This window comes from Chamaea fasciata, unplaced genomic scaffold (genome assembly GCF_029207755.1).
Source record: "Chamaea fasciata isolate MVZ Bird 193981 ecotype frontalis unplaced genomic scaffold, bChaFas1.0.hap1 SCAF_7, whole genome shotgun sequence".
Taxonomy (NCBI): domain Eukaryota; kingdom Metazoa; phylum Chordata; class Aves; order Passeriformes; family Sylviidae; genus Chamaea; species Chamaea fasciata.
The window spans coordinates 25,383,148-25,527,326 of record NW_027094092.1 but is presented as its reverse complement, the minus strand read 5'-3'; the positions used below and the strand labels follow the sequence as shown (position 1 = coordinate 25,527,326).

Here is a 144,179-nt window from a genome sequence, read left to right as displayed (position 1 = left end):
ACAGTGACTACAATGTGACCCTTAGACAGCATCAGGAGACACTTTGTATTTCTGTGTAACAGATCATGTAGCTTTACAGGCAGGGAAGGAGGAAAGGCAAAGGTCCGTGAGTGCTGCAGCTAGCTCTTGTTTGCAGTGCACTTCCTCTCTCTGGCTAAATGATGAACTTGTATACATTTACCTTTATATGAAGACACACTGGGACATCAGTTTCTAAGCAGGTTTTATAATTTAGTTAATTTACAATTGTATGCCAAGGCATAGCACAGAGTTTTTGATTTCAGGCTTTTTCTGGCCTATTTCTATTGGGGGGAAGGAGGTTGTTTTACTGTCAAAGAGTCCCAGGACAAGTGTACCTTGTGCAAGCAGAGTTGTATGTCCCTAAAGCTTCAGCTTCCATGGCATGTGGTCTCATCAAGAATTGCTAAGTACCTTTCCAGTGTTTATGGTGGACTGGCTTTCAACATGCATGTCAGGGTAATGTAAAGAATAATAATTGTATTTGCTGTATATCCAGGTCTGTGATATGAAGCATGTCTCCATTAGGAAAGAGATTTTAAAAAGGGTGTGATACAGAGAGAGTAAGCAAAGAGCTAAATGAAAATAAACGTACATTTTACAATCTCTGTCCAATCTTCTGCCAAAAATAATCTCAATCACCCGGAGGAGACTTCAATGCAAGAGCATTTAACTATGTAGCTGCCATCACAATCTTCATGTGACTGCTGCTTGTCTCACTATGGGGGCTATTGTGGTCAGCTCCCAGACTACTTCTACAGCCAATTAGTTTAAAAACCACTTGTAATTTCCACTGCACAATTTTTACTGGAGCATATTCTTGGAGTGGCTTTACGTTTTCTTCTTTATTTGGAAAGCCCAAGGTCTAAGTGATAAAGGAATGTGCAGGTCCTCTTCTCTCTCTTTTATTTTCCTGGCTGGCATACATATTTCTAATGAGCTCTGTTGTAAAAGGATGATTTCGGAGTTCCCATCCACTGACATTTCTTGGCACATCAAAACACTGGAGGATGTTGCAACTCCTCTTGGTGCAAAAATTAAGACACTATGAGAAAATTCAGAAAGTTGTAGAGAATGACAGCATGAAAAAACCTTCAGACCAAACCAAAGGTAACAAAACCAGGAAAGGACTCAGTCCACAGGTATGTATTTTTCAGTGTCAAAGCAACTTCACAGTCTTTTGGAGGCTAAGGTTGCACACTAGCCTCAGGTCTCAGGAGGTGGTTAGGAAGAAGGCAAAAAAAAAAAGCCACTAGATGAAAGTCTGGGAGAATTTTCTTTTTATTTTAAACACCAATATTGCTCTGAGCCTTCATAATGGATTATTTTCTTTTGTTTATTTGAGCTTGGTAAGGGGTGGGTAGGTCAGACCTATTCTCTTCTGTGAGAAACCAGGCTGCACTTGGCTCGATGTCATACTCTTGCCTTTGATTGTGCAGAGCCAACTATCTGCAAAATTACAGCACAGCATACATCCTGAGCAAACCTCAAACACCTTTCCAAATGTGTGGTCATGTTTATGTCATTGCTCAGAGTTTAGCTATTGAGTATAACCACAGTCCATGAGATAATATTAGTAGAGGCACTTTGTCAGGATTTCTTTGCAGTCCCTTCCAACACTTGCAGTGCAGCCATCACAGAATAGAGTAACTTGTGTTTAATTTCAGCCTGGTGAATAGTTATGGGTTTGGGTTTTTTTAAATCCTTTCTAAGGCAGAGGATCATAGGAAGGTTAATGGCAGGTTTAGGAGTAAGGCAGCCAGCTTTTTGTTTGTTTGTGGAATGGTATATCAGCATGGAAATGATGAATGCCCCATTCCTGGATGCTTGCATTTGCCTAATAGTTTAAACCCCAAACATTTTTTTTTCTCTCCCTCGTTTTATCTGCCTCTCAGAATTGAGTTGGCCTCTTTTGTAGAAGGAGTATAAACTGGGTTAAGTTTAGTCAGTCCACTGTGCAGAAAGATATAGGAGTACCTTGTTTTGTTGTAAGCCAACTTAAACCAGTGCATCTATTTCACTTAGACAAACTTTTAGTGCTTTGTGGATCCCTTTGTTGGAGGTGAGCATGTCAAGCATGGAAGGGGTGGGACCCTGTGTTCTCTTTTGCCTCTTCATTGAAGAACAGCTCACTTTTTTTCTTCTTCTTGTGCCTATCTCTGCTCAGTTAAAGTAGCACACAGGTACAGTAGTGATTTCACTTAAATGGTTCCAACCAGAAGAACATCTAGTGATCCTTGAAATTTGTCTTAGGAGTTGTATCCACAGTCCTTTATTGTGCAAATGACAGACAGCATGTCTCCATATACTGTGCCTAGTCCAAATAATCCAATTCAAGGCACTATGGCTGTCACTGCAATTCAAATATTGGGTGGATGCCTTGAAATAAAAACAAGACAGTTCTTTTTAAGTCATAGGCATTACAAAGAGTTGAAGACTCTTTGATATACAACAGAAAAGGATATGATAAGTTTATGGGAATCCCACAGTAAGGGAGCACATGCAGACAGACACTAGGGATTTCTAAACTGCATCAGGAGGGAGGACTAAGTTGGAGGAGGTAGAAATCAGGCAGTGAGCCATGTGTACTATTACTTTAGAGCTAAAGTCAATGTCTTACGAGCAGTCATAGAAGAAATCCATCTTTCTATCCATGCTACAAAGCTGCACATTTTCTAATTAGTCCATAAGATCAAAGATGGAGAAAAGGATGCCTCACTCCAATGAAGTTTCAAAAGCATTCCTCTCCTGTTCCCTGGAGTCCTGAACAGATCCACAGGAGGGTCTCTGTCTTCAGCCTGCTAGTATGTGTGAAGGAGTGCATGCTGGCTGTGCTGGTGTGCAGAAATGCATCTGTGATGTCTGTGACAAGAGTGGACAGAAATTTTCATCTAGAATGAATTTTACTGAAAACTGCTGATGTGTGATGCTAAGATGCTTCATAAAGTGGTCTAGGCTTTGAGCTGTTGTGTTTGGTCATTTGTTTTGTGTGTGCACCAGTTAGTTCATACTGAGACATTCAAATAAATTACATTTTTAAATGGTTTGGGTTTTTTTTTTTTATTATTATTTCAAACTTTTGCTCAGGAAAGACTCGCATTCAGAAATCTGAAATACGTATTTCAAAAGCATAAAACATGATTTAATATCAATTGTTTAGTTTTGACATGAACTGTTCTAGTCCAGCACTCTCTGAAAGGTGTTGGTCTTTGCAATTTTATAAAACTTTTGATGCAGAAGATTTTTAGGTTGGCCTTGACAGGTTTTTTGTTTGTTTTGATTTTTTTAAATTTTCTTTGGGCTTGCCAATAACTTGGAAAATCCTGTATTAAAACTGCCTGGTTATTTTATAATACCACATTCCAGTTTGTACATAGATTTGTGCATGCAGGTGGTTGTCCTTAGGCTGATGCCCATCACTCTACATGCAGATAGTTACTGGTACTCTTTGTAGCTTAGTATTGGATCAAATTCCTCAAGAATAAAAGAAGCAGAAATAACTTTTTGCAAACCTTTAGTAAAAGCAGAAACACAAAGCAGCTGCTGAGAGGAGAGGCAGGTTAGCTCCTTCCAGAAATAAATGGAGAAGAAGCAACCCGCAGGGTTCATAGTTAGCATTAAATGATGGATGTCTAAGGGAGTACAGTTACAGCCATGCAACATCTTGCCTTCTGTATCTGGAGACTTTTATCTGCGACTCCTACTAGTAAGCATGATTCCTGTATTGAATCCTTAAATCAGAGGAGGAAAATAATGACATTAATTATGTTAATTAATTGGATCAGGCTTATAGTCTTTTCCTGCCTCTCAGCATCAGTCCTTCCTCTTACAATTCCTTTTCCTCCCATTCCATTATAATTGCTCGTCTGCTTCTCTCCTCTACTGGCATGTAACAAACCCAGTGCTTTGATGTAGCCTGCTAATAGCATGCACAAAGATGAAACCCATGGTAGGTAGGAGAGCAGGCCAGCTTGGAAAAGGGGTGAATTGTAGTGTTTGGTGAGAGGTGACTTGTAGCTGACAGAGTGCTCTGAGTGCGTAGGGAGAGCAGCTCCCTTATGAGAATGGTGACAGATTACCTTGGTGTGCTATGAGTTGCAGGAGGAATGTAGAGCCTTTGTTTCAGATTGTGACTTGTTCAGCAGCAGTAGGCTATGGATGGAATGCCTGGTGAATGTTAGCTTCCTGCCTTTTTGTGCTGCATGCACAAGAGGGAAGTCTAGGTATAGAACCTTTGCAATTCAGCAAATGCAGTGTCAGGATCTCTCTGGACCTCTGCAGTGCTTAAAGGATTATAGGTTCCCGACAAGTGGCAGGGTGTCACTGAAGCACTCTGCTTCCCTCAGGTGTGCTGTTCCTAAGAGCTTTCCTCAAGGTGGTGTACCTTCTTGTTGTGGCTTCTCCCAGTAGTGTCATACCCGCACAATTGGACCGTAAGGAGAAATGGAAACAGAGGGAAATGACATAAAAGGAAACAGAGGTGACATTCCAGCGTTCCTCACCTAGAAAAAGCAATTCTGCCATATGCACTGAGTAAATAAAGAGCTCAGAAATTCATGAACATTGGTGAGATGTTCAGTCACAGGTCAAGTGTGATTCTTTTAGGAGAATTTCAGGTTGGTTTTCTATATGTTCTCCTTAACACAAAGCTGGCTGTAAAACCATGAAACTTTACACAATTCTCCACTTGTTGGTGAAAAAGATTTAAACATCTTTTACTAAGATTTAAATCTTAAGATTTCCAGCTGGCTTTATATTTATTTTAGGCATTTTGACTATATGGCTGTTGTAGATCCCTTCCAACTGAACTGTTCTATTCTCTGTGAAGGCATAAACGTCCCTGACATTGGCATTGATTGAGTTTAGGAACTTATTGTACAGCAGCCTCATCAAAGTTAGCCAAGAATGAGAGTGAAATATACAATTATAATACAGAATTATAGAATTATATGCTGAAATCTTTTCAAAAGCCAGAGATTTATCCTTGCAATTTAGATGAACTTTTGCCCTGTCTAATGGGAGAACCATGTCTTTTAATAAGAGATCACAGATTTTCAGCTAATTGGTATCTGAAATCCCATAAGCTTTGGCTAATCAGCCAAGAATGATGCATTTATTCATGTATTTCAGTTGCTCAGTTAGGTTTTTTTTTCCCAGTTTGTAACACAGCATGTGTTTGAGGGCATAAGCAGCTAAACTTTCTGGAGTTAGAGCATCCACACCTCTCCTCTGTGTCTATGTTTGTGGTGATACATATTTATATATTAAAAATATAGGAGTGATAAAGTAACTGAGAGTGACAGTAGTAAGTGACATGGAAGGACATGATGGTGTTCTGTGGCACACAGTTAAGTACAGGAGATGAAAAGTATATATTCCTACATTGTTCTGGTGAAGAGTTTTTGTGCTATTCAGGAGTCAGTAGAAACACAAACTTTTTTTTCTTGCCTTAATGCAGAACTGTCCATCACGTTGGAACCTCATGAATGGAACCAGACAGGTTACTGGTTCAGAGTCACAGCTCCCTGGAACCACAATTTTCACATCAGAGGTTCTGTTGGGAGCACCAGCTTCCCTGCAATGATGCAGTGCTGTTTTGAGTGACCCTGCAGCTGTGACCAAGACCTTTTTCTTTATGCTGAGGGTGAACTCTGCTCATGCACTTTCCCTTGTAGCTCTGCCTTACAATATCTGCTCTGTTTTCCTGGCCTGAGAGAGGCAGGAGGAAATTGTAGGGATAGACAGAGAGGATAGGAGGTGGCCAAGACTGGGTGGTGAGCAGGATGGAGGAATTCTGTTCCAATGGAGATGAGGAGCCCAGCCAGTGTGGTTTTGGATTACCAAAAGAAGGGTTAGCAGCTGTCAGCCTGAACTCGGGCAACCTTAGGCAAAGCTGAATTCATTCTGGAACAGAACTGAAAAATGGTTTTTCTTCACTGGATAATTCATTTGGTGGTTTTGCCGACCCATTTGCCTTGACTAATATTTTAGACAATGTAAGGAGCATGGATGATTATGCTTAGACACTTATAATACCTTGCATGTCTTGAATTTTTCAAAATTTTCTGTTTCTGTTGTTATATTTAACTGCAGTTTAAATTTTCCAAGTATTTGCTGTTATTATTTTTCCTACTGAGCTCTGAGTGATTAAAGACTTATTTATTACTTTGACTTCAGCAAATAGAGAAAAGCATGACTGCTTCAAATTTCCATGGTTTTTAGCATGTTTTAAGAATTTTCTCTGTGGCATTTTGATGTGTTCTGTTCTGGAGTTCATAACTTTTTACACGAGTAACACTTTTAAAGTATGTAGTTCACAACAGGAGCATTTTCTGTGTTTATAGTCACTGCAGGAACCCAAATAGTATTTAAAACCTCTGAAGGAAGCTTTCTTTAACCCCATGAAGGCAAACAGTTCAGCCTAGAGCTCAGTGAGACATTGGACTTCATGAATCTTTTAAGCCCTGATAGCAGAGTCATCGCTATCACTATTTTTTTTTAGACTTTCCTGGAGTCCCACATGTCTCCTGGCCCCCTTCAAGATCTATCAGGTCCTTAGAAGAGTTAAAACTTTCCCAGAGTTTGACATTGTGTTTGTTAGTCTGTTGCAGTCCTAGAGACAAAAGTCAGTAAAATTTGCAAAAAATAAACTTGTGAATTAATTATAAGGAAAACAAAGTGAGTAAACCAAGCTGGGTTTTATTTAGCTGTGATAAAAGGGCTTGTGTTCCAGCTATTTGGAGGGATAGAAAACTGGGAGATGTATGCAGATCTAGCTCTTTCCACCTCATTTAGGGCTGGGCTGGATTATTCTGACAAGACACAAGCATTTTGCTTCCCTTCCAAAAGCTATTTTCAGTTTTTGCTGAATTTTGGACAGAGCATAGGCTTTTTATTTCTTACCTTTATATTTTGATTCCCACACATTTTTTTTCCTCTCCTATATGCCTTCCTGCATGTGTGTGTGAAAATTAATAAAAGGAAAAATGTGTGGAAAACCCCTTTGCTTTAAACATGCTGTCTTCCATCCCAGGATGTAGTTATCCAAAACTGTACGCTACTCAGGGGTTGCTTGTGATTTTGTGTGATAATATTTTAATTGCCTGTTTTATATAGAGATTACCATTTTCAGGGGTTTGTGCTGCATATGAGTGTGCAGGTTATCAGCTTTGGTAAATCTAGCCAAGAGTTACTTTTCAATTAAGTTTCAGAAGAAATTACAGTGACTTTTGTGCGAAGGTATATGTAGAGTAAGCTGGAGAAGTTATTTTATTACTGGTAGGAATTGCTTTGTGGCTGCAAAAAGGAGGCTTGATAAGAAGCAACATCCCAATTAATACTGTTATTGATATTCTTCCATTGAGAAAGGTGAGGGGTAACTTATATCGAGTTGTTGTCATTTAATCCCACCCAGCAAAAATGCCCTAAGTAGCTATTCACTGACTCCCCCACCAGTCAGAGTGGGGAGGGAATCAGGAGGGTGAAACTCAGAAGACTCATGGGTTGGGATAGACAGCTTGACAGGGAAAGCAAAAGCCATGCACACAAATAAAACAAGGAATTTGTGCACTGATTCCCCTAGGCAGACAGGTGTTCACCCATCTCCAGGAGAGCAAGGCCCCATCACATCTAAGACTTACTTGGGAAGACAAACATCATAACTCCAAATGTCCCGCACTTACCTTTTCTTCCTCCCACTTTATATGCTGAGCATGATGCCATATGGTCTGGAATATCCTTTTGGTCAGCTGGGATCACCTGTCCCAGCTGTGTCTCCTCTCAACCTCCCATGCACCCTCAGTCCCCTCACCATTGTGGCAGTATGGAAAGTAGATACTGATTCTTCTGCTGGTTTCTTAGGGCTCTTGAGACTGAGCTAACATGGAGGTCAACAGCTGGGTGATGTTTAGCTTGTGTCTCCAGCTTGCAAGCCCATTTTAATCTCTCTAAGCAGCCCCCAAGGGGTAACATGGTTTAAACTCACCTGTGTCAGTCATATTGCAGAGATACTTTGAAGTGATCTAGGATAAAAGCTAGCTTTCTTGGTTTATATATCAGTTTAATGTTACAGTTATGATGTGACCCTTTACAGCTTGTGTTGGGTACAGCTGTGGATATGGTGATTCCTGCACACGGATAAGAAGGGGAATCAGTCTCATAGTGGGGTCAAAAAGAAGGCTGGCTGGGGCAGAAGGAATTTTTCTGGGAAAATTTTAGTCTGCTGGGGTTTCTTTCTAAATCTCTTCCAACAGTCACTAAACAAGTACCTTGTGAAACCAGCCTGTAGAATTAGACACCTGAATTCAGACTATGTGAATACACCCTGATGTAGCTTAGGGATGCCTGCTTTCCAATCTCTGCAAGGGAGCAAGTGCTCAGTACCACCCTTGTCAGCTTGGTGCCAGTGAGCTGGCAACTGCCTTATGAATTTGTACTCCTGTGAAAACACATACAATCCCATTTTACTGCCTAGGAAAAATGGTTGGTTTGTTATTTAGTTCTGGTTTTTGACAGTTTCTTATTTTTGGAATGTGTTGTTTTCTTGTATACAGTTAACAGAACTTGTAACAGTTTTAGAGGACAAATTTGGTCTGATACTCTGAATCCTATCATAGATGCTGTGGTGCTGAGGAATAAGCAATACACCATGATGTAGTGTGGTGTTCAAGTCTCCCCTTTAGCCCTTCAGACAAAACAGTCTGTTTTCAACTTTGACCCACACAATGTACAGTATTGTTAGGAGGAGGTACTCTTCAACATTTACGGATAGGATTGAATCTGTTCTGAAGGTGGAGAGTGGGGGTTTACATTTATCCTCTTAAAGGAAGACAGTAAAAAAAGTTTTGAACCCGGGCTTAAATTTTATGCACAGAATGTTTCATACTCTCTAGCATAGACAGAAGTGCTCCCATGAGCTTTTAAAGAACCATCAGCTACGTACCAGAATATTCTTCAGCATGTCTTTTTGTTCTTTGAGACACAAATACACAAAGCGGTAAGAAATAAAGGTGGCCAAAGTACCTTTGCACAGTATTTCTGACATTTGCAAAGGGAAAAAGTATAGCAAACATGGTTTTCCTGGGTTTTAAATTCTCCAAGCTCAGGTTTCACAGATAGGGTTAAAAATCATCAAATTAAACATATTTATGAGCCATCTGGTTTCTGAGTCTTTCCAGTTTGTGTTTGCTATCCTGGGTAACTATTAAGTCATTTTTGTTGCTGTAATTTTCATGTCATTACATGGCTCCAGAAACTGCATGTTTAAGAAAAACACTGTAGAGAACTGAATTCAGAGTAGAATTATAAGCACTGGCAGCACTGGAGACATTTGTCATTCTTTCAATCAACCTACCATACTACTAAAAGTAAATGTACAAAATAAATCTATTTTTCCTTTTAATGTGTATTTATGTTAGGCAATTCTAACTTCCAGCTCTCTTTGCCTACCTTTCTTACAATATGGTAAGGAGAGTCAGATTTCTTAGGGCTAGTTTTCAAACACAAGTTTTCCCTATGATTTGAGGAAGACTCCTAAGCCTTGGTGCCATAATCCTTATCCTAATTTACCTATTTTATCTCCCTTATTCAGATGTGGTGAGATATAAAATAGTATATGTTCTAGTTCCTTCAAATAGATCCAGTGCACAGAATTACAGAATTTTTTTCCTTTTTAAATTAATTATTATTTAATTAACTTATTATTTCCTTTCTTAATATATTAAAATATAATTAAGGAGAATCTATAACTCCATTTCAGTGGAATTTTGCTTTGAAAAAAAAATTACTTTCACATTGAATGTTGCCTTACTGATTAAGTTTTCTAACAGCATTTGCTTTTCCATTGGTAAAGGTGTTTTCCTTGAAGGCTTACGTTTGTATTACTGTTTCATAAAGTATCCCTATCTGCTTCTGAGAAGACACAGCACTTATGCATAGATGTAAAATTCCCTCTTTTTTCTCTGGTGACCTGATTGCTATTCTTCATGCCAGCTCAGTCACTTGTGACACTGAGTCAATTTTCAGAGTATAGTTTCATCTTAAGAAGAAAGAGAAGAGAGAAGATGCTTGTAATTGCTGGTGTTTGTTTTCTAGATGCAGCCAAATGCTTGTGCTATTTGAAGGAAGTGCATTTTGCAAATGCTGCTAAAATACACTAACCAGTTTCTCTTTCTCACTCTGCCTTATCATTTTGACAGAGCTGTGTTCTGTTATCAGCTTTCCGAAGTCAAATTCAGTTTTATGGGTTTTGGAACCTTTCTGGCTATTTTGTATGCTGTGCAAAGCCGTTTCCAATTCCTTGCACTTTATCATCCCTGCTGCCTGTCTTGCTCTTTTGCATGTGTCTTGGTAACTCTTACACACAGCGGCTAGGAGTATGATTTCACTGGCGTGCTTAGCTCAGTGAAGGATGCACTGGCACCTTTAGGTCTTATTTATCTCCTTTTCTTATTTGCACCTGGCATGAGCTTTAAAAGAATGCAAAACAATCACCTTATGACTCGATGCTTTTACTTTCAAAGCCCAGATGCATAAAGAGGAAGGAATAAGTATATGCAAAAAATAAAGCACACACTACTCTGGCTATGTGTGCTTTGGAGCCAGGAGTTACTTTCAGGAGAAGAAGATGCTGGCCATGATGCAGGGAAGACATTTGAAATCTTGGCTGACAAACTGTTTAATACACTGCTTAAACTTGTGCTCAGTTTCACAGTCCACCTTCTTAGCCTCCTCCAAGTGTTTGTTTGACTGCTTTCCTCTTCTGGAGTCCAGCTGGCATTGAGAGGCTCAGCTGTTAGGAAGCACATTTGGGAGTCTCAGCTGGTGCTGGCAGACTCCATAAACTGCTGAAGTACTTGCTGGCAAAGCTGTGGTCCCAAACTTGGAAGCTGGCAACAGTTTCTAGCCGGGGCTGTGAGGAAGACATCTGAAAGGTGTTTGACTCTAGAGCTGCAAGGCTGTTCCGGGGAGATAATAGGAGGGGTAGGTGTTTGTCCACCTTCACCGGCACAGTAACTGCACTTTCTTCAGACACACAAGCCTGGGCACTGCACTATGTGCCCTCAACATGTTGATGTGCAGATACAGCAGTGTCCATGACTGTCTTCAAATCCAGGTGCAGGCCTCCCTGTGCCCTGCAAGCTACAGTCTGCTCCTTCACAAGGTTGTACCAACGAAGCCTGCCTCAGTACTGTCCTGGGAACAGAGCTGGCTTCCCATCCTCCCTGATTATAACTTCAAAAGCTGGTCTCCTCTGAGAAGACTCTGAGTGTAGAAGACAGTGAAGAAGATATCCAATGTCCCAACAAAAACTACTTCTACCCAGGCATCCAAAAATATTGAGATATAGGAGCATACATTAACAGATTCTAGCTTGGATTTTTCAGATATGGTAAAGTATGTAGTATGTGTAAACACTATGGCAGAGTATGTAACAGGTTTTTTTTTTAACACAGGATGAAATTATTTCCTGTGTGGAGGAACACACGTAGATATAGATGTATTCATTTCTTTGCCTGTGTGCATATGTGTGACTTATTTATGTATGAATGTTGTTAATGTAACTCTATAATTAAGTCACTGTTACAATTATTGTAAATCCTATTAAATTGCTCACTTTATAATTGTTGAATCAGTTAATGATTAAGTGCTGCTAAACACTTCTGCACCCTTATTTTTTGTGTTTATATCCTTTGATTCTGATTTGATTTTCCTTTTTTAGTTTCACTCATTTGGCAAGTAATAGAGTGAAACTTGCCGCTGAACTCTGTTAAAGTTACTAATTCATATGAAAACTTGCTTTTTGCCAAAACATTTAACTCTGATTCTTTAAACAGCACAAACTGCTTATTTGCAACAGAAGGCAAAGCAAATAGAATCATAGAATTATTTAGATTGGAAAATACCTTTGAGTCCAGCTGTTAATCCAGCACTGCTAAGTCCACCACTAAACCATGTCTCCAAGTCCCAAACCTGCACCTCTTTTGAACACTTTCAGGGATGGTGATTTCATCACTCTCCTGAGCAGCCTGTTCCAGTGCCTGACCACCCTTTCAGTGAGGAAAGTTTTCGTAATGTCCAATCTAAACTTCTCCAGGCACAACTTGAGGACATTTTTTCTCATCCTGTCACTTGTTATCCATCAGAAGAGGCCAACCCCCACCTGACTAGGATCTCTTTTCAGGTAGTTGTAGACAGAGATAAGGTCTCCCCTCAGCCTCCTCCAGGTTAAAACCCCAGCTCCCTCAGCCTTTCCTGGTGAGATTTGTGCTCCAGACACTTCACCAACTCCATTGCCCTTCTCTGGACATGCTCCAGCACATCAACGTCTCTCTTGTACTGAGATGCTTCAACATGTATTTCCAAAAGGATATGTTATCTGTTATTGCCAGTGCTGTTCCCTTAGAGTGCATATGTTGTGCTCTGTCACACCTTCTCATTACTGTAACTAAAGTGAGGTTCATCTCTGCTTGCAAAGAAGCAATAGCTTTTATTCACCAGGTAGATGTCTGTTGTGGCAACAGGTATTCTTGGAAGTTCTTGGGACATTTCTGGTATTTACAGTGTCATTTGCAACTTCCTGACCCAGAGATGTTGAGGCTTTTTCAGGGGAAGCTGGTACAGAAATGATGTTTTGAAATGTGTGATTCTGTGAGAGATCTGGAAGAAGTTCTGTTGAACACTATCTCCTCTGTTGGGATGATATCTAGTCGACTACCAACTGGGCAATGAGAACACTTGACAAACATATATAACTAAAATATGTACTTGGTCTTCTTCTGTGGATGATAAAATCTGCCAATTACAGCTACAATTTCAGGCTGTTTAGAACTGAACAGGTAAAATCATGTGTTGGATGAGTAGTCCACACATGGCCTAAATGCACAGAAGCTGACAGGTGTTCTGCATTTGGTGGGCAAATGTCAGGAAACCTGTCCTTGGTCTGGTAGTGCCTTTCTGGATATCAGAAGAGTGTGCACTGGAAATGTAGGAATTGTGTGGAATTATGTGAAATGTAGGAATTGTGTGGAGCCTTTCAGGCAGCATCTGTGTTAACTGCTATAGACTACATGCTGCTGTGAGTGAAGGACTTAAGTCTTTTATTAAGGATTCCATGTTGATATACTGCACTGGGGGCAGATTACCTTTAGGACTTGTGATTCAGGCTTTTAATGAGGATGAACAGAGAAGAAAACTGCACAAACTCTTGACCTCATGTTGTTTGTTTTCCTCGTTGTGCTGGCTGGTGTCCTGGTAGCAAAGAATGAGAGTGCAAAGGCTCTCTGCTGTTCTTATGTTGCTCATTTGAGGACTGAAGAATAGAAATCTCTTCTTTCTCCCTTGTGTGAACAGGCCCGGACTAACCCTTTGCCGGTGAAGAAACTGTAGCCCCATGCCACCAGTAGTCAGACATTGATCTTTAGGGACACTCTACTGGAATATATAATATCTTTCATGATTCTCTGATAAAAGCCCAGCTAAAGCTGAAAGGAGCTGATGGTCTCCTACCATTTCCTCTCCTATCACCTCCAGAGACTGAGTGCTCTTCTCGTGATTCCAAAATAACTTAGTACATCACAAGGTAAGTGGTGGTGAAAGAGGTCTGGCCTCCAGCAGCCACAATGTTTCATGGATTCACTCTAATAGAAGATAATTGTTTTTTTTTCCTCTTGCACAAACCTGAGAGCTTGATATGAGATATCCAGAGAATTCAATATTTATGTGTTCTGTTTGTGTCCAGTGGTTTTTGTGTGCTTGTTTATCATGCAAGTAAGCACTTTCCAGATATATCCAGAAACGCATCCAATTATGTTTCCTTACTGCCTGTAAATTAAATAGCTCAGGACTGTCCCTAGTCATTTTCTTTCAGGCACTACTTTTTTCATTAGTGTTTAACCAAATTACCCACGGTCTGAAAGGAAGTCAGAAATTTTTCCAAGAATCTTTGTTGCTTTGCAGACACCCATACTGATTTCTCTTGTTTTGATATTCATGCACTGATTTCTCACTGGAGTGGTGGGGTTCTTTTTTGTGACATTCTCATCTCCATCATGAAGCTTGAGATAGACTGAAACATCTCTAAAAGGAATGAATGACAGAGACACCCTTGTCTTAAAACAGATAGGTGCTGACGTGGTCTATGACCCATCAGCCATTTGGATTTTCTAGTATTCATTCCCTTCCATGAAGCCATCTGAATGTAAGAACTGGAAGACATTTTCAAAGCAGTTCATGGATGTTAAAAGTATCAGAATAGCCACAATATTGTTGGCTGTGCCAGCCTATTGAGTAATTCATAAAGCTGTCAAACCCGTAAGCTCATCCTTGCAGTAACGAGAGACAGTAATCTGAGACCGTCTTCCTTAGCAGGATAGAGGTTCCCAACTTCACTGTTTCTGTTTTGGGACTGATTCTGGAGGGGTCCTTTAAAGGAAAGGAGGAGTTCACTACATTTAAGGACATTGTGTCAGAAGTAAAATAAAAGCCTTTAAAGGAAATACCTCCACTTAACTGCTTTCTAGTCAGAAGTGTGATATTGTAGCCCAAAAATTTAATCTCTAAACCACACTTCACTCTCTAAACCACACCTTACTCTCTTGGAAGTCAAAAATAAAATAAAATGAAATGTAAAGATAAGCAAAGATCCTTTTGGTCCTAGTCATTCTTTACAGCACAACTGTCTGTCTTCTGTTTTATATGTTCTGAGAGCAGTGGAAGCATGTGACTTATCATCCCCACTGCCTTCTACGTTTCTGTACTAGGGGAAAATAAATGATAAAACTGAAATTTAGGTAGTTCTTTTTCTGTTTCCAAAATCAGTTTCCTACCGAAACCAGAGTGGTACAATTCATGCATCTTGGTTATGTTGTTTTAGGCCATGAGCAAAAGCTGTCTTATTTTTTCAACACAAGGGTGATTTTTTTGGATTAAAAAATAAAGTTCAGGTCTTGGCACAAATGACAGAAGTGTCTTTAAAAAGAAGGAAACAGTTTGCCAAAAAACAATAAGGTAGTTTAAGTCATCCCTGACTTTTAGTCCTTTCCGGAAGTTCCGAATTCCAGGGCTGTCCCACCCACTTGAATTCTGTTACACAAAGTTCATTGCTCACAACAGTAGTCGCAATAGTGGTTTGAAAAAAGATTCTGCACCCCTTTCATTGTACTGGCTGTGAGTGAGGTTATTCATACTGGAGAGTCATCTTTCAGATGGTAAATGCTTTGAATGGTGTGAATGAGCTTAGTCCTAATATTTTCCATAAGAGAACTGTACAGATCTTAGGAGACTGGCCAGACTCACCTTCCTCACAAGGCTTGGCTCTCATGCTACTCTGAAGCAGTGGACAATGAAACCATCACTCTTTGTAATGTACTGTACCATCAGGACTCCATGCTTATTAAACTCTCTCACTATTAAGAAGACTGTTTATATTGGTGCTGAGATTCATGTTAGCATCCCAGCCCTGCCTGCACTGATCGATTTCCTGATGACTACTCCAAGTCTTACCTCTTTTTCTCCAGGTTTCTGCTAGTTCACAGTTTTTCTTTCCAACAGATGTTCACCAACCTCATAGATACTACACCCTAGAAAGTGGCTTTCTAGCCATGCCACTGTGGCCTGTCAGGCCTCTCATTGACAAAGGACATCTAACCCATTTTTGTACTTCTTTTCCTGCTGCTGTTGAGGAGGGCTCTCTTGGTCTCTGATGTCCTTCCTTGACATATTCTTCCCTTCTGCCTGAGACCTTTCCTTTGCCTTCTTAATTTTTGACCTCCTTGGACTGGAAGTGGTGTCTGCCTGCCCCAGCACTGTCATTGTCTTCAGCTTTGCCTTCACTGCTGAGTCTGAGGTTATCCATAACTTGGTGTTCCTGTAGTTGCCGCCTTTTGCCACTGATTTTGGTAGCTGTGCGTGGACCTGCTCCTGTGCATTCAGTGCACTTGTGTCCAAGGCCACAGCAGCATGGCCTCGGGTGGCTTGTGTACCCTGGCACTTCCCTTTTTTGCATTCTGCTCAGCTCATCTTTTTTCCTGTTGGGCTGTAGCACTCCATGACCCTGTGGAGCTGTCTAAATATTTTGGGTGTGCTGATTTCTGCTCTTTACTTCTGAAAGTGTATATTGTGATGATACAAAACTGCCAACTAGTAGCTCATCCTCATCCTCATCTCTCTTTTTGCCTTATGGTCATTGCTTTTTGATGTTTTTTAGTTATTTGTTGCCTTTCAAGTATCTTTCTCTAGTTCTCCCTTGCAGTTAAATCTGTGTCACTTAAAATTAATGTGACAGGATCTGTAATTTATCTGTGGTGTTTTTTTCATTAGTTGTGCAAGACTGTGCAAAATATTCCTACAGTTTCTTAATTATAATTCATGTAAACACATCCACTTCTGGAGAGTGGCTGAAGTAGAAGGCCATGGTGCTAGGATAATTTCTGTCATTAAAAGGAAAAAAAATTATCCATTCTTACTTTGCCAAGTGTTGAGTTGGGATTTCAAAAAAATTGTGAACTGTCTTCTTGTTTGACAGGTATATTATTTGCATGTCTTACATTGTTTCATTTGCATCCCTAATTAAATACATGCTTTTATGTACAAATAAAATTGGAAAATTAGTAATTCTTAATAAACTTCAAACAGATCCTCTTGCTCTTCTTTCATCGTATCTTTACATCCTTCTTCTCAGTTCACATATTTTGGTTTAGTCATAGCCTACCTTGTAGTGTTCCTTCAGAAATCTGTAAACATCTGACGGATTGAGTATTCTGACTCTATTCTGATTTTCAGCTTATGCACATGTGCTTAACATTTACTTCTTTATATCTCTTTGTTAATTTTATGTCATGACTGGGTTTCATGGTACTGGTTTGTCTCCTTCTCGACATGATTTCTGTCCACTTATCTCCATTCAATAAGCAGGAATGTCCTAGGCATTGGGTGGTTAGGGGTCAGTGCAGATTAAGTGGAAACACTCTTCACTGCAGTTAGCCTAGTCACAGTTGACTGGACATTATGTGAGCTCTTTTTCTTCCACATTTGCTAATTCCTTTACTGAGGACTCTGCCAGTGCTGATAAAACTCTGCATTTCCCTGGGCTGCATGTCGAAATCTTTTTTTAACTTCAAATTACTCCCTAGAGATCCATTTCCTTGTAAACCATTCTTTTTATGCCATGTGACTGCTGAACAGGGTCTGGTCCTTCATCTCTATCTTTTATCCTCAGGATTATTCTTCAAAGTTACTAGCTGATGCCAAAGTTCTTCACAGCATAATATAAACATCCTCTCCATTTTTGACGTCCTGACTCCTTTTTGTGGTGGAGGAGAATGCAAGGAGCAAAAGAATAGGATATAACCCTGAAGAACTTACCGGAGACATCAAAGGATGAGCAGGATTAAAAGTCCCTCTTCCCTCTTCTTACAGATGGTAGTCTGGGCACTACTGGAAAAAAAGTCCAGGTAACAACAAGTGCTGGGGAATTTAACCTGGGGCATTTAGTCTGGGGTCTTGATCATGTAGAATGCGAGGGATCTTGACAGAAGACTCAGTTTTTATTCTTGTACTTTTCTGAAACCTAGTTTAGCCACTGAAGGGCTGTTTCAGACATCAGTCTTTTACTGGCCTGTGAGAGGTCCTTAACACAAGTTAAGAGGTACGCAGTGAATGCGTGACGAATCGATTCACTGCATAGCACTGACAATAGAGGTCCTTTGGGATGACTTGAGCCATTCAGAAGAGAGTAGTTTAAGCTAGTCTTCTCTGTGAACTAGCTTAGAATTAACACCCTAGTACTAGGTGCCAGAAGTTATAAATCCTACTCTCATATATTTGCTGGACAGTTTATGGTAAGACATATTCTAATCTCTTAGGAGTACTCTTATGCATCCTACCTTTTAACAACTTATGCCTATGAAAACTAGATTTTGGCATGGAGCAATTGGAACCTCTCCTTCTGGAAAGGAATTTGGCAGATACTGAGAGGAGGCTTGTGGCAGTGCTTCCATATTTTCCTGGCGGTATTGCAGAGAAATTATGGAGGATGGAATCTTCCATGCTGCTCCACATAGCTGCTGCCAGGGTACTGGTAGTAGGCATACTGCTAGATGAAGTTTAGCAAAAAAATCCTGTACTCATAGTCTCATATAAAAAAAATAATTTGAGAAATGCAATGCTTTCTGACAAAGGAAAACCACAAGATTACAAGCTCTAATATAGCTGCATAAATCTGATACATTAACTGGAAAGTTAAGATAGAAGTTGAAATATTTGTGCTGTAAGGGAAAAAAGTAGGATGGAGCAAGTTACTGGAGCAAATATATTGGGCACTAGTAGGAAATTAGTTGTTTGTAAGGTTATATGAGCAGTATTCCCTTAGAATCAATTGCACACCTATTAGTAACGTGTCTGGCACAGAGTGTAAACAAGAGTACATAAATATCAGTGTTCAGATCAAATTGTTTCTAATATAATGGCAAAGAATTCTCTTAAAAAAATAGGAAACAGAACAGGCAAAATCTGTGTGCTTCTGAAACCTCCTGTCCATGAACAGAGCTGGAAGGTGCCTGTCGAAGGACATGCCTTTATTATTTGTTTCTATTACATGAAAAGCTTCTGGATATCAGTGTGGAAGGGAGGAGCTTGCTACTTTAACACTTCCTAGTCTATTCCCTGGAGACATATCATGTTCTTTAATATTTGTACCAGACAGTGGATCATGAAGAATGCAATACCAACAAGTGAACTAATTAATGCTATTAAAAAGAAAAATCATGAAGTAATCAAGAATGTGTTTTCATATAGATTTAATCCGAAAGATTTCAGAAGTAATTTCTTTGCCATGTTTTGGAAAGCTGGTGGAGTATGTCCCTAAAATCACCAGCTCTAGGTGTGGTTTTCAATTGGTGGGTTTGTTGCAACTTTAGGGGATGGGAAGACCGCATAGAGTTTAGGGTCTGTAGGAAATGTTCCTGTGGACAATACCATCATAGTCTCCAAGACATTTTTTAAGTGTCAAGCAAATGTTCCCTTTTTTTGCATACTGAGATACTTTCACCATTTTGAGACATTCTAAAATGAGTGTTATGGCAGAAGCACTACCAGCCAGTTTGTTAAGAACTTTTAAGTTCAAGCTTTGGATTTTTAAGCTGTTTATTCCCAAGGAGGTAGTGCTCTTACATTCTTATATGGCATTTATGTATTGTGGCTTTTTATCCCCTCGTAAATACAGAATCTTCTGTTAATGGAACAATTTGTATTTTCAGCATGATTATTGAGAACTTTATGATTTCTGTTTAGTAAATATTCATGTCCTTACTCCCTCTTGTGCTGTGTGCTATCTAATACTAAGACAAGTGTATTCAAATCTCCCAGATCTGAGGCACCAGTGATGTTACATTGCATGTCACTGATTCTTCTCTTCTCTAATAGAACCTTCCCTTCCTATGTAGGTTTATAATCTCACATCAACTTCCCTAAGGGAAGGTTCTGGAAAGGTGTGTAGCCAGGAGCTAATTACAGAGACAGATATACCAGTTGCTGGTTCACTGGATATCTGTTAATAATTTGATACTTCCAACCTTGTTGAATGACCTCAGATTCTCTTTCTCCTCTGTATTAGAGAACATGTATTCACTTCTTTTATTTCTGTACTGTGGTTATTTTATTGCTCATCTATATCCTTGTGGTCATCTGATATATATTACCGTCATATGAGAATAAAAGCATCAACCATGACTTCTTGAAATCAGTCAAGGAAGTTTTGTGCATGCATCAGCAAAGAAAAGGGTGAAGGGTTTAGAAAAAATATTAGTAGATTTGTCAGATAGCACTTACAGCTGTTGTACATGTGATCACATAGATAGTGCAATTGTGTCAGTCACTAAGGTGCCTCAAAACACCAAGTGTTTGATCACTACAAACTGCAACACAGAAATGAATTTTAATTCTTGACTGGGAAGAAAGATGGAAGAGGGTGAATGTTGAATTCTGTGCTGCAACACGCCACCAAAAAGCTTGAAAGTGACCAGGAATTGTTAGACAGCATCTGCTATACTTTGTGGCAGAATATTGCAAAAATACGCAGTTTACATGGAAGTAGGTGAATCAGCACTAAGATCTTAAATGGAAAAGACAAAAATACAGAACATGTTAACATCTAAGCATATTCATTTTTAGGTTGCCATAACCAAAATTATATAAAAAGAAGTCCTGGTAGCACATCAGACCTTTGATGTGGCTGATGAAAGACTGAATTAAGTAAGGTTTTTATTTTTTTTCACAAAATCGGTGGAATTGGGGTAATTTTGAACTTAATGGAACACACTGAATGCAACACAGTATTAATTGCTTACTTCATGAGGATATAGTTTCACTACCATTGACAATAGAAAATAGAATTTGTGACTAGACTGAGGAAAGAAAACTTTATACTAAGTGATATTGGTTTGTTTATGGTAGAAATCACTAAACACTCAAAGCCTGGGTTACAGATACTGTAACAGCATCTACGTTTCAGAAAACAAACATAACGTTGCAAAAGTACGTGCTGAGAATAGAGATCACAGGTTGTCTTAGAAGCATGCTGGAAAACAGACAAGCTATTACATAATGGAAGGGTTAACATGAATTTGAAGTTTGGGTTTGATTAGGCTGATGTCTAGTTCCAGGAGCATCATGAAATGAGGAGTGCCCCATCCTGTCCTTCTCAACCCTTTGGCCTGCCTCTCCCTCCCTAAATAAATCTGTGTCTGAATGATGGGAACAGACTTGGAAAGATGGCTATTTCCAGCAGTACCCATTTCTGGAGAAAATGGCAGCATTAAGAAACCAAAATGATCTAATATATGCATTTGAGTATTTTATGCAACTGGCCATACTTCCAAGCATAAAAATATACTGTGCATAACAGTATAAAGTTGCTGAATATTTAATGACAGTACACAAATGATTATGTGAAAACAATGTAGCATGCAGTCGGAAATCTCATGTCTTAGCTTCAGCATACAACTTACTACTGAGAAAAAGACAGAAACTTCTAAATTTCGTCAGTGTCAGTTCTGTTGATGTTAAAAGTAAATATCAAGGTTAAGAAATATGAAGCCAATTCAGGAAGCTACATTAAATTCCTAGCAGTGTTAGTCCATGGTTGGTGTTAGTCTACTCAAAAGAAACAGGAAAGGTTTCATTTTATTAGCTGTTACTCCAGTTTCTTTGCAACTGAGCTGGAATATTTCCTATCCAAATGCATCTGGATAAACTTTAATTTACATAAATTAAATGACACACTGAAAAAGTTGAGGGCAAAATTTATTCTCCCTTAATTCAGATGAGGTTTTGCCTACTTCCCTTATTTTCTCAGGTGCAGTGATAGGGTGGTGGTTAAGAGGTGTGTGAACATGCATATGAGGTTTTGGGAAGATTGTTTTATTCATTTTCAGAGCTGCTAGCAGGCTGTATGAATTTGGGTGAGGAATGGAAAGCAATAGTTCAGGTGTGAGTTATAGCTATGAATATTCTGGGATCCGTTTAAATCAAGTTCATGCTGTCTGTACTGTCCAACTGTTGCTCCGAAGAAAGGCACTGTGGGCTCTTTCAACAGTGTCATTTGGGTTCTCTGTGGAGAGACAGGCCAAGCTTTGACAGGCAAGTGCCAAGGTACTGTGGATTTGTTTGATTTAGATGTGTTTTAACACTCTGGCTAAGATAGCCAAGAGCAGGTATCTTGGTGAGAACTAGGTCACACCTGCTATTTCTATAATGCAGAAGTCACTTAGCTGTCCCTGGATTTGATATAGTAAGGTTCCTAAATCCCTGAGGAAGTGGAAGTCCATCCAAGTCCTGATAATTTTTATTTATGTTTGTTCTTCAAAGAAAAATTATGCTTATTAAGGAGAGGGACCCTTTCTCATGATTCACCGCTGGTATCAGCAGAAAAATATCTCCAGTTCACTTTTGTTGGCTGGGAAGTTGAGACACTTGTCCTTGACTGTATCAGTGAAAGGGTTCACTCCTGAAATGCTGACATTCATCCCACCTAGCCCATCCAGAGAGGATTCAATTCTGTAACTAACCCACAGCTGGCAGAAATGCAACGAACTGCTTTTTAGAGGTACTGTTCTCTGCCCAGTGTGTGTACAGGGAGCCTCTAGACAGACAAGGTGATTTGGACACTTCTCCAGAAGTGAGAAAAGTAATCTCATTTTACTTCTAGTTTTTGTTTTCATCACAAGCTACTGCACTGTTTGCTACCAGTAACTGCAATCATCTGCATCAAAGCTTTCAAGATGGGAAAGAAAAACCCTCCAAACCCTAAGTCTCATTCTTTCTTTCTTTAACCTTGAAAGATAGAAAATTCCTTGTTCATTACCCTACAGAAATATGTGGAGTATCAATATGGTTGAAGAGGTGGGGAACAATGCTGTTAAGAGTTCCCTACATGTAAATGAGAACTGGAGAGGACTTTTGGAAACCAGTGAGGGAGTGAAGAATTGTTATTCAGCAAACGGCCTGTTTCAATAATGACTTCCATTAAATGTTCAGGGTTTTGTATACAACATCAGAAGTAAGACTAGTGGAGTATGAGTCTGTGTAACAGCAGTGTGATACAAGAAAGAAGCTTGCTGCTCTCTCTTAAAACTTGTTTACAGGTTTAAATTCATCCTGGAATGTTTTGTTCCACAGCAGCTGCACCATGACCACTATGCTAGAATAGAACCAAGGTGCTGCTTCAGATCAAAGGAAAACAGCCATCACTTTCAATCTCCTGGTAGAGGATTGATGGAAAGCAATTCTGTGTGTGTTAACTTTGTGATTTGATTTGATTAGCTGACGCATTCATTCGACGATTTCAGAATTTTATTATCTAAGACACCACCATTAACCTATTTGATTTATTGACCCATATTCTTTGTGACATGGCTGTAGTTAGGTTTTAATCTAGATAATTTAATCTAGTTTTGGCCTAGTAATATCCTGGTTTGTTCTGAATATTTCCTTACTAATTTTTAGAGAGAAAATTTCTGCAGAGTGCACAGATCTATGTTTTGTGTATTATTTGTTCTTTAAAACCCACAAGCCTTCAGGGAAAAAACGTAATTTAGTTCTGGTGTATGAAAGATATGGCTCTCTTTAAATTAAATCCTTTGTTCTCACATATTGCACAATATTTCAAGCAGCAGGGAAGTAATACCCTGTAAGTTGCAGTTTGCTCATTATAAAATCCAAAATTAACTAATAGCAGATAATTATCCACAAACTGTCAGTCACTCATTTCAGTAAATCTCTTAAATACATCAGTTCATATGCATAAACCTCAGTCCTGACTGTATTGTGAACTGAGTTAACAGAATATAATTAGCTAAAGAAAATAGCATCTAAAATTCCAGCATTTACTTCCACTGAAATATCATAATGATGCTCAAAATGAGTCATCAAATTCACTTATTTGGAGACCTGGTTGGAGGTCAAAAGCTTTTATAATTTAGCAGGCTTCTTCAGTGGAAGTCAATTAATTCTGAGATGATTGCAAGTGAAAGCAGTGTGCAAAGGAGCCAGAACGGAGAGAAAGCTAGAAAAATGTCATCCGTGGGTGGGAATTGAGACTGGATTTCAGTAGAGAGGTGAAAGGCTCCTACAGATGAGGGCTGATTCTGCAGGAAGTGGGAATATGTTGTATGTCTAGGAGAGCATTTTGACTATCTATTGCTTGAGAATATGCTGAACATTGTGAAGTGTTGCTGTGTCACTAATGCTGAAGCAGCCTTACAGTCTGACTTCCTCATGGCTCACTCTGGTTTGGTGTTCATGCCAGACTACATGGATTTATGCAGCCCTGTCATGAGAATTTAGATGAAAAAAAAAAAAAAAAGCCAAGAGTTGGCTGAGACACTAAACTCTCAAATCTGAGGCAATGGAGCAGAGCTGCCTGATGGGTTTTCTCACACAGGCCAAATGTCAGAGCCAAGGATTAAATCTGATTTCATTTTCATGTGCCAGTTGCAGCATTCCACCTGAAAAAGATGCTTCATGAAATGGTGATTTGGTTTTAATTGTGTCACAAAGACTGCAGTAGTATCACAGGAATGTCAAAATGGGTAACAGGCCATGTGCTCTGACTGGGAGTAACAAAAAGTAATAGTAATAGTGTGAGTTCTTTTCACTAGCTTGACTTTTCTAGACATCTGAAATCAATTTTGGGAAGCTTAAATAAGAGTATCCCACAAGCTAAGATTCTTCCTGTTTAATGGAATATGCTGAAAGGAGATTACTTTGTTTAATTTCTAAAATACTGGTTAAAAACTTTCCAAGCAAATTGTTCTATATACCAGTCCTACCAGCAAGGAAACAAAGTATTAACTGTGCAGCATGCCTGCTGCCCTGATTTTTAAGATAATAAAGAAATTAGGGTAATCTTTCTTTGCTCTTCTGTAACTCAGTTATTAGACTGATTTCTAAAGAAAGAGCAGGCTTAGGATCTAATACTAATGACAATATTTTCCATGAATGTCTCTGCTAATGGCATAATACAATGAAAAAGATGTGCTTTTTTGCTGATCCCCATCCTATGAGCTGCAAGTTCAATTGAATGTTCGCTGCTCTGCCTCTTTCCTTCCCAGTGTCAAATAGCCGTATTACAGGAAATGGCAGGAGCAGCAGGGGCAGAAGGACCTTTATTCAGTCTTGGTTTATGTGTTGAATGCAAAAATCATCAAGACGGCAGAGAAAACTGGTCACATGAATAAAATTAACCTCTGCCTGACTACATGTTTTCATTATGTTCTCTTTGGCAAAAAGCAAAAGTGATAGGATCTCAGCCACTGGTATATGCAGACACCCACATACAAATATTTACATGTGTACTCAGTGATACCTCTAGGTAAAGGCTGTAGTAATGTGTGAACTGCAAGTAGCAATACATACTCAGATTCCGCCTTCTCGTGTGGAAGCCCACCATAATTAGAGTGTGGTGTATTTTTCCCTCATCAGTGGATTTAATGAAGTGTGGTGGGTAGGGCTTCTGAGCAAAATAATTCAGAGGAAGTCAGTGTTAGTAGCAAAATGCAAATGCTGTTGTTCTAAAAAGGCAGAGATCTTGCACTCCTTTACATGATTCCCCAAGATCCAGCAGCTACAGCCTTTGGCTGCCTGAAAATGAGAACCTGATGAGTGGCTGCTTGTGGTAGCTTTGTCACCATATAGCAGTCAGTTTTAATAAGTTCACTTTACCACTAACACTCCTGTTATGTTCTGTAATTTCCAGCAAGTACCATATCTTCTGCTTGGTAAAACAGGAATTGATGGTACAGCTTGTGACAGCTGGAGACTACTCACTTTGGGACTCCATTGATGTATTCTTAAAACAACGGGCATTACCTGAGGCTCACTTCTCCAGGTTCTTAAAAGCAAAACAACCCGGAACAAACACAACAATAACAGCAAAACCCACAAGAAAAACCCCAAAGACCCAGACAAACACCAAAAACCCCACCCACCAAAACCAAAAAACCCCACAAAACTCCTCAAAAAACCAATTTTTTTTTATATTTGAGCACACTTCAGTTGTGTATGCCTCTTTTCTCTTATGAGTTTTTTCTTCTCTCCATGCAACTTTATTTGCAGTGCTATTTCTTCATTGTTACTTATCTGAGAATGTGAGGTCTGAGTTGTGAATTTGCTTTCGTCTACATTAGATAGAGTCTGATTCTAATTATCTGTGTTATCTCTGTGGAATGTACCATTGATCAGAGCTTCTGCCTATGCCTAGACTGTTAATAATCAATGAAGAGCTGAGAATGGGACCCAGTTCTTCAGGTCTTAAGGGTTTCTCTTCCCATCTCGAGTTTCATAACAGATGTTTCATACAGTTCTAAGAAACCACAATCTCATATAGCTTAAAAAGAGGTGGCCAGCAGCCAACTTTCAAATAAACAATCTCTGCTCTTTCATTAAAAGAAAACATTATCATAATATTAAATTACATGTCAAATGGTGAAGGTATCTTTCCTTGTGTACAAGATATTATCCTTTGAAGTCACAAAGCCCAGAGTGATTTTAACACGAGGGTGACCAAGTAGGAAAGAGGGAAAAAGTAAATAAAACAGTAACACTGGTTGCTTTTCGCATTCCTCTCCTGGTTATAGAAACACAAGTGTTTGGATAACAAGTTTCTTGTTACCCACATCTACCCTGAACTTTAATGCCCTATATTCTTTATTTGTTTTCTAGGATATGTTACCTTTCTGGTATGCTTGTCCATATTGACAGAAAAAGGTTAACATTGCAGCTTTACCTTGATGAAATATTTTGAAGTCAGGTATTTTCAAATTCCAAATTCTTATTGACACTCTTGTGGAAAAGAGTAGGAAGCTTGCCAATGAATCTAGCTGAGATAAAGGAGAAATTTCATGAAAGAGCTGATGAAAGGCCAATTTTTATCCCGGTGCTAGGTAAAAGATTCTAGATGAATGAGATGACTAACAACTGATGACAATCCTACTGACTATTGCTGTTTCTTTTTATTTTCAAACAATGCAAATAAAACTTCTCGCTCATAACACACCAGTACTTTGTAGACTACAGGAAAGTCAGGAAAGTGACCTGGCAAAGCAGTGTGAGAGTCTGTCTCATTCTCCATTTGCACCAGTAACTTCTTTGGACTTTGGTTTCACACAGTTTCTTGTCCCCTGACCCCTTCCAGCTCAGCTGGGGGTTATTTCTGGGGCTGATAAGTGTTTTTGTTGGCAGCTACTCATTGACAGTCTGGATCACCAAGTACCACAATGTATGTAGTGTTCTAGATGCTACAAGAAAAATAAATGTTTGTCCTTGAGTTTATTTTGGTTTTTTTGGTGTTGAACAATCTCTTAAAAATTCTGGACACCTGCTTTTAATCTGAATTGTACAATTGCTACCCTTTAAAGTTTGCTATTGACTGTGTCTTGAGAATTCTGATATTCACTTCAGCTAACTGCGGAACTGAGTGACATTCTTAGTGAAGTCTTGCTGTTCTGGTTTCCCAGCATGTTAATATTTCAACTACCTCCCAGGTAATTTTTCTTCAGGGGTAAAAACATCAAGTACAGGCAGTAAGAGCTGCATTCTCCTTTCTTTTGTGAGTCTGAATTGGTAAGTAATGAATGATACATTCCAATAGCTATCACGTCAAAATACCTGTTATTTGTTCAACTAACCTTGTTACGCTTGAAATTCTTGCTCAAATTAATTAACCAAAATGAGCCTGTAGACGTAACTATAGTAATCAAAATGCAGTTTACAGTGTTTTGCTCTTTAAATAATGTGAAACTTCACTTCAGCAAAAAAAAAATTATTAGGACTAGCTCAGTAATAATTGCTACCATTTCAAAACAAATCTCTATTAGAATCAGACCAAAGACAACCAATAAAGTCATAGTTCCGGCATGTCTCTCATTCTGCACTCCATGGTCTGTACCTACTGCTGACTCCTCTTGTGGATGCTTTTTTCATCAAGAGAATTTGTGTTATGTTATAATAAGAGTTTTGAGCCTCATTCTTACACTTTCTTACTCACATCAGTAATTTTAGTCACACATTATGCTTCTGATACCAGACTGTATTTCAGTACTGTCAGGAGGTTTGTAGCTGGAAGCTTTTCCTGTTGCAAGAATTTCTGCCTTCTTTACAGAAGTTCTTTATGTACCAGCACAACATTAGGTGTAACCATATAAGTGTCCTTATAGAATTGATAGTTTAACAGCATTTGCCACAGTCTCCTAGGAAAAAAATCAGATTTTTGTACCTCTGCATCTCCTCCCCATTTATTAACTGCTTGGCTCATGTTGTATGTGGGTGAGTGCGTTGTTGGCTTCTTCTTTGTTTTAAAGTTGCTTTTGGGGTGGGAGGGGTTGGTTTTGATTAATTTATTTATTTAATGATGAATTGCAATGCCTATGAGTTATACCTTTGCTAGGTTTATTTAGATCTCTGCTGATCCCTTGCTCCTCCTTGGAATGAGATGAGCATTGTCCCTGGGGCAGTCTCTGGAGTGATTAAATGAAGATGAGTAGAAGCAACTAATTAGCAGGCTCTTTCAATCTTTGGTCTTTATGTAGGGGTGGTATAACTCTTTGTTCTTCTTCCCTCTTTGTTTCTCATTAAAAGGAGCTGAGAGGAAAGATACTTTAAAAAACTAGGTAAAGGCAGTGATAACCTAGTCTTTTTAGTAAAGCAGTCAAACGTTAGTAAGGGTGATGAAAGAACAGGAGATAGAGAAAGTTAAGTGTTATATGATTACTACTGATTCCATAAGGAGGATTTTGTAATTTAGAAGAGAAAATACAGTATGCCCAATAGCAGGAAAGTACCAAACAATATTCTTGAATATTGTTGGAATGGTCAAATGAAATGTGTACTTAGTATTTACAAATGGCATTGTGTATTAGTGTGACTTTTTTTTTTTCCTTAAACATAACTTTTTTCAGCTTAAAACATGTCATTTGGTGTTTTCCCAAATGGGCTACATTTGTTACTGCCACATTTTGGAAACAACTGTATATGTTGAGTTTGTTAGTTTATATATCCTGTATTTAATTTAATATCTCAGTGTATTCTCAATGTTTAAAAGAGTTGTGGTGAATTATTTTTCTTTTTTCACCACTGGGCAGACTTGTCCAAATGAATTTGTGCATATGAATGTTACATTTGTGTGTGGCGGCAGAGTGCACAACTGTGCATGACAGTTGTAAATGGTAAAACAATTGAGAAGCACTTGGCAGGCAGTTTCTACACAGGACTTTGAGTATTAACATGGGAATCAGCCAGGAGCATGCAGGCTTTTAGGCATTTCTCTTCTGTTACCAGTACCTTCTCAGTGTTGCAGAATTCACTGGAAGCCATGTGCTCTTCAGCAGTGGGTGGACTTTAGGAAGTTTTAATGGAACTAGGAGACAACATTGTTTCTGATACAAAGTGGATGGAATTATCTGCTGTGTACAAATTCATCTCTGATCCTTCAATAATCTCCAAACAGTTTCATCAGAAGTTGAATGTTGGGGAAAAGCTTGTTGGTTTTATTTACCAAAAGAGAGAAGGAAATTAGTGTTGACTGTGCTAGTTCTTCCTTGTCCAGGTGAACCAGGAGAGCTGATAAAACAACAGTAACCAAGTCTTTGCATCACACTTTTCCTTTGTTTTGCTAAAAGCACCTTCCCCAAGAGGCTGATCCCACCATCTGTACTACTGCACACAGTGGCTCAGTGCATTAATAGCAGGATGGGAATGGGGACCCTTCTCTTGAGTAGTGTCTATTTGACAGTGCTGTACCTTGAGAGCCTCTGGTCCCGTCTGGAAAGAGTTACCAGACAAAGGAGTGTATAAAGGAAATCTGCTTTTAATGATATATGGGCATCCTTGTAGCTGTCCTGCACTGCTGTGCAAGGTTTAAGTACTCAAACGGGAAATCCTTAGATGATGTAGAGCTGTTGACAGTCATCCTTGTGTCAAAAGTCGATCAAGGAAAGAGAAGTTTGGGAAATTTGCCTTTGTGCTTGGATACCTCTGTGAGCAAAGCAGCCCCTGAGGGATTCTCAAAGCAATGCATACATTTTGAGCATTCCTAAGGCTCTTACTAGTAAAACAAGGATGGAAAGGGACATTAAATAACCTCGAAGATCAATGGAACTCAAGGGCAGATTAAAGTCACTTTTGTCATCTCAACTTATGTTGTGTGAAATCAAGTAATTGAAAATAATTTTATTTTTACTAAATTTAATTCTACAGGATCAATTTCATATTCATTGTAATAATTTAATCAAGACCTGGATCTGAAAATTGTATTTCTTTCACTTTCTTGCTGGCACACAATTCCTCTTTTTCTGTGAAATGTTGCAGTGCTATTACATGGAAGTTGAAGGGTAGGGAGACAGAACTCCTGCCACAGGCTACAAAACACAGAGGCATCCTGAAGCTGGCAGCTGAGCATCTCCTGAAGGATAGATGTCTAGAATTAGGTATCTCATTTCTCTCACACCTAATTTTGGTGGTTGCTCTGGGCAACTTGCAGATTTTTTTTTTTTCATCTTAGCATGGGGGTTTGTTAAAAACTAGATATTCTCTTTCATGGGAAACTGACTTTATAAATCATTTTTCATTTCCAATCATGATGAAGACTCAAAATCTTAACTTTTTTTCACAAAACAAATTGTTCCAAATTCATGCTTTGACTTTATCAAAATTAGTCATTCAGTATGGCAAAGAGTCTGTTTTGAGAACATTATTTTCCTTTAGCTAGATATTACATCATTTTATTGTATTAACGTTAAAATCTCTAAACTCAGAGCGGATTACAGAGTGAAGATGATAAGTTTCAACCTTAACAAAATGATGTAATATTTTCCATGTGATTATTTGGAAGATACTAGTATTTCCTATTAAGCAATGGAACAGGTATTTCCATGCCATGAAAAGACAGTCACTCAGCATTTTACTGTCATCAGCAGAGAATGAAGCTTCAGGCTTCCCCTTTTGAGGGATCCCATCCCTTCTGCTTTTGTCTCTGCATCCACAGGCTTCATATCTTCCTTCACCTTCCCTTGCGACTATGCCTGTCACACCTGCACATGTGAATTCACACATACCTCCTTTTAAGCTCCAATTGTAAAACCCTATGAGTGCTGTTCTAAAGGAATAAACCAATTTTATTTCTTCCTCTACATTTATGTGCAAGAGCACATCAGTTTGGAAGCGCTGTTCCCTTGGAAGGCAAAGAGTATTTCCCTCATATATTCTTGGTTCTTTGTAGCTGCTTGAAATCATTCATTAAGAATTGGACACATTCCCCTAAATTTTATTCATTTCAGAGTAATACATCTAATGTAAAATAGTCATCCAAGTTACATTCCCTCTGGAAGGATGGTTCTTTGGCAATTTGCTGTAAAACAGGTGTCTTAGGGTGCAATTTCATATCTCTTTTCTCAAATGACTAAATCAAATTGAAAGGCTTGAGTCCTTCCTCTCTCCCAAACTTGTCATCCTTCTGATTTTGGCAACAGACAGGGTGCCCTGATGTGAACAAGACTGAATATTGAAAGGTTAATCTATAACCTTTAACCAATGAGAAAGGAAAGTTTTCCTTAAGAATGGATGGGATTTTTATTGCAGAAAAATGAAAAAGTTTTTTGAGGTTTAAAAAGGAACAAAAAGCTCTTGAAGAATCAAAAAATTTCACTTTTTGGTTCATATAACACTTATGATTTTTTTTCTTTTTATTTTTCTTCTTTTTCCACTTCTGTTTTTGGTCAGTTTTCAAGAACCCAAGAAGATCCATATTCCTCATGGAGAAAACACAGTTATTAATCTCTTAAATTATTTTAATTTTTCCCCATTAATTTGAGTGGAGGAGGAAGGCAGAAAAGGTACCAGGTTAAGAGTTCAGGATGTGGAATTCTGCTGTCTCTGACACAGGTGTGCCTTTTACATGATGTCATCCCAGCAATGTCCAACTTTCAGATGCAAGTCTGTAGTCAGGCCAATGGAATCCTATCAAGAAGAACAAAAGTTGATTGCCAGTGAAGCTGTAGATCACGTGGACAGATCACTCTTTTTCAGAACTGACACTGATACAACCTGTGTCAGTGATAGCTGTCAGGATCAAGTCTGCACACAGGTAGCAGGAGTGCACTAGGTGCCTCTTCTGCCACTCACCCCAGCCCAAACATAGGAGAGAAAATTAAAAGTGGAGCAGAATGGAGTTCTTCCAAAAGCTACATCTCAAATGTCCTTGGAAAGCGTTTGTGCTGCTGTGCAGCATATGATTGACTCTGGGCAATCTAAAAAGAGGTGAGACACAGTGCAAAACCAGCCCTCATTACCTGTGAGTAATGAACAGTTGGCACTATAAAATAGACATATGAGTATTGAGCAGCTTAGCTATAAAAAGAGAAATCTTTCCAAGTTAATGTGGCAGTATGTGCACACATAAGTATGTGCATGTGTACAACACACAACCAGCAGGATGAAGTAGATGCTAGTTTTTTTGGATTTCAAGAAGTGGTTTTGGCATTATATTTCTCAATAGTAATTAAAATAGTAATTCAGATCTATTTCAGTAGGTATAGATGTACACTGAAAAATGAATAAGAAATCATAATTAGCAATTTCCTATTCAAAGGTAATATGCCAAGTTAAGGAAGTAGAATGGAGAGGAGGACCCAGAAATTACACCTTGTGTCCTCTTCAATAGGTGAGGTTTGTGAGAAAAACATAGATGGCATGAGCAAAACTTTTTCTGGGTGAGTTCTGTATAATAGCTGTAGCACAACCTGCAATGTACTGTGCTTAGTGCCAGAGCTTCACAAGTCTTTGCTTTTGAAGGGAGATGCAGTGATTTTATTGGAAACAAGTATTTGATGCATGAAAGGATGAGGATGCACTCTACAAAGCATTGGGGAGAATAAAGAGTGGTTGCACAGAACGATTCAGGAAACACCCTATCCATGGAAGGAACTGGCCACTGAGTGACTGAATAAAGAAAGTGAGGAAATGTGAGACAAAGCAGCATTTTGTGTATCCAGGGGCAGCCAGGAAGCAGCTTGCTGTGAGCAGCAGGAGAGGGGACTGCAGGAATTTTGTACAACCGTAAATGTCTAGTCATTCAGTATGTCATGGCAACTGCAGATGATCTTTGGCAATCCAAGTGAATATTATAACAGGGACTTACTGGTTGTGAAAATCCCTTTGGATTGGTCTGCTTACCACCCTTCAAGGAAGATTTTTGTCAGCAGTCAGCAGGTGGGCAAGGAGGTGGCATTCTGTCTCCTGTGGATAGGATGCCAACTGGGATTACAACATCTGAGAAGGTTCTCTGAAGTTAATAAGTGACCCAATATAGTTCATAGCATAAATGACTGGGTTCAGTTTTGCAGAATATAACTAACTTCTAGAAATTTTGTAATGGTGCCAAAGAAGGATGAAAAGGTATGTTCTTAGATACCATTCATGTTCTGCATTTAAAGCAGGAAGGAAGTTAAAAAAGAACCAAACAAACGAAAGTCTGTAAGTATTCTTCTAGTCAGATAGGTTGTATAAGACTTGGGTCAATGAAGTGCATGTCTATATTCTCCAGCAAGAAGAGACGGTACAGTTTGACTGCCCTCCAGCTCACTGGAGAGGAAGAAATCTTACAGACTTGCTAAGGACAGACTTTTTCACATGGTGTTAAATTAGCAGCCAAGGGAAATGATAGAAAAGCAAGAAATAAAAACACTTGCTTAGCAGAGAGACAAGGTATTGAGAATAAAATTAAACAAGGCCCCAAGGACTGAAGGAAGAGTTCTCCAACTGCCTGTGACCAACGTGATGAGGCTGGCTAATAAGCAAGTGGCAGTGAAATGCAATTACTAACTTCTCAACCTACAGTGCTGATAAACTGGAATTTCTCAGACTAGGAGGAAGAATTCCTGTGATTGAAATCAAAGGACAGAAGTAACTTTGGAACAGCGTTGTATGGCTAAAATGGCATTGCCTCTTTCCCCAGCCATTGAAAAAAATTATCTTGAAGATCAATTAATACCTAAAATAAATGTCAATGGGATTGCTGATGATTGCTATACACTGTCAAACCCAACTAAAGATCTGGATGAGATAATGACTCTCCTGTTGTGTGCAAGGGGAGGCAAAAAAGTCTTTTCTTTTCCTCGTGTGAATATGTGTATGTGAAGCCTTCAACAAAAGTGGCACATTGGTGTTTTGATTCTGCTAGCATGGGAGCATATTTGCAAATATTGAATAGATGACAGTATCAGAATGAAAACTCCTCTGTCACTTGTTAGGATAATATCTTGGATCCATTCTCAGCAGATAAAGAATTGAGATAAGAATTGAGTTCAGAACTAAATTCAGATGTTCAACAAGTGGAAGTGGTTGTGGTTTGAGTACATCTTTCTTGGAATTAGAATAAAATCTTAAATGGTCTGATATGTACTTCAGCTGAGATATTCAAATAAATAGACTTTTGTGCCTAAACAACATCTGAAAGTGCTATATCTTGGTAGTTCCAGAAGAGGTAAACCTCTCAGAATTTAAAACAGTGCCAAAGGAGCTCAGCTGAAAGAAAGTTCGTGGACAGAAAGGTTCAGATAATAATTGAATTGTTTGTGTAAAGAGCTAGAAAGCTACAAGCCTATAGCTGACAGGGGAGGATATGCTGTTATAAAAAATAAGGAAAATACTACATTGCTTACACTAAAAAGAAGTTAAAAAGTTGAAAGTTTAGCTATAGAATAAAAAAGCAAAAGAAATTAAGAAGAAATCAGCAGGAAATCTAAGGAAATTTTCCAAGTGCATTAGTAGCAAAAATATTTTAGCAATTACATGAATCTGTCATGAATGTGTGTGGTAAGTTGTCAATAATAGAGACAAAAAGAAAAATTATTCAGTAAATAGCAGTATTCTAGGAAAAAAACAAAACAATTGATTTTTCACTGTCTTGCAGAAATAATGGAATGGCTTTCTTAGCAACCAAAAAAAAATTGCGAAAAATCCTGTTATTAAAATGCCCTCTTTATAAAACAACTGATTGGGACAGCTTGTGTTCAAGAATTTTGAAAGAACTAGTTAAGGAACTTTGAAAGACATCCATGTGTTGATATTTTCAGTAAGTGTGTCAGGATACTGAGGAAATTCTGCAGAACTGGAAGAAAGTTAATGCTGCATTAGTATTTAAAAAGGGTACATGGAGTAAGCTGGATGACAATACTTAATTACATCAGCTTTACTCCTGCAAAGTAGGACTGCTTGGTAATACAAAGATTGCTGCCTTAACATCAGTCTGAGTAAAAATACCAGAATATTATATATCGGATCAAGGAGCTAGAAAAAGGTTTATAATTACTTGTCAATCTAAAGGGCTTATTTGAAAATACATCTCGTTGCAGTGCCAGTTTGTCAAATGAGTTTACCAGTGTGACAAAAGTCCTGTAGGACATTCTACCTTCAGTCATGTCCTTAAAGTGATAACTCTACATGTGTACTTAAGTCAGTGCCTGGTGCAAATTGCTGTGTCATGTTTTGGTTTAAAACGCAAGTATATACAGGAATCATTGCCAATTACCTCTACCTGTAAGCTTCCTGTGAGTGTAAGTTCTGGGTTATGTTCTATATAGGAGTTTAGGAATAAGGTAGAAGACAGCATTAAAACTGTACTGATGATCTGTTGATAACTTATAGATAAAGGTAGAGAGAAAAAAAAAGCCAAAGTTCAGCTGACCAATGGAACTGGGTATCTCAAAGGGAGCTAATACAGTGGAGGGCGGGAATACATGTCCTGGAAGGAAATATGTCACAGAGACACTTCATGTCATGGCAGATGATTGACTAAAATAATTAATTTTGACCAAAATGTCCAATGAGGTTGTTGCATGGATTAGCAGGGAGATCTCAGGAGTGAGAGAGAATGGCCATTCTGCATAGCATGACATTAATGTGTACTGATGTCTGCCTTTCTGTCTTTTTCCCCTGAAAAACTGGAGAGGGCTCTAGAAGATCCTGAAGCAGCACCTCGTAAGCCTTGGAAAAACTGCATTTTGTTGTGCTGCTCCCCTTTTGACCATTACCAGCAATCTGTCCAGACAGAGGACAACAAGAGTGATGAAGGGGACAACAAGGGACTTGGGGTTGAACCAACTAATGAGCAAAGAATAAGAGTGTTTAACAGCAAGCAGCAGGAGATCCCAGTGATATTTTCAAAGAGCAAGGTTAATAACTTAAGGCTGTAAATACTCATGAATGAGAGAGATTATTTATTGAGCTGAAAGTGAAAGTTTTAGGATCATTGAAAAATAGTTGAATAGGTAGCAGACAAAGAGTCTTCTTTAGGCTTAGTGTGACTTTCTAGATAGAGCTACAAGTCTATACATTAGTTTATCTTCTCAGAGAAACAGTGAGAAATACTGAGTTGCTATTTTTATATTAGATGGAGAATACCACTAGAAAGTGCTCTAAAGGAAACTACTGTTTTGTCAGAAAGGTGTCTTGGGTGATCTGGAATTGATTTCCCATCAGGAGTTCTTAAAGTGTTTTCTGTAATTTTCTTCTCTTCTGTAAGGTAACAACAGGATTCAGGAGAAAAATCACCACTGCAGGTACCTTAATGCTTTTTTTTTTTTTTTTTTTTTTTTTTTTTTTTTTTTTTTTTTTTTTTTTTTTTTCTGTAAGATAGTGAAAGAAATGGAATTACCTTCTCAGTGCTGGAGGTTTCTTATTTTACTGAAAAAGAGATGGATTTGTGCTGTGCTGTTAAAAGATCTCATCTCTTTCCTGTGACAGTTGAATATGTTACACAGTTTCCTCCTGATCATTTAATGTTCCTTAACTATAGACTTAGCTTAAAATCATGAATCTCCTTCCTATCTTATATTTCTTCTCATTTAAACAATTGACTCTTGCTGTTCAAGACAGAGAAATCATGGAGGTGAAAAGTAATAGTCATTATTAGTTTTTTCATGCTGAAATATGTCAAAAAAAATTTGCATGCACGTATGTGTGAGAGGACATGATCTGGGATTATCAGAAGCATTTGTGGATTATCAGAAGCATCTTAGTGACTATGTGCACTAGATTTTCAATTCAACTGAAGAAGTTGAATAAATGAGAAAGAAAAATAATTGACACACAAAGTAAGAGCATAAGCTGGACTAGAGGCTGCTAAGCTGCTGCTGTGAATCCTCTTTCTGCTCAGCCACAGTCAGAAATTCTTTGCTCTGATGAAATGGATGAATGAGGACCTACTTCTATGGGTGCATATGAACGAATTCCTTGTCTATCACTGAATCTAGGGTCTTCTGTCCAAGTATACTTTGTCAGTGAACTCAGCTGTAATGACTTCCCTTCCTGCCTCTCAAATGTCCAGTTAGGTAAGTGGCATCTTCCCAGGATAGGTGGATGTGGTTATTACACAGATTAGAATGAACTCTTGCAGTTTTTTGCCAAAATTGAGTGGGATGTTACTGTTGTTTTGTATCTTATTTATCTCAGCCGTTGCTAATGGCAATGGAGGTGTTTTCTGCACTGAGGGAATAATTGCATGTTTCAAGTAGCTTAGGGCTTCGTTGCTGGTAATCTGCCACTGGATCTTGTGCTAGTTAGTGAAAAACAAGAGGAACATCCCAAAGGTGTTTGTAGGGGAGGGGGGTGCGGTGCGACTGCGTCAAACATTTTGTTTAAGTTTTAGTTGCATCAAGAAAAATGTCTCTAGCAGAACTTCTGCTATGACTGTACTATGTTTGTGGGTCCCATGATACTCAGGCTATTTCCAAAGTATACAAGCAGCTTGGAGTGTGTGAGGAGACGAGTGGGTGGAACAGACTTTACAGAAAGCCCTGAGGGAAGTAAATACTGAAGCTACAGCAGTGCTGAGCGAAGATGGGGAGATAGAGAACTGAGCAATATCTCACAAGACACAGAACTTAAGTTGGGAGGAGCAGACTTCAGTTGTCAAAAGCCCTTTACATAGTAGAATTTCTTTTAATATAATGAAATAGATTTGTTTGCAATATATGATTGTTTATTAGCATGGATTTTTCATAAGGCAACGCTTTCATAAGGCAGGTTAAACTTTGGCTGCATAATTCCCATTCCCATTTTTTTGAGGATTTCATCCCGTTATTTAAGATACCTTGCTTATCAGGGCAGTGCCTGTGTCTTATATGCAGAGCAAAATCAATTTTTCCAAGATTAATGTCCTTAAATATTTGGAAACAGAGGCAGGAAAAAAAACCACAGTGTTTGACAATTGATCTGTGGGGACCCCAAATCTGTCATCAGTATAGCATGTGTCTGCATGTGCAGAACACACTGCTGTTCTGTTCTAAAATTACACTTCCTTGGAACCCCTTGAATGACTGTCTTTACTAACATAGTAAAAGATGGAAGGAAGCAGAATTTTCATGCTATGAAACATTTCACAGTATTTTACTCACTTGGTGATGCATTGTCATATATACTAAAATGAAAATTGTTACAGCAATTCAAAATCAGACCAGATACTGCTGAAAAACTATATGCAATAGTGAGTGAAACATAAGTTCAAGTTTGAGAGGTTTTTCTTTTTATAGATACTGATCCAACTTTTCATAATATTATTGTTCAAACTAGTTCTGCTGAAAATATCTTAAACACTATCAACGGCATGTCTGTACAACCTTGTCTCAACTGCAATTCATGTGTATAAGATTCCAGTCCCCTCTGATGTGATTTGACATTTTTATATTGCTGAACTCATAACCCAAATGGCCGAGATTTGGAAACAATTTATTTTGCATCTTTCTGCCTGTAAACACTCTTTGACAACAAATATGTTTGGTTTTGCCAACTTGTTTATGACTTCTCAAAAAGACCAGGGATAATCTTAGATACAAACTACTGCATGCTTAGTTTGGGACTTGTGTATTTTCACATGCACAGGTTAAATAAATAAAATAGCTGTTGTTGGTGTGAATTCTTACAGAGACGTCAGGATGGTACTGCACCGATGCATTGCAGTGAAGGTGAGAGTGATGTAGCAGGGCTTTGTTATGTACATGCTCACGCTTTACACTGTGGGAGCAGAGTTTTGTATAGCAACATCAAACACATCCCTTCTTCTTTTTTTTTTGTTTCAGCTGTTGTCTCCTGCTCTGGATCCCATGAAGAAAACTCTTCTTCACCAAATCCAACTCAGAAGCTTTCCCTGATAAAAAATAGGATGATTTCATTGCATCAGCCTTCTAAACCAGGTACCACAAGTCCTCTTCCTTACATCCTCCTTATTTCTCCCTCAGAATCTAGATGTAAGATAGATGCTGGCAGTCACAAGCACCTCTTACCAGGAAGCTGTGACACTGTGTTTCTGACTGGAACTAGAGCAATGACTCAGAAAGGCCAGTGTAAACTTAAAGGAATTCCTTATTTCTGCATTAAACAAAAACAAAAAAACCCAAACCCAAAACATAGCAAGCAAACCAAATCATAAAGAACCCCAAACAACCCTCCACAAAAGAAGCTTAGTGCCTCCCTCCTCAATAAACAAGCAAACAAAAAAAAATCCCCAAAACAAACCCAAACAAACAAAATAAATAATAAAAAAAGCCCCAACACAGAGGTAAAAGGGAAAAGAAAGAAAAAGGAAAAAAAAAAGAAAATAATTTCCATCAGCACAGTGAAACCCGCCAGATTTGGAGTTCTTGAAATAAAAGCTAATTAGTGGAGCTGCTTTCCCACTATTATAGAACAAACTATCTTTTTGGATACTGAATTAAGCTTTTTTCCAAATGGAATTTTATTTTCAAGGCATTGTGAAAACCAAGTGAGTGGTGAGGTTTCTTAACATGTGTTCCCTGCCTCTTGTCATGTCAGTGGACACTAAGAATGCCTAGCTTCCTCTTCATTCCCTCTCAACAAAGTGTTTGTACGCATTGATAAAATCCCCCTGACCATACTCTTCTACAGACTGACCAATCCCAGCCGTGCCAGCCTCTCCTCTGATGAAAGAGGCTCCAGTCCCTCAGTAATCTTTGTGGACCTGTTCCTGTAGGTCTGTATGTCTCCTGCGTTAAGGAGGCCAGAGCTGAGAGCAGCACTCCAGCTGTGGTCTCACCAGTGCTGAACAGAGAGGATCACTCCTCTTGATCCACTGGCAATGCTCTTCCTGATGCAGCCCAGAAGGCTCTTGGCTGCCTTTGCTGTAAGGATGCACTGCTTGCTCACAGAGAGTTTGCTGTTCACCACGCTCCCAAAGTCCTTCCCTTGGGCTGCTTTCCAGACAGACAGCCCCAGCATGAACTTGTGCATGGGCTTATGCCCCCTGAGGTGCAGGACTTGGCCTTTCCTCCAAGGGGTTCCTATCGGCCCAATCCCCAGCCTTTCGAGGCCGCTCTGCATGGCAGCACAGCTCTGTGGTGTGCCAGCTGCTCCTCTCCTCTGTGACCTCTCTGAACTTGCCGAGGGTGCACCCTGTCACCTTGTTCATGTTGTTAATGAAGATGCTTAACAATAAAAATAGCCCTCTGGGTGTTAGAAAAGCCACACATTCCTCCCAGGAGGTTACAAGGTGACTTAGTCTTTCCAGAGGAATATTCCTTATATAACATCTTCAAGAAAGTATCTAATTCTTTAAAGTACTTACTGACATGTCCTGGACTGTCCATGAGCCTTTTTCAATCCAATCTTCTTTGGAGCATTTTTGTAACTTCTTAAAATATGTTCTTTGCTGATTGTAGTAATACAGATCTATTTCTCAATTATACCTTTTTTTCCTTTTACTTTGTCACGTTTTTCCTTTTTGCTGACTTGTATTTGAGGTTCTCCAAGTTCATAAGCAAGTCTGGATATGAAACAACTGTGAGGTGTTACATAGTGGCACTAGACATCTCACCTTTCAGTGTTCTCTTTCACTGTGACTAGGAGTGTACCCAGTTCTTGTACTCTGTGAGTTGTGCTAAAAAACAGCTTATTGTTGGTCAGTCTTTTCATCACAGTGAGACATATGTGATCTCTTCCCAGACAAAAGTCTTTTTCTTACTGTCAAAAATTTTCTGATCTGTTTCAGACTCTTCCAGGGATTCAGATTTCTTTGGCCTCAGGTTGTGGCAGACAGGCCTTATAAAACCCAGAAAATTGGGAATTAGGTGCTTTCAAGGAGAAAATTGTGTTCACCTATCTCAGCTATGAACTGCCGTGTCACGTGAGGCATACTCAAAGGATTAATTCTGTATTGGTACAGTTCTTGCCACTGCAAGCTGAGGTATTAGTAAGGTTTAACGAAATGACTTTGTCATAAACAATACTTTCAAGTAACTATTTGAAAAAGGAATTTTTTCTTTCCTGAGCTTTCACTTTGGTCTCTTTTGCTGTTTTGCTGTTGTGAGAGAAATTGCTTTCTGGGTTTTACGACCAACTAAGAAAATTATCCAATAAAAATATTACTTCTACTGACAATAAGTCTGTGGATACCGAGTTAACTTGTCAAACCTCAATAAATTTGAAACAGCACAGCAGGTCTGGATCAGGACTGCTTTGTCTCACAGCTATGGGGTTTCTGAAATATTGAGATTCCTAAAGTTGTTTTACTGGATCATCAAACCATAGTTTGGAGCTGTGCACAGACATTTTTCCCTAGATCCAACAAGCCAGGAGAGTGGCTGGTGCCCTCATTCCTGTGTGCTGCTGGAATCCTGCATTGCATACACACACACGTACACAATCTGCCAATTCATCTGCTTGTGGCTTCCATGTAGGAATGATGGGCTGAACACTGCCCAGGCCTTTCCTAAGCTACATGCATTTGATGAATTAGGCTAAGAAGGTATTTGGATGGTTGGGCCAGGTGTGAGTTTGAGAGAGGCAGCAAACTGCCCAGGCCAGAAAGAGCTGGGGAGTGTCCAAAGGAATGGAGGAGAAGTGTTTGAGTGGGAGACCGCAGCCTGTGCCAGCCCGAAGTTATGTGCAACTCTGTAACATCTGTGTTTCTCTTACCCCTGCTCACTGGACATCGTTTTATAAAAATGAAGTCAGAATTGCCTTCAACAAGGAGAACATTTGTCTGCTTTTGCAAAAGATGCTTTCATTTCTTCTTTTACTGAAAGTTTAGTTGAAAGTTTAGGCAATCTTCAGGAGGTTCTTATGTTTTTTATTTTTGCCCTACCTGTGCAGCCACATTTCCTTGTTATATCTCTGGCCTTAGCTGTCTCCTTCCTACCTGCCTTTTGTTCTCAGGAATAGGGCTACTGAAGGGATAATTTGTGTCATTCATGTTTGTAAGGTTTGAATACCCTCTGAACATCAGGATCCTAAATATGAATGTTTAGTCTCTTAATATTTCTTACTTGGCCTGGGGACACTCCAGTTATTACTGTGATATTATTATTACTACGGAAAATAAATATCATGCAAATTAATATCAGCTCTATTCAGCTCTACTCTGTGTGGGAGACTTTTGTGCAGCTAACATCCCTTCAGGGAGTTTATATTAGATTGATGAGACAACAGAGAATTACTTCTCGTCTGGTTTATAATATGCTGATTATGAAAAATTCTGGCTAAGATGATCTAGTGTTTTTAGTACTGCAAGCAGACTCTAGAGTTTGTTAAGAAGGTATTCTTATCCATCCTGGTAGAGGAAAGCAAAACTGTCTAAAAAAGATACAAATAAAATGATGTAAAGCTTGCATTGCACACCTATTTTGCTCGAGACCCTGTCAAGATTTTTCTATTGCTAAGAGATGGTTGCCTTTAGAGTATCAGTTCTTTATTTCTGCCAAAATGCTAAATCCATACAGTTTCATTATCCTTGTTGATATTATTGGTATTATTCACATTTGGGACTTTGAGTACTTGTGGTCTAGACCTTCCACTAATATAAGTCCATTGTTGATACCAGTGGGAGGAATTTGACTTACATTCTGCCAAGAATCTGCAGGTTAGTTTTGCATTCTTTCATGTTCCTTGACCAGGTCTGGGAGAGATTCTGTTGTTACTGCCCAAGACAAAATTTCTTTTTTCTCTTCAATTCTTTGATTTCTCGGGATATAGAGTCCCCATACACTGTACATTTGGTCACTCCAGTGCCACTTGAGCTGGGATAGGCCTCACTAAAACCTTTGGTTTCTCACAACAGAAGTCTCTTGTATCATCGGCTCAAGCTGTTCATGGGTGACGTCCACAGACACTTTTGGAAAACCAGACTGGGTGTTATCTTCCATTGGTGTCCCGGCATCCCAGGAGAGGCCGCAGATGCTTCTGGAAAACAATTCCTCCTGTGAAGATGGTGAAGGTAGGCAGAGCTACAGCTCCCCTCAAATGGATGACTGCTTTTTGCCCCACTCTGCCTGCAGTAGGAGACAGCAGGCTGAGACCTCAGGCCCATATCACTGAAATTTCCACCATGTGCTGGCTCTGGTGCAGAGCTCCCAAAGGCACAGCCAGTGCCCAAGAGCCAGCCAGAACCATGTCATTCATGTGTGCTGCCTTGGTTGTGTATAGATGTACCTTCTAAACACTTGGCCCCTCTTTATAGAGTATATAGAAATTATATTCATTTTCTATCTCCCCATTTTGGGATAAGCTACTTTTACTTACAGAGACTGGACTTTTCTTAGGAAACTCAATCCTATACCAGCCAGAGCTGGCTACACTTTTCTGCTGTCTGACTGGAAAAGTCTTTGGCTTTTGTTTTGTTGGACATGTCTTCATGCTTTCTTTGGTTTCTTCTCTTCTCATTTCTTCTATCATTTCTTTACTTAAACCCTTAATTTTTACTTTATTGTCTCTTTTTCTTTTCATTTTGGTTTTGTGCATAGTTCCTCATTTAGTCTCATGACTCCTTTCTTCAAACTCCTTATCCATTTTCCTTTTATTATCTCTCTTCCATCCATGCTGTGTGTCTCTTGTTTTTCTGTGCATTTTTTTCTTTTCACAGGGGACGTTTTCCTTCTGAACACCAGTAGACTCCCAGAGAGATGTGAGTTCAGCCTGCAAAGCCCCATCCTGTCTGGGAGCTTGGATTCTTGCTGGCTGGAACTGGCCGTATGTTCACAGGATGCTGTTCCTCTCCTCCAGAGATTCAGAGTTGAAATCAAATATGTGGAGACAAACAAAAATACAATAACTTATCTGAGAGCTGGCCATGGGGAGAATTCTGGGTAAGATAATCAATTTTCAACTGTTAAGCCTTTGAATTGCAAGGTAGAGTGGAGTTCCTCCAGGCTGCTGTTTATCAGTGTCTTTTGCCTTCTTGCGGTCATTGCTGCTATTACAGCAGAAAATAAAGGTATGACTGTCAGGACTGAAGCACACAGCCTCCTGATAGGATGCCTGTAACAGACACAGGTTTTGTGTGTCCCCTTTGCAAAGAACACACTAGTTTGGTGTTCACTGTTCTTCCCTCACATTTAGGAAGGTGAAGAGTGATTAATTTTTTTTGCTGATTCTAGGACTGCAGCTGTAAAATGCATTCAGTCCAAAACTGCCTTGGTAACATGACTGATTTCCCTATCGATTCAGTGGGTCCTATCAGTGCTACAAGGGTCACAATTCTTGTTTTGAGATGGGGTTAATTTTACCTCTCTAGTCATTTCCTCCTTTCTAGTAGGTTCGGGAGCATCCACATCTGCTCCATTTGTAGAGTTCAGGGAGGGAAAAAACCTGAGGTAAGAAGAGGTGAAGGAAAACAAAAGAAGGTGTAACAACCCCAGATCTTGTCCTGTATTCCCTTTGATCCTGCCAATGTTTTACTTTTTAATTCCTGTGCGTAGCAGAATGCAGTAAGGAAGAGAAATGGGTAAAGGAAACAAATCACAACAGGAAAAGAAAGAGAGAAATCCATGTGTCATCTAATTTTGCCATTTTCCATGTGTTTGTTTTTCCTTTGCTGCAGTCCAGCTTGTAAGAACCTGGGTCAGACACATAACAAAGTTTTTTATTTCCATCACCTGACTGACTCCCAGGGTGAACTTAAGCAATAGATCCCAGTTCTTGTTTTCTTTGAATTCTTTGGCACTCCCCAGGCTGCCATGGAGATCTGTAGAGAAGAGTCCCCGTCAGCCAAAGATAGCAGAGTTTGACCAAAAAAACTTTATTTTCTTTTCCTTCAGATCTCTCTCTTTTTCTCTCTCATTTTCAGTGGTTGCTCAGTTCCTTCCTGGCTATTCCTTCCCCATCTTCTTGCCAATTTCACTGGGAATCTGTTGCATTTTCTGGGATTAATTTCTAATATCCTTTTTTACCTTCTTGAAGCAGCCCTTGCTGCCTTTTGAATATTTGACAGGCCTCTGCAGCTGCAGCTCCATTCTGCTATGTAAACTCATAAAATACCCTTTTGCTACACCTTACTGGTCAGACCAGGCTTTGCTGGTAATCACTGCAGCATCTCTGGAACAGATCATAGATGTTCTTTAGCAGGTTATTTGAGCACTGCAAAACAATTCTATGTGAAGTCAAGATGACCATTTCTCTAAAAGTGATCGCATGATGGCATTTAGATTTATTAGAATGAAGTTAGCTTTACTGGAAGTTGGCACAGACACTGTGCCAACAGTGACACAGATACCTTTTCTTACCGAATGAAATGAAGCACCAGTAAGCTCAGAGAGTTTACTCTTAATATTTTAAACAGGGAACGAGACCAAGTCCTGTTTGAAATCAAGATAGAAAGGAGGATAGAAAAGAGATAAAGTTAGGAACCATCAAATACCCTTCCTTTTCCCCCTCATTACTGTGAAACTTTAAAATCTTGGCACAATTTAAAAAAAAACTGACCATGCAGGAAGAACATAATTTATTTCTAACACAGTGATTGACCTGCTTCTTGCTAGGCAGGTAGCCTGAAATGAACATTCTCTCCATGATTAAGATTTCAACAATATTGGTTGCCAAGGAGAGACCACCCTGAAGTGTTCCCACTCTACAGGGACTTTCCACAGGGAGTAGGAGTTCTACAAGATTTTCTGTCTTAACCAAACACTGCTGCACAATTTAGAGCAGAGCAAGGAGGACAATGAGCAGATGACCTTGAGATAGGTGCCTGTTTGTAATATCTAGTGTGACCAGTGAAAATTACTACCGAGGGATTGCCTTCAGATCAGAGTAGAAACTTGGACATAGATTAAAGGCCCGGTGGCACTTTTTTCAGATAATCAGAAACTCCAGGAAATCGTGCTGCAGTCCCTTTTGTAATCTCTCAGTTCCATGACCAAGCTATACTTCATCATAAACCCCAGCTGCACCAGACTACTTCAGTGAACTCTCCTCTTTCTGGACCTAGAAATATTTTCCAGTTTTCTCCTTCAGGATCCATCAGCTACACAGTTCCCAAAGGCTTTGACATATGTCACATGTAAGAGAAAATTTCTGTCCTGTTCACCTCACTAACCAGTAGGATTTATCATTAAATTGGTAGTATTGAAGCCGCCACTATTTTTTCACACATAAGCCTTAATGAAAGGAAAAAGAAACAGATGGACTTTCGGTACCATGTTCTCTGAACAAGTAAGGCAAAGTAAAGAAGTCACAATGTTTATTTTTAAATAGCACACCTATAGATCATGAGTATTCTGAGTTATTACCATCAGAAGTAGAACTGCTGAGAGAGTGAGGTGTATGAGATACTATGTATTTACAAAAAATATATAAAATTTTATTTCTCATTATGTCAGTAAAGCTCAAACATCAGGAGCCTGTAGTTTTGCTTGCAGGGTCAAGCCTTCTTTGTCTGGCACTTAACTCAAAAAAACTGTTTTCACTTTCTCAGGGTTATGGTTATGGTGCTTATTCAAGTCACATCTAACATATTTTTTTACTTTTTTAAAAAATTCTTTTTCTTAAATGTTTTGACTATTTTGCTTATCCCACCTTTTCATCTTTACCACACAGACACAAAATCAGCCACAGTTGAAAATTCTTGAGTCCTGTGTGGTTTGGAGTGTTTTCACAGGCTTGTGTTTTTTGTGGACCACAATTATTTCAGTGTTCTCAGCCAAAACTGTTTCAGTAAGAAGCTAGTTTCTTTCAACTCTAAGTACTCACACTTCATTGAAAATTAAAAAAACATCATTTGGGGCAGGGATAATATTTTCAATGGCCAAGGTAGTCTTGGTAGATCAGAAAACAAAAAGTTCTTGGCCATGTGCACACATGGGTTTTCAGTTAGCCAACCTCACAAAACTGTTTATTGCTTAGTTTTTTGTGTCTTCCCCCCTTTTTTTTGGAGGGGTGGTGGTGATAAAATGCTCCAACATCTGTTGAGAGACTTGAAAAAACTTGCCATCTTTGACATTTCTATTCTACTAATGTGGTTGTTTATATCCACAAAAGTTATTTAGCTTCTCCTACTGTACAGAAGACAAGGGAGTAGCTGGTCAGTGTTCTCAGATAATGTCTAAATTCATGCTGACAACAACGAGCAGAGCCATTTTGATTAAACAATGTATCCAGAAAGGGTGAGGTTGTCCAGCTGCTATATGACTATGAATTTTGAACACTAAGCTGAGAGTATGGTTCAGTATATGCCTCTTGTGCCTCTCTTGAACTTGCACCCAAAAATATACTGTCAAAGAATAACCCTCTAAGAGTTTGGTGAAGGCAGGAGTGGTAGGCATGTATTTTGTTCTCTCTATTTCCTTGGAAGTCCAGTGGTTAGCACTGGATGTTCATGAGGACTTGTAGATAACAGCTTTCTGTGTATATAAAAGTAATGTAAAACTTGGAATTTTTTTGTTCACTGATTGAGTCTAGAACCATCTACCATGCACAGCTTTGTCCAAAAACTCATGCAGAGGGTCCTCTTAATTTAGAAAATGTTTCAGCTTTGATGTTCTGTTTAATTACATTTTTCAGTCCAAGTGAAGAAATGGTTATTCTTCACATAAAATCTTTCCTAAAATTAATAATCAGTTACCTTTGTTGGATATGAAAAGTCACATCATAGAAAGGATTGGTAAGAAGAGGGTAGAAAACATCTGTTCAGCAGAGGAGATTGAGAGGCTAATGAAAACCCAAAGTGAACACTACAGAAGAAAATCTGGATAAAAGTTTTCAGGGTGAATCTTGAATTCTCTTGCCTAAAGCATTAGATAGCTTTCAACTCCAAACTTTCTATCCATGCAAATTTCTCAAAATTATGTCAGACCCTGATAGTTCTTCCATGCATACAGATGAATTTTAATATCTCTTTTTAGAAGAAGAGTAATGCCTTGATACTTGAGATCTGGTTTGACATAAAATCAATAGTAAAGTTACTGCCAAGCTTGGCTTACCAGGAAGCCTGCTGCCATGATCCATCTTCCGCTGGATCAACAATGGGCTTCGTTCCTGATTCCATTAAGAAAATTACATTGGTTCTGACTGGCTTCCGTTCGAATGGTGGGACCAAGCAAAGGAGGTGTAATTATTTACAGCATTAGAAATCTTGCTGCAGTTGGATCTAGGCTTTCCCTGAAGGGGAGTACCTTGATGATGAAGAGGCTTCATACAAAAAAGCACTCTATGTGATGCAAAGCCACTTGTCATTTTTGCAGTCTTTGAATGCTAGACAGTTTTTTCTGTGGTGTTATAATTGAAGAAATTTTCAGTACCAGAGATCCTTCAGTGCAGAATTGGGATGTTTCCTGGGACCTTAGTGCTCTGACTCAGAAGAGCTGCCAATTCACAGAAGTAGTGGCTTAATATGGTGGCCTTGTTCTTCTACCAGCGACCACAGCTCTCCCAGCAGAGATGACAAAATGGACAGTGTGTCTTCCTAAGTCATGGCATTTCAGAGCTTGGTTTGTTGACTCAGATGACTAGTAGTTTTATTTTGATATAACAGTCTATAAACAACAAGTTCCAAAGTGTCTGGCTCATAAAGCATACAGGATTAAGGTGCAGAAGCTGAACTAGTCATTGTTTTCAGCTGTGGGGCTCTTTAGCTGCTACTGCTAAATTTGCCTCTGGCTGTGAATCAGAGGCTGTGAGCCACAGGTTCCTGCACTCAGTATTGTGTTAACACTGGCAATACTGTGATGTTTCCGCTGCAAGGTGGGTTGTAACTCCGTAGAGGTACTAGAACTATGCCTCAGTGCTTGACAGGTCTAGGATGCCTAATAGCTAAATTCGAAAGATTTAAAGATTGTCCTTACCCTTATTGGCTCATTGAACCAATTTGATTATGGCCCATTCATTCTTGCGGTCAACAGGATGCAATGGAGTGATGAACAGAGCTGTGTCATGTAGCAGAAGTGACTCAGATCTGGGTCAGTGCTGGATGGTCTTGGATGTTTTCCCACAGTGTGGCGGGGGGGATATATTTATAAGAATATTTATGAGATATATTTATAGGTGCTGGATGTTCCTAAAGCTGTACTGTAATACAGAATGAAAGCAAAGCAGTTGTTCTCCCATGCTGGGAATTAGAGATGCTGCTGTTGCAATTCAGGGCTGTACCTTTCTGAAGATAAATTAAATGATAATGAACTATTGAATATATTATGATGGGACAGGAAATAGAGGAAATAGGGTCACCTTTGTAAGATGAGCTCAGTTTCATATGAGTTCAGGGTATCTGTGGGTATTCATGCATGTGTACAATTGTGAAAGTGAAAGGTGGGTGGAGGCCATAGATAGGATAATAAAAAATTATCCAGAAAAAGTTATATAATTGATTTGTGGAGGGGAAAAATGCAAGAGAGACTGATAATAAATTAAAGTTGCTTTGGATTTTTTGAAAGTTGCAAGTACAGTTCTGTAATTTTTATATTGAGTCCAGAAGAGATGTGTTTGTAATCTGGGTGTTGCCTTCTATGGTGTTTCTGGTGCAAGACAAGGGCTACATGACCACTTCATGGCAGCTGAAGGCATTTCCCAAATGAAAAAGTAATACTAGAAGCAGTGCTGATCAACATGTCTTAACACTGTGACATGGCCTTCTAATTACTCCATTGGCGCTGACTTAGATCACTTGTCCAAAGTGGCCCCAGTAACATCAGCAGTGTGTGGGATGTGGGTAAATTACCTCTGTCTGATGCTATTTTAGAAAAGAGCTTAGAGCAAGGATTCCTTTCTCACCAGCCCTGCTCCAATCCATTTACAAAATAATAACACATACATTTAACTGTATTTTGCTGTCTTGTTAACATAAGATATAAGAACAGTTTTTGGAAACAAAAATAAAGTAAAAATACTTCAAAGAATTCAGCTGTAGCTTTTAAATGACACCTGGGTACCTTGACTTCCATAAAACTTAATTGGGTGAAGTACTTCATAAATTCCCTTTTGGTACCTCTCTCTAGCTTTTCATGCCTGACCACCATCTTTAAAGTTAGGGTGCATGGGACCATTTGTCTTTCTCCAAACTGCCACAAGTACTGCACAACTGAGAAACCTTTGCACTCTAGATTTGCAGGTTATGGCATTTGCTCTGTAGTGAAATATAAATGGCACGAGTAATCTGCATTTCCTGGAACAGCACTTCTCTATCACTCGCTGTCTGGGTGCACTGTAGTTTGATAAGGTGGAAAATCAGCTACACAACACACAGATAAAGGTTTTCATTCTTGACACAACCAAGAAACATTCAGGGTCAGACATTTACTTCCAGAACACACAATGTCAGTGTTGGCTTGAGGAGATCAAGAGACTTGTGCAGCTGCTTGGTTGATCTGTACTTTCAAGAGCAAACAGAACACAACCATGTATGTGGAAAGCACATATTGGGGTAGCATGTCCAAAATTGGTGATAATTTAAGACCCATTTAAGAATAGTTGGGAATTATTGGATCTCTTCACCATTAAAAATAGCCTCTGCAGCAAAGATAACCTTACATGAGCTTGCCAGGCTGAACATCACTTGTTTTATATTAACACCCATTTGTTATCTTGCTATTTGCATTCATTGACTCATTTCCCACATGGATACTATTACTTCTCTTTGGTACGGTGCAGAATCTTTATGCTAGAGACTCCATGGATTCCAATGTGCTGTGTGTATATCTGATAACATTCTGTTGTCCTCTAGGATGAAATGGAAATACCTGGTGGCTCAGATTGGACAAATAGAAAGACCTTTCAAAATCACCCTGGTATATTCAAACTGTGGAGCACAGGAGGCTGAACTACTGGCAGTAGGCTCCTTGCAACTCAGGAACTGCTTTCATGGTATGCTGTAACACAGACAGGTTTGGAATAACCAAATGCATCCTCACCAAAATGGATAAGGCTAGGATTTAGAAGAAAGATGGGTAACTCAGAATTATAGAACTAATTTAAGTGCTCCTCTCTGATTTTCAGCTTTGCTTGGCTTGATCTTTGTATAGAAAAAAACCCCAAAAACCGGTTATGCTGAATCCAACAACAAGGATGACAAATGCCTTAGATTATTTTAGCATTTAGTATTTTTCTCTCTTAAATAATCAAGAACAACAGTCTACCCTGTGTGACCAAAGCCTTTTCCATACTTGGGCTTTATCTAACAAATCTATGAAGAAAAGAAACATTTATCTGCCTTTGATGGGATCTGTTTGCTACTGCCAGGCTGAGAATTTATCTCTAAAATGAAAACCAGAACGTAACTATTTCCTCTGACATACTGAGTGCTCAGCTAAGACCTCAGCTTTACCTGGAGCTTACAGTTTTGTTCTGAATGACATGCAAATGATCCTCAGTGGCAGTGCAGAACCTTGCTAACGTCATTTAGGCTTCTTGGAAGTGCAAGATTCTGTCAGCACAGGCAGTCTTCAGGCTGGGGACATAATCATCTGCAGTTCCTGAATTTCATGAATTAATATAATGTTATTGTTTCAATTTTGCAGACTCTGTAGAAATAGCTTGGAATGTAATGTAAAAAGAACACACTATTGTGAGCATGGTTTTGATCATATTAGAGATTTAATTGTAGTCATTATTCTCCTAATTTAACATGCTATATTTTTAATGTAATATTTTTTGACAGTCCTAGAGTTTTGAGGTGATGCATACAACCTGAAGCACTGTGCTCTCAGTCTCTAAATAACCAGGTGCATGTATCTGGCACAAAACAGTGTCATGAAAGAATACTATTTCAGAGTGTGTACCTGGATTGCTGCAGAGGTGTTCTTTTCTCTTTCTCCTGCAATTGGTTCCCTAACTTTTGCATTTTTTCCAGAGTAGTAACAATCCCAATGGAACTTCTGTGCAGAGTTCTGCTAAAAGGCAGCAGATCCATAACTGGCCTGGGCATATATGCACCCACAGGACAGGCTGGGTGCGTTAAGAGTCATACTTTAGGGAAACATCAGACAAAAAAAATCATGTTCAGCCTGGCTGATGGGTACCTGTGCAGTCAGCCAAATGCTCCCAGACTAGAACTGACTAGGCTACTTAGGGTGCATGAATAAAATTTGTGTACAGCAAGCCAACCGGCTGGGGAAGCAGCTACCTCATGGGCTGGATGCCACAGCTGGAAGCTGGCACAGAAATGAGTCAGCAGCACAAGTGCTGGTTAAACTTGAGCCTCAACAGGGCATAGCAACGTGTCTATCAGAGCTGGGGATAAATATGTGTCCCTGCCTCCAGCAGCAGGGTGCCATGCAGCATGCCACAGCTGCCTGGCAGGTGCACAGTCATGTGTGCAGAACTGAGGAGCACATCACAGTAGGAAACTGGAAGGCCCTTCAGTAAAAAAAAAAACAACCCAAATTATCTAAAGATATCACAAACACAGAAAAAGCAGCTCATGCGAAAGATAAGAGCAATAAATTTGGTCCAGGAATCTCATGCTGGATAGCAACCTACATGGAAAAAAAAATAGATTTATCATACAAAGGATAAGGTCCTACGTGTGAAAACTAATACACATGAAGGGTCATACACATTCTGTCAGCTCATCTCTGGATTTAGTTCTCTTTTTATTTCTCCCCATTAGATAAAGAAAATCAAGATCTTTTTATATATGACAAAGGCTCAACCTTCCCCTGCATTCATGGAGGCTGTGTCAGCCACCTACAGATCTGTGAGTTCATCAGTGATTGTCCTACCAAAGAAGAGGAAGGAGTGAGGTGTGGTGAGTACGTGGCATGACACTTCATGGGAACCTTCATTCAGTTAGAAGAAATAATTTAGAATAAAAAATAAGTTAAATTGATTCTATCTTTAGATTAATTCAGTGTTTTACCTCTTGAATTAATTTGGCCCATTTACATTAATTGGATACCAAGATTCTCCTTGAAAATTCACCCTATATAGAATAAAATGGATTTTTTTTTGAAAATTGGTTTTGTTTCTTAAGTATTGCAGTAAGGAGCTCAATGACCTTCCCTTCACAGCTACTGCTACTTTATAGCAAAATCTTATTTCCTTGTCTGCAGCTGGATGAGAATTTCCTTCTGGACCCAAGATCTAAACTTTCCCTTCAGGGAGAGGTGCTAATCATCTTTCCAATTTAATTACCTACAGTGTCATAAATCTGTCCTTCTAAGATCCCAGTTCTGAGTTCTTGGACGTCAGGACAGAGAAATCCTGTAACAGTGTATGTGGTGCTGAGAAGAAATGTTTAGCTTTGTTCCAAGTACAGTGGTGCAGATTTAAAATAATCTACTGATTTGCCTTCCTTTAAGTGGACAAAAACTTCGTGATGCCTGCAATTTCACATGTAGCAAGACCTTTGCAAATAAGTGGCAGTGATTTGCCATTCCTGAGATTACAGGGCCTGCAGTTTTGCCCAGTATTTAGAGTAGGACAGCACAAAAAAGTCTCAAATGTTTCCAGAAGCAAAGTGTTGGCTTTCTAATGGTGACTCGGGAAATAAACAGATGAGACAAACTATTTTGAAACAAACTGTTTTGACAGTGTAGCATAGGTTGGGTAACTTGGACAACCCCAATGGATTTTCACTTTTGTTATCGTTTGTGTTCTTCCATAATCTAGTTGCTCCTATTTTCCTACTTTTTCTTGTTCTCGATTGTAGGAAGTCTCCCAGAGGGCTCACATTGCTCTTTTGAAGAAGGTCTGTGTGGCTGGACACTGAATGAAACTGCAGCCTCTCCTTGGTCTATTCGGGGCTTTTCTGAAATGATTCAAGAGGACTCATTTGTAGGGTCTACTTTGCAAGCCACTGGTGGTAGGTTCTTCATTGTTCTCTCTCCCACTCTGTGTATGCATGTACACAATAGCCTTGAACTTAAGTTTATTTAAATTGGTTATAAAATTTTGGCATCATTGACAAATGAACTTCAGCATCAGTATTATCTCTAACAACTTCACATGTAGCTAAAATTAACTTTTGAGCATGTCTCAAAACTTTATATTAAACAAGTTCTGCAAGAAAGTTAACACAAATCTCTCAGAGACAAGGATTCTCCTTCACCTTTAAAAAGTCATGTAATGTATACTTCTTCCCTCCTCCTTCCTCTTATGAGCTACGCAGTTGCAGAGTACTTCAAGGTAAAAATTGCCCAACAGAACAAGGCAGTTTTGTAAAAACAAATCTTTTGAAGACCCTTGACGGATTCCACTCGTGCGTTAGGAAAAGCATTACATATTAGAATGTCCCAAGTGACCACACACATGCTCTGCTATAGAACACCACAATAAAAAAAGAGTCAAATAATTCCCAGAACTGCAGAACTGTCAACTTGCTATATAAGGGGGGGAGGGCAGACCCTCACCTGTTCAGGCTGAAAGTCACGTGTTAGCCACGTGAGTCTTGCCTCACAGTTCCCTGTGAAGGGTTTCCGTAGAACTGCCCTGTTTATCTCCTAAGAGCTTGTGTAAGCTCTCCCTGGAAACAAAGACTGCAAATAAATTCTTCCAGCCCAGTGCTCGTCTCAGCAGGAGTCATTGATGCTGGTGGTGTAGAAATTAGGAGTGTAGATCAGCGTGTGCCTCTGTATGGGAAAGTCTTGTGTGGTATCTGAGGTTTATCCACTCAAATTCCAAGAAAGGGTTTGGGATGTTGACTTTTGTGCTGCTGAAATCTACCAGAGTGTTTACTATGACCTCACTAACAGATTTGCTCTCAAGCCCTGCCTACATCTACAAATGCTTACTTACCTAGAGTAACATTAATGATGTTAAATTATTTCAAGAGATTACACAAAAGAGCAAAAGGTCATTCTGTCTTCTCTGACTCACTTTTGTGTTCACAGGACATTTCCTCTACCTGCGAGCAGAGAGCACTCACACCAGTGGTATGGCTAAGGCTTACAGTACCAGCTTGCCAGACACTCTTGCCACTGAAGACTACCAGGTGTGTCACTCTGTCTTAGCACCTTTGTGGAGTAAATCATCAGGCTGTAGGCACTATTTTCACAACTAGCCTCTTCTCCTGTCCCTCTGCACACTCTACACAACACTGGAAACGCAGAAGAGCTGTCTATACTGCCTATCTGGCCACTTGTTCACAACTGGAAAGGAGATGTGAGGTGCATCCCCAGTAAGTGAAAGCAGAAGCCCCAAATCAGCTACTCATTGTGGAAACCTCCCCAGCCTAACTGTACCAATTAGGAAGAGTTATTCCTCTGAGTGGTGCCCAGCCACTAAATTGTATGGGGTGGCTGAGATTTTTCTTCATAAATACTGCAATACTTGTGCAGGAGTTGATAAACTTGATAGTTTCACTGAGAACGGGAGTGTGGAGTTAGATTTTCCAGAAATAGATGAATATAATAAACTTCTGATCACATTCTTCAGGAATTTCAAAAGGTTAATGCAACCTGGCCTTGATAAAATCACACAACTTGCCTTGCAGCTCTGAGATGCTGGAATTAAAAATATTAAATAATATTATAGTCATAACACTTAAGAAAATTAAGCTGCGAGTTTGAGCTGGAGTCCAGTCTTGCTAGGGGAAAAAAAGAAAGCTTTGATGCCTCCTAATTAGAGCTGGGAAAATACATACAGTAAAGGTGCCAGAAATGCAACTTTGATGTTTGTATTTATTTATAAATCCAGGTAAAAATTGCTGGGTACAAAATAAACAATAAAATAAATGTGATTTGAGATAGGTTCACAAAACCAGGAGAGGAAAAGCAGTAGGTGGCTGTTATTGCATAGATGCCACAGGAGATGTGGATCCATTCTCTCCTCCACTGGCAAGGATTTGAGGCTGCACTGCAGGATCAAGGAACTTCTGTGGCTGCCCTTTGCAGAGCACACACGTGTTCCCTTTCCTGCCAGTACTGGAGCTCTCTGTAACATAAAGGGCAGCTGAATATTCCAAGCAGTGGTAGAAATGGCAACTTTCTCTTGCTCTGTGGCAAGTTGGAAGTGGTTGCTCTGAAGAAAGAGGAACAAGTCCTGCTTCAAAACATGCTTTGGCCTAGTGATTTTGTTGTTCACTTGTCTTAGGGGTGATACAATTCAGGTGGTGCCTATGAGTTGGAGCAGGTAGATGGACTGAGGTTTCCTGCCTCTAGAAACAGTCCTTGTTTCAAAGGTATTTGGGGCAGAGAAGGAAGATAAATCTAATCTAATAACAAGGAAACCAGTCCTCTCACTCAGATGGTGTCAGAGGCTGTGGATATTGTCATCAGTGGCTGAAGAACAGCTACCCAACAGGAGTGTCAGTTCGGGTCTTCCCTGAGAAAAATCTGTGCTAGTAATGGTGCTGAGTCAAATACAGTGAGTGAGTGGGGGCTTAGTGATTTCTGTCATTAAAGAGTTTGACCCAGACTCGGAGGTTTGGTGTCTCAGATTCCCAGGGAGGCAAGAAGTGACTACCTTTCCCTTTTGTCACAGATTACCATACTTTTTCTCTTCTTCCTCTGTTACAGGTTCAATTTTCAGTGCATATTTTCGGTAGCTACAATGGTACAGTCTCCTTCTCTCTCAGGGAAGAGATAAAGGGAGCTCCAATCACCTTGCCAATGTGGGAGAGGGCAGGGAGCTGGAGTGACCACTGGTTTCTCATCACCTTACCAATGCCAGTGCTTCAGAACCGGTAAGAGCTTCACTGTCAGCAGCCATGCTTACTCCTACAGATTTAGTAAATTGTTACCATCTTTGTTGTGAAGTGTCACTTTTATTCCTGTCTTCTTTCAGGGCTGTTTTTAAGCCAATATGCTTGCTCAGGAAGTATTCTGTCATAAGTGCATATCTTTGTGCACATGCACAGCTTAGCTCCACACAAGCCCACACCATGTGACTGCACTTCTGTGCAGCCTCAAACAGTACTTAGGTTTTGGGAACAGCAAGCATCTGTACTAAAAACTATTTAGCAATCTGAGGAAGCCAGTGTACTCACAGGGGCAAAGTGCTCCCAGCAGGGAAACAGCTGCATTAGCATAGCTGCACTTCGTACTCCCACAGTAAAAAAAAACACTCATGGAGTGAGTCAAAGGGGTGCTAATCCCACAGTTTAGGCAATGCAGCTGTCCAGTTTAGGATCTATATCCGTGCAGTCTGGGCAGCTGGAGTTCCTTCCTTGATGCATTACAGATGCAATGATTTCAGAAAAAGGCTGTTGCCCAAATAAGCCTTGCACTAAAGTTCTCATGGGTTTAGATACGGAAATACAGCGCAAAGCTGGTTTTCAAATGAAGTGAAATATCGAAGATTTAAAGAATTTCAATGCAATCAATTTTTTTTCAGGAATTTCTCCTCCCTCACCTAGTGTCACTCAATCTCAATCCATGTAGCTGCTGTTGGTAGCTGGTTATTTTGCACAACAGAAATGGTTTTCTTTTCAATTTCTCCAATCTGTTTTTTTGGGTTTTGTTTTTGGGTTTTTTGGGGGGGTTTTGTGGCTTTTTTGAATATTCCTGAGGAAGGCTTGTTTCACATGAAACTTAAGAAAAACACCCCTTTGACTCTATACAGTGAATATTATAAATGTTGCTCTACCCTCTTTCTAGTTTAGTTTCCCAATTACCTTTGGTCTCAGTATTATCATGTGTTCACTATACGCACCTTTGCCATGAATGATTCCTTCAGGGTAGGATTGGTCTGCCTGCTACCACCGTATTTAATATTCTTGTCAGACACAATCTGAAGCCCTGTGGATTAGCATCTGTTTAATTATGCATATGTAAAATAAGGCCAGTGAATTAGAGCATAATCGCTTTTTTCCTCTGGGCACTCTACTGTGGATCTGTCTGCAGCACAGACCAAGGGGCTCCTCAGAGATATTTAAGACCTTCTGCCTCCTCTGATGATACACAGTCCCTTATGCTTTGTTCCCTGAAGCCTCCAATTTCCGTATTGGCCCTTAATTCTGAAGCAAAAAGGATTTTAAGGGGCAGAAGGGAATGGACAGCAGGACACTTCTTTTGAGCTCTAGCCAGAATGGCAAGAAAAAAAAAATTGATATTCAAATGTTCAAACAATGTAATGTTTGAAAAAGTTGAGCACTTAGGTAAAATGGAAGATGCAGGTATGTCATGCATACATTTATTATTGAAGTCTGTTTCAAGTAGTTCTATCTTGTTTTACTTCATGTAACCTTTATATAGGACATTTTCAAATTTAAAACTGAGTGGCACAACAGTGACAATCACTGCGGGTAAGGATGGAACTGCTGAGTCTAGAAGGCAAATCTGTACCCCCTATGCTAGCCAGGTGACTGACAGAAGTAATAAGTTGTCATTTGCTATGCTGATCTATAACACACACAGAAAAAGCACGCATTTTGCTAGAAGGTGCTGCAGCTATTTTCGCAAGGGAGGAAACCTTGGAAAACCATAGTCTTTGTGCTCCCAGGACACAGGCTCCATCCCAGTCCTCTTGTCTTTTAGTTTCCATGCTCTATTCCTTCTGTCCTGCCTTACCTGCTTCTGTGGGCACTAGGTGCCTTTCTTCCTTGTTTTCATATACTGGGGGTTTCTCTTTCTTTTGCTTCAGCCTCCCATTTAGGAGTCCATTTTATCTGTCTTATGCCTCTGGTCATAATTTCCCTTTCTGAACTTCTCCCTGCTTCTTGTTTCCATCTCTCTTACAGCACCTGCTGTCTCTGTGTGTTGTTTTGTTTTGATTTTTTTATAATTAAGTCTGAATCCCTTCCCTGCACTTCCCTTCTCCTCCTAGCTCTCTCTTGTGTGCTTTCATTTCAGTGATCCCGGACCTAGAGTAAATGTTTATTCCCAGTATTCCTGTTGACCGGCAATTTAATTCTCTCGGTAGTTCTCGGGCCCAAACTCCCTGCACACCAAATCCATGCCCCTCTGCTTTCAAATTCCGCATGACCTCCCAGCCTCTCTCCAGGATGACACCTTGTTCACTCTGGATTCAGTTCAGGCAGCCTTTTTTTCCTGTTTGGGCAGAATCAGCAACAGAAAGAAAGGCTGGGGAAGAAAACGTTTATCCATTAATTTGGAAGGGCAGTTTTCACCTCATAGTAGTGAGAACTACTCACCTTAGATCTCATTAAGGGCAGTAGCTGAAGCATAACCTGATATGGTTCGTAATAGCACTGCTTGGAAAGTACAATTTTGCCTGAGACTTTCAGATATCCAGGGAAGAGGAAACTGCAGGATTAAAAAAAAAATACCAGGCACGGAAAAGTCAGGGATTTAAAAATTTCAAAGATATTTTCTTAAAATTTTAATTGATTCTCATTCACATAAAAAAACCCCAACCTCACATCTCCCATGTGACTCTCTTCCTCACAGATTTCACATCCCACTTCCAATACCTAGTAGCACAGAGTGCTTAAAAAGTTACCAGTATTTTTGAGCATGGTCAGAATCATGAATCCCTGCATTTACTCACCCTCAACACTCACAATATGTTTGGAATGCTAGAAAAGTCATACCATATCACCCAAAATAGAAAAGTTCAACCTAAATCACTTCGATGTTGGCGAAGTTGAAAACAGTTGTAAACAGAAGCGTGTGATGAACATTGCTGGACAATTTTACTACATTTTTGTACTTCATGAATGACTATTCTGTGTATTTATGGGTATTGTCAGCTTTCCTTGGTAATGCAAGCTCAAACAATGTTCTGCTTAGGGTAATTTTTAGTGCAGATTTTGAGCTGGCATGCTGTTTTTCTGTATCCCAAATCTTCGGCAAACTCCTGTCCTTCTCTAGCTATAGGAAAGTGCAGTACTTTCCCCTGGTTCCTTAAGGAAGGAGGTAGGCAGTAGTAAAGTGGGTAGGAAGGGGACAGACCACACAGGGAGAAGAATAGGCATGAATCAAAACACAAGAAGTTGCAGGTCATGAACTGCTTGACGGGGTCAGAAGTAGAGAAACCTTAGCAAAAAGAAAAAGGAGGATATGAAGGCTCCATTTAGATAGATGTTAGCAAGACCTTCATCCAATGAATTTATTTCTTAGGAGAAGCAAGACACAGTTTGCTGATCAGTCTCCCAGCTGGGCATCTAGCTACTTTGAAAAACTGCTTCTGGTGACGGGCTGGCAAATTCACTTGGTTCACACACACAAGGAAAAATAATACTATCAGGAGAAAACCAAACAGGCAGAAGACCAGACAACAGAGAGCTGGAGAATATAATTTGTTGGAGTCAGCAAAATGAGATCAATGAGCAGGAACACTGGAAACCCCTCTGGCTAACACAGCACTGAGTTCAAAAGGCAAATTCCTCCCCATTTTCTGAAGTTAAGAGGAAGGGGAGGCATACAGAGCCTAGAGGTTATGAAATGTCAATTCTCATGCATTGAAGGGGGCAGGGGTCATTCCTCAAAGTCCCCCTTGTTTCTGCTGGAGCAGAAGCCTACCTGGTGATGCAGTGCCAGGGACCTTTGTCTGCTCTGTCTCCATGGACCGGGCACAGCAGACCGACCTGACCAAGGGTATAATGCCACAAGAGTGCCTTAAGTAAGGGGTAGGATGTGATTCTGTGTCTATGCCTGTGGGTCCTATAAGTTCCCTGGTTCTGGGCTCAGGGTACTCTGACTCTCCTCCATCAGATAGATGGGGGAATTGCTGTCATTTGTCAGTGGACTTATATACGAGGTTTGAAAATGCTCTTGCTAAGCCTGCTATTTAAGAGGAGGGTTTCTGTAGGAAGGGGATGTAATGAAAAATTCCCCCACTAACACCACAGCTAAGAGGTCATTCAAGAGACCTTCGATTTGCATTTACTGCACTTACTTCCAGAGTGCTCAGATTCTGAAAATGTGGATGCTTTCATTTAAGCACAAGGGGTCATTCTTGACTTGGGGTAAAAGCAGTTTATCCCTAAAGATTTGTATGCATCTATGCAACTAACTGTGGATATCAACCAACATTTGGTTGGTGGGTGGAATGCATGCACATATTTTATTGCCACTAATTTGGGACAAGTGTGTTTCTCAGCTGAATGATTAATGTGTTCAGCCGGTCAGTGCTTGATCTCTCATAAATCATCATTGAGCTTTACCAGAGACAGCAATAGAGGTTCTGTCCATATGCTTTTAATAAGCTCTAAATGGACTGGACATCAGACATCTGTTTATTTTTGAAATGTAATGAGAAAAAATCCAGTCCTATCCATTAGAAGGAGATCCTTCAGCTCATTTTCTTTCTTCCTTGTGAATTCAGAAGGTAGCAATACATATGAGATGTGACAAAGCTCCTAGGTAAGCAACACCTGGTCATAGTGGAAGAAGGTGAGACAGCCCAGAGAGCTAACTCTTCAAGGAATTATGGCTGAAATTTATAATGTCCTTCCCTTCCAAAATAAACTCATATCACCTTCTACATTGTTACACTGGCTGAGGATCAGGCCCAAGACATTTGGATATTCTGTTCAGTTTTTACTCTATCTCTTCAGGGGTGGAAAGAAGGACATAATTTTTTCCCCAGTCTGATTTACCTGTTTCTGGTAATCGAATATGGATGGTTGTTTGTGTATAACAATTAGTGGGGAACAGTTGTTTGTATGCATGTGCAGATATCAGGGGAAGTAGGGCTCTCATTCTTGTTCCCTGTGAAATGTGAAATTGTATGAGTGTCGTGGTGCTTACGAGGGGTTGATGTGTGTCTAAGATTTAGAGCAAGCCGTTTTGGCTGCTCAGCTGGACTTGTCTGGAGGAAAAATTGTAAATGGTGATGAACTTTTTTCCACGATAACGGAACATTGTATTTTTAGGGAGGTTGTTTGTTTGTTTGTTTGTTTGTTTTGTTTTCCCCTCTCCTAAGTCCTTTATTGGTCTTCTCTAAAACATCTGTCTTGTTGCAAAGGTTTCAACTGGAACTCCTGGCAACCTGGGGCTGGAATTCCCAAGCTGACATTGCTATCGACAACATTACATTTGGCCTGGACTGCTTCACTGACGGTGAGCCACAAACGTTGCAGAATCCACCCAAAAATTTGGGTACTGTAATCAGCTTCCCACAGATCCAGGACACACATTCTGCTCTCCCCAGGGAGTGTGCATGGATCATTTATGTCAGCTTTTTCAGAACAATGCCATTTTATCTCAGACCTACTGAAGATTGCAAGTAGAGGCAATTTTACTCTGCGTTAGAATCTCCCAATGCTCTTTTTTTTCTCTGAGCTGGGGTATTCTGTATCACATAGTTGAGACCCTGTATGTGTGTCTTGGCAAGAAACACTGGACTTATTCCTTAGCCATAAATGGAAGGATTACATCACACTGTTTTTCTACAGTCCCTGCTGATCTATGCACCCTGGTAATTGATAGCTGAAACTAATTTGTTGAAATCAAAGGGGAAAGTCACCATATTTTTGTGGAGAAAAGGAAGAAAATGAAGGATTAAATAGACTCTCTGACAATAAAATTTAGATTACCCCAACAAGTTTGGTTTAGTCTGTAAGGAGGTACATCAGCTATCACTGCCAGATATATAACAGCTTTCCTTTGCTTCATTACTGTGAACGTGACTGGCAACTATTCCAGAGAAAAATGGAGCCAGTGCTACCCTTTGAAACATGTTAGCAAGAGTTGTAGTGGATTTTCTTAGCAGACAAGGGGAAAGAAGTTTGGTACTTGAACTACTTACAAATATTAGAAACTGCCTTCTTTTGTCCCTGGGGAAAAGACATGTTCTGTTGCAAATGAAATGGAAGATATGCAATAATTGAATGATGACTTCCGTTGCAAACAAAATGTGGATTGGTGATACGGTGCCACTCTACGTGTCACCACACCCAATATGACAGCATTTAGGGTTAAAACATGTCCCTGCAGTGGCTAGCTGTAGCCGAACATAACATATGGGAAGGCTTATGTCAAAATAGACGTGTTAAAAGCTCATCAACAGAAGCCACTATTCCTTCCCAACCTTTCCTGGTTAGTTGTCCTGTTCTCTGTCCCTTTGTTCTGTGGGCACTGAAATCACTCTTCCATAAAATGCTGAATATGCACAGTTTCACTTGAAATTAAGAGGAAAAGCTGATTCTTTATGGTAATTTCATTTCTTCACTCCAGCTCCTTAACAGCCCTCTCTCCCAAACACTTTGGAACCTCCATGCCAGCAGTTTGTTTAGAAATCTTGAGGAAACTGAAGGGAGTGACTCCAGAAGCACTTGGGCCAGCTGATGTGCACCCAGCTGCTGGAGTTTACTGTCCTCAAGGGAGCAGATACATCCTCCAGTTCACCTGCAGACATTTTGCTGGGAGTGGTGTAGGTACACATCCTTTGGCAAACAGGTGGGGTGTAAATGTCCTTCAGCAATGTTATCAGAGCTTGTCCATTAGACTGCCCAAGGTACTCCTTATTGTCAATTGGGATAAACTGCACTGATGTCCCAGAGAAACTGGCACTTACCCCATCTGAGGGCACGATCCGGAGATGAGTGAGTCACGCAGAAGAAACACATCACGAAGGAAACGTTTCTCAGAAGCCTTGCACTTGCCTCAGTTCCTTGAATCCTCTTTGCAAATTGATGTTTTCTCGCCTCTGAAAGCAACCCCCCTTGTATTTGTCTTCTCATGACTTTAATTCAGTTAGGTTGCAGAGAAGCCCAGCAGCTCTGCTGTTTTTTCAGTAATGAAATTACTTCTCCCTGGCAAGGACAGGTTTCAGATGTCAGAGACAGAGCCAATTAAAATCTAAGCAGTGAATTCTTTTCATGAGGGCAGCAGGAAGGATGTATGGCAGGAAGGAAGGATTTGCTGCTTGCTAGGATGTAAATATTATTTTCTCCATCTATTTCAATCTTGTAGTTCAACTCTCTACAAAACCCAGTGCTGAATGAAAGCACTGTTTTTATATGCTAGATGGGAAAGAAGGTGAGGTTTTCCATATACCCCAAAATTGAGAGGAAAGATTCACTAAGATTTAAGAGAACAACTGAGTAGTGAGGGCAGCTCAAGAGACATCAATAAGGACAAAACCCAAACAGACCATTCTTTGGATGACAGTTCCTAGGCATTGACAGGTGTTTTTCCCTGTGAAAAAGCTGAGGCGCAAAAGCACATTTTGGCTTATACAATCACCTTGTGTAAGACAGTGTCACAGACTGGACGGCATGTCTGGTTCATTGTGAGAGAACTTCAGGCACACAGGTGTAAAAATACTTCATAGTTTCAGCGAACTAGTGCTTATATAGGAAGAGGTCTGAATTTTGTGTGTCTTAACGTGAAAATGTGGACTGGCACAGCAAATAGAGTGCTGATAGTTGAGTTGCCCTTCTCACTGCCTTTACTATTATCTTTTGGTGTTCTAAGCATTGTATTGTACCAATTAAGATCACAGGTCTGTGGTCCATCAAACTCTACTGCCCTGGTCTAGAAATTGCATTTCAGTCTGTGCATGATTTGCAATTTCCCAGAAGATTGCTTTATAAACGGCAAGACTGCCCAAAGAGAGCTTTTATATAGATTATCTCTACTTCTTGATTTTAGAGTCCCTGACCCAGCAAAATCTGATTTCCAGGAGTACTTCAACCAGCATTAGTACGGTGGGATCTCTGAGGAGACCATTCACACCTTGGGGATCCTGTGAGGCATCTTATTCTGATTAATCTCAGCCACCAGATCTCTATTTCTATTTTCATTACAATCACAGAGACATTGAAGCAGTGAAGGAGTGAATTACTTTAGCTCTCTGGCTGCAGAAGATGCCCTCTCTTTCTCCTTTACACCTCCCCCGTCTCTTCAATGGGGGAATCAGTGTTAGCTAAAACCCAAAGAAAGGAAGTCTGTGCTCTTTGCATTTTTTGGATATAGATACACCTTAATATGAGTTAATTCTTATTTCCTTCCATTCACTCTACAGTCAATATGCTGGCTGTTAAAAGGGGAAGTGAAAACTAAAACTGGCTGGAGCACCAGTCCCTGGGTCCCAGGGCTACACTAGGTTTGTGGAAAATGCCACCTTACAAGTTCATATCTGACAGTGCATAAAACATGAGCCTTTAAAGTGTTAACAGGTCATGTGGACGCGGCGATGCTCAGCCTGTGTTGCAGCTAGTCTGCTGCTTAGTACAGAGGAGACAGAAAGTTTCTTCTGGAGAGTAAGGGTTTGAGAGTGTTTGGAGAAGGAGGAAAGGCTGTTTGTTTGGAAATGAGGCATTGCCTTAGGATACTCAGTTGGGATGCCACAAAAAATCCATGCAGACACACAGATCAGCTCTCTGTTTCAGAGAGCGATTTACATTCCTTTGCTGTGGCAAACATAACCAGACTTCTTGTGCATCGCGAAGTATCTGAAACTGTTGTGACCTTTGGAATTTGGAACTCAATGCAGGCCTCGGGGAGCATCTTTTCTGGCCATGCGTTGTATTTTCCCTCTGTTTTCTTCCTTGCATTTGTTTTGGGTTAATTTCATTTTTCACTGGCTTGACAGCTTCATCCATTGAAGTTCTCCATCTCAGTATGAACAGAGTGTGTCAGTACAAAGCTTTCTTTTATTTGCATGCATCAATCTGCTTTCAGTCAGACCTGGGGGGAATATTCTCAGGAGTAAAAGCTCAACAAGGTCTCCATGCTTCAATTAGTTATTTGGCCTTTCTGACACAGCTAACAAGGGTGTTAATTATTGCTATTTAGGGCAGTGGCTTTGTGGCAGAGATAATTGTCCATCTGGAACTGAGTGAGTCTCTTTTCAGCAGAGCATCAGACAGCTGTTAAATTTTCACAACTGGAATAAATTGAAACATTTGTAATGTTTTTCAACTGATGAAAAATGTTCAGTATTAAATTAGATGAGGGCTCACAAAATGGAAAGAAGCCTTTCCTTTTTCTTCGAGATTTTCCAATCAAAATCTGCATAAAAGCGGGTAATTTAACTATTGAAACAGGATGCTTGCAGATTATGAGGCAAGGGTTCATTATTACTTTTTCCTGTTGTAAGGCAGTATTGGTGTTATGGTGTTCTCAGTGCATTCAGATGTTTTGGATCAGCAATTGATTTGAAATTCCTCCTCTCTGAGAAAGGGCTTGTTTTCAAAGGCCTGTCTCAGTGGTCAGAAATGTATGGTTTTGCTCTGTGGTTTTCAAAAAGATTTGTCCAAAGATTTACAGCTTTGCATCAAGGGTATGTTTCTGGTTTTTAACTGTGTATGTTGGTGAGGCATGTAATTTTATTTATTTATTCTCTAAGTGAGCTCTCAGGTACTCGAAGTTGGTTGCTGAGGTGGGAGTAAGCTGTTAAGATGGATTATTTGCCATGAAATTATTCAGAACTGCAGACAATGATTTTTGTCATCACTCTCCTTTACACCTCCGGTCATTTGACTGTCCAGACTTGTCACCTGCTTGTTTGGCCAGCAGAACATCAGTACCTGGTATCTGTTCCCCCACACTATGTTTTTCCTAAAATCTCTTGTAATCACAGCTAGAGGAAATTGCAGACCAAGGAGCTTATCCTGCATGGGATAACATGGAGGGTCTGTGCTCACATGAATACCCACTGCCTTCAGCACAGATACAAGTAGCTAACCTAAGACATGGGCTCACAAGAGTAATACAAAATTATGATTGCCCAAAACACCTTTTCTACCCAAGGTAATATTTACCTGTCTTAACAAATGGTTGTACTTAATTAATTTATGTAATCTTTAAATTTTCCATCCCTCTTTTCTACCATCCTCCCTCCTCTTTCCTCTATTCTACAAACTATTACAGGAAGACAACAGAGTCATTTTGGTGGGAAACGCCAGTACCCACGTGAGATTACTATCCTGGATGAGCATCTTATGAACCCCCTGGAAGAACCCTCCCTCCCAGGTACGTGATTCAGTACTGAAAACCTGTCTCTTGGCTAGAAAAAATGGCTCCCTTCCCATCTCCTGTGTGCGATCTTCCTGCCCAACAACAATGAGGCAACTACGTATAATCCATGCCAAAGATGTGGGGACCATGTCAGGTAGTCTCTGTTTGGCTATAGGGAAGCAGTTTGCTGGAGCCCTGCTCAGCAGCCCTGAAATGGCAGGTAGGCTTTAAAGAAAAGCAGAATCTTTTCAAGTGAAAACAGAAACTGGGTGACTCAGATTCAGAATGCACAGAAAAGCAGCTTACCAACAAAAGGTATAGACCTGTAGAGAAAGCTGGGAATAGAAAGAGTGCTGAGCACTGAAGCTGAATAAAATGAGTGCAGAATAGTGGTGTAAAAATGAAAACCCAGGGAGAAGTAAGTGAAGATGAGGAAATCCACTGAAGAGAAAAATTGGATGAAAAAGTAGGAGAACAGGGAACACTGGGAGCTAATTTACTGACAGTGGTAGAGATTGCCACTTCTCACTCACAGAAGAATTTTGTGGGTGAGAAGAGCTGTCTAAAGGAGAAGGTGAGGAGGAGAGGTTTTCTTGAGGCTGTTTCGCAGCCCACAAATACCAGTGTGTGACTGTACCAGCTTCTGAAGGCTGTGTCCACCTGGAATGTGACAATCTGTACTGCTGTCTGTTCCCATTAGCTCAGGGGAATGCTGTAATGTAGCTGAAACTCACACTGCATTGATCCATCTGCATGTTCATAGGATGATGTCTGTTGGGGGTAGTTTTGCTGCCTTTTCCTTTAAACAAGATTGGAATTTTTATTTAAAAAGTTTGTAACCTCTATTTTAATCATTCAACTCTTAAACAGTTCAACTTTTGACCCTGACTTTTCTGCACAAACTGCATCACACAGTTTTTAGATACACTACTGAAAATTTTGGTTTTAGACATCATCTAATTCAGAGGAGAAGATGGATTTGTTTGGGTCTTAGAAAATGGTAGTGAAATGGAGGACATCCTTATCTGCTGCGCTGTTGTAGAAACAAAAGAATAACGCTTAATGAGAACGAGGAAAGAAATTGCTTGGGGAAGAAGCGTCCCTACAGATGGTAGCAAGAGGCTGTCTTCTGGCTATTTCTGCTGCCACAGGCTTCTTGTGCAAGCCTGAGACAAGTCCCTTAAAACTTCTACTTTGTTTCTTAAATGCTCACTAGTTGTAATGACAGATGTTTTCAATCCTTATCTCTGTGTACATGGTTTAGTTCTTACTTGGAAAGCTGAACAACATCTTGCTTCAGACTGGCACTGAGAAGAGGAATTTGATCATGTCTATGAGACACTTGGATAAACCCCTTCTTAGAAATTCAGTCCCTCTTCCCTTTTCCTTTCCCTCCTCACACCAAATTGATAAAGTTTATCTTCAGCCTATGATTTATCAAATAGTGTGCAGGAAATAAGGTGAGAGAGGAGGAAAGCAAACAGTGACCATAACAAAGCAGTAGTTGTGCTATGACTAGAAGAAAGTGAGTGTAAGTACTGAGAAATAGAGGGAAGCTCACATCTGACTCAACTCTTGCTCTTTTGGTCACAGGGGACAAAACTGTTCTGTGGTGGTTCTCAACCTGTGGTGCCAGTGGTCCCCATGGGCCAACTCAAGCTCAGTGTGACAGTGCCTACAAGAACAGCAATGTGTCGGTGACTGTGGAGAAGGAGGGCAGGCTCCGCGGAGTGCAAGTCTGGAGAGTGCCAGCCACAAACAGATACAGGTGAAGATCAGTGTGTGCGGGGGGGGGAGGGGGGGGGGGGGCAGCCACCTCTAAATGCTTTTTATTTGTGGAGTTTCAACAAGCGTAAGTGTAGGACCTTACTGTACTGATTGGGTAGAGAGGACAGTGAAGAAATAGCAGCGATAGCTATAAAGATATATATCTGAGCTGCTGTGAAGCATGGAAGGTTGGCCAGCAACGTAGAAGAGATCCGAGGAGGAGTGAGAGTGGGCATGCAGTCAAGTAGAAGTGCTGCCATCATCTCAGTCCTGTAGCCTTGGACTTCTGGAGTGGGCTACACGGCTATACCAGCTCATGTTATTTGCTCCTGCAGTCTCTGTTTCTAGTACCCGGGTGAGGGTTGGTCTGTCCTTTTGCGCAACCTACCTACATGGGCCTCAGACAAAGAATAGCCACAAGCTGCTACAGCAGGGAGCCTGCTCTGGAGAAATGTCTGTTTGGAAGTGAGGGTTGGGGAGTCCTTGCAGATGGATTTACTTTGGGGATGAGAAGTGTGAGAGCCATTTCTTCAATTATTTACTTTGTCTTGCAGGATTTCTGCCTATGGAGCAGCCGGAGGGAAGGGAGCCAAAAACCACAATAAGAGGTCCCACGGGGTCTTCATCTCAGCCACCTTCCACCTGGAGAAGGATGAGCTGCTGTACATCTTAGTGGGGCAACAGGGGGAGGATGCCTGCCCTGGGGTGAGGACCACAAAGCACATGTGGGCAGAGACCTTGCAGATACTATTCTGTGGGTGGCTTGGGGTTTGGTGATAGAAGACAGAATTTCCAGAATCCAGCAATGAAATCTAGTCAGGAGACAGGAAAGAACCAATAAAAGAAGTTAGAAAGAATCTCAAAACAGATATAAAGGACACTGAAAAGAAAAACAATCCCAAAATGTACAAACAAATATGAAGCCCGCAGAAACTTTGCTTTAAGCTCCCGGTGTTCGAAATAAGTTCTTCATCAGCTCTCTTGTGCTTATTTTAAGCAGGAAGCTCATAGGCAAGTAATGTGCTCCCTCTCTTGTTTTTCCACAGTCTAGGTTATTTTCTGTCTGCCAGGATTTTCAGAAAATTTACTATTATTTATGGAAGCATCCAGCAGTGTTGTGGCTGCACTGTTACATACTTTCTAAGCTGAGAGACTAAAGTCTGAATCCAAAGCCTTCCAAAACCAGTGAGAATCTTCCCACTAACTCCGGTGGCCCCTGGATTAGGTTTTTGTGATGACAAAAAAACACTAATGAGAAATGGAAATTGGTAACATGAGCACTTATATACGTGTCCTCTAAATGCTAGACCAAATGATCTGAAAGTCCTTTTGTCACTTAGGCTTAAAAACTACCTTTTTTCAGCATTAGCTCTTGATACTGCCTTGTTCCAGAGATGCTGTTAACCCCTGCCCAGGTGCAAAGATGCTTTTTCCCCACAGACTGGTGTGTTTGGGTATGCATAAACTATTCCTGTAGGCATTTGAAATTATTGTTTACTTTCCCACAGGATAGGATGTCTTACCTAGATGCTGCAACAGACTCTAAACCCACCTTTTCTTCACTTTATACAGTACAAGAATCGTAACTATTTAAATAAAAGATACATTCGTGTATCTGCAGTTTGCTTTTCAGCGCACTCTCTAGTTTTAGGTCATAATCTGAAAAGTTGCCCATTAATTCATTGCATTTCATAATTTGTTCTCCAAATTGCAAATTATAACCCAGCACTATCTCCCTTTGGCAGGTGCTACTGGAAAAAGTTGCACTTAATTTTTCCCACTTCCAAAGCCCAACTTTCTTTGGCTTTGGAAATTGTGATGAATCTGTATGTTGGGTGACTAATGTTTGTTTTTCCTTCTCTGGAGAAGGTCTGTGGCTCCAAACCTTGATTCTGTCTCCTCAGATGTACCCCAGTTGCTTTTCCCTGGTCTTCATCTACCTTGCCATCTTTTATTCTCCTGTTTGCATTAACCAGACAAATTGTTCCACCAAGAAAGGCCATGTGCCATCACTAACAGAATTAAGAAAGAGCTCTCCCTCTGTCAATTTTCAATCCTAATCTCAGTCTTGGGATGAGATGCAATGGGCAGAAAATGGAATATGTTCCACCTGAATGTGATGAAGAACTTCTTTGCTGTGAGGGTCACTGAGAACTGGAACAGGTTTCCCAGAGAGATTGTAGAGTCTTCTTCTCTGCAGAAGAAACACCATCTGGACACAATCCTGAGTTATACACTCCAGGGAAGTCTGTTGAGCAGGGAGGTTGGACTGACTAGATGACTTTCAGTGGTCACTTCCAGTCTTCTTCATTCTGCGATTCTGCATGAATGAGAGGACACAGGCAGTAAGACTGGTGCAGGAATAGGAAACTGGGTCTCCAAATTACTCTTCAAAGATGTATCAATAGATTATTCCCAGTTATCTGTGGGTCACCTTTGCTTTATGCATTTATCTCTGTGAGAAATAAATAGTACATGTGTCAGTAAGAAAATTCTCCGAATTAATCCACAATCCAAAATATTTAAATGTTATAAGAAGTTCTTAATTGCAAAATATTAATTATGTGAAATTAACAATGAGTTATTACTTTTTCCCTGTATGCATCTTTATTTTCATTTGCATGTGTAATGCGAGTTTGCAAATCAGAAGTCACAGACAGATCTATCCCTCAGCTGTCAGTCCTAGTAGAAAAGGTCACTTTTTACAAAGATAATCTACATACTGGTTTATATATGCCTAATATGCATGACAAGCATTATGACATTATTATACTGAAATACACAGACAAGTCTCAAGAGCAGACTTTGCTGATATCTGAGTCCATTTCTTGTCTCCTTTCAGGGCAATCCTGAAACCCAGAAGATCTGCTTAGGGGAGTCATCTCTCATTGAAGAAGATTACAAAAAAAAAAGGGACCGGAAGGAATGGGCTGGAGGAGGTGGGGGTGGAGGAGGAGCAACCTACATCTTTAGAGTAAGTATTTCCTCTTTTCATCTTGCCTGAGCAGTGTCCAGCAGAGCAACTAGCTCTCACTGTCAGTTATGGCATATGATAAATAGTTCTTTCAAAAAAGATTATGAAAAATGAATCTTCCTCTTCTGCCTCTCTCTCCCTCTCCTCTTTCTGTCTCTCTTCGGTTTTTGTCTTTTTAGTTGTTATCCCTGTCACTAGGCTAGCTGAACTGGTTCCTCAGTCCTTAACAGCTCAGATGTGGGAATTGCACCAGGATCCCACTTTAATGCTGGCAGCAGTCCTAAAAAAATGAATCACAGAACCTTGATGTTCAGTTAAACTGTTACTTTTGTACTCAGGAACATGATGTGAAATATTTTTGTAATGATTCTATGAGACAAGCAGTAGCATTGCCCTGGCCTTAGGCCACTCTTCTTTGGGATGCTTTCGTGATCTTTGATAAGTTTGTGTGAGTTCACATATCCAAGGGATGTGAAGTTTTTCTGATATTTGATGGGGGGTTTTCCAGCAGAAGGATGGGATTTTCGAACCTTTGCTCATCGCAGCAGGAGGAGGAGGAAAAGCCTACCTGAAGGCTCAGGACAACTCCCTGGATGATGGACCCCTGGAGCAATTCGAGAACAGCACTGCAGTGCCTGGAGTCAATGGGAGGACTGGGGCAGCAGGTGAGACACTAAAACCACACGAGGTCTGAATAAGGTGGCTGAATACACTCGTCCTCTAGGCATGAAGTGAAGGGCTTCTTTTTCAGTCTTTTGGAATTTTTCTCTGGCAGTAGTTTCTCAAAATATGCTGGTAATATGTAAGGGATATCATCTTATATGTTGTGTCACCAGATAAAAAGAGAATGCACAGGACAGGTGATGAGTGCTCCAGTAGAGGCAATTCTGTAGGAGGAATCCTCCCTTCTATGAACTGAACCAGCAAAAATGATGTCTGAAGGATGGAGCCCGCTTCTTCACACTGTAACAATGGCCTTTGAAGAGAAGACTTTTTCCTCTTACTCCCCTTAAACCTGAACAACAACAATTCTATTATGGGAATTATACCAGAAATTGAAGCATATTTATAATCCTGTGATGGCCGGGCCTAGAATCCATTCCCAGGAGATAAAAAAAAGTCTGGTGGTTGTCCGTGTCCTGCTGTAGTAGGCTTAGAGAAAGGCCACTAAAGTGAGATGTAGAAATCTAATTTATTTTTATTTCCCTGGGGAACTCAGCATTTTACAAGGCTGACTGCCCTAACCAGTTATCCTGAAGGGGAGTGGTAGGCTTCTTATTTTCTTAACACCACAAGAAATTACAGAATCACAGAATCACTAGGTTGGAAGACAGCTTCAAAATCGTAAATCCAACCCATGCCCCAACACTTCAACTAAACCAAGTGCCACATCCAGTCTTTTTTAAAATACATCCAGGGATGGTGACTCCACCACCTCCCTGGCAGACCATTCCAGTGCTTTATCACCCTTTCTGTAAAAAACTTTTTCTTAATATCCAACCTATATTTCCCTGAATTGCTGCTGAGGTGTTGGTTTATGCAGTACATGCCACAGGGTGTGCATTAGGTTTCCTGTTTGTTATTGCCCATGGCAGCAAGGAGCTTGTCTGTATATTTTTTTAAACTTAAAGAAAAGTTTACCTTGATCTAGGCATTTAAGAAACCAATAAGGGCTCATCTCTGTCTCTCTACAAAGCATCTCTGCTTGTGCCTCTCTCACCTGTTCTTGTTTTCTTTTCTCACACTCTGACTGAAGGTGGAGGTGGCGGCTGGCAAGATGAGAGTCTGCTTCCTCAGGCTGGGAAGTCCCTTCTGGAAGGTGGAGAAGGAGGTCAAGCTTGTCCCCAAGCACTAGCCAAGCTCCAGTGGACCACCTCTGGTGGTTTTGGTGGAGGAGGAGGAGCTTGCACTTCTGGGGGAGGAGGCGGAGGGTACAGAGGTAAGCCTGCTGGGGCAATAGTCATGGTGACTCATCTTGTGCCCTTCAGAGCACGTGCAGGTCAGAGACAGTGCTCTTAGTGCAGAAGTGCATGGCTGCCGGAGGTGAGGCACAGATACTTCAAGCTGAACAGTATGAAACCTGCTCTCCACCATCTCTCTATAACTGGGGAAATCAAGGATATAAAAGTGTTCCTATGTGATTTAGTATTTGGAAGGTGTGGTGAATCACCCCTTCACACATTCCCAAGTTACCCATGGAAAATGTTCCATTTCTTTTTTCTGTTCAAAACAAATTCATTTTTACCTTGCTGAACTGAGAAACCTACATTAGATAAAGTCACTTAACTAATAATGGTACTTGCTGGGTCAGGCGGGGGTTTGGCATTATACGATCCAATATCGCTGGAAGGTTGTAGAGTGAACCCAGGTAATAATAGGAATGAATACAACCCTTCAGAGACATCACATTTTTTGCAGCATGCAGCACTGATCAGCTAACCACACTTTTCTATCCACAGGGGGACATGCTTCTGACAGTGATGATATCACAGGTGGTGGACAGGATGGCATCTCTTTTGTGAACCCCATAGGAGAGATCTTCTTGCATCCCTTGGCAGGTACAATATGGTTCTTATTCTCATTTCTTTTCTTCCTCCTTTTTCCTTCTTCCTCTCTATTTCCTTTTTTCACCTCCCTCTTCTCATGTCTCTTTTTAATTCATTTCATTAAACCTTATTTCATGCTGCTCTTTTTTATTCATTTCATTAAACCTTATTTCATGCTGCAGGTCAGATCTTTAGCTGTGGTCATTTCTTTAAATATTTCCATAGTGCTCTGGTACCTTTTTTCTCTCAATCTCTAAACCAGGAGAGACACCAGTCATCAGGTTCAACTGCACATCCTCAGTCCCCGACATTTCCAATTCACTTCAAGGCCTCTCTGTTTGCTTAAGGAACCAAATATCTTCTTCCCTACTGAACCCCAGCAGGCTTCTGACATGTCCACCCTGTGTTGGACTATCTGCTCTTTTGCAGTGAAGGAGAGAAGTTGTAGGTACCTGCTGGGTTTTGTTCTGTTGGTTTTTTACCTTACTGGAACAAGATAGGAAAAACTGAACTAAGCCCACCTGTTGTGTCTGATTCCTTGTTCAGCCATGGAGAGTCATGGTGAGGTGGAGGTTCAGATCTATCTTAACTGCAGCCACTGCCACTCAGACAACTGCAAGCGGGACCCTAAAACAAACCTGCCAGTCTGCCAGTGTGAGATGGGGGCTGTGCTGGCCAACGACAATGTCACCTGCACTGGTGAGTTTGTGCTTCATTGGATAACATCTCTATTCTTTATATCATATCTCCTTCTGGCTTTTTTGATGTTCAATTCCCAAGGTGCAGCTAGTGGTTCCAGTGGACAAGGTGTTGTGAGAAATGTCAGTCAAACATAGGACTGAAAATTCCTGCTGACCTTTGTTTACATGCTGAGCTGCATCTCTGCCACCATTTCCAACATTCACATTTGGATTAGGCAGGAGGTAAAATATCTGTAAAGAGATGTGGTGTGAATTTCCTGAATGGGCTCAGTGTATCAGATATTTAAGCATAAATACCTCTCCAGGATAACGTACCACCTACTGCTGAGTTATTTAAGCCACAAATTGTTTCCTTCCACAGCAGTTTCCCACTGTGCCTGTCAGCTGATGCCTTATACTCACAGTTATTTCCTCCTGGAGCTCCAAAACACCAAGACTAGAAATTTTCAACCTATGAGTAGTGATGTTACCATTTATAGAAAGCTGAAGCATGGATAAGAAATCTGTGGTTTATCGATTTTGCTCTATCTTCACAATGATTTTTAAATTATTTAGATACTATTTCAACTTTCAAGACTATATGGAGGGATTTGCTGTAATTTTTATAAGATGCTCTAACCATGATCTCTATACTGTTTTCTGAAATATAAGAAATATTCAGAGGAATGTTTTACATTAGCTCTTGTTGTTTTCTGATTAATGCACTTCTGCTTTTATTCTTCCAGTGCCCCAGGGTCCTATACCAGAGGGACAGCTGCCTCTCCCCCTCCTCTTAGCTGTGGTTTCTGTGATTGTGGTGCTTGGAATGATCCTCACTTGTGGCAGCCTGTCTATCAGTAAGATACACTTACTTCTTATCACCCTTTGACCTGGCTTTTTCCATTTAAGTTAGACAAAAGAAGAACATCTGGCCATGTGCTGCTGCTTTCAATACTTGGAGCCAAAGTGTTGTGGTCTCCCAGGTGGATTGGAGGAACAGGGAAAAAGAAGAGATAGAAAACATCACCACCCACAGTCAGACGCAAGCACAATCCCTAAAGGCAATGACTGCTCTTCCCCGGTATTTGCCCCAGAACAAAAGAGCCAGGAAAGCCTTCTCAGCAGGTGTAGCAGCCACTGCAATACTGGATGAAATCACACCCTGCAATTAAATATGTAATTTATTCAGGGAGATGGTTTGATTTTTGGGACTTGATGTTAGCAAGATGTCTTGTGGAGTGCTCTTCCTCAGCCAATGCACAAAGCACCATAGGAACTCTAAGCTGTTCCCAGGTGATTAGGTGCCTGCAGGAATAAGACTGTTTGCATATCCAGTCACTGAAGACTGTGAAGAAGAGCATAATTCTGGCAAGCCAGAGACATTTCTGGACCATTTGTAATTATGGGATTGGTGTCAGTCTGTTCTGTATGGCCAGCATTATCTTTTCTGTCCAGTTGTAGATCTTGTTTGTGCATTTTTGTTCATCTCTCCACCCACAGTTTATCACCTGAAGAAGCAGCAACTGGAAGGATCCAGAGCACGACTGCAGAGCCCAGAATATAAACTGAGCAAAATCCGTACATCTGTCATCATGACTGATTACAACCCCAACTACTGCTTTGCGGGGAAGGCCGCCACTTTGAGCGAGCTGAAGGAGATCCCACGGAAGAACATCTCCCTGCTTCGGTGAGAAAATGGGCCACCCGTCTGACTAACTGCAAAGCACCCGGTCCAAGTCAGCCAAAATACAACAGATGTGATACTTGCTATGTTCTCTAAGATAACTTGATTCCATAAAATTCTCAAGCAGAAGTGTAAGATCATGAGTCTACTGTTCCATGTCATGTTCCCACACATAGGTATTTCACCTCTACTGTGACTGTGTTTTTATTGCACTTGCCTCCTGGCAATAGCTCCCTTCCAAATCTGTAGCAGTATGTCTGTTTCAGCATTTCCCATCACAAGGAAATTTCTTTTCACAAGGAGATACATGCTAGCTTGCTCTTCAACTCCATACTATCCAGATGATACAGATCAAAGTTATATAAACTTTAGAAAGAACAATTTGGTCATTCTTGTGTCTTACGCAATCTCCTGAAGACATCAGTCTGCAACCACCTTATTCTATTGTTCTGCATTTTTCTTGTCTTGTTTTTGCCATACTTGGTGAGAGACCCTAGGATTGAGCAGGCCTATTTTTTGCCCACAACCATTGAGGATCCAACCTCTCTTTTTTAGTGACAGTGACAGAAAATACTGATAAGCTATTTTCAGAAGCTTTGAGATGAAAACAAAACTCTGTTTTTGATTTGTCTTGGACTGGATGAAGAGAAGAGCTTGGCCAACACTGGATCCAAGGACATATGACATCTGTTCCCTCTCTTTTTTTCTTGCAGAGCACTAGGACATGGTGCATTTGGTGAGGTTTATGAGGGAACTGTGGTAGGCATTGCAGGGGATCCCAACCCTCTACAAGTGGCTATCAAGGTCAGTACCCACAAATTTCTTATACAGCAATAATTACCCATTATTTTATTACTATTCCAGCTGGAAATTCATGTTGATCATATGCATAATGGCATATCCATACCTGTAATGCAGGCTTGGACACATTGCTGCATCCAGGCATTATCAGCTTTGATTTGAGTGCTTTCTCCTAAGTTCTTCACATGATGTATTTAAAATTCTAGGTTGTTTCTCAGTGACTTCCCTTTATGCTGAGAGTAGTGTTTTTCTACTGTATGTGAAGTTTTCAGGTAGTCTCTTGACATTGCACAGTGTTAAAGATGCTGTTGTGAACATATGTTGCAATATCATGCTATTTTCCCATGTCATTAATGCCAAGAGATGACAAGATGATTTTCTTTGAAATTACTGTCATTGCCTCAGGTTTTGTCAATTACTCATCTCTAAAGTTAAGGATTCTCATAGTCTGCTTGTTATTTTTTAAGCTTGTGACTCAGAGAACCAAATCTGCTTCTATGAGCTCAGCTCAAGAACATAGCCTTCATTAATAAAAAGAAGTTCTACTGTTACTCATCCTGTCTTTCATGTAATGAACTTCCCTGTGCCACTGCACAAATGTGGGTGAAAATCCAGGACACTAATAAGCAGTTGGAACTGCCCAACTCAGTTTCACTATACAGACTGGAAGAAACACCAGAGCACAGGGGCAAACTGAAGGAGATCAGCATGTTGTTCATTTGTGGTAATCCAGTTCACTGTATCAGCAGAAGATGTTGTCCAAATCTGCTGGCAGGAAGGAAACCTACAGAGGCGTGTGACACAAGTATTTAAATCAAGTGGCTGTATGTGTCATACGATATATAGACATGTGCTGCAATGTTGACGCAAAAAAGGAGAGGATAAATAACAGTTGTTATTTTGAAGACCTTTCTAGGTCTGTAAGTCCCCACTTAATATTTTTCTTGATGTGTACCTGAAGCCATTTTTGCTCCAGAATTATGCATAGAGTTCAATTCAAACAAAAAATTCTTCAAGTAGGTCAGTGGTTTCCTCTTCTGACTTTAACTAGCAAATGGGTCACATGCAGTGCAATAAGCTGGGCTCTGAAAGGACGAGCCCCTGCTCTTAGGTTCCTGAGGTGATTTACATGTTACATGCTCATTTCTCTTTTTTTGTTTTTTTTTCTCTGGTGGTCACACAAATGTTCTCAATTCTTTGGTGGCATGGCCCTCACTGCCTTTATCTCTCAACAGACCTTACCAGAAGTCTGCTCAGAGCAGGATGAGATGGATTTCCTGATGGAGGCATTGATTATCAGGTATAGTTTAAGGGGTTTTTACTGATGGTGAGCAGGGGAAGAAAGAGTACTGCAGGGAATCATAGAATAATTTATTCCCTTGCCTATGTTAAGAAAAGAAGTTTGGTCTTATTTTTCACCAGATGGCATTTTAGTAGCATAAAAGGTACTACTTGTTTATCTCAAACAAGATAACTGAGGTTCTTTTGTTGCCTGTCTCTGGTGCTTTAACACCAGTAGGCAACTTGGCTGCACACAGCAGAGAGACGGAGAAGAGAATCAGAAGGACAAGAAGGCTCATGGCTGAGATAAAAACAGTTTAATAGGTAAAGCAAAATCTATGTGAGTAATCCAAGCAGCATGAAAGGATTCATTCCCTACTTCCCATGAGCAGGCATGTGTTCAGCCGTCCCAGGAAAGCAGGACTCCATCATGCACAGCAGCTGCTTGGGAAGACAAATGCCAAACTCTGATTGACCCTTTCCCCTCCTCCTCCTTCTTTCCTCAGCTTTTATAGCGGAGCATGATGCCATACAGTATGGGATGTCCCTTTGGTCAGATGGAGCCAGCTGTCCCGGCTGTGTCCCCTCACAACCTCTTGTCCTCACAGCCTTCTCACTGCGGGGGAGGTGTGTGTGCGTGTGAAAAAACTCAATGCTGTGTCAGCACTGCTCAGCAGGAGCTAAAATATCAATGTGTTATCAACACTGTTTTGATCACAAATATAAAATATAGCACCATATGAGCTACTGTGAGGAAAATTAACTATCCCACCTAAAAATCCTTACAATTTAACAAAAACTTCCGTTTATTGGTTCTGCTGGTCCTGATCAAAAGAGTAAGAAGGTACAATGTTATTGCACAGACATGTTCTGTGTTTGATTTAATGTCTTTGCAAGCTTCACAGAACCTTTATAAGGTCCTATGTGCATGACGCTCTGACAGTGAATTATAAGATCTATAAAACCTTCTTGGAAAAGATAACAGATATCCACTCCTGTCACCACCTGTACTTTAGGTACCCCAGCCTTAGAATTTACTTCATTTACAGAAATTCATAATCTTAAAACAATAGCAGGAACAAGGGTGACTTTAAAGTAGTAGCATAGTCGAGGTTGATTGTAAGTATTTGGAATTTATACATTTTGAATTTGTGTGATGTGACGTTCCTCTTCTCATTGTCTGGCCCAGCTCATACTTAGATGCTGGTTTTCTGCTATTAAAGCATGAATCTCATGAGATAGTGCCACTCCCTACAGTCTGCAAGAACTTTGGTAGCTGAACAGGAGGTAGAACTGATGAATGTTTTTTTAAAGAGCAATTTTAATCAATTAAGGAGTGCCTTGATTCACTTAGTAGCACGACTCTTTCTCTTCCCCAACTTCCTTTCTATTTTTAGTTCCTTTATTATCCAGGTAATCATTATCTAAGGGAAGACGCTGCTGTCTAATGACTGAGTCTTACTGTGCTTCGTGACAGCCTCAGCTTCCTTTTATAAAAAGCAGAATCACATAAGCTGCTGCTGCAGTAGGTATTAGCTGAGTCCCTCTGGCAGACTAAACACTGAACTGAGTAACCCAAACTACACAGCACTATAGCTAAAATAACCAGTGGTGAATTAAGATCCCTACCAGTCAGGACTTTGTGTCACAAATGTCAATTAAATTTACATGCTTAACTTTCTTATCCCTCTCATGTCACTCTCATCTTTCAGTCAGTGTGTCTATTAAATTCTGTTTTCACAGACAGAAGGCTCTGCTTTGCTTTTAGCTTTTCATACTTTCTGCTGAAGGCTTTTCATGGGCAAAGCCAGGCATAACCCTGTTCTTGGGGCTGTCATAACCAGAGAGGCATTTTGATATGGCCAAAGAACTTTTTGTAACTGCATCAGGATTTGCATCAGTCCAGACTGTCAAATCTCAAGGCACAGTGAGAATGGATAGATGCTGGCCAGGTACTAATGCTTTGTTTCTCTTCCATGTGCTGTGACCTTGGCTTTCAGTAAGTTCAATCACCAAAATATCGTGCAGTGCATCGGTGTCAGCCTACAGACACTGCCTCGCTTCATTCTGCTGGAGCTCATGGCTGGGGGAGACATGAAGAGCTTCCTTCGGCAGAACCGACCCAGGATGGTGAGAGAACTTCCCTGAGAGGCTTGTAGTCGATTTTGGTGTGACTGCTTTCATGTTTTTATCAAGTGGATAAAGGCACTGAAGCCAAGCCAGGCTGTGTGCGTGTGCCCCAGCTCCCACAGACTTCCAGATACCTGTGTGTGTTTGCTTGATGCAAGCAGGTGTCAGTGAGATAAAGCAGGGCCAGAAACTTCAGTCTATTAGAAACTGAGGAGGTAAAATCCTGTCCTGCCATTCTAGACTTCTCTGTCAATTAGACTATAAATAATTGGTCTTTCTTTTTTCAATACCTGCTTTGTTTTCAGTGTTCTGTGATGACACATGAGGAGTTATAGTTATAATCAGAATTCGCAGCACTAAGTCCTCAGCAGGTGTGCATAGGCACCATATGGAGAGGCACAAATTTATACCAGTTGAAGAGCTGAGTCTAATTTATTTTATATATCTCAGGCTTTGATGAGCAGTGTAGTAATTTCTCCTCACCCTTCCTGAGAGCAATAAAGGAGTTCCTAGAGAAAAACTAACAAAAAATTTCCCTATGGAGGACAATGTAAAGAGAGTGGAAATAAGCAGGGGTCCTGGAAAAAGTCTTCTTCATTGTTCTTAGGGAAGTACAGACGGTGAAGTGTTAGTACCAGTCCTGGAGTCCTGTGGTAAAGCATATCTTTTTTGCATACTTCTCCTGAGGGTAGTCACTGTTCTTCTACCAGGACAGATAAGCTGATGAATGCTGATGTTGGCGTAAAGGTGTGCCCTTGTGCATCTTTACTCTCTCTTGTTCATGGGCTAATTTCTGTTGATAATTTATTTGACTTGCTCTTTAAAAGTGGGTGCTTTTCTTCCTCTTTATCTCACCTGTTAAACCTGATTGTCTATTGATTTCACATAACACAGTAGGGAATAGTTCTCTCCCACCCCCTCTAACAGGCTACTCCCACCAGGCCATGAATCTCTTGTTGGCTTGCACTCACGTACGGTGCCCAAGAGAGGTGAAATCTGAAAGGTTTTGGGACTAAATAAGAATTTACTCATTTTCTAACTCTTTGCTTTGATCTGCTTTACGTTCCTCTTTGCTCCTTACTCATTTAACCCTTCCCCCATCCTGTATGTATGTCTCTCCCTTTCCCTTCTTCTGCCTTCAATTATTATCCCCTCTCCTGAATTATATACCTCGCTATCCTTCCCTTACCATTTAACGTCCTTTTCCAGAATCAACCATCCACGCTAACAATGCAGGACCTGCTGAATATAGCCAGGGATATTGCCTGCGGCTGTAAATATCTGGAAGAGAATCATTTCATCCACAGGTGAGGAGAAATAGTCTCTTCTGATGTGTCTCAAGGAGCATGAGGCTCACACACTTTCTATTTGCAGCGGATTAGACAGGACTAATCTCCACAGGGGAGACAGATTATTTTCTCTACCAATACAGGCTTGTGCTTAGATGACCAGGTGGATCTCCTTGGTTTTTTTTAGGAGTTAGGCTCCACACTGTTCTTTGCAGCCCTGGAGGGAGAGCAATGTTCTGTTCCAAGTGAGAGGGTTTAAGTACTTATTTTCGGGTGCCTGCGATGTGAAGACAGTTGAGATTAGCCCTGTAGTCCACTAGATGGTAGTGTCACTCTGTGTTGGCTGATAAGACAGTATGGTATTTATTTCCTTTCTCATCTCCTTATCTTGACTCAAATGCTTTCCCTATCCCACCAGCATAGGACAGTCCATAATATTTGAGCCAAATATTAGCAAATATTAGACCTACTAGAGAAGGGTAGTGCAAGGATGACAGGGGATAAAAACACATCTCAGGCTTCCTTCCCAGCTCAGTGGCTGACCTGGTTGCATTGTCTTGGGAAGCCCATATTTATCTCTTCAAATTCCTTTTTGCTCATTTGTTGAGCAATAAATGTTGATAGACCAATAAGAACAAAATATTTTAGAAGGGATAAAGGTTGTAGTTATCCTTTAAAAACTCTTGGTCGTGTATTGAAAAAACTTAATTTTTGATTAAGAATTGTTTCACCTCATAATGTTCCTAGGCACAGTGGGCAGCTTGATTCTTTACTGTGAAGTGCATGCTGTGTTCAGCGCTTGTGTGTAAGGGAGAGGAGAGCCCTTGCGCACCAGAGGGTCCCACAGGCTCTAACCAAACCAAGGTGCAGCCTGGAGATGTGCAGGCAGGCAATTGACTGTGTGTGAACCTATGTGGGGGGCTGTGCAGCACAGAGATGGGAAACAGTGGGCAGGGGCTGGAGAAATCCAGGGAAACAATGGCAAGCAGCAGTTGGAGCAAAAAGGCAGGAGGCTGAGATATGGGAATGTCATATGGCTTTGTGATTAGAACATCTGAAACAGTTTTCAGACTCCTTTATATTGCAACAATAAGGAAGTTCCAGTGGAAAAGGGTAGAGATTTCTGTAATTAAAAAAGAGCAGTAAGAATGTGCAGCAAGTTTTGGCTCTTGGATCTCTTAATAACTACATGAGAGGATCAGTATTCTAATTTGAAAGTTCTGAGTTAATCACTACAACATTATTTTTTAGAATCCTTACTCTAATAGCTACAGCAGTGTATGACTTAAAAAAAAATCTCTGGGTCAATCTTTGCAGTGTTAGATCTCTAATATAAGCAACTTGGGAATGAATTCATTTTGTCTTAGCCAATAATTCAGTAAATCTGAACACAAGGAATTTCCCTCAGGTTTTGTATTAGTATTTGTTAGTGATGTCAGCATTACTTAGAGTAGGTTGGGAAACGAAGAAGGCTTTCATTACAGATATCAGGAATCCTAGGGGTAAAGGTAGTGTAGTGGGGTTGTAGAGAGGCCTCTACAGGGAAGAAGTTGTCATCTAGGAGTCACAGCTGATAATAGAAAAGAAAGTTGAACCTGACTCCCAAAGCCACTGAGATTTTTCAAGGTTGGCAGTGGGAAGAAACATACATGTTGTTCAAGGAGCTTATTTTTCTTGGCAGTTAACGGGACCCCCACAGTGCTATGATTTTAATGAGTTTCTTTTCAGAACACATATTTTAAATTAGCAGAAATACTTTAGCCTTGGCCACGAAGGCACTGCTTTCATTTCTCACAAGTTAAACTTGCACCCAGCAAACAGCTGCTTCCATATGGAGCTTTGATTGATTCCATGGGAGATATCCAGATGTAACAAAGCAACAGATTACCAAATCTTGTTCTACATAACTTTTTAAGCAGCTTACTAGGACTGTCCAACAGCATCACATCTGTAGCTGATGGGGACACTGATGATACGCCCCTCTTTAATAAAAATACAGCAAGAAAGAAATCTGTCATAATGTAGTTAAAGCAAAAGAGGTTGGGTCCGCTCCTCTTCTGATACTGATGCTGTTTCCTGCCTTAGTGAAAGAAGGCGTGAATGGGGAGAGCTTGGCAAATGCTGGGTAGGAGATGTAATCCAAATGCAGTTTAAGAATTGTGGTTAACAAAATGATAATGTAAGTGGAATTCTTTCTTATTTTAACAGAGCTCTTCTCATTTGTGTAAAGATTACCCAAGTTAGACTTACAGGGCTGGGTCTAATACTTTTCCTTTACTCCTTTAACCACTTAAGAGTTTGGAATTAGAATTAATTTTTATTTTTTTTCAAAGAGATATAGCTGCAAGGAATTGCCTTTTGACCTGTACTGGAGCAGGACGAATAGCCAAAATTGGTGACTTCGGTATGGCCAGGGATATTTACAGGTAAGTGAAGGGCCATTTCATGTCTGTGGGTAACTCAGTAATGTGTACAATTTTGACAGGTTTGAACTGTTTCATGACATGTGAAGCAGTGGAACCACCTATTAGGTGTCTGAATTTGATGAGCAGTTAACTAACTTATGTTAACAGACTGTAAATTAACACATCTATGCTTATGAACCAATCCACTTCAGCTGTGGTCCCAGGAAACTATAAACACTTGAGCACACTAAACCAACCATAGGCAAATTTATTAGCTACTTGATCATAAATAATCTTAAATTAAAATTAAAAACTCCCAGCAACCATAATTATCACCTCATGATGTCAAGAAGACTTGCTGTATCAACACCCTGAGCAAAGCATTGGCAATTTGGATGTCTTTAGAACATCCTTGGTTTCCATCTCAGCTGCAAAGAGGATATAAAATCCTGCTCCAATGTGCTATTTGTGTTGATGACTTTTCCTTTTTCTCAGTTGGCCCCCACTGTTACATGAAATCCCCAGCTGCTGTTACTGTGGTGATAAGATCTTTTCTGTACCAAAGCCCTTTCAGGCTGTGTGATGTTCTCTGTGCATTTTATCTTTTCCAGAGCAAGTTACTACCGCAAGGGAGGAAGAGCCATGCTTCCGGTCAAGTGGATGCCACCAGAAGCTTTTCTAGAGGGCATTTTCACCTCCAAGACTGATACCTGGTAATAGATGTCTTTTAATCCCTTCTGCTACTCACTGAAAAGCATCAAGAAATGTACTGCTCAAGAAAAAAAAAGAAAAAAAGTGTGCTCAGTGGGAACCTTTAAAAAAGTCAGTATTTCCCAGAAAAATACGAAAAGTCTTCCCACTGCATTCAGTAGAAGTATGGCTAAAGAATCCAAAATAAGAATTTAAAATTCAAATGTAAAGAGAAGTAATAAAAATTTGCTATTCATAAATGTAGAGTATCACATAAAGCCAATCAAGAAGTAAAAACAAAAGCAGATTAGATTCTCAGGAAGTTAAAAATCCAGATAAATATCATCAAATACTTCCCTCAGCCTTCAGAATCTTCCCTTTTCGTTTCCATCAGTGACAGGGTCTGCTTAAATACCTTGTCAATGACTCTCTATATCATCCGGGATTACTCTTTTATATATATTTTTTCTTGCTGCATATAAAATGACAGCAGATTTAATCAGAAGTCCTGCTGGTTGCTGAGGAAACAATATTTATATATTGATTTCTCATGCCACTTGAGCTTTCTTCAAAATGAGCACCCCCTCAACAGTAGCACATTCATTCACAGGTGCTGGGGAATGGAAGCTTTCCAGTTGCTTAAGAACGCTTCTTTCCCTGTAGAGTGGATCCTTCAATATGCTGTACTGAGGCATTCCCTCAAATGCCACACTGACCCAGTTTCCTGAAGTTGTTAGCAATGCCGGAAGACAAGGGATTGCTTATCAGTGCCTAACTGTGTGCAGCCAGCATTAAATATTTTGAAGGAAAGTGCTACAGTTCCTGTAACACTCTATTATAAGTAACATGCATATACTGGAAATTACTTTGACCTTTGTAGCAAAAAGTGACTCTGAAAATTCTGACCCTGCTGATGTCCTGGCAGAACTCTCTTGACTTCATTGTGTCTAAGCCATGCATAATTTCTAGTGGCACTGACTATCTGACTATCTGACCTGTGAATGTAACCATATCAGAAATGCTGCTGCCTTTCAGTTTCACTGGATGTCTCTCCCTTGGTTTTGTACTTGAGTGTCTTGCTCTGAAACACTGATTCAAATGTAAGGAAACATTTGGAAGTCCCTGTCTGATCATCCAGGAGCCCCTCCAGAAGTCACACTTGTACCACCTGAGCTGGGTAGAGGCCCCTTCACAGCTACACCCCACACACTCACAGTCAGACCAGGTTTCCTTACCAGCTCAGCCCCAGGTTTCCCATAGCAGGGTCTCAGACTTCGGGATCATTAAAATAATTTAATCAAGATGCAACAACAAAATAACAGCTTGAGCTTGTTCCTCTGAGGACGGACCCCAAAGGAAGGAAGCCCTGGGCTTTTGTACCCTTACAGTCTAAGTGTGCCAAAGTCTGGAGTCATTGGCTCCTACTGTGTCTCTGAGTGCCTGGTCACCTTGCAGTGCCACAGGTCCTTGTCCCGTCTGTTTTGCAGCAGGTCAGTGCCAGGACACAGCCTCTTGCCTTGGGCTTCTGCCACCCAGAGCCCAACCTGCAGCCAAGTTACCAGCACCAAATGTATTCCTCAACACAAACATCTCAGGTTTTACCAAGTAAGGCAAGAAACATCCATGCCAGATTTAACAGTTCTTTTCAGTTAGACCGTACACAGCCAAGGGATTTAGCTTGGCATTTCTTGCTCTAGTAATAGTGAACGCAGCAGAAAGAACACCTTCAGAGTTACTAAATATTTTGAAAACTCTGCAAAACTTGTTTTGAAGCTTGAGCAAAGGTTCGGATTGATTGAGGTGTCTTTTTATGGAAACATTGACTCATAACCACAATAATCGCACATTACTGTAGCTGGACTGCAGCTTTGAAAGGTCATTGCTGTGGTGTTGCCTATACAGTTGCAGACTTGGTTTCCGGAGAACAAATTAAATCTGATTGGTATTGTTGGCTGGTTTCTGACACAGGTCCTTTGGAGTGCTGCTTTGGGAGATTTTCTCTCTAGGCTACATGCCTTACCCATGCAAAACTAATCAGGAAGTGCTGGAATTTGTCACCAGTGGAGGAAGAATGGATCCACCAAAAAACTGTCCAGGACCAGTGTAAGTATTTCCTTACTCTCACAAGCCAAGGTATTAGGTGTCAAAAATGTGGACAAAGACACCTCTACTCAGGGAATGATATTGCCCTCTGTGTTAGGTGCGTATCACTAAATATCTCTGGAGCTACTGCCTCTTGTGTACAGCTTAGACCACTACAGGACTTGCTTTAAATAGTGGCTCCCCAGTCAGACAGGATCCAGGGATATAGAAATGCTATATCCACTTTTGCACTCTTCCTTTGAGCCATGTACTGTGTGGCCCCTTGGACCCCTGATTACTTCATACTGAAACACTTTTTACAAAATAATCTTGATCGATTTTTTTTTCAAATTTAAGGTATCGGATCATGACACAATGCTGGCAGCACAGCCCAGAGTATCGGCCAAACTTCTCTACCATCCTGGAAAGGATCAAGTATTGCACACAGGTACTGGTCTTTGGTATCCAGGTGGATCAGAATCCAGTGAATGCCAACTATCCAATGCCAACTAGCTCCTAAAGCAAATGAAGGGTCCTGATAGACTGATGGAAGTACATTACTAGTGTGGTGGTGCTGTTGGCTCTTTTGAAGTGTCCATCCTCACTCTCCCATCTTCCACCCAGACATAATGAGCATACACTGTTCCTGTGCAAATGGATGCTTTTAGCTCTCAGCTTGTTCAATTGCAAATTGTCCTTCATTTTGTGATGGAGGGGTACTTAGATCTCTCCCAAGGTCCATATTCTAACCTTGCCTAATGTTACTCAAAAGCCACAGCTGAATAGTTATGGAGTGGAGATGGAGAATGAAAAGGCACAGGGAGTTCACCATCCAGTAGCATTTAATAGCTACAGGTCTGAATCCAACCTCTCAAGAGAGAAATTTTATACCACAGATCCCCAGCTTAGTCACTGATTTCAATGAAGCACAGTCTCTTCTCAAAGGAAGCATTCAAGTCCCAAAGGCATGTGATATCCAGATGGAGCATAGCACCTTGTGTGATGTGCAGGAGTGTTGCCCAAACCTGTGACAGTCACCCTGAAGGTGTAACAGATTCTTGTCTCTCTTTTTCAGGACCCTGATGTGATCAACACTGAACTGCCCATGGAGTGTAGCCCTGCACCAGAGGATGAAGGGAGTACGGTGATGCGCTCAAACATTTCCAGTGGGATAGTGCCACTGCTGGTAAGCCCTTCTCTCACACCTCAGACAACACCTAAGACACTGGAATCCCACCATGCTGGGCACAAACTTGTACAATGCCCCCAAGAGCTACTGGTGGAGAACCTGAGCAACCGGACTGCCCGAGGGCCCAGCCTGCCATGCCTCAGCGATTTCAACAGTGGGTCGTGGTTCCAGCAGACCTCAAACCAGAAGCTGGAGCTCAGCAACCCATTGGCCCACAGACTTAAAAACAAAACAAAAAATCTTTGGAACCCAACCTATGGATCATGGGTGCTAGAGAATATCTGTCACTTCAGCCCCAGCTCCAAGGTCAAAGCAAATCCAGAGCGGGAAGATTCAGGCTTTGATGGGAATTGCAGTTCTCCCAGCTCTCGGGCATCTCCAGCCTCTCCAAGTCGAAGTAACTGCCCTCACCTGGATATCAGTGGGATTGAACTGGTGAAACTCCAGACTTTCCCCTGTGGCAATGTAAATTATGCTTATGATGACCTGTGCTATAGTGCTGAGCACCAGCCATCAGCCTTGGCAGAGGTCAGAGCAGCTGTGCTAAGGAGCTCCAGTCTGCACAGAGATGAAAAGCCTTTCAGTAAAACAGAGAAAACATCAAGAGAGAGAGACTCTGGTCTGTCTTTGTCAGATGACCTGAGTGTTACTCCAGTATAGTAGAAATGGTTGTTCCAAAGATCAGGGAATGTGTGTGTCGGGAAGGACTGCTTCCTGTTTCACTTACTTCCTCCACTTTAGTTCCATCAGATGGGTGAAGTTCCAACATCAGCAATGTTCTGCTTCCTCTGTCTGCCTGCTGGATCCCAGATGGTTAAAGACACTTGCATTTCTATCTCAGTCCTTCAAATGTGTTCCACTGAACCAGGTTAGAAGTGGAGAACAATGGCATTGTTTGTCTGATTCAGAATACAGTTCCTAAGGAAAGAATTCCTTTTCAATCTGCTCAGGTGAAAAGAAATGGACCTACCATCCAGCTGCAGAATTTGGATGGAAATAATGACCAACACAGGTTGTGCTTCTTTCTGAACCAAGAATCCAAAAATGTGTGCTGTTCCAGCAGCAACCAACTAGCAAAGACTGCTACATTCCCAACAGCTTTTTACAGTCCTGGTGAATTACTAATACTTGTGCACTATAAGGGAAGTAAAAAAAAATAGCAGCCACATTTGCATCTGTTTTATTAGTAGACCTTGTGGAAGCTATTGCTCAAATTGGAAGCAGTAGAAAGAATGAAAAAAGAAATCAGGCTCCTCTGAGCATGTGCTTCGTAAACAAGCAATGAAGAGGAAAACATTTACCATTAAAAAAAGCAGTAGCTGGTGGAGCTGATAGTATTCCTTTGAGTAGTGAAGGAAATGTGCTTCTTGCCTCATGGTGTTGCTTTCCTCACAGCTCCTGGCATCAAAGGGGCAGGTGGTTTTTCAAGGAAGGGTGAGCTGGATGGTGTGATGAGAAATGGACTGTCTTTATCTTTTAATGGACTTTACTTAAAATGAACTTCATTTTTGTAAGTATTTTGATATTCAGCATTAATTCTCTGTGCTGTGTTGGTAAACACTAAGCTGAGGTTCTTGGGTAACTATCTAGCATTTGGTACGCTGGAGCTCTTGGTTTTAATACTCTGAGGTAAAAAGTCATGCAAGGGACAGGAATAGTGAAGGGAAATCTAATGCAAACCCCACTTAGGGTGTTCTTTTTACAGAAGGTGGAATAGCTCAACCATTGGAGAAAGCTAAAACCATGACTTGGTTTCACACAGCTAAGCAGGTAGCAATTGTTCCTTGCCTTGCAAGGGCAGACTTGCTGATAAAGGTAGTCATTCTTTTCCAAGACAGCTCGTTTCTAAAGCTTTCTTCAGTTGTTTCGGATCTAAACAGATGTTTCATGGATTAAAGCTGCAAAATAAGGATACTGAAAAGGCAAATAATTTGGATTAAGACTAAACAGTCTTGGAAGCATTCTGTCCTTGTACCACTCCCGAATGTCACGCTGGTTGTAATTTGCCAGCCTACAGTGGCAAATTACATGCTGTCTTCGTGTGTAATCAAGTTGTGCAGGGAGATGCCTGTTGTAGACTTCTCTGGTTCCTTTCTGAGGCAAGAGGTTCTCTGGTATATGCTTTATGCTTAGTGATCAGCTGTATGTTCAGTCTGAAGGTGTGGGCTAGCAGGGGAGGGTTTGCTTTGACCACATAGACTTCCTGTCCTTTACATCAGTCAGGGTGGATGCTACTGAGCTGAGGTGAAGAAGTGCAGAGTGAAGAGTCTGAATCCATCCTCTGTGAAAGGCATCTTCAGCACAGGTCTATGCTTTATTAGTTTGACTTTATATCTGTTCCATGCTTTATGTAGTTTTAGGCCTTTGACTTTAGAATGGACAGTTTTATACGTCATTTCAGAGCATACAAATATCTTAAGAGCAGGGGTCAAGAGGATGGGAGCAGACTCATTTCAGTGGTCCCCAACAACAGGATAAGGGGTAACTGGCACAAACTGAAACACAGGACATTCCACCTGAGAAAAAAAAAAAAAAAAACATTTACTTTGAGGGTGAGAGAGCACTGAAACAGGTAGAGGGCATGAAGTGTTCCCAGAGAGGGTGTGTAGTCCCCTGCTCCAGAGACACTCAAAGCCCACCCAGACGTGATCCTGTGCAACCTGCCGTAGGTGAATCTACTTGAGCAGGGAGGCTGGACTAGATGATCTTTGGACGTCCCTTTTCACACCAAGCCTTCTATGATTTCCAGATACAAAGGGTGACTATGGTCACCTTTCAGCAAAGACCCATACGGTGTGGAAATAATTCTGAATCCATCATGTTGTAAAATGACAGATGGTCAGAAGAGAGGCAGCCCTCTGCATGGGGCAAATTTTAGTAGAAGTGTGGGGACTGATGGGTTTAGTGACCAAGAGAGATGGATGACCTCATGCCCCTCTTCCCATTTCACCTTTGCTTTAGCTCTCTAGCTTCTCTCACATTACGTTCATTGTCTGTCTTGTCTTATATCCAGGAGTTGCTACAGCTCAGCTGGAGAGGCAGAACAGCCCATTTAAGCAAGAAACTTTCTCCTTCTTTATAGCAGTAAGTTAGCCAAGACTATTTTCTTCATGGGGGGAAAAGCCAATTCTTTATTCACATCACTTCTTTAATACAGTTTTCACACACTTCATGTGCAATACCTATTGGCTGGTAGTTTTCTTACTTTTCATTTTTCGGTCAGAAGGTGATTTGTGTGTACGTGCTAAGATTCAGGTTGTTTACATTTTTCCTTTATGGGTTCTCATGGAACAGATCTTATTGTTTACACAGATGCACTTATTTTTCAATCCAAGAATAGGTTGTTGTGTTAATGAGCCTTTCACACCAAGATTGTTTTCGCACAGGAACTTGCAAATTGCTTAACTACACTTAAAAGAGATGACAGGCTAGCTATTAATTTAATGGAGCAGGCCTGATCTTATCAGGCCTTTCTTTTATAATTCTTCTACCTGTCACACTTCTTTCCTCTTGCAAAGGCTAATATTTTTGGTCATATTTCAGACTGGCCATCACTGGACCATGCTAGTCAAAAATAAATGCATTTGCTTTTAGCAAACTGGAATTTCATCAGTTTGTCCTTACCTTTCAGATTGTATTACTTTTATGGTTCATGCATTAGTAGGTTTTTTACCCCCCAAAGGTGACCTATCAAACTTTTCCAGCAGTTGTGACTTGGTTTGCCCCCATGTAGCACTTGCCACAACATAATTCACAAATTTAGAAAAGCCAGTAGTGATAACACCAGGGAAGCAATTGAAAAGTGAAGTGAGAGGAGAGCACAGGGCCAGAGGCAGTCTTGGCTGCGGCTATGCCTTCCTTTTATAAACAAAGTGCAAGTCCAGCACATTGGACAAATACCTGTTTTTACTGAATGGCTCAAGGTACTCATTTACAGGAAACACAAAGACACAGCTGCACTGAGACTGAACAGAATTCTATCCTGACCAGGATCTTATCGCTAAGAGTGATCAAGAGTGGGGTGTTGAAGAGCAACTATAAGACTAGAGTAAGCATGTACAGATTATTTATTTACAAGACGGACTGACGGTTTACAACAGCAGTTACCTCAGGGCTGTAATGAGCCAGATGAAGTCTCTTCTAACAAGACAAGACATGGAGATGCAGGTACCAAATGGGCATTAAAAGAAAGATCTGGGAATTTTAAAATATTTGCATTAGCAACTTCAATTTTGTACAAGCTCCTCACTCAACTGGAATGATCTTCTGTCAGCATATTGCCATGCATCTTTGACCTGTAACAATCTTTTTTTAGATGCTGTTTAAAAACCCTCACAGATCATGAATTTTTAATTAATATCCTGGAGGAAATAATATTGCTCCTGTTGTGATGTTGAATGCTACACCCTACATCCTGTACAAACCATTTCATCTCAAAAGAAAAATAACAATTGCAGTGATACACACTACAAACTTCAGTCGTTCATTTCTGAGACTGAAACTTAGTGTTTGTACAATCAGATCTCATAGTGCTCAACTGCTAGGACTGCAAAATACAACTTGTGTGAAACTGCCTTTTAAGGAGACATTTCAGTGCATCACCAATGAGTTAAACCCATAGCATCAAAATTAGATTACTGTGGCAACTGGAAGCCAAAACCCAATTTTGTTTCCAAGAGGAATGACATGAGCTGGAGCTCTGGGATTAATTCGATCCTATAATCCATGTGAAAAGTCTTCCACCACTTCCCTACTGCAGAATCAGCCGTTGCTATAAATTGCTCTTTCTGATAGGTGTCTGTCTTTAAACACTACTAAATTGGTTTTGTAACTGTATGTATATAGTTGTTTTTTACTGTGTTTAGCATTAATACTTTATGTTGCTTCATACAACCTCATACTTACATTTTGAAGAAGGGACTGATTAACAAAAGATGAAACAATAATGGAAATTTCAATTTGTCTTTCTCTGCTTTTTCACATTTGTTGATATTCCTGCTTCTCATTTCTTTGTAATCCTTGCTCTCCTCAATATAAATGCTTTGCATCATCATTTTTTCCTTTAAACAAATAGAATTTTTAATTGTACAGATTTAAGGTGTCCCCCCTCATATCAACCCTTTTCCTGAGCTAAGTTCTCAGTTAATTTACCCATGGGCTGGTGTGCACTAAGAAATCTTTCCAAAGCTGATAAAATAGATATGGGCTTTTGCAAGTGTATCTTCACCTTCAAAACACTCCCTACTTTCCTGAAAGAGAAGAAAATGCTGCTGCTGGGAATACTTTCTCACCCACTGTATTTGCATCTCCACAACTGTGTCAGAAAGGGGCCACACTTCCTTAGACCCTGGAGCTGTGTGGAACAGCTTCTCCTGAAGTTCTATGACTGTGCCCTCTTCCTCCTGGCTGTCCAACCTTCTCGATCCCATGCAGAGATCTACCTTAGGCATGGTATCACTAACATCTTCCCATCACGGCACACAAATGGAAAAGTCAAGTGAATAGGTTTTGATTTGTCATTACCTCTAACCACGGCAGAATTTCTGCCAACTTACCTTTCTGGGTGACTACTGTACATAAGTAGATGACACACCTGCTTCTATGCAATTTAAAGCTAGACAAGTGTATACTTCTATATTTGCAACACAAAATAAAGAGACACTAATGGTGGTTATTTGTTTCCCTCTCTTGTAAGTACTCTTTGCACACTCTATTTGGTAAGAATACACTCTCTTGCTGAGAAGTGCTGCCAGTCCTAGAGTGCTGAGTGCTTCTTCTCCATGTCTACACAAAACTGCCCAGGCGAACAGTCAACAATCAAAAATGCTCTGAGTCTGACAAGTGCCTCTTGACGCACTTTTTTTTTAATGGGCTGCAGGCTATTCACTGAGATTTCCGAGACAGAGCTTACCTTGAAAGAAGCTGACAAGTTTTGTGTGAATCAGGTTCTAAAGGTTATGTATACAATAGGTTTTGGAACCAAGCTCCACCATTTGGCTTCTAGATGTCTCAGAACTGGTTTTGCTTTAGGAAGTATCAGATGCTAAAGACTAAAAGCAAAACAAACACTGAAATACATTGTTTTTCTCCCATCCCTAACAAAATTCTTGAAGAAAAGATATTATTTTCACATGACCAAATCACAGCAGATGTCTTTTTTTTCCTTCAGTCTCATTTATTTAGTAGCATACACACTTCAGAGTAACAAACACTCATCCAATACAGTCAATGTCAGCATTGCATTGTAGTGTTCAGAACGGATGCATGTGGATGATACAGGCCATTTGATCTCAGTACCTTAAGAATAACAAATAACAACAGCAATAAAAAAAGTAGCAAAAGCCCTCTGAGATATATAAGGGTTTGGTCCAACTCCCATTGAAATCTTTCCCTTAAACAGGAACTGGATCAGACGTTAAGTGAATACCTCCCTGTACAAAATTTAGGGGGATTTAAGTTTTACCACTTCGGTTAAATTTCAGCCAAACTTATATCTCTGTGGGGCCTCAACACCCATAATTTTTAAACTTATCTGATCTACCTCTGTGCATTTCTTTCTATATTGCACCTTCCTCCAAAGAATCTCACAGCAGCTTGCAGGCACTAATGAAGGACAGCCTCACACCACTCCCGTGAGGTAAGTAGGTGTATTCCCATCTGTAAAATCAGAACAAAACAATGCCTAGGAGAGTTGTCCAAGGCCAAAAAAAACAAGTCAATGATGAAGCGGAGGGAGAGAAGTCCTAGTCCTACTTCTCGATTCACACAGGAATGCAGCAGTTACAGCACTGCTGCATCTAACTAGTGAGTTTAAAGACCTTGGAGCCTAAGCCAGGTCATCTGTTCAGCACCAAAGTGCCTCTAAACTAGCATCTCTGACCCTGCTGTGGAATCACACGTGCTCAGTGTCTCCAGAGTGAGGCACTATCTCAGCAGATGCATTAATGAATTACACTCTGGACTTGCATGTGAACAAATTCCTTGGTTACCATGCATCAGCTTTCCCTGTGTTACATGCCTGTGCACATGCACCATGTTGACCCTCTGGTAAATACAAGCTTATTCAACACCACTTACCCCATAGTGAAAGAAGGCCATACTGCTTCCTCACACCAGCAAGTGTGTGTCCATAGACAGGTGCTCTGGGCCACCTGATGAGAAACAAGGAATCTAAAACTTACCCTGGGGCAGTTTGCTCCTGAGCTCACAGCCTCAGCTCCTTAGAGCTCCAGTGCTCAGCTGAAGTCCCACACTTACAGTTTGCCATGAAAAGCTGCCTCCTTCTCTCTTTTCCCATTACAGCAACAGATGATTGTGATTTCTTTCTTTCTAATCCCCCAGCAAGAAAAACAGCCATTTCAAAACTAACTTCCTACAACTATACACCATCTAGAATGAGTTTCCAGATCAGTGTCTGCTATAGCAGAGACCTTCCTTTTTTCCTGACCTTTCCAGCTAATGCAGTGGAACAAACCTTTGTCATGTTTTCTCCCAGGACCATGTACTGCAAAATCAGCCATGTGCTACCAGGAGTTGTTTTCTTTGAAGCTACTGATACCATACTGCTCCAGTTCTCCTTTAGAACTGGACAGTCAATCCGAAAGTTTGTCTTAAACTCTCACCTGACATTTGAGCACCAACCTCTACTGTTTAGATCTCCTCTCCTCCAGGAAATAGGTTATGTTGCTGCAAAAAATTCACATATGTGGTAACGGAAGAAAGAAATTTAACTCTGAAGATTAATTACACAAACCACTAACTGAATTCTATCTTAATCTTATTTCTAACTTTTATACTTCTTTTTAATTGTGGTAGCTTGCAATTGCAGTCTTATAAAAAAGGCAATGTCATTAAAGTCCTGTCTGTGAGACCTTTTTTCCTTGCTATTGTCCTTTAGCATGGCTATTCTCCTTAGGCACTGCTATCCAGTGGCTCACCTGCTGGCTGCAGAAAAGGAGAAATACTTATTTTTTAAAAAAACTGTATGGAATTCACTACAGATTCATCTGTCATCTCAGAGCAGTTCAAAAGTTAAGAGGCATCTGTATAGTGATACAATCTATACTCACTGTCACTTCAAAAAAACCTAATGTAAACACTCAAACTTATAAGTGAAAAAATTCATTAACATACTACCATAAATATAAAACAAAGAAACTCTGGGAGGCCACAGTTGTCTGAATTTCCAGTGAACTGCAAAAATAATTACCAGTTTCAGACAACTTCTGGTTTAAGATGAAATATTTCTACATGTCATTACTTGCAATAGAATACCTACTCTGCGTCATCTAACTTTTACATCATAACTGAGCTTCAAGTTTCAATACTCCTGTTTGTTGAGAGGTGATGAAAAAGTTAATTAAATGACTTATTTTTAGTACAGTAGTGTGTTACCCAAACTAACTCCTTTTAGAAATTACTTTAGGCTGTCCAATTCAAATTACAAATATTACAGATTTCATTCCAGATCTGGACTCTATAGGGTTTTTGTTTTTTGTTTTTTTTTTTTTTTTTGCTTATGATATCAACTATTTATTGAAACAGCAGTTTCCCTAAAGTGGAATCACCTTCATATATCCAAAGTTCTCAGAATCTCTCCTGAGCACAGGACACCAGAAAAAGATAGGAATTTCTGATCAACATGCATTACTACCTCTAGATGTTGAAGGGGCTTTAGCCATCAACTGGTAATGTAACTCCTACCTGCATTGTGAAAACTGCATCACCACATTATTGATATAAAAACCTGGACTGTGAGTCAACGTGTGACTAATGATAGTATTTATACTGCCAGTATGTAAAAAACTGTTCCAGTGACTAGAGGCAACCAACAGAGAAGATAGTGAAACCACTGCAAGAAAACAATTCAATCTATCTTGATTTTAACCTAGAAACTGAATTTTCTGTGGCTGTGCCTGGACCACAGCATAAGAATGAAGCACAAATCACCCTGCGAATCCAGATGGGGATTAGAGGCTGTAATATACTGACATTCCTTCACCCAAACTGCCTAGAGTTAACAGCTGATACCTCGGAGGAAGGATGCCTGGGAATTATCTCATCATTGTGTAATGCTGTGAATGTAGAATCATGACCTCCCTGACTGCTGTGCCACTTCATAACTGTAAGTGGCAGTGTCATATCTGAGAACAGGAACATGGCCAAGAAGTCACGTGCATTAGGAGACAGTCAAACCATGATCTTAAAAGATCACATTGGTTGCTGACTACTAGTGTGTGCCTATGTATAGGGGATTTATCCTCAAAAATAAACAAGCCTTGGGAAAAATCTTAGTTCCCTGACCAGTTTGTGAAAGATCATTAGTGATTTTCAGAGCTGCAGTTCAGCTGCAAGAGGCCTAACTCTCCAACTTAGTAACATATCCCACAGCCCACCCAGCTGGAAAGTCAAATGTTTTTGGAGACAATAAGCGGCTCTCCTCTCCCTAGAGTATTTGTAATCTCCTGAGCGGCTATAGAAAAGGCAAGGCCGTTCTTGGACAGAAGCAAGGGTAGGGAAGGGGAGAAATCGTCAACAGCAGTTAGTCACATCAAGCCACTACAAACTGCTGCTTCTCTTTGCTCCCAGTTTCTCGTGATTATCACCCATTTGCACCTTGCTCACACTGTAACATAATGCAGCAGAAGCTGTTGGTCCAACCTACAGTGTACACAGGAGCAAGAGGACTTGGAATTAGAGAGGAAAAACAACCAATCTGGTTTCAAAACTATGCAGTTCCCTGAAAAATCATTTTTTCCTGCCCTGAGTTCCCAAGCATTTGTCCTGGTTCTCTAAGAAGTAATTTGGAGTCCCATTTTGCCAGAAATCATAATCATTCTGGTTTACCACACAAACCTCTTGACTCATGCTGGTGTGATTCCCGAGTACGGAGACCTTCATTCTCTGAGGACCAGTCTCAAGTTCATCTGGTGCAATACAGACCAATCTGGAGTGATTCATTTAGGTTCATAGAGGGCTGATGCAAAGTAGCTTTGATCACTGACTGCTGGGTTCTGGATGCAGCTCCCTCTGCACTGATGACCTCAGGAGTTTGGAGTTAAAGGTTTCCTTCTAACTGAGTTTCCTTCTACTTCAGTAAAGCAGAAAGTTACAGAGAAGCCCTGTGAGTTTTGTGCCTTTCTCAACTCATCTTTCAGTGATGCTTTCCAAGATGCCAATCAAATTGTCCAATCCCAACAAGTACCCATCCTCCCTGTTGCCTTCTTGCCAGGGAATCCTGTGATCCAGTGTCTGCCCATCAGGAAGAAGGGTGGTCTTTCCAAAATCGATCAGCCACACATTGGCATTGCCACTGCCATCATGTACAAAAAGTAGTGAACTTCCTACGACCTGGAAGACAGGTTAAGACAATGTAGATAAAAATATATCTTCAGCCCTTCCCCACCAATTAACACTTCCTGCTAAGAAGATGATCTCCTCAGCTCACCTGTGACCCAACAGACTTCTGGGCTGCACTTACACACTGATGATTTAGACACCCCATTTGCATAACCATATCAACCAGTAAGGTACAAATGGGAGGGTAGATAAGAAATGGGACTCAGTAGAAAACAGGAAGAAAAGCAATTCTTCATCTTACTTAGCATCAGGTCTCAATTTGAGCAATTCAGCAAAGGCCAGTAACTCCTTTCAAAGATAGATCAGACCCATGATTAAAAAAAATGTCTCTACTGATAAGAGAACATCAACAAGGTAAAATAAAATGTCTAATCTCAAAATCTTGAGCTGTTAACAAGCAGAAATTACAACGCTAATGATGCCTTTTGCACAGCAAAGCACAGAGAACACAGACAGCAGAATTAAATGGTATTTCAATACAAATCTGTTCTAACTAATACAGCCTTCATTGTTAAACTACAATTGAATGCTACTGTATCAAGTGCAAACTTCCATGTTGCCATTCCTCTGTAAATATTCCCACTGGAGCACATCAGGGTTAGGGAAACCATAGGAAACTGGTACTAATAAACCATTCCATGCAGCGGCCCAGAACTATAAGTGCTGGGATGTCATAAAGACAGGGGGATTTATTATTCCTCAACTAATTCAATCTTCTGTATCATTGTGGTGGAGGCTTTGTGGTATCTGTGTTGTCAACATGTATTAGTTTTTTTCTACAAAACCCCTTCTACTCACACAGACTGTTCTGAAGCACACCTGAATGACCAAATGAAGAAGCAATGCATCTCGACAGCTTTACACTCATTGCTCACCTCATGTCGCTTGAAGAAGTCTGAGGATTCAAGAATGACATTAATTTCCTGCAGACGTTTGAGGTATTTTTTCTGGAGGAAGAAGAGAAAAAAAAACCCAAAACAATCCATAAACATTCCATTGAAAACTGAATAAAGGTAATCTATTTACAAGAGTCAATATAATTAAGAAACCATATTAATTGTAGGCTAGGTTCATAATTTGAAAGTCAAGCTGAAAATACTTTTCAAGCTTTCATAGTGAATTAACAGACTGCAGTTCATCTGCTGCATGTGTTACACCAAGCATATTTATCTGTCTTGATTTGGGTGTCATGAGGTTTTCTGCAACTGTTTTTTTTTTTTCTTTTTAGTAACGAGAAAAAGTTTTCAAGGAATTAAAAATCTTCCAGTCCCCCAAAGTGAAAAGAAAGAAATTAGGTTAGAGAAACAAGGAGCTCCAACCATGGTGGGGGCAGATGGGGGATAGAAAGAATCAAAGCCTACTGTATAAAACTCTAGTGCAGATTTTTAATGCTGCTCTGAGCTACCAGGCACGCTCCTCCAGAAGGGCTTATCTGCCTTCATAATGCCTTCCACACTGCAGCAAAACATTACAGCATCCTTGGAAGTTCCAAAGACAAGAGATGTGTTATGCCATCTACCACATGCCTGCTGTGCTACCCATGAATTAGCACACAGGAATTACTCTTTGAGATGAGTTTCACACATGGGAGCACAGCTAGTCACCAATCTCACTTCCTGCCTCCACACTGGTTTTATCTTCTCCAGACTGAATTCCCAAATCACAGGTTTTCCTGCCAACACAATCCTTGCTTAGATATCACCCCTCTAATGCATCTAACACCCATGGTTGAAGCTGATGGCAAGCCAGAAGTTACTTAATTTGAATGACATTTTGATAGCATGAGGCATTTGGGGTCAACTCACGGCAAGTGCTGACAAAACTGGCCTCAGTCAACTTCGCACAACCCACCAAGGCCCCATGTCCACCCCATCTCCTGAGAGCAAGCGGAAGTCAAAACCACTTATCCCCTTGGTATTCTACCTCCTATTTCCTGTACCAAAGAAAGCATGGCCCTGAAGCAACAGCACTGGTCCAAGATCAGTGCACCTGAAGAGCTCAGACTCACCAGAATAGTTGTGTTGCCCTCAATGAACTCCACAAAAACCTGTAGAACTTGCTCCTGTGTCTTCGTAGTTTTGAAGTTTGTATTACATGTTCCATCCGCCTTCTGCACAAAACCACACACAGAGAGAGTTTATTTATAGTGCACACAGATCATTCCTCTCATCACTCGAACCCCTTGAACCAGCAACAGCTCAGTCCTTGCTAACCAGATGAAAGTAAGTAGCTGAACAGGAAGAGAACACATAAACCAAGAAAGAAGAAGAGGAGATACAAAAGCTGATTGGGTACTTTAAATGGCACTGGCAGGTCATTTCCTGTTGAGTACAAGTTAAAAAAAAAATAAACAATTCATGATATTACCACCTTGCAGGAGGGTTTTCTCTCATCAGCATTAGCACTGCGAAGTTCAGTGGGGCAAACCACAGAGACCTCTTTGGTTGCGCTCTTGTCTGGCTAGTGAAACCCTAGCTGAGGGTGTGAGGGAACATTTCCAAACCCAATTTTACTAGTCCTTTTAGTGTGAGGGTTTCTTTTAGGTTTTGGTGAGGAGTTCTTCGTTGTTATTTGGGTTTTGTGTTGTTGTTGGTTTTTGCTGTTGTTTCTTTTTTCAATGGGAAATCAAACAATCTCAGTTAGGATTCAGTTCTAAATATACCTTTAAACATACAATGTGACCCAGCAGTCACAGGACAGAAATCTGTTGCAGATAGGAACAACCTGGGATTCGCAATGCTAGCGGTGACAAAGCAGGTGGGTGAATTTTGGCGAAGGACAGTGCAGGCATGCTTGTTCCAAGTGTGTCCTGGAGAAATTTAGAGTATTTTTGCGCTAGTGGTAAGATACAGTACAGAAGCATCCTGCTACTGAAAAAAACAAGTATTTTTATGTGCTTCTGGACCTACAAGTGTATAAGAGCAGAATTGGAGGTATCTGTAAACATAGAGTATATGAATATCCATGTCTCCAAGAGCATCCCTGTTGCTTCAAGAGACACGAATAGGAGATTTTAGGATATGCGTGTAAAATACAGCAATTACTACAGTTGGTCACAAAAATCCACTAAAAGCCTGCAGGATTATCAAACTGTTTTCCTCTCTCTTGTTTAAGTCCAATCCCTCATTTTGATTGTGTGTAAATCAGCAGGTTGTTAAAATATGTTGTCTCCCACATGTTAAGTCACTGCACCAAAATGACAAATTCAAGTCCAGTCTCAGCAGGTGAAACACTATTTAATCCACAGCTGAACTTGGTTTCTAATGCATACATGGAAAAAATTCAATAATGCTAAAACTCCAGATCTCTCATGCAAGAGAATTTCATTCCAAGGCTGTTGGACAGATAGACGTGCAGCACGTCTGCCTGACGAGATGTGCCAGTTATGCCAGAGCAGTTCAGCCAGTAGGCAGTGAAAGTTAGAAGCCATCTGATCTGATGTGTGATAATACTCAACAGCACACAGAAATCTGGAATTTTCATCTCATATCTGTTCACAGGAGTAAGGTTGTTTCAAAAATAATTTCTCCCTATGCTGCAGATTATAGACCAATGTCTGGAATAGCTGCTCGGTGTTCCCTTTCTAACCGTTTGTATCTGGACAAACTAGTTGCTTGCTTCCCTGTGGCAGACAAACTTTTCTGATTTTGCTCCTTTCCAGTGGCTGGCAGGAAACATAATTACAGACTGTTTTTACTTGCTGTAAACAACAGCCAGAGTTTGAATGGCCCCACTCCAGTATTCTAAACCAGGGCTCTGCAACAGCTCTGGATGTACTTGATCCTCAGGAGGCACTTGCCTGACTCACTCCTTGAATTCATACCTTTGCTAAGGAACCCACATACACTCCCGCACAGCAGAGTAGTCTGTCACACAGTGCAGCTCATGGGCCAGTTGCAACACTTCTCATTAGATGCGACAGTGACATGGCTCACTGGAGGGCAGGTGTCACAGCTCCATAAAATAGTGCTATCCATCTTAAACCATGGGGTCTTGCTCAGAACCCTCTGCAGACTTCCCTTAAAGGTCTCTGGGTTAACTTCATGGACTCACAAAGATTTATGAATCAAATCTGGTGTCCTCCTGGGAAAATGGCTATCCCTGATCTACAGCTAGAGGAAGGTACCAAAGGAAGAAGTAACTTCTCAGTTACTGCACAGACATTCACTGACAGAACGGGAAGACAGAAATTCCAACTCTCAGCCCCAGGCATTAGCTTAGTATTGTAGAGAAAATGTTTGCAATGCCTGGCCCTCAGAGAGCCTCTGCCAGAGAGGAAATGTACATTTAGAATCAGGCAGGTGCAAGATACTGAGCAACAGGTTCCAACTGTAGGGAAACCAAATGTCAAAATATTTTTGATAGGAGGAAAAGTGACAAATCCCATAAACAAACTTGACTTGATTTCAGAGATCCAGAAGCAAGGCGAAGCAAAGAAATGGATCAACCCAAAGAGAAAAGGTACCCCACTACTGCAGGAGTACATATGGTGAATCAGATCTCATTTATCAGCAGCCAGTTCACAAAAGGGCTTATATGATTTCACGTCCTTTGCTTTTGCTTCTTATTCAAGCAGCCACGGGGCAGGAATGACTAAACCCAACATACCTTATCAGCTAACTCCAGGAGTTACCAGTCCAGTCAGAGAGAACATCCCCTTACTCCCATCAACCACTAGCCGGCACCACTGACTCTCACAGGCTTTCCTAGCAAAACGGGGATCCAAGCAGAATGGCTTTGCTTTTCTGCAAAAATACAGAACTGGATGTACACTTCACTTTCAGTGGAACAGTGTAGGGAGTACTGACTACCAGTATTGCCTGAACAATTCCATTTCTGCCACCTTTTCTCCATCTAAAAAAATTTAAAAATGATACCTACATTCATCATAACAGCACAGGGAGAGAGAAAGGGAATGTGCTCTAAAGTACTTCCTGTGCTTAGTCAAGGATTAAGTATTCATGTTGTGCACAGTTACAGCAGTGTTCTACAGGGAAACACTACACAGTCTGTGTGTCATACTGTGCCTGCTTCTGACAACCAACAAATTCACAAAGAGCAAGCTAGGAGGTTTTTCTGAAGCTCCCCTGTTCTCTCTCAGCTCAGTCACTCTCCAGGACTCAAATCTGTACATCTTCACTCACCAACTATCTTTCTAAGAACATACATGAAAGGCCTCAAGATCATCTGGATTTTTGATTCCATTACACAGAGAAGCTCTGAGCAACCTGGTCTAGTGGAAGGTGTCCCTGACCACAGCACAGGGGTTGGAATTATATGACCTTTAAGGACCATTCCAACCCAGGCCATTCTATGATTCTATAAAAGATAAGTAAGTAACAGCTAGGAAAGAAAATTGCCTAAAATCTCTTATTCGTGTCTCTTGAAGCAACAGGGATGCTCTTGGAGACATGGATAATCATATATTCTATGTTTACAGATACCTCCAATTCATGTACTGCTCTTACGTACTTGTAGCTCCAGAAGCACATAAAAATACTTGTTTTTTTCAGTAGCAGGACGCTTCTGTCCTGAATCTTACAGCTAGCACAAAAACAAAGACCTAAGTTGTATACGAATAAAACAGGTATCTGGGTAACATCATAAGTTGGCTAAAGGGCAAGACAGGATCCCATGTTTTGGCTGGCCTGAAGCCAGATCATCTACTCATCTACCACTCAGACAGCTCCTGCATGAGGATGCCTGTGTCTAACAGCCAGGAGTGGGTGGCACAGCACACAGGGGGCCAGCACTGCATGAGCTGGAAGCCCCAGTTCCTGTACCACAGCAGGACAATCTGTGAATAAGGAGGAGAGAAGACACAAAGCGAAGGAGAGAGGAAGGAGGTTTAAGGAGCCTCTGTTCATCAGCATCACTGTCTTTTATACCTTATTTCTATGTGCTTGAATTGTGAAATGGAAACAAACCTAATCCAGTTTCTGGAGTGGTGCAGTTGACACACCTGAAGGATGGGATGCCATCCAGAGGGACACAGGCAGGCTTGAAGGTAGGTCCACGGAAGCATCATGCAGTTTAAGTGCAAGGTGCTGCACCTGGGTCAGGATAGGCCCCAGTATCAACCCAAGCTGGAGGATGAACAGATCAAGAGCAGCCCTGCTAAGAAGGGCTTGGGCGGGCTGGTGGATGAGAGGCTGGACATGACCCAGTAATGTGCACTCACAGCCCAGAAAGCCAATGGTATCCTGGGCTGTATCCAAAGCAGCGTGAGCAGCAGGGCAAGGGGGGGGGGGGTGATTCTACTCTGCCCCTCTATTCCTCTCTCATGGGACCTCACCTGCAGTGCTGCATCCAGCTCTGTGGTCCTCAGCACAGGAGGGACATGAACCTGTTGGAGCAAGTTCAGAGGAGGACACCAATTTGATTAAAGGGATGGAAAAACCTCTCCTATGAGGAAAGACTGAGCCAACTGTTTTTTTTCAGGCTGGAAAAGGCTTTGGGGTCACCTAATTGTGGTTTTCCAGTACCTAAAGGATACTAGAAAGATGGAGAGGCATTTTTTAGAAGAGCTGGCAGTGACAGGACAAGGGATCCTTTAATAGTGGGATTAGGTTTAGAATAGGTATTAGAAAAAGTTTCTTCACTGCAAATGGGGTGAGGCACTGGAACAGGTTGCCCAGAGAAGTTGTGGGTACCCCATCCCTGGAATTGTTGAAGACCAGGTTGGATGGAGCCCTGAGCAATCTGGTCTAGTGGAAGCTGTCCCTACCCACAGCATGGTGGTTGGAACTACAAGACCTTTAAGATCCATTCCAACCCAGTCCATTCTATGGTTCTATAAAAGATAAGCAAGTAATGGGTAGGAAAGAAAATTGCTAAGGTTCTACTGTGGCTATAAGGTAATATCCTAAGAATGGTACAGGAGCACAAACTTATCCATCAAGAATAGCAGATGGACTTGGCTGATGGAGAAATTTCATTTTGGATTGTTCTGGCTTTATTCCAGCTCCATCTATACTGGATCTTACCATGTATTTAAAAGGAAAAGTGGTTTCCTTGATCTCAAGAGTATCTAAGCAAATGCTTTTAACATGCTTTGCCAATAAACATAACTGCTACAAAACCACTTTACTGCGATTCACTTGGAATAAATATGTATAGTTCCTGGATAAAAAGAGTAATTGCACGCAGAGAGGGAGTTATTCTGTTCTGAATTCCTCCTTACAACCATCTCATTTTCATTCTATCTGTACTGCGTACCTCTGGAGTCCTTCCTGTGAGGTCTCTGTAGTTGATTCAAGTATGGCTGATGTGTATTTGAAACTTCAATTCATTGACACTCTCTGTTACAATGAATGCTTCAAAACTGCAATAGAGTGAACTCTGTGGTTTCAGTTAGTGCATTTTCACATAATCCTTTGGAAAAGCTGGCTATTCATGTGCACAAGGTTTTTGATTAATCAACACATCAAACAAAGTTCCGTCTCCAGGAACAGGCAGTGGTGAAAGAATTACCTTAATTCCTTCAATCCTGAAGCCCAGGTTGGCACTTGAGCTGATGGTTTCTCTCCACTGCATGTACCGGGGTTTGGTGACGGCGTGCTGGGCATTCTCCTCAGCCGTGGGAGCAAGAGGATCCACTTCAATCATTTTCTTGTACATGTCCTTACGCAGCTTTGGTTTCTCTCGTGCCTTAGTCAACTCCTCCTCCAGGTATGTTCTGCAAACATCACATCCCAACACATCCTTAAGGACTTCCTCAACATTTCTTTTTACAGCTTACAAACTGGCCTCAGGGAAGTTAAGCCTTATCATTGCCCCAGTTTTGCATATGGGGAAACCAAAGTACACGGAGCAATGACTGTGCAGGCATATTTAGTGAAACGACCCCAGGAATCAGGAAACTGGAGAAGAAAGAGATGGCAACACCTCAAGACATCAGAGTAGGGAAAAACACAGGTCAGTCCTGAGCAAATGGTCAACTCTTTAAAGAAAAGATCCATACCAGCAACAACACATTCAAGCATTGGAAATGGGCTTTCACACTGCTATTCAGTCATCTGCATTGGGAGATGGAAATTTTACTTTCTGAGGCTTTCTGAATCACTGCATACACAAAGATTCAATGAACAGGCAGTGAATAAATCATGTAATTTTTTCCCCATGTATTATTATCAGGCCACTGTAGAATGAGAAAATTTGTCCTAAATCACCCCTGAAAATTTCTGGATGTGGGTGGTTTTTGAGGCTATAGATCAGTAAGTTTCCAGAACCCATGTACAAACTGGAAATAATGGGACATATTGTCTTCAGGTTGTCCAAGGTGACTGTGAACATGACTACATCTTCCCCTTCCTTCAAACGCAGAGAAAACACATTCTCTTTCATTCACCCTACCTGATCCCCATCTTGCAGTCCATCACACTTGGCCCCTCAAAATCAGTAAGCAAGTCATCCAGCTGGATGTAGCTCTCGCCATCTCTCTCCACCACACCATGGAAGCAAGGGACACAGGAGCGTAGTGGGTCTTTCATCAATCGCTCAAAACACTCTTTTTCATTCTCCGAGAAGCGTTTGAGAATCTTCCCACTATCAGCTGCCTTGAAACTCCCTACAAAAAGAAAATCAAACACTTGCTGACAAGATTGACAAGCAAAAAAGAAAAACCCGTTCCCCCACTGTTCCAACTTCAGCTATCTCAGTCTCATGGCAGCAGTTAAAGATTTCCCCTGAAGAGAAGAGATAAGATGCTTTTTAAAAAAAATAAAACACACAGGACAAACAGTTGTTCACAGCGAAAGTCCATTTGGATACATTCCCATGTCAGAATTTACAGCTTTAAGGAGTGCAGTTGCTTCAGGTCATTGGGCTGTTTGGGTTTTTCCCCATGCTAGTCTTTGCTAGGTTGTTAAACAATACTATACTTACTAAAATGCACAGGAAGAAGCCACGAGCCAGAATTCATTAATCCTCTGACAGGCTATTTTAAAGCTGCATAACACTGCCAGCGCTGGCTTTGTCCCTAATCCTCACACAGGGTAGATACACCTGCTGAGTGTGTCCGGACAGAGGCAGCGCAGTCAATCAGTGATAGTTAAACAGGCAGAAACAGCCAGAAGTCAAGAACTGCCCTTTCCACACATACACAGACACACACACATGCTGTGACTGCGCCTGCGTCTGCCTGCAGGTACTGCCTCTCCTCTGGAAACCTGCTAATCTGCTAATGCCCTGCAGGTACAGTCTGGAGGGCACCAGTGCTTTTTACAGCCCTGGGTCTGAATGGTATCCAGGACAAATGACATCTGCAGAGGCCACAATTAGCAGTAATCAGCCTCCACCTGTCCAGAGTTTCCAAACGCTCTCCTGTCCTGCAACCTGCCAGACAGCATCTGAGGAAAGTACACGTTTCATTCAGGGGCACCCCTTAACCTACACAAAATAAATTGGGCACCAAAGTAGGAGCCTCATTAATCCTGGAGATAACACTCAACCTTTACCACAGCAGGATCCTTCAGCCATTGCAAACTGCTTCTTCTCTGACAAATCCTAGAACAGGCACTGCCTCAGCAAAAGGGCAAGGCTGGTAACAGCCCAGGTTCTAGTTCAGAAAAAAACCATCATATCAGAGAAGAACAGCTGCAAAAAGGATGGAGTAAACCCAACCACAGAACACTGCTAAAAGGAAACTGGAACAATATCTCTCCTAATCAGCTTCTAGTAAACTCTTTACCCTCCGCTTCCACCCTGACATATGAGTCTCCAGAAGGGTTATGATTACATGACCAGCGCATCACTCCGCACAGATGAAGGCAACTCCACACACACATCTGTGAAGAAAAACTGCACTAAGACTGGGTAATCTTGGCACTTTGTGTAATACAGATCAGACCCAACAACAACACTGTGCAAAATGCAGCTACTCAGTTTCCCGGGCTCAGTAAATTCCCCAGCACAGCTTTGACGTGCACCATATTAGGGCATTGTCATACACAGAGGTGGTTCACGTACTGCATTACAGCACGATGCAGCGTAGGTGCCTGCCCACATGTGTACTAATAAACCCCCACTAGCACTGCACAGGAATTATATGAAGCATGAGAGACACAAACCCGATGACTTCTCTTTGTTGTTTTTTTTTTGCCTTACGAATGAACCTAAGCCTACATCAGGAGCACACCTACCAATTTTTACAGACACAAAACTAGAACCAACCAACTGAGCTGTTCTTTGCACTCGTACAGTGAACAATGAGAGACTCACAATACAAACACCTGGTCAGCAAGGCAATTTTCCCATTTGTTTTCCACCCAAGGACCTACATTCAGATGAGGGGTTTGGAGTGGTATTAGAAACACTGTCCTCTCCAGGGCTGAAGCATATACAGGTATGGACTGTAATCCTTTTCCCTAGAGAACTAACTACAGGCTACTCAGTCTGGAGAAACGATCCCATACCGCAACCAACAGCATCAGACAGATTAGGGCTTTAGCTCCCCAACCTCTTGTTTCCCTCTAACAAGTATTTTACACATATCACCTTACAAGCCTGGCCCTTCTCCTGAGTCTGACCATTGCTTCCCTGCTCATCTCATTATTCAGGTATATCACTCCCATTTCCCTATCCACACCACAAATGAAATACATTTTAGCTCACAGGTTTATGTGACATTGCCTGCTTCCTTTTTACCTGAGGAAGGAAGGAAACGGAGAAAGACTGCTCTCCTTGCTGCAATCATCCTCACTCCAGAAACAAACACATTGAAGGTACCCCTCTCACCTGTATGCCCAGCCAGCTGCACCCATGAGTAGCGTTTCTTGAAGGGGCTGATGACTGGTAAGTTAACCATGGTTTTAATTGTATGCCATGCCTTTTTCTGGAAAAGAAAAGAAATCTTAAGTTGGGCAAAAGCTGAAGTCCTGACATGCCGCAAATGTATTACATAGCTTCGTGCACATTAAATTGTTCCTCACTAATGTGTAAGTGCTCAAAGGTGGAACCAGAAAACAAACACTATCATCATTGTTGGAAAAATATGCACACAAACCCAAGAATGGACAAATAAAGATAACGCCCTGCCATGCACAGGAAAGCTGCCTATAAGGAGGGGAAAAAAAAAAAAAGAAAAGTCAGACTGCACGTCACAGTCCTGCTCTTAGCCACACCTCACCCTCTGCGTGTGAGTCATGCAGTATGTGGACAGCAGATACTGAATGAACACACACATGCACACAAACGCACATTTAAGTTTCCATGAGACATGCACATAAGCTACTTGTCACTGTCAGCAACGCTTCCTTTCCCAGAGAACTTCAGCATCACCTCATGATTAACAGCTTTCCCTGAGTCAGCAGGTAAATCTTACAGTGGCACATGCATAGAAAGTACATCTCTAGCTGGACACGGAGCTCACCCAGGTCCCTCAGCACCCATTTGACAGCGTGCTGTAGAATCTACTCCAGGTCATGAATTTTCCTACTCCCTCCCCTCTTTCCCAATCCTGTTACATTTTAACAAAGCTGGGCATTGCTCTGGAAACCTTTGGCTGCAGCTGTCTGGGTACCACTGCAGGCAGACAGGGAAACAGAACAGCTGCTCACAAAGAGCAGCCGAGTGCTCCGTCGCAAAGGCAAAAAAAAAAAAAAAAAAAAGAGTAGAAAGTGAAAAAACCTCATGCTCTGGAACTGAAACCCAGGTGGGAGAGAACCACAGCCCACTAGTGTTCATGCTACACTTGGAGGGATCCCAAAGTGCTTTACAAACAAAGAGAGAAGGCTCAGTTCTTCTATCACTAGGACACAACCTGTTGCTGGAGAAGAAAAATGGACCTGCATTATACTTATGGCATGACAGTTTAGTGCTGAGGGGGTTTTTGTTGAGATCAAGTGTATCTGAGGATTAGGCTGCATTTACAGAAGTGTTTATCAATGGCCCAATTGGAAATCACCAAAATCAATGGGAGGCATTAACGTCATTGAAAACAAGTTTAGGTACTTGCCCATCAACTGAAAAATACACATTCAAAACAACTGCGTCTTCTCTACCATGGATTTGAAGGTGCTCAGGATACCTAATTTTTATTGTCTTCTACACTCTAAGTGAAAAACTGAAAATGTGAAATTGCAGGCAATGATATACAGGCAAAATGTTGCTCTCCAGATCACTCTGACCTGGCCACACTTCCCCAAACTTATTAACTTATGCCACATTTCTTACAAGGTACCCTCCAGCAACACTGGTGCCTGTGTGAGGGCAAAAACCTGCAGTTATCTTAGAATGTACCAAGAGGATATACGAACCCACAGACGCAAGTGATTTTTTTAAGGATTTGCCTTCACAAGAAAGCTTTAAGTTATGCTTCAAATTGAACTGACACAACGATATAATTGCCATAAGATCATACTTACTCTGAAATGAGATTGCTTTTATGTATTTAACTTTGATTTTTAACGGAGTTCAAGCTGCATTTAAGTCACTCTTTGTCACATATGCGCCCCATGCAGTAATGATAACTTTTGAAAACATATCATGCCAGTGAAAAGAAGCATACAGAGAAAATCCCGTATGTTTGAGAATTATGAAGACTCAGTTGCACTTACTACAACTCCACAGATGTTACTAGCTCTAGCTAAATTCCAATTTCATAACTAACTTCTGCGGGTTCATGTGCGATATTACTTGGATTTCATATTTCTTATAATCTGTCTTGAGCTGTTCCAAACTGCAGCCTTGAAGTGCTGAATAGTGACTCGAGTCTATTGCAGACCCAGCGGCTGTTCTGTGAGGATGAGAGAGACTCTTGTACACTGCTTAAACATGTCCATAGCCTCCTTCTGGAGGAAAGTGCAATGTAAATACTGTTCTGCAAGTAGCAAAGAAATTATTTTTGTATAGTTTATTTGTCAGATTTCACTGATAGCAGAAGCTCTTCAGTCTACTCTGCTGTTTCTACTTCAGAAGGACAGAGCTCCAAGTTATTTAAACAATAGTTGAAAAAAGCATCGTTACAAAGTAAAATGACCTCTTTGAATGTAGCTCCTGCCAAAGATTTAGTTTTTTAAGATTCCAGATCAGTTTTCAGGGCAATACTGCTTTTACCCCATCCCTTAATCAAAAGTCAACATTGCTCCGTAACTCTGCCATAAATACCCCCCACACATCATAATGTTCCACTCCTAACAAAGTGCATCCTGTCTCCCAATGATTGTCATACTGCTGTATGCACAGATTCTCAACGAATGCACATCAACTGTCAATGTAACATTACACTCCAGTGGCTCTCCTGCCTCCTGCCTCCCACCTAACACTAAGAAGTTGAAGCTTTTATTTGTACTGTGGGCGTGAAGGAGAGACAATGGGCAAAATTCAGCCCTAGCTCAAGTGGACTTTGGCTGCTTAGGTTACAGCTGCCTTGGATGTTTAAGTTACTCATCCAATAAATAGACACTGACAATTTTTATTTACCTTATCTAATTTATATAATCTCTTCGCAAACCTCCCCCTCAAACTAGGGAAAGCAGAAGGCTCAAGCTAGGAGGGAAAAGACTGCCTTCAGACCTGTCTTGCGGGGAGTGTTGCCATCAGCAGGGGTGAAGCAGTTTCACTTTCCTCTGCCTCAATTTCTAGTCTCCCAGCTCACTCAACCCAGGGTACAAACTGCCAGGATGTAAGCAGGGCTGCATGCTGGTAGAGCAGTGGTGTGAGTGGGAAGATGAAAACTTTGTGTGCTTGCTGTAGGAGGAATCATTCTCACTTCTATTTCTAAAGCAAGATCTCTTCTTCTTTGTTAGCAATAGCATTATGCGCTTTTCAAATCACTGTTTTATGCTGCAGTGGCAAAGAGGGCTTCTGCCACTGCCCATCTGTATTTGCAGCCTTTTCTCCCTCTGTTCCCGTCTTCAGTCTTTCTTGAATTTTTGGTCTGCCTGGGTTTCTCCAAGACCTCACTTCTTCTAGATTCTCAGGGGAAATTCAGATATCTCTGTATTGTATCTGCATACAGGATTGTCTGAATCAGATCCTCTTGACATCACTGATGCTGTTTTATATGCCTCAATATGCTCAAGAGTTTTCCAACAATAAGAAGAAAGGCATTCCAAAAGAGTCAAGAAGCAAACATGAAAAATATTAACATTCTTAGACTCAGCATTTAAGTTACTCAATGTGAACTTTAACTGACACATGATATAAACTCCCTTGTGCAATAAGAGGTGTGGGGCACTAAAGAGGGAAAAGCAAGTTTTCTGCCAATGGGGCAGGCCAAGTGACAGTCTGCGCCATGGCAAGTGTGTCTGGACAGCAAACGGACAAAATTTCAGGGAAGAGAACGCGAGAAGCAATTCATGCAATGCAGCCATACTGCACGCAAAGGAACTGTGGTTTGGTATTTGATCTGCTACCTGGATGACTCTCTTAACTCACTTTCCTAAATTTGAAGCACAGCTCTGAAGAGAAGCACACATCCATGCAGCAGATGTGGAGACCTGCTCTGTGCATATGCAAACAAGATGCTGGCCAGGTGAGGTATTCCCAACCTACTGAACCCTGGACAAAGGTGGCTGCTGCCATCATGTCTACCCATTAAGGAAGAGCAAAAAGCAGCAGTAACTGAGCACCACTGGTTTGTGTGAGCACAGCTTTCTCCAGGCCTCTTCTCATAATAAGCACACAACTGCACACATGACCAGTGTGCAGAGGCACAGCCATGATGAGCCTGCACAAATACATCGAAGACTTGCCTGGTGAAAATCCACTGAACTCTCTAGGAGGTGCTTCATCCATTTCAAGGAGTTTGGGCTCAGATTCTCACTGTCCCCAAGAATAAATCTCCAGGAACTACCAGGCGTTCCTGAAACCCACCCATCATTTCAGGACAAGAGCTGTAAAATTTTAATAGGCAAGCTCACTGAAGAGATTAGTGCAAACTCCCTGAATTGGATTGGGTTGTTTTAGTAGCTGTTGGTGTTTTACAGAACAACTAGCATCTCTCTGAGCACATGCTGAATCCCTCAGGAACAGGGGAGCCACCCATCCTAAAGGAAACATAGACAGGGACCTGAACCTTCCTCTGCTGTTCTGTGGAAGAACAAATAAAATCTCTCCCTTATTTAAGGGTAGAAAGAAAACAGTAATATCTCAGTTCTGTGAATGTCTGAAACACATGCAACTACCTTCAGGCTAGAAATGACAAACAGGTAACATACACAAGAATTTGTTTCACTTTGCAGCAATTACAATAACTAAAAACATCAGTCACATCTAAATTAGGAAGCCTTGGGGGTAGGGGGAATAAGAAAAACCTTTCCATCAGAAAAATTAAGTAATTCAGCTTTCATAATTCTAGCACATTACTTGAAACTATGAGTTAAAGAACAAAAGAACACTAAAATTCAATATAAATCAACAGGGTCTTTAAAAACATCCACGATTCCATCAGCAGCAGAGTGGGGGCATAGTTTTTTGCCTGAGCTGGTAAATCATCATGGAAGTTCTGCTAAGTTATCATGGACAATGACCCTTGAATCCTTTTATCAGGTAAATTTCAGCCTTTCTTTATCCAAGATCCTGTTGTCTTTTTTTTTTTTTTTTTTTTTTTTTTGGTGCACTAGTACAAAGCCTACACAAGAAATCTATTATGACAGCAAGAAACAAAAGGATAATGAGAATTTTTTTTAGTAAGCTTTTTTTTTTTCTCGTAAAAGGCTTTAAGAAAGAGTACTTAATTGTCAGTCATCATTATCTACTGTTCTCTTAGTCTTTACATCATTTAGGCTAAATTCTGCCACTCTGGGACATGGGGGCTGACATCTAATCTGTAATGCTGGTTGCCACTGCCTACTCAGTGTCTCACCAACTCCTAGAAGGAGCAAAGTTCCTCGACAGGGACTTGTAAGGAGTACAGAAAACTGTAATTATCAAAAAGTTACTATGTGCCTTTCAAAACAATCCTGTAACAGCCATGTGCCCAAATTGCAGAAGCACTGAGCAACCCCTTGCCCAGGGATCTTGGCCAACACTGTGAGCAGCAGGCACATGAGAAGGTGATGAGAGTTGGTCTCTTTTGGGGCACAGTAACCACAGCAACAGTGTCTGGAAAAGTGAAAAGTGTCTGGGAAGTCATCAGTCAATAGCGGGAACTGCCTTCTATGAGCAGGCCCAAAAATAACACTAAGAATTACTAAACTGTAATGACTTATTATCAGTTATGACTTATCCAGGCACAGTATTAGTCATTCTCCAGCGGCTCACCTTTCTGCTGGGTTGGCTTTCTTGCCCCTCTTCTCTTCCTTCCTGGTCACACACTAGCATCCACATTACTCTGAGTGACACAACAAATCCTCATGAGGTTCACAGTATCACTCACACAGGCATCTTAAGTATCAGTGTGAGCAGGTGATCACTTTCTGTTCACAACTGTTTCTTTTAAACTCTGTGTCTTTTATAGTTTTATTATTGCTTCACAGAATGGGTCAGGTTGGAAGGGACCACAGTGGGACATTTGGTCCAACCTCCCTACTCAAACAGGGTCATTCCAGAGCATGCAGCACAGGACTGCATCCAGATGGTTCTGGACTATCTCCCGTGAGGGAGACTCCACAATCTCTCTGGGCAACCTGTTCCAGTGCTTGGTGACCTGCAGAAGTTCTACCTCATATTCAGGTGGAACTTGCATGCATCAGTTTCTGCCCATTGCCTCTTGTCCTGTTGATTGACACCAACGCACAGAGCCTGGCTCCATCCTCTGACACCCTCCCTTGAGACACTGATAGACATTGATGAGGTCCCCTCTCAGTTGTCTCTTCTCGAGGCTGAACAGGCTCAGCTCCTTCAGCCTTTCCTCATAAGAGAGATGCTCCAGTCTCCTAATCCTCTTCAAAGCCCTTCTCTGGACCTGCTCCAGGAGCTCCATGTCTCTCTTGTACTGAGGAGCACAGATGCAGCCTCACGAGGTCTAAGTAGAAGGGTTGAATCACTTCCCTAGACCTGCTGGCAATGCTCTTCCTAATGCATTCTAGAAAACCATTGGCCTTCTTGGCCTCCAGATTAACTTTCTATAGTATATACACTTACTTAAAATGTTTTTTAAAACCTCTGAGTTAATTTTACCCACAAAATCCATGACTGCTTTATTTACCATAGTTTATTAGAACTGAAAACAGTTTGAAAGCTAATTTGTTTTCCTAATTATTTATGCCATTTTTTCAATTATTTAAATCATTTAGAAAATGAAATTAATATGTTTGTTCCCTGCTTTCATTAGTGTTGCCACTTTATTTGTCTTAGACCTGACATATTGGACCTACACAGGTAAAGAACTTAAATGTAGGTCTGAAGTTATTAATCATATTATTTTAATGTACTAAGTTTAGCCCAAATAAAACTTTGTTTTCCTCTGTTTCAATGCAATCAATACTTGCCACTACTATAAAAAGCTTCTGTAAGAAATAATTTTGAGCAAATCACAACCAAGAAAATTACTGGCCTAATTTAATTACTGTGTAATTAGATATGCTTCTCTCTGTGTGTGAACGTAGTCAATAACAACAGTACTATAATTACAACCTGCTGAAAAAATAATCACACAACACTTAAGCAAAGTATCTACTGCTTTGTCAAAATCTCAGCGCTCTACCAAGACAAGTTGTTATCAGCACAATTTCGCCCAAACCAACGACTTTTCCATGGGTGCAGCTTCCCAGCACCATGGAAATAACCAGCTTCAATAGTTATTAGAAATTTCATTTTTTCAAGGAGTACAGCTCTGGGACAGTTCACCATATGGTTTCACCTCATGGAGAGAACTGAGGATTTGAGTGATGTTATATAAGAAAAAAAAAATTTTAAAAAGATAGTGAGAGTTGCTGAGCAACACAGTATCTTTCCGGTTACAGTCACAAAATTTGCCTATCAAGGGATTCTGGTTTTGAGTTCTTTCAGTTTGAGGCTTAGTGTAGCTGTCTTTGCAGATCTGAAACAGGCAGGCAGTCATCTTGGTCAGATCCAGAACTAGCTAACACTTTTATGCCAAATGTAAGCAAATCTTAATTATCCTCAGTGTTTCTTCTAGTAATATATACAGATATATACATACACAGTCATGCATGCTTTTAAAATAGCTAAAGCAGATAGAAAAAGCCTTTGATTGCAGATGACCATAATTCCATTACTTTTTAAAATAATTATCCAGACTATAACAAGTCCTAGGCTTGGGATCATCTGGTATTTAATGGAACTTAGAATACCTAACAAGACATGGAGCAAGTGAAGCATACATGACATTTTTACCATATTTGTTAGGAGAAATATAACTTAAATATTCACAAAGGTTCTGTGTAGGGAAGCAAGGTGCAATATTTTCCCATAGCTAAAACAGAAATGCCCCAAACAATAACAACAAATCCCTGAATTTGTCATAGAAGGCACTTTATACTTTCAGCAGCCAGTTTCTGTGTTCTTGCCCCTTATTAAAGGTTCCTGGAATCCTCAAGCTCAGGAGATTCCTGCTGCCAAATATACTACCCACTTGGCTGAATCAGACATGAATCACAAATCGAGACAAAGATCTCAACGGGTGGGAGGTGAAAGAGCAAGTTAGGAAGGAGAATGCTCCCCAAACATACGCGAGTGAACCCTCACACAAACCTTTATCACCGAGCTCCTGAGTGCAACACTTAATTCAGCTCCCAAGGTAGGGTAAGGCTCCTACAGCAACCCAGCCCCATTTTTACCACATTTCACCTTCTCTTGGTCCTGGGCAGGAAACAGGTTCCTGAAGCACCAAGCACTAATCCACAGAGGAGTCAGTGTTTACAACTAGACAAAAAGCTATTTGGGGCTGAATGTTGTGCTGTGATAACTGTGACAACTGACATCTGGACAGCCTGATCCAGAGTCCAGAGCTGTGAGCATCAGCTTTGGAAAGTCTGTGCCCCGACATGCAACAGCATCATTCTTCACACTGAGGTTTATGCCAAACAATGCCAGCTGATAATTTGGCCAAATCACAGCGAATGGCCTTCTGCCAGAGCAGCTGTGTCATTTCAAACACTGTCAGCTGTTGCTCAAGGAATACAGTGTAACCACATCCATGGTCAAGGATACCCCTGAGCCATCTCCACAGGCTGGGTGCCCTGGCAGCCCTGACCATCCCTGTATCTAAGTCCCCAAGGGAACTTAACACTCCCTGCTTTGTCACACAGTTGATCTTCCCGTGATGTACAAGTGCCAGCTGGAGCTGTAAGACTGATAACCAACAGCAAGGGAGAACATGCACTCCTAAAGAGCAGCAGTTTGCAATGCTACACAAGCAGCCTCCTGATCAGCACCTCTCATCAGACTGCCAGGCAAACTGTGAACACACCTTCATCTCTCCCTCCCTCTCTTTCACTCTCCAGCCTCCAAACCTTAGAGGAGAAACAGGGCTCAGCCTGTTCTTAGCCCTTGATGGTTCTGGCTTTGCACTCAGCCATGGGTGAGAGCCACAGCTGCTCAACCAGCATTTGGCAGGTGTATCCTCTGACTGCAGGGTTTCCATTTCCTGTTTGTGCTGCACTCACGATGAGCTGGGCTACATCTTCAGAGTCATGAGAAACACTTAATGCAATAAGCAGAAACAACACTGCAAGTCAGAAGCCCCGGGTTCCTGTGTTTTCTCCCCTGTGGTGCCTCACCGTGCAGTGAGATACACACATAATTTGATTTTGCTGCTCTTTAGGATACTTGGTAAGCTTGCTGGGTGTTCATTATGTCTGGACTAAAGGAAGAAGTCAAGATAAGAGAAATGGACAGTCCGTATTAGACTCAATTACTAGAAGCACAAAATCCCACATCCCACTCCATAGCTGGATTCTACTTGGACACTCCAGGAGCAGCTCCTCTCCAAATCAGAGGAAAATGAACTACAAAGACGCAAAAGCCTTTCCTGCCTTCTTGCAAACAGCATCAAGAGCCACAGTCTGCTGACTATTCGGCAGGAATCTATGTCGGCATTTTGTTTCTGGTTATTACCAACCGAAATACCTACAACCTCTACATTATTCCCAGGCCAAAAGACAAAATAATAAAGTAACTAGATGGCTTCAAAGGTGCATTGTCACAAGGGTTTCCTTCATTTATCTCACAGATACGTTGCAAAAGCTGATACTGTTGACTGAAAGACAGATTTTACTTCAACAAGAATAAACATTTTCTGTTCTATGGGATGCTAAACTGTCTGCCTTCCATAGCAGGCACTAAACATGGCCATTATCCCTACTTTCACAGCTTGTGGTCTGCTTGGAAAAACACTGGCTCTTTAACAGGATGGAGCTCTGCCACCTGTCCCTACTGAGCACAGGAAAGCTGAACCAACAACATTCTGCCCCTGTCAGGGTTCTGCCAGAACATCAGTCTTGCTGGGAACTGAAATGTTATTATCCAAGAAGTAAACGGAAAGTTCCTCACTATAGGAAAGTTGACTCAGAGCCCAAACATTCAAGATTTATTCAGGCTGTCCATCACCCAGAACAGATATGTGGTAAATCAAACATCACTTCAGCAGATGGTGTGGCAGAAGGAAAGAAATCTTTCTTAACCTCCAAAACAACTGCAGTTTAAATCATCAGAAACAGTCTTAGCAATTTGACAATTCTCTGCTCGTCCTCCATATCTCATGGCTCACTGACTGACATCTCTAGTCATGAGATGGGGACATTTAGACAGACAACACTCTACATGAAAAAATAAGCCCAACATCCTATCAGGTAGGACACAATTATCAGTTCCAAACAGGATGAATATTTGGGAATACTTAAAACCCAAACAGATGCACATTTCTCTGTTCATAGACCAATTAACAGGTTTAGCATGAAACATAATCACAACTTGTTAAGGCGCGAATGTGTCATTTGTTGAACTGTGCACGACCTCAAATCCAAACGCACTACAAGTGCCAATCCGTTTATATCAGGTGTGGTTTCTGCGTAACATCAAGAGAGACTGTGCTCTGGCAAGAAGCCAGGAAATAACTTCAAGAAGCTAATCTCCCCTGAGTGAACTTGGGAAGGAAGCTGAGCATGTGTTTCATCTTATTTGCAATGGTGGTGCAGTCTGTTACCTGGAGACACAGCTCCATCCTGCCTGCCCAGCAGTTCAGGGCTAGGCTCACCACCGCTTTTAACACGCAGGGACTCAGAGGCCACAGCAGAATCTCCAAACTGAACAGACAAAGAGAAATAAAGAAAATTTTAATGCTTACCCTTTCTTACACTTTCCTATTTGCCAGAAACCACTTCCATCCAACAGGAATTGCAAAACTGTATTCTACTAATTGGTCAAAGACACCTCTCTTGCTATGCCCAGCAGTTTGTGTTAGTGGACACATGTTGAAAGCTGACCCTGAGTTCAACACACCATCATGTAATGGCCCCAGAAGCTGCATCCCACAAAACTTTGAGATTCTGTCTGAAAGAAATGTAACAGTAGAAGTATTATTAATTATTGTACTGTAATCGATTTTTTCTATAAGAAAGGATAGGAAACACAAGGACAGAATTAAGGTTGCTACATGTATGTATCTACACAGATATAGAGAGGTTACTGACAGGTATTGATTTTTAAAATGTTTTTAAATAATTCTTCTTTCCCACCAAGGTAATTCAGCTTCTAACATCCTAAACTGTCAGACACTCACTTGAAAAAGATCTGAGCAAATTTCACTGCTTCAGTATGGAATCTAGGTCCAAATACGTGCCCTTTCTCTGCTCCAGTTCCCATAACTGCAGGTTATAACAACTCTACTTCAGAACACTGTTTAACAATTTAAGTAATTAGTGCTTGTAAACTAAATTAGAGGCACTCAAATAAGACAGCCAAGTACTCAAATAAGCAGTAATATAGTGTTAAGTGAAAAAGATTATTAGAGTCTAAAAATACGTAATGTAAAAAACAGACCACACATACACTGGTAGCAGTTTGGCAACTGCTCTTCCATCTATCACAAGACAAAGTCCAGTACTCCACCTCTCCTTCCTTGTCTCCTCTGAACCACCTCTATCCATTATCCTCTAAAGAAGCATAAGGAGTTACTGCTTCACCTGTGGTGCACTGCACTGTTCAAACAGAGCCCACCCCTTGCAATGGAATGCAAGTGTAAACATGCAATAGGCACTGCCACTGAGCAGGGTGTGGTGTTTACCTAGGGGAAAGCCACATCCTTCAACCGCTTTAATAACTCCGAGCTTCAACGCAATATAACTCTGAGATCGTTTCAAACCACGCTGTTGAAAGGATTTTGAAACAAACAAACAAAAAAATAACAACCCCAACCAAACAAAAACCCACGCTCCTATTAATGGAATGCGGCAATGATTGAGAAACCTGTAATTCCATGGAAATGAGGACTCTTCACCTTATCCCATTGGAGTGAGAGGCTTAGAAGGTAGTTGTTCGTTTTTGAAGCAAACCTAAGATAAGAGAAACTCTTCCTTCCCTAAGTCAGCCCTAAGAACTATGTAAGGAATACAGAGAAAAGATGACTTCTCCCTTGAGCAGAATTACAGGATCAAAAGATATTTTCTGTTAACAGAACAACATAAGAGAGGTGAGTTGAATTCCTCCTCTGTATCAGTAGCAGCTAGCCCCAGAGACAAGGGGTTATTTAAGATTTTAATTTCCATAATGTAGCCTTAAGAAAGAGAATCAAATTCAAACCTTACATAAGCACTAGTGACTCAACTAAAGACTGAAACTGAAACAAGGCATCTGTCTTCCTGAAGAGTTGTGGGTGTTTGAACAATAGCAAATGTGTTTTACGGAGCGTGTTTCCTCTGCCCGGAAGGTAAACGTGAGTTCACCATCAGGATACTGGAGATCCCACCTTTGTAGAAGCATCAACATCAATTGCCAATTATTAAGATGCAAACCCACCCAAAAATAAAGTAAAATAAACAGGGTGTAGCTTATAAAGAAATTTATCTACCAAAATTTTTATCTCATGGTAAAATATTAAAAAACCCCCATAAAACTTCAAAGAACTTCATACTGTTGGCTCCTAGCAACAGAACTGCAAGCCACAGTCCTGTATCTTGCACAACCACCTACACCAGCCTCCTGAAATATGGAGCAAGCAGCAGCTTCTGTGCCACATTAGACACAGGTAACAAAACCCAAGAGCGACCAATATCAATTTACCAGGGCTCAACAAAGAGAAGACAGACATTTGAAATGTCATTTGCAGATGGGTGATTGTTGGGGAAGATGAATCAGGGAGACCTTATAAATATGATTGTTTAGCAAAAGATTCTGAAAATATGAAACCTATAATCGAAATAGAAATGGAAGCTTACTTTGAGTTGTAGGATACCGAGTCTTAGCTACTATATAACCTGAAAACAATAGCCTAGCCAGTTGAAGAAGAATCCCTTTTGATAGAACGATACCTTTCTGCTGGCTAAGAAACCAAAGGTCAATGCAGCAAAACAGAAAAGTCTAAAGAGTAGTTTTTAGAGTTTAAAATATAACATAGTATGGTAATGTAGTAGTTCTTACAGGCTATACGTAGATTCTATAGGATTTTGTGTCTTGTATTGGTTGGTCACTGTAAATTAGAATATTCATCACAAAAGGAGCTATAATGCATTGTAAGAAGGACCTCGCTCTCTATTCCTGGCTCTTTCCTCTCTTACTTCTACCTCTCTTAGATCTTACTTCTTCCTCTCAATTCCTTGCTCTTCGCTCTGCTCTTACCTCTTCCCCCCGCTCTCTGACCCCTGCCACCTGGCTCCCTTCTCTCTTAACTCATACCCCCTTGCTCTTCCCCTCGCTCTCTCTGGGACTTCCCTTCAGCCGATGCTGGTGGCTGAAGGCAAGGCCCTTTTTACCCACGACCCATGCAATAAAACCAGGTATTCTAGAATATCTCAGGTCAGCAGAATTCCTTCTCCCTGCCGCCCACGGATGCTCCTACAGGTGATGACCTGCACTGGACACAGGGGAACAGGCCACGCTGAGAAGTTACTTCACAAGCCCAGACTGATTTTGCTGCCCATCTATCCTTTTTCTTGAAGAATGCAATGCAAAAAGAATATTGGTGACTTGGCTACATTTATCCTATAGTCCCAGACAGGACAGTTGCCTGTATAATCAGAGGACTGAAAAGGCAGACTAGGATCAAGACACAGAACTATAGCAATGGAAGAGGACTTATTTCTAGAGATGATAGGAAAAATCCCAATGGATGAACAGGGACAGAAGACAGATGATTAGTGATCTGTCACTTCAGTTTTAATATTGGAATGAGAAATCATAATCAGGACATCAGCCAGTCCTACTGTTGGAAAAAGACTTGGAGACTGTTGGCATAGTGATTAACAATCACTGGACTGTTAGAGAGCTCAGGACTTGCTCCCTTTCTTGCTGACAGCAAGTAATTTTCTTTGGTCTTGCTACAAATTTTGGGAAAAGAACTCATGAAACTGGTATAGGGGCCTGATTAGTGCCCAGATCCAGGCAGTCTATTAGGCCAGAGAGAACTCTAGAGGTTTACTTCTTTCTAACATATAGAATAAGCTTCACAATTTTTTCAGCTGACTGCCTTTGGTAGCCCTGGTGGCATCATAAGCAAGTGACAGGCAAAAGGACCTGAGAGTCAGGAGTCTCCACTTTAAAATCCTCTCATAGGTTTTTCAACAGAATGGCAGGATCTCTCCTGAAATGAGTACCTCAGGATTTAATTGCTTACTCCTTCTGGGTTGGTACAAAAAGGCAAAAAAGTTCCTTATTTAAATGCCACAGAGCAAGACAATACAAACTGTACCAAATTATCAGCTCAGAATTCTGATACTCTGCATTTTGCACTATGAAAAGTGAGAGCTGAAGCGTAGGAAGGTTTCTGAGTTTCTTCAGATTACATTTTCCTCTGAACAAGGCTAACAATTTGTGGGGTCAGCAACACCATTCCTACGGACCATACATGGGTGGCAAAGGAGGGAGCCCACACCAAGCAGAGCTTATCATGATTAGAATATTAAGGTCAAGTGCACGTAGCCAACAACCCACTCAAACCCCGCACAAGATAACAGCTGATCTGCATGCAAAAACACTGTTCACACAGATTTTTATCCTTTCCGCTGCATCACATAAGCGTACAACGATGGAGAAGAGTACAAAGGCCATACAGACCTCTCTAGCTCTGCCTCTTTCAGACGATCAGGGTCTTAAACCCCAGATTTCCTGCACAACCACCAAAGCACCAATGCACAAGAGTTCTTTATATATGTTTAATTCTCTGGTGATTTGCTCTAAGTTACCCACCTCAAAAAAGAGCTAAAACTGTTTGGTTTGCTTCAGATTGAACAACTCTAACAAAAACTTGAGCTATTTCCAAGGCTAGAAAAAGATTCATACTGACCCCGCTACAAAATTTCTAGTGGATCCTCAGAAAGAAACCTGAAATCTAGGATGAGGAGTGTTTTCAAAGTAAGGAATGGGAGGAGCAGAAGTCAACCTGACAAAGCCTGGCAAATTTTAAGAACCTCAAATTAATCTGCAGTAGACTCTCACTAGTATTTAATTACCTTCTGTGGAGACGGCTGGGCACAGCACAGACAAGGGATCAGTGTAGCTCAGCTGTGAGGGATGTGTTTAGCCATCCACAGGAGGCTGACCTGTGCACCAGGCAGCTGTGAACCAGTTTTCCCCGCACCAGAGGGCACCTGTCATGGTGACTGAAGAGCCTCTCCAAGTGCAGCCCTCCAGGGAGTGCCCTCTCTAGCACGGGCACACTACCCAGGCCAGGAAGCGCCGCCTCGCTTCACAGCACACACTTTGGGAATGCAAGAAAGATGAAACATCACTGCCAGATGTCAGCACCTTCCACTCCAGGAACACATTCACAGTCCAGAATTACATTTGTGCTGGAACTTTAATGATGCCTTAAATGCAAAACTGAGTACTCAGAAATTAGAAATTTTCAGAATTAAAGTTTTCAGTAGAAACTTAAAAACAATTGTTACTGCAGCAATAGACTGTTTTCCAAATTTTAGTGATTTTGTTTTCACAACCTGTTAAGTGAAGTGCTTTATTCACATCTTATAGGGAAAAATACTGAAGGAGAGATAGGTTAATATGAAAAGTACACACTAATTTTGAAAGCTTAAACTGAGGTGTCGACTTTTGCTTTTCCTAGAACCCAGTGTTATGCAGTACTATAGAATAGTGCTGTAGAACAGCTCCCATTAACTTTGGCTGCATGTACAAATGTTCAGTGTTTCTGCTAGTAAGGCTCACTCTCAAGTTAGTCAAAAGGAGAATGAAAAAAAACAGTTATTGGCCATGGTGAAAGTCTCCATAAATAACTTCCCTAGTCTCTTCCCAGGCAAAGAGGGACTGTGAAACTGTGAAAGGCAGCAGGTCTCCACATCAGCATTCATCGGTGTTAAATTGGGAAGTCAGCCTTTCCCTTCCTGTGATCTGCTGCAGAGCTATCTGTGAATAAACAGAGGTTCTGCAATACATGTCATCAGTCACTATGGAACTGTAACTTATCCTTTGAGTTGACTGAAAATATAGAACAGTTGAAAGTCATGAATTCTGTGCATCAAGCGCTACGCCTGCTTGTAATGAAAGACGGTAGAACATTAACATACCCACACTGCAGGCACATGAGTTCTGTCATTACGTATACTTTCAATGTTTGACTGATGATTTCTTAATATAGTTGTCACATGTTCTCCTGCTTTTTTCTGAGAATGTCTCTTCCTTGAATTTTAAAGCAATAATCTGCTTGCCTATTAAGTTTTGCTCTTCTCTGTAGTCCTTCCTCTCACATTTCCAGTAGCCTTCCCAACCCCTGTCAGTCACACCCCTTCTGTCTGGGTGTACATAACCCGAACCTATCACAACCCTCTTAACTCCCTCATCTCTAAAGTTTTGCTCTTGGGTAGCCTGCATTAGAACCTTGCAGCTACCCTTTGCAATGTGTGTACCCATAAGATGGGTCATTTGAAAGCACAAGACAGTACCACTACCTGTGCCGCATGCTCAGAGGATCTTTGAAGATTTTCAGCAGAGGTGGTGATTTCACAGCATCTGAAGAGACTCCAGCAGTGGAAGGTGTTGACACATGGCACCAATGCTCCCTCCATTTTCAAAGTATGTGCTGCAGAGTGAGCCAGCACTGGCTGGTGCTGGTGAGAAATGCCTTCTTGTAGGGGAAAACCCAATTCACAGCTGCCTCGTGCACAGCTGAGCCTCCTCAAGCTCACCTCCTGCACTGGAGCGGGATGGCTGAACACATATCCCTCACAGCTGAGCTCCATCCATCTCTCGTGTGCCCACAACACACAGACTGCGACTAGCACCAGCACCTCTAAGGTGAGAAGCAGAAGCCTGCATTTGATTCAGCATTCCACCACAGGAAGCAAACAAAGTAGAGCACAGAAAAGTAGTGCTGTCTTGAGTGAACATCACTAGAAAGAACCACTGCAGTGTTCTCAGCTATATGGAGCTGCTTGAAAAGAGCTGAGACACAAAGAAAGCTGTGTTCTCTAGCAGCTCAGAGTAGTGAATGCAGCTATAACTAAGACTGGATCACTTTATGTTGGGATGTGGCAGAGACCAGGAGACAAAATCAGTTATTTTGATAATGAATAATGATTTTCTACCACCACTGAAAACAAAGACCTTCTCTCTCTACACAATGTTCAATGTAATTTATCAAGAGACATTATTCTTATCACATGAAAGTTGTACAAAGTTGTATGAAGCAGTTTCTGCTGATATATCCCGTGAACTGTGCCATTCCCACTAACTCACTCATACAGTTCTACAACACCCCAGCTTCCTGTTAATCCTCTGGATGAATCAGACACATTTCAGTACCAATGACACCCAGACATAACATGTTTCTATACATACTCTTTATCACTTGTAACCACACCTCTGTTAGAATGTGGCTCATGTGCAGATGAGGTCAGAAGGCTGAAGAAGAACCGGCAGACTGAAGTTGAATGTGAGTAAAATAAACGCGGTATTTGTGGGCTGAGGTAAACAGTTTAAAGTGCTTGCATCACTGCGTCACCTTACTTAGATATTTCAGCCTGTAAATATGGAGTGCTCCTGGATTCTGGGTTAATGCCAGGCTCCCACAAAGCAGTGTCTGTGTCATGCTTGCTATAGTCACCAACTGGCTTGGAGAGTCTGTCCCAAGCTCTAAATCTGGATCATGTCAAGTCTATGACCACTGCTTCAAATGAGCAGTCAATTTGTCTTTGCCTAACTTCTTCCCAAGCTTGCCAAGGAATAGAAGATTTGCTAACAAGCAACAATAGCCAGGCCTGATGGGTTCAGGGTAGGCTTCTATAGCATCAGTCTCACACCTCCATGTTTTGGAATGTAAAAGATTTCATCCCTTGTGAGAAGCTCAGCATTCATCAGTACAAAGATCCACTCAAATGCTGCTGATTATGTGCTACCCCAGAAAGCATTCTCCATTACTGACAGGAATGGATCAGTTAAGCATTGGAAACAATACACCAAAGTATTTGCTAGCCTGACACTGGATGAACAGGTAGCCTCTCCCAGAAGGAGCTGATGGAGATTAACACCTGCTCCCACTCCCCTCCTTTTTTAAGGATATTTTCCCCCAGGTACACTATGCTTTGGACAGACAATAACATCTTACCCAATTTTTGAGCTTTTTGAGATGAAGCTCTGTTGGTAGAGAAGAGCACTTATAAATTCAATTTAAATCTACACTATGCAAGATCCAAATTAACACGGACTGACAAGCCAATTTTCTCTGCCTCAGCACCCTTTTGCTGCATGAACGACCCTGACTGTGAAGGAAGAAGAGAGACCTGACTGCTGCTGTACATAAGATCACCTTTTCCTTCCAAGATGTGTAAGGTTAACACTACTTTTTCTGCCACCACATTTTATAGATAATCACTACAAAATGCCGTATGATGACCCTCAGTTTTCCTCAGCCACTACTAAACAAACCCGCTATTTACCACATAAAGACAATGTGCATTCTCAGCTTCCAACCTTAAATTGCACCACATTGTGAACATTTAATAAAACCAACCCACTTTAACACATTCCATTTATAACAAACCTTAGATGTGAGTTAATTTTTGAATATGTTAATTACCACATTAATTACACGTGGTAAGCAAATTACCCAGTTAAAAAACATTCACTCTAATCAAACCAGTCTAACAGGGTAATAGTGTGAGAACCCAAAAATATACAGACATGCAAAATTTCCAAACTATTGCTCCAGCCACTACCCTTATTCCTTTTAAGAGTGGCATGGGTTTTCACAAATAACTCTGCTGAGTCAATGATCTCTTGAGAAAAACACACTTGGGTATGACCTCTTTGAATATGCATCACCCAGTAATGAGGAGTTGCTGTTACTTTTTTCCCACCCTTCCAGTTGTAACAAGCATTATAAGGAGGTTTGAACTATAAAGTGGACGTACAGAGAAACTTCTACAACACACCCAACACAGCAGGCCCATAAGGAAAAAGTTATCACAGAGTTCTTTCAACTTTAGACTGTATGCCCAAACAATATGTCCTTTAATATGTGAAAAACGAAAATTATCAGAGTGAAACTGATTCAGAAGAGAAGAATCTTGTAATCTCTAAGTCACCATTTCAGATATATCCAGGATTAGAAGCTCTTATCTGATAAGGCATTTAATTGCCTCTCTCTCAGCTGATTTGGGAAGAGCTAAGTCATTTCCTTATAGACAAGAATCCACATTACTAAAAGTCAACATTAGACCTGATACTGCTGATGTTTTGACATGCTCCAACACTGCAATGTACAGTGGTGAAGAATTCATCCTCAAACTGAGAGCTGGCTCTCAGTTCAGAGTCTTGTTCCAAGTACTGCGCAAATATGGAAAATTACTGCTGTTCACCTCAAACTGGTTCAGTATACAATAGGCAGATGTTAGTATTTGGGACTGTCATTATAAATCTGCATGTTTTTAGCAGCACGAAATGTATTCCATTAAAAGGAGTTGTTTCATGAGCACAACACTAGAGAAGCTTAATTTCTACTTGACTGTCACTGTCCTCTATAAACATGTTCCAAAAGCCCTCTAACCTCCCTAACATTTCCACACCTTCTCATAACTTTCTCCCTTTTACCCCTTTGCCTCAGCTTGAGCCTTCCACATTCCCTAACCTCAGCAGCCCACAGCACTGTATGATCCCTCCCACACTTTCTCCCAATTACCCTCAGGAGAGCAGACACTACCTGCTGCAGCTGGATCCAACATGGAAGAACCTATAGATTAGCCAGTATGCAAGTGCCAATTTGCCAGTCAACAAGCAAAACAGAGGGCAGCTGTTTATCTCCTCTGGCACCTCCTTCCCCAGAGAAGAAAAAGTGTGCACTTATTTTGGTTTGCTCTCTTTCACCCAGTCTGACCTTTGTGAAACTTTAAAGAGCTCTTGGAGAAACTTTGAGATGTCTATGCCACTGCCAAATTTGGCTGAAACCTACTAAAGCAGTTTAAATTGAACTGATAGAGTGATTACACAAGCTTTCTTTCCTTTGGAGAGTAGGCTAAAATCCCATTAACAGTCTTATTATGTCATCCCGTCATTCCTATTCTTCATTTAAAAATAACAATTTTATTCTACTGCATTAGCTTATGTAACCCACCCCTGAGCTGAAGTAGTTGAAACTTTCATTTTGTATTTATTAATTTATTTAGTTAGTTAGCTATTAGGTGTGTGTGCCTTTCTATACACTTGTCCATTTTAAGGTACTAGATGTTATGAAAAATAACATCAAGAAGATCATTGAAACCAAACCAAATGCACTTCAGTAATGAATATCCCCAAAGTTTCTGGACTGGTATCATTGCAGACAAGAACTGAACTGCTTTTTCTCTAGGAAACTGTCAGCTGTTCTCATGGTTACGGTTCCAGGAATTTGGAATGACAGGTCACAGTTATGAAAATGAGTAGATTTATTTGGCACGTTTCTATCTAGTAAATAACATTCTCCCAAAAAGAGGACAAGAGGCTGCTGTACATTATCATGGTGTTTATTCTCTGTGAAAACCACTCCTTAAAGTCTCTGTCCCAACAAAGAAGGTGCTAACCAGACTTCATACTTCTTAAAACTGCTCATTCACAGAATGAGGACAAAAATATATCTCTTGTATCTTCTCCATTACTATAAAGGCACCACTGGTGTTTCCACTGCAAGATTCAGCTGTGTATATACACCACCCAGATGGCATGAAGCAAGGCTACAAAAATATGCTTCCCATTTTAATGCAGGAAGATAGCTTTTGTCATAGGGTAAAATCGATTCTGTCAATTGGCTATTAAAAAAATAACCAATATTTTTTCTTTTAAGTTAACTGACAAGAGTTACAAAGCTCCAAATATGGCATTATGCAGTTTCCATTTAGCACAGCTTTGCACAATTGGTTTTCACTGAATCCCAAGTTGAACAAACAGGACAGCAGCAGAATAGGCTTCTCTGATACCTCCATTCCTCCACTGTTAGAAGGGTCTTCCTTCAGAAAAGAAAGCAGAGCCCAGTTTCAAAGCCTCTGCTAATTACTACAAAATGGCATGAATAACTTATGGAGAGAAATGGGAACACCACCCACCGAGCTTCTCTCAAAGGTGGGCCTGCCCAGATGTGAGCCAGCGGCACTTTGTCCCAGCAGAGCCAGGCTGGCACTGCACTGTCATCACTGTCATCGTCAGCCACCGGCCCCAAGGTATTCACTGCCCCCACACTCCAGGGACATGCCCACATACTGTTCTCAAGAAGAAACAAAATTTTAATATCGTCATGATGTGTCAATCCATCCAGCCCCAAATGCTCTGTGAAATACTTAACTGAATCACTCATCCTTGTGGAAAGTTGTTTTCCAAGTGAACTACCAAGAAGAACTGTCCTCCAAGGAATACAGGCAGAGACAGCACTTCCAGGCATATCATCCTGGGATTTAAGGCCTCAGAACTCCAGGGCAGCAAGCCCTACACACAGAGACTCCTGAGCTTCACACCTCACACACAGTCCTGCACAGGTAGTTTGAGAGCCCACAACATTTCAGACTCAGCTGGGTCTTGATCACCAGGTGAACAGTAGAGAGGTCTGAGAGGGCCTTCTTCAGCTTAGGTCTCAAGTTCCTGGGTCTCCAGATGGAAGCCTTGAAGCTCTGATAACAGGAACATTATCGGAACTTCTACTCCCACAGCCGAAGACCTGGGCAAGTTTCCAAGGTCCCTGGTAGGCACTGGGGAGCCTGGTAGGCTTGACCTAACCCCCAACAACAACCCAGCAGCTCTCTGAGCACTGGTCTGAGCTTAATCATAAGGTGCCAGGCTCCAAATTAACTTCTAACATTTCTAGGGAAAAGTCACAGGGAATTTCCCAATACAGGAGAAATTTTAAAATGTCAAAATTTCCCATGAATTAGGAAACAGTAACTTTGGCCCACCTCTGATTTCAGTTTCCTTCAGAAAAGTCTCTATGCTTTGTGTTACACTCTTAGAACAAGAGTTATTAAAATATACCGAAAATAAATATAAACAAAATGTTCCAAACTGCCTCTAAATAAAACCTTCCAAATATAAAACCATTCCATGGGTTATCCTAAAATTTGTAGTTATTTTCACTTGCATGTGCGTGCCTTGAACCCAAAGCCTTGAATCTAAAACGAAGATCCATCCTGCCTCAAGATTTACAGGTTGAAAGGACACATCCTGTAAAGTTGAACCCCCAGAGGTTCAAAGCACAGACTCCAACTTCGGCATGGTGTGAAGTCACTGCTTTGCTGAAGAAACAAGACTGGAGACCATTGTCCAGTACCAAAAGACATCAATCACAAGAACTGTCCTGAATGCCTCCAGGCACTGGTGAGCAAACAGTGCACCTGACCACAGGAGAAACAGCAGATCCCTGGGATTCGAGCTCCTGGTGGGTAATGCAGCAAGGAATGGAGGGATGAACCATGGAAGCAGTCACTGAGCAAGTGAGCCTGATAACTTATTGGGTAGCGCCATGAAGTTCTGCTGGTTTAGAGTCCCTGCTCTGGTTTGACAACCTGCTACAGAAGGGATAATGAGATAAAGAAAACCAGCCAGAATGGAAGCTCCTGGCACACAGTTTGCCCCATCTTCCCCTACACTGCAGGTATGGAAACGTAACCTAGCCTTTCAAAACATCAAGAATTTTACTTGAGTTGAGGGAATACTTACTTTACCAAGGAGGCATTAAACAGTCCTGCAGCTGCACTAAACTTTGGAAAACTGCAAAAACTTTTTCAAAAACTGAATTGCTATAATGCTATCAAAATTCTCATTTTCCCCCACACCTAAATGAACAGGACGGTCTCTCAGAGTTTGAAACATTTATAATATGGATATTTTTAGTGCATCCATAAATCAATGTTAGAGATCTTCTTCTTTTAATATTTTATTTTCTTGTAATTAAGAGGTGACTATAAAGACTTCCCAAAATAAAGTAATACCACTCACATGATACATGCATGTCAGACTACAGGGATGGATACACTTCCAATCATTTAGGTCTCAATACTGCATTCAGTACCAATGACTTCAGAGAGGCAGAAGCATAACCTTTAGAAGCAGCACAGCTTCTCATCAGAAGATTCAGTTTTGCTTCAGTCTGTATTCACAGTTTAACCAGCTGCCACGATGCCATCTCAGAGTTCTCCTACTGCTGAAGCGTCATCACTTAATTCTTGCTCCTCATTAACCACACATACTGCCATAGCAGGGATATTGAGTCAAATGATCCCATGGCCCTTTATTTTCTTTCATTTCTGTTCTCCTGCTACTTTCACAAAATCACATAGCATGTATTTTAGAAAAGAAGGCAAGACAATAGTAATTTTTCCCCTGCAAACCAGATTCCATCTCAGAACCAAAAGTACAAACTAAGTATTATTATTACAGGTCTCTTGATACTCAAAATGACAAAGTACAAAACTCTTTTTTTTCTCTTCCAAAATCAGGCCACAAATTGATGCAAACAAAACCAATACTGTGCACAGCATTTTAGTTCCTGCACTATGTGTCCTCTAAAGTAGTAAACCCACAATTACCATGAGAAAAGTCCAGCTGGAGGTATCACCTACAAGCTGCATTACTTCTTCTTTATACCTTTTTTATCAAAGCATATGTTCTGCTTGAAAACAATTCAGCACCAATGAGTTGGCAGCAGAACAACAATTTAAGCAGTGGTGTCAATGAAGGTGGGAGGGGGAATTCACTAAAGCTACATTTTTCAGGTACAAAAGCCTGAGAAGCACGCTATATGGAGTCGGGCAAATACACATCAAAGACCATGAAAAAGCAACTAACTACATGCCTTTAAAAGCGCACTTCATGGATGAAAGCTGCCAAATTACAGAGGGGATTTACTGAGAAAAATGTGTTGCTGCCAGAATGGACAAAAGCATGCATTCTACCCATTCCAAGCTCCTCCCCATCTCCTGTCATGCTCACAGCAAGAAACGGCTCAAAAATTGACAACCACAGACTCCAGCACTGAAAGAGACAAAAAATACCTGCTGGGAAATGCCTGGAGATTTTTTATTTTGAGCATTTGACACCGGAGACTGGAAAAAAGAAAGAAAAAAAAACAACCCACTTATGATCAAAAAACATCTCCCCACATTCTTGGGACATGAAGTACCAATGCACAGCAGGAAGAAACGGCGCACACCTGGCCGAGTTTTTGAGGAGCCCACGTGCAGAAGCGCTTTTCCAACAGGCGCAGCAGCCTGTGCACCGCAGCGCACTGCTGCCGGCCCGGGACAGGAGTTTCCCGGAGTTTGCGTGGAGTTGGGTCACGGAAACCTCACTCCAAGCGGAGCATCTAGTAGCCCCTGAGGAGCCCGGGAGGCGCCCAGCTGCCCGGCCAGCCTGGCCCGGGGAGGGGGCAGCGCGTCCCGGGCGAACCGCTCACCCCGCGCCCCTACCTGGCTGGTGTCCTCGCCGTGCTCCAAGTGCACGATGCCCTGGCTCCTACACTCCGTGTCGCTCAGCACGTCGTCCTCCGAGTCCTCCAGGAGGGACGAGGAGCCGGTGGAGGAGACGGAGGAGTTGGACAGCCTGCGGGACTGCAGGTGCAGCGAGCTGCCCGTCCTCAGCCCGCCGCCCTCCGGCCGCGCCGGCCGCGCCTGGGGGCTGCCCTGCGCCTCCTCGCTCTCCTCGGCGGTGACGGTGAGCCGGGGGATGACGGGCGGCAGAACCCCGTTCGGGGGTCGGCAGCCCCTCTTCGGCCGGTCGGGCAGCTGCCGGGCGGCGGCGGCGGCGACGGCGGCACAGCGAGCCTCGAAGAGGGAGCAGAGCTCCCCCACGGTCAGCCGCTTGGCCCGGCTGAGCTCCGGGCTGCTGTGCAGCCCCGCGCGGGGCTCCATGGCGGGGTCGGTGCCGGGCGCCTGCCGAGTAGCGCTCCAGGACCTGCGGCCGGAGGCGTGCATGGGGGAGCGCCGCGCCGCCGCCGGGGAAACTTCTTTGTGGCTCAGTCAGTCTCCCGCGGCTGCCCGGAGCCCGGCGGAGAGGCGCATCTCCAGCTCGCCCTGTCCGGGCAGCTCTGAGTCACCCGCGGCGACAGCCGGAGGCTGCTACCCTGCCCGCTGACCCGGCGCCAGGGCCATGGGGGCGCGCTGAGCCCGCCCGATCGCCCGCCCGCCGCCACCGCCCCGCTCCGCCTCGGCGCTGAGGGGCGGAGCGAATCGAATCGCGTCGAGTCGAGCGGAGCCGCGCCGCGGGAGCCCCTGCCCGCCCCTTCCCGCCGCCGCCGCCACCACCGCCACCCTTTTGGTTTCGCTTTCCCTGCGGCGGCCCCCGGGGAGCGGCCTGGGGTAGTCCCGGTGCCTGCCCGGGTGTTGCGCCCCGCGCCCGCCTTACCTCCGCGCCGCCGCTGCCGCCCGCCGCCCCTCGCCGGGCCGCGGCTCCCCGGGCACGGCGGCTGCGCAGCGCGGCCGCCCGCGGGCCGGAGGGGCGGCGCGGCCCCACAGCCCACCCCCGGCCGGGGCCGCGGGGGAGGCGGCCTTTGACCCGCCCTGGGGATTTCCACCCTGTCACGGCTGCGCGTGGCGGTCTGGGGTCCGCGTGTGACCGCGTCCTCGGTGCGCGCTGACACTGGGGGCACCTCCAGGCCTCCGCGGCTGCCGTGGCGGGACCGGAGCATCGTGGGGGGGCTGAGCGCACCCCGCGGGGGCGGGGGTGTGACCGGGCTGTCACCAGCCCGCGGGGCCCGGGTGGCGGTGCGAGAGTGGCCGCGCGGTGCCGGCAGCTGCGGGCGCTGCCCCGGCGGGCTGCGGGAACGGGGGCGTGGGGCAGCGCCGGCCTCCCGGGAAACCCGAATTGTCTGTCAGTCAGCGCGTCACCTACGGAGCGGGGCTCAGTCGGGTTGCCTTGAGCCGCCGGTTGCTGCGATACCCCAGCCCCCCTTTAGGAACGAATTTCAGCGTTTGACACCCCCTGCTTTGGTACTTCTCGCCTGCTGAACTCCCACTCTTTACCTAAATGTAACCCGTGCTGGGCTGCGGCATGTGTTGTAATTGTAGCTATTAAGACCTTTGGAACAGGGAAGGCGTTCTGCCGTAGGGTTACATCAGCTGAAATGATTACTAAAATTAATAATTTTGGAACCAAATGCTAAAGTCTTCAGCTGAGTTTTTGCTCATTTATCTCATTGTTTCCTTGTACTCTCCCATCTGCCTCTCACCATCTGCTCTCTCTTGCCTAGTGCTGGGGCTGGGAGCTCCACGCCCAGCGCAGTCCCAGCCTGGGCCACGGCTGGGACTCCTCCCTCCGGTGGTGCTATAAATTGTTTGTTAACCTGTCTTGTGATTCGGTCAGATTATTTGGCTGCAGTTGATTATTTTATAGCCTGGTCTTGCAGGTTACCTTTGAAAAAGCCTGTTCCAAAAGGCACCACACGGCATGCATTCTCCTGAGGTAGCTGCCGTGCTTCTCACAGGCCCCACATCTTGTGAATGCTTACGAGCAGAAAAAAAGGCAGCTGGGAAACTTCATAGTCAGTCATCTTTGGACACTTTTCTGGAACTAGGTGGTGCCTCGACAGGAATTTGGGCAGTCTGGATTTTCAGCTTAAATGGCAAAGCCTTGTGGTGGACTTAGTTTTGTGTAGAAGCTGTTGTGGGAGTTTTCCCAAGGTGTATGTGATGGGGGAAGCAGGGCTGACAGCTGCCACTAAATCATGTGAAAACACAACCAGTAAAGTGCACAGTAAAATGGTTGGCAGTGCAACTTTTCTCCAACAGGCAGTGAGAACACCAAAGCACCTGTGGGAGAGTATTCCTTCATGGTAGGCTGTAATGGATTTACTTGCTTTCTGAAAGAAGATAGTTACTGCTTTTATTATTAGTTTTGCAATTAGTTTCAAATTTCATGTAGCAGAAAGACAGTCTCAAAACATGAAAATTGATTATACCTAACATATACCTAAAGTCATAGCAATTTAATAAAAAGCATGATTTTATAATTGATGGTTTTATAAGAATACTCACAGTAGTAAATTTACAGATAGAGCAGAAAATGCAGGAGGCAGTTTTAAATGGGTATTCAAGATTGTGCACACACACAGGTTGAACCTGTGTAACTCTTTTATGTCACTGTGGCAGGTTCTGTCTGTAGATAAGCAAGCTGGAAAAATATATTTATTCACAGGAGAGGGGTTATGTGTGAGCTTTCACAGGGCAAACACGAACCCTTCAGGAGAGTCCTGCCACATGTGGAAGGACATTTCAGTTTCCAGTCTCTTTTAGCCGTTGCTCTCTCTGCTGATTCTGCAATTACAAGATTATATGTGGTCTATGATTAGGAAACCTTAACCCTGGCAACGATTCTGGGACTACAAACTCAGTTCAGTTATAAAATATCATTTAAAAGATTTTACTTTCAGCTAATGAAGATGGAAACAAAAAACATGCCATACATTATCATTTTAATAAATACATCTATAAAAACTGTCTTTTTATAGTATTGATTAGTGGTGATTGCTTGGATAAGCTTAGATAGGTTTAATTGACTTCATTTATAGCATATCTGCTTTAGAGTGTTTCTCATCTCTGAAGTTTGCATAAGATTAATTCAAAATCTTTCAAAGCTACCTGGAGAATAGAGAGATTCTTCAGACAATAACACCACATTTCCTTGTAAGTGTACAGCTGTTTTAACAAATGGAATGGTAGTCTGTGTCCTGCTAGTGGCTTGTACTTTTCTCTTGTGAAATCCTGCCTTCCTGACAGGACAGAGCTGCCCACATCCACTGGCAGTGCTCGTCAAGAGTTGGCTCTGATAAGATACAGATAAATATGTCCCTGTTGTAGATGGGTGAACTAATAGACAGTACATGAGTAGACTAGAGACATATAGTTAGGAGCAGGAACAGGGAGCTTCAGATTTGCTCTGTGCTACTGTAACCGCCAGATCACGTTCCCACCTCCAGGGGTGAAGCGTTTTGCTTATCGCAGTCATTCTGGCTCCTATCGGTACTGCTGCACACTGCCAGGGTTTCACATTTCACACATGCCTGCTACAAAAACAGCTTTCTGCCTTTATTTATATTGGCAAAAATAAAAGTCTATTTCATTCCAATGAAATCCCTTTCTAAACATTGTTATCATTAACATTTTGCCTATTTCTACTTCCTGTGAGTTTGCGTTCCCACAGGGTGTCTAAGCTTTGACGATACAGAGGCAAAGATGTGACGGACATTTCTAAATAGATTAGAAATTCTAGATTTCATGAAGAAAACAGTTTAAATATGACCTAGAGGGGAGCCTTGGGTTTGACTTGGCCTGTGTAATACATACATAATTGGTCACTCCCCACGTGAGATTTCTCAGAGACCTTAGAGCATGACAGCTGAGAAACACCACCTTCTTCAATTCTATGCTGAGCATGACCTCAGAATGCTTGAGAGCTGTGATTTGCAAGTCTCTCTTGGATGCAACAAACACAAGCATTTATTAGTAGTTACCATATCTCTTTCAGGATATAGCTGGGAAGAAAAGGAGTTGGGTGTGTTTTGGTACAGAAAGCCCCTTTTTCCAGAACTGGAAGAAAGGCACATGGCCAAGCTGGCCATGCCTAAGGGAAGATCCCAACACGCCCAGAGCCATTCATGCCTGAGGTAAAGTTCCCCTCCGTGGCTGGCAGAGGAGCAGAAGCGGGGACAGCAGGCAGCCTCAGTGGCTCATTACCAGCTCCAAAGGGCTGGGGACCCTGGCTGCATATTTTAGTTGTTCTGTCTTTGCTGCTTGTTAGACAAAGTGAGCAAGTTAGTGCATGTTACAGTCACATCCCCTTTTGGTCATACAAACACAACCAGATCAAGTTATGCAAGTGCACAGCTGCTGCATGCAAGAGTAGAATGAGACTCCAAACGCGGGTCATATGACATGAAAAGAATTGCTGCAATAAGTGGGAGCTCTTTATTTTTGGGATTAATTTTTGTAGGCTATTTGCCAAAGCACTCCATCCAAGACATGTACGTATTTTTGATATAAACTCTGGACACCTAATAAATGAAAGCCATATTAAGAAGAAAAAAAAAAAAAAAAAAGGAATGTCTTTTTACCTAAGAAGAGGCAAAACTGTAACTGCTCTTAGTGTATGAACCTACAGGAAAGAGACAATAAACTATGAAGGTCCCCTCGTGGCTGGAATTAAAATTACATTTCCAAGTCACGCCTGCACTGAGTACCTCCGACTATTCAGCTACCTCACATAAACTGGAGTGAGGAAGACAACACACCTGAGGCACAGTGAGATGCCACTGCCCCCTTGGAAAAAATAGGTGCGTTTGAGATCATGAGGTGATAGCTGTGACAGTGAGAAAGAACACAAAGGATAAGGTCAGAGAGGAGGAAGGAGTGTGCACAGCATCCCTGCTAACAAAATGTCTGCTGGTGTATAGAGCATAGGGTTACTCCATAAGGAAGGGTAGGGAAGTACTCTGGAAAGAAAGAGCTACACAGAAGGTGAAGATCACCACAGAAAGGGAAAAACCTGGGAGAAAAAACATTTTTCTCCTACATCTGCACCATGTAGCCACTCATGCTGCAGCTAGTTGCTGTTCTTCGCCATGAAAGAGGAAGAGAAATGCCTTTTCTTCTCACTTCCCTGTCCCTATTTTTATCCTTCACATTCTTCCTGCTGGCCTGGGGGCCAACAATTCCAGGAAATAAAATAAAATGGGGGAGGAGAAAGGGCCCCAGGTATAGTGTTCCATGACAGGAAAGTGTGCTGAAAGGAGTAACCAGGTAGCAGCATCACTGGTCGCAGGTTGTTGGTTTGGCATGTGAATTGTGCACTCCCTCCTCAAAGTTCCCGTAGCTCCATAGAAGAGAATCTGAGATACTCTCATGGTTTCTGCTTAAGTTTTCCCTGTTCTTGCCTTAAATAAAGGATTTATCTTCCACAGCTGGCATTTCAGCAGAAAATCTACACAAAAATGTCATGTGTTTGAGCTGATTACAGGTAACATTCCCTAACAAACATGTTCCTCTTAGTTCCCTGTGAGCTGATTGTGAGAACTTCAAAAGGAAGGTTTGATTTAAACATAATTACTCCAGTGAAACCACTTCTGAGCTTTACACTTCAAGTAAGCATAGTTGTTATTTTTGTTATTTTTGACTAGCCATTTGTAACCCCTCAGAACACTGGGACAGATTTGCCTGTACTTATGGTGACACATCAAATTTCGTGGACTTACTCCTGGTTTATAATACTGTAAAGAAGAAGTGGATATGTCTCACTGTGAATACAGACAGACATTTTCACCTGTTTAATTTTACCTGTTCATCCTGCAATCTGTGGGTGTGCTTAAAGAACAAATCATGGTTCTTCCCTATCTTTAAAAGACATCTTCAGCAAAAGACTATTCCACTTCTGAGACATTTAAAGGAATAAACTATTGTGGTGGTTTGGCCCTGACTGGATACCAGGTGCTTACCAAAGCCACTCTATCACTCTCCTCCTCAACTGTACAGGGAAGAGAAAATATAATGAAAAGTCATGGGCTGAGATAAGCCCAGGGAGGGATCACTCACTGATTGCCATCACCAGCAAAACAGACTCAACTTGGAGAAATTAATTGAATTTATTAATCAATATTGGACTAAGACAATGAGAAGTAAAACAAAACTTAAAAATCACTTTCCCCCACCCCTTCCTTCTTCCTGGGCATTATTTTATTCTCAATTCTCTACCTTCTCCCTACCAGAGATGCAGGGAGACAGGAATGGGGGTTATGATCAGTTCATCAAGTGGTTTCTGCCATTGTTTCCTCTTCAAGGGTAAGATTCCGTCCTCTGCTCCAGTGTGAGGTCTCACCCACAGGATACAGTTCTCCCCAAACTTCTTCAGCATGAGTCCTTCCCACAGACCACAGTTCTTCACAAACTGCTCCAGTGTGGGTCCCTTTCCATGAGTTGCAGTCCTTCAAGAACTTTGTCCAACCCGGATCTGCCACAGGGTCACAGGTTCAACCAGCAAACCTGCTCCAGCATGGGCTCCACAAGTTCTGCCAGGAGCCTGCTTCATCCTGGGCTTCCCAGCAGGTCACAGCCTCCTTTGGACATCCACCTGCTCCGTCTTGGGGTCCTCTGGGGCTGCAGGAGGATCTCTGCACCCCCACTGACCTCCATGGGCTGCAGGGGCACAGCTGCCCCACCATGGTCTGCACCACGGGCTGCAGGGGAGTCTCTGCTTTGGTTCCTGGAGCACCTCCTGCCCCTCCTTCTGCACTGACCTTGCTGTCTGTGCAGTTGTTTCTCTCACATGTTCTCACTTCTCTCTTCTGTGTCTGCAAGTACTTTTGCATGATAACATTCTTTTCCTTCTCAAATGTGTTATCCCAGAAGCACTTCTATCATCATTGCCTGGCCCAGCCTCAGCCAACAGCAGATCTGTCTTGGAGCTGGGTAGCATTGGCTCTGTCAGACACAGGGAAAGCTTCTGGCAGCTTCTCAAAGAAGCCACTCCTGCAGCCCCCTTATATGCAAACCCAATAAAATTATAAAAACCTCAGTAGATTATGGGGGGAAAAAAAAGAAACAACAAAACCTGTAAATCTGGAATAATTAGATTTTAATGAAGATTAAAGCTAAATATAGTATTTTCAACAGAAACTATCACTATTATTATTTATTACAACAATCTGGCATGGTAGCTGAATTGAAACAGCCTTTTTAGTCATGTTCCTACACAAATGTGGCCGAAAATTTATATCTCAACTCGATGGTCATGAGCTTTTATTTCTCTTTGCAAGAGGGAAATCTCTGGAAAACTCTTAAAACTTCTCACTGAACAATTGACTACCTGGATGCTGGAGGTGGGGGAGTTCAGTACACTAGTATTTGTTTGTCCACACAGTTTGTTTTTCAGGTTCATTTGACAATGCTGCATTAAGAATCAAACATCCTGAAAAGTCATAGACACACCCTAGTGAGAAAAATGATGCCGCACGAGTTTATATTTAAGGGGAAAAAAAGCTAAGAAGTAACTACTAAGCAACAAGCAAGCAGCTTTGTTTCAATGTAGGGGTCTGGTTTGTGCTGGTGCAAAATGGTTTGTAGAGGGTTTTTTATGATATAAAGGTGCTCTTTGGCATGACCTAACTCCAAATTAATGCCAATGTGTCTCTTAGAAAGATCAGTTTTTCCTCTGTATTCCCAGCATCTGTTGGCACACACATTTGCCCAGCTTTGTGTACTAGATCACAGTATGACACAGAAATTGACAGATGTTTTTATTCACTGGGCTTTACTATTTATCTCTGGAATCAACTCAAATATAGAATAAAAATAGTAACACAAGAGAGAATAAAAAAGTAAAATAATTAGAAAAAATATACAGGAAACTCTCTGGGGGTTTTGACATTTCTGTTTTAAAAAATCAAATATTGCATGCTTATGTTTATTTGCCTGTGAGAAATACCTTTTTCAGCTGAAGTCATAGGAACCGATTTTGCACTAATATAAGTATGTCCATGTTGTCACTATCTTCAAGGAGTTTTTCACTATTGATATAGGAAAATTTTCAGGCAGAGAGTGTTACAATGGAGTGCATTCCATAATGACTTCCTGCAGTCGGTCATAAACGTGTCGGGGAAAAGAGTGGCCTATGAAATTCACCAAAAGCAGAAGAAATAAAGCCCAGGCTGAGAGGCAGCTGCCCAGCCCCGCCGGTAGCACAGGCGCCTTGCCGGGCCCGTTCAGCACCGCGGACAGCTCAGGGCCCCGGGACGCCGCCGCGGCCGCACCGCCACCGCCTCCACCGAGCCTGAGCCGCGGCCCTCCGTGCGGGCTGCCGGGAGCACGCTCCGGTACTGCCAGACACTGTAGGGCCACTGGAACCACAGCAGAGTTTAAAACCAACCCCAAACCTAATGTTTGTAGTCAGTTACATTTGTAGTTCTGTCTTCAAAACAGGGAACCCATATTTTGTCATAATTTTGCAATCTCCAAGAATACTGCCACTAGCAATGCCTCTACAAAATGTCTGATAAGGTTCTTAAACAGTGTCCTGGTTTGGGCTGGGATAGAGTTAGGTTTTTTTCTAGTAACTGGTACAGCGCTGAGTTTTGGATTTAGTATGAGAATAATGTTGACAACACACTGTTGTTTTGGCTGTTGCTGAGTAGTGCTAACCCTAAGCCAAGGAATTCTCAGTCTCCCAGGGAGGAGGTGCACAAACAGCCGGGCAGAGGGGAAACACAGCCAGGACAGCTGACCTGAACTGGCCAAAGGGATGCTCCATACCATAGAACATCATCCCCAGTATATAAACTGGAGGGAGTTGGTCAGAAGGTGTCTTTGTCTCTGCTGCTTCTACCATTGCTAAGAGCACACAGAGTTCTCTTCAGTAACTAAACTGGGATTGTAGATCATTAGATTGGGTTTCCATCTGTTTCTCTTTCCAAGAGAGCAGATTGCTAGAAAAAAGACACTGAAAACAAGACAGATAAACCGATCACTCTTCCTTGTAAGGGACTATATTACTATGAGTCAGCGGTAGCCAATCTTTCAGCAAATTCTTCTCATTCTTCTGACCAGGAATTCCTCCAACCTCCCAAACTCCAGTTGTTTTCCACTGTTTTGTCTTTTCCATGGGACTAGTAGCACAATTTGTCAACAGTGATAAAGGAAGTAGCCCTGCAAAAGTACCAGGGGAAAAATATTCCATGCTTTTACTGGCATAAAAATATATTAACATAGCATTTAGTATCAAGGGAAAAAAAAAACAGCTATATGAAGAAAAAAATGTTAGAGGCATTTTACTCATGCATCTGATACATTATTGCCTCAGGTAAGTACAATTTTGCAAGGTTGCCTGATGACTAGACAGGAAGCAAAGAAAAACACACATCCTCCTTGAGAAGCAAGTAGAAGACCTCTGCTTCCCTAATGGGGTTGTTATCAACCCAAATAAACTTTTTTTTTTTGGTTTTGTTTTACAAAGCTGAAAAGTGTGGCTATTAGTTAGTTATAATATTTACTAACTGGAAGCTAGTATTTTTGTAGGGTTTTTTTTTTCTGTATATCAGTTGGAGTAATAATGAATCCTATTTTCCTTATAATGTTATTAAAGTTCTTGCCAAAGATCTTGAGAAATTGCCTCTGAGAGCATAAGCACCTTCAGAAATGGAAAGACTGGACTGAGATGATACAGGAACACTGCAGTTTGTTTGCTGGATTTAATTTTCATTGTAGGAATTGCATTTCTCTCATAGCAGTTTTCTGTATTTGTCATGAAAAAAAATTCACTTTGATACACATGCATATGGATTCCTGGAAAACAATGTTATTTCAGCTTTCATCACGTTCAGCAGAACTTTGGCTGAAATACAAAAAGGAGGTATTGAGTTGCACTTTACAAAGAAAATGCCTTATGGCAGGTTACATATTCATATATAACCATATACCATACCTGTTTTTCAGGTTGTCAAATGAAGATAAAACTCATAAAGAGATATTCAGAGACTGAATGGATGAACAACTTCCTGAAACAATGACAGAGGTGAATCATAGCACACAAAAGAAAATACCTTTCCAAATATAATTAAGTGAATACTGTCTTCATAAATAATTTTTCATAAAATTGAACCATAAAGTTCAGTTAGAGCTTAATTATAAATCAAATCCATAATGCCATATTTTCCTGCCCAGTTGCTGGCCAGAAAATATTTTTACAAAGGTAGGCTTTCACCATGGAAAAAGCTAAGTGCAATACAGAAACAAGAAGTTCTTGCTAGAACAGCACAGTGTAACTTCCAGTGCCAGCAGCTGGTCAGTCCTCACCGCCGAGCAAGTTAGATAGGATAGCTTGTGGTGAACCTGTAGAAAAACTACTGGGACAAGAAAGCCACTAGTGGCTAAGTTGAAACTGAATTCTTGTTCCAGGGAAAGAGGAAGATAAGCAGAGGGAGAAGAGGAGAGAAGAAGAGGGAGAGAAAGAATAGGTATGGGAGTCTTGAGATACAAGACTTCAGGGGAAAAACAAAAAAATAGAATTGAAACAAGCACCCATCAAGGACCTCTCTCCGGGCCAGCCTCCCTTGCCGAGCCCCTTCCGCCACCAGATGGCCCCATATGGACGCGGATGATTGATTGTTACTTGCTCCAAAGACTTCGGGCGTTTCAATGTCTAATTTCCAAGGATCCTAGCTGCCAACAGGGGAACAAAACGAAACAGAAAAATCCAGACGTCCAAAAGTCTGGCCTCATGAGGCTGGAGAGTTTGAACAATCCGGGTTCAAGAGCTTGGATTAGAATACATGTCT

General features: G+C 41.4%; 2 protein-coding genes and 1 long non-coding RNA gene across 5 annotated transcripts; 1 reads left to right on the top strand and 2 right to left on the bottom strand.

The window, feature by feature from the left end:
- The first annotated feature begins 38,509 nt into the window (after positions 1-38,509).
- LTK (leukocyte receptor tyrosine kinase) lies at positions 38,510-93,708 on the top strand. Its single transcript, XM_066186974.1, has 28 exons — positions 38,510-38,753; positions 42,632-42,787; positions 43,433-43,655; positions 50,501-50,640; positions 52,385-52,522; positions 53,426-53,578; positions 54,606-54,706; positions 56,232-56,398; positions 61,585-61,679; positions 66,438-66,539; positions 68,118-68,292; positions 68,846-68,996; positions 71,134-71,265; positions 71,774-71,930; positions 73,022-73,204; positions 73,725-73,823; positions 74,358-74,510; positions 75,238-75,348; positions 75,992-76,178; positions 76,889-76,979; positions 78,212-78,276; positions 80,258-80,387; positions 81,597-81,694; positions 84,010-84,102; positions 84,693-84,794; positions 86,740-86,874; positions 87,211-87,301; positions 87,929-93,708. The coding sequence occupies exons 1-28, from the start codon at positions 38,510-38,512 to the stop codon at positions 88,700-88,702; spliced, it is 4,446 nt and encodes a 1,481-aa protein (XP_066043071.1). The 3' UTR covers positions 88,703-93,708.
- Positions 93,709-94,022: 314 nt separating this feature from the next.
- Positions 94,023-134,041, bottom strand: ITPKA (inositol-trisphosphate 3-kinase A). Of its 2 annotated transcripts, XM_066188075.1 has the most exons (8): positions 133,336-134,041; positions 132,922-132,972; positions 109,139-109,235; positions 106,757-106,970; positions 105,875-106,079; positions 100,410-100,511; positions 99,277-99,348; positions 94,023-98,392 (listed from the first exon to the last, which is right to left on the bottom strand). In XM_066188075.1, exons 1-8 carry the CDS (start codon positions 133,837-133,839, stop codon positions 98,189-98,191), a joined length of 1,449 nt encoding a protein of 482 aa, XP_066044172.1. In that variant the 5' UTR covers positions 133,840-134,041; the 3' UTR covers positions 94,023-98,188. The 2 variants fall into 2 exon arrangements, with proteins under 2 accessions (XP_066044172.1, XP_066044173.1); XM_066188076.1 differs by lacking the exon at positions 132,922-132,972 and having other exon boundaries at positions 94,024-98,392.
- Positions 134,042-142,168: 8,127 nt separating this feature from the next.
- Positions 142,169-143,949, bottom strand: LOC136291748 (uncharacterized). Of its 2 annotated transcripts, none has more exons than XR_010721691.1 (3): positions 143,934-143,949; positions 143,327-143,399; positions 142,169-142,551 (listed from the first exon to the last, which is right to left on the bottom strand). It is a non-coding gene; the product is annotated as an uncharacterized lncRNA (long non-coding RNA). The 2 variants fall into 2 exon arrangements; XR_010721690.1 differs by lacking the exon at positions 143,934-143,949 and adding an exon at positions 143,033-143,236 and having other exon boundaries at positions 143,327-143,401.
- Between the last annotated feature and the right edge of the window lie 230 nt (positions 143,950-144,179).

What these genes read in the sequence shown, in the direction of transcription:
- LTK (XM_066186974.1), top strand. Translation starts at nt 38,510, where the DNA reads ATGCATTGCAGTGAAGGTGAGAGTGATGTAGCAGGGCTTTGTTATGTA. An exon ending in GGCCATGGGGAGAATTCTGG is followed by an intron (nt 43,656 to 50,500) that starts GTAAGATAATCA and finishes GTTGTCCTCTAG; the next exon opens with GATGAAATGGAAATACCTGG. An exon ending in TTGCCACTGAAGACTACCAG is followed by an intron (nt 54,707 to 56,231) that starts GTGTGTCACTCT and finishes CCTCTGTTACAG; the next exon opens with GTTCAATTTTCAGTGCATAT.
- ITPKA (XM_066188075.1), bottom strand. Translation starts at nt 133,839, where the DNA reads ATGCACGCCTCCGGCCGCAGGTCCTGGAGCGCTACTCGGCAGGCGCCC. An exon ending in GCAGCTGGCTGGGCATACAG is followed by an intron (nt 106,971 to 109,138) that starts GTGAGAGGGGTA and finishes TTCTTTTTGTAG; the next exon opens with GGAGTTTCAAGGCAGCTGAT. An exon ending in TCAGGATTGAAGGAATTAAG is followed by an intron (nt 100,512 to 105,874) that starts GTAATTCTTTCA and finishes GGTTTTGTGCAG; the next exon opens with AAGGCGGATGGAACATGTAA.